Source organism: Phocoena phocoena, chromosome 15 (genome assembly GCF_963924675.1).
Source record: "Phocoena phocoena chromosome 15, mPhoPho1.1, whole genome shotgun sequence".
Taxonomy (NCBI): domain Eukaryota; kingdom Metazoa; phylum Chordata; class Mammalia; order Artiodactyla; family Phocoenidae; genus Phocoena; species Phocoena phocoena.
The window spans coordinates 20,455,358-20,599,536 of record NC_089233.1 but is presented as its reverse complement, the minus strand read 5'-3'; the positions used below and the strand labels follow the sequence as shown (position 1 = coordinate 20,599,536).

The 144,179-nt window shown below is 45.6% G+C and overlaps 3 protein-coding genes across 4 annotated transcripts; 2 read left to right on the top strand and 1 right to left on the bottom strand.

Annotated features, from left to right (window-relative positions):
* The first annotated feature begins 23,638 nt into the window (after positions 1–23,638).
* Positions 23,639–55,266, top strand: SCNN1B (sodium channel epithelial 1 subunit beta). 2 transcript variants are annotated; one of them, XM_065891844.1, is made up of 12 exons: positions 23,639–23,949; positions 26,323–26,599; positions 35,892–36,082; positions 46,357–46,460; positions 48,270–48,433; positions 48,746–48,853; positions 51,275–51,392; positions 52,484–52,559; positions 52,655–52,712; positions 53,404–53,465; positions 54,573–54,648; positions 54,886–55,266. In XM_065891844.1, exons 1-12 carry the CDS (start codon positions 23,639–23,641, stop codon positions 55,264–55,266), a joined length of 1,926 nt encoding a protein of 641 aa, XP_065747916.1. The 2 variants fall into 2 exon arrangements, with proteins under 2 accessions (XP_065747916.1, XP_065747917.1); XM_065891845.1 differs by lacking the exon at positions 48,746–48,853.
* Positions 55,267–58,691: 3,425 nt separating this feature from the next.
* COG7 (component of oligomeric golgi complex 7) lies at positions 58,692–141,640 on the bottom strand. Its single transcript, XM_065892415.1, has 17 exons — positions 141,292–141,640; positions 134,900–135,048; positions 134,476–134,592; positions 133,144–133,312; positions 121,511–121,593; positions 120,612–120,734; positions 108,253–108,451; positions 102,063–102,190; positions 100,974–101,128; positions 95,570–95,686; positions 93,393–93,458; positions 87,444–87,630; positions 85,668–85,808; positions 79,742–79,825; positions 75,974–76,088; positions 62,086–62,229; positions 58,692–59,108 (listed from the first exon to the last, which is right to left on the bottom strand). Exons 1-17 carry the CDS (start codon positions 141,458–141,460, stop codon positions 58,942–58,944), a joined length of 2,313 nt encoding a protein of 770 aa, XP_065748487.1. The 5' UTR covers positions 141,461–141,640; the 3' UTR covers positions 58,692–58,941.
* Positions 71,039–71,446, top strand: LOC136135486 (large ribosomal subunit protein eL32-like). Its single transcript, XM_065893359.1, has one exon. The coding sequence runs from the start codon at positions 71,039–71,041 to the stop codon at positions 71,444–71,446; it is 408 nt and encodes a 135-aa protein (XP_065749431.1).
* Positions 141,641–144,179: the final 2,539 nt, after the last annotated feature.

The following is a 144,179-nucleotide window of genomic DNA, read 5'->3' as shown; positions in this document are numbered from 1 at the left end:
CTAAAGTAGGTGTTTAAGTGATAACAAGAGTGAGTCAATATAAAGAAAGATATTAAGTTGATGAAAGTATAATTGGTACCCAGATGCAGCCCAAATCATGAAGGCAGCGCTTAAGCTTGGCCCTTGTACATCAGACAGTTAGTCCCAGAGAACAGAAAGACAGCCAGCACCTTCAGCTCCAGTCTTTGACACCAGCCCCCCCTTTGCCACAAGAGGCCTCTGTCCTCAGAGGCAGCTTCTTGGAGCTTCTTCACCATTCCAGTATGAGTTGGATTAAGAACCCAGAAGGTGCTGGAAACAAGCAGTCAGTGCAGACGCATCATCTGAGTTCCTAAAACCTGGAAGCTGGTCTGGTCCGGTCAGTTTTGAACATAGAAGTCCTGTCCTGCAAGATTGTGGTAAATGCCTCTGACTTGTGGGCTCTGGTTTCATCATTCATGCCATGACTTGAGCATTTATTTTTGAAGTGAGATTTTTAAATAGATTTGTGTATTGAGATTTTCTTTTTTTTTTTTTTTTTTTAAAGAGATACCTTTATTTTATTATTATTATTTCTTTTTGCGGTACACGGGCCTCTCACTGCTATGGCCTCTCCCGTTGCGGAGCACAGGCTCCGGACGCGCAGGCTCAGCGGACATGGCTCACAGGCCCAGCCGCTCCATGGCATGTGGGATCTTCCTGGACCGGGACACGAACCCACGTCCCCAGCATCGGCAGGCGGACTCTCAACCACTGCGCCACCAGGGAAGCCTGAGATTTTCTTTATACGTTGGATTATCATGTTGGCATATGAAGGGATCCAAGGCATCTCCCAACTATTGTTGTTTTTTTTTTTTTTTTTTTTGCGGTACACGAGCCTTCACTGCTGTGGCCTCTCCCGTTGCGGAGCACAGGCTCCGGACATGCAGGCTCAGCGGCCATGGCTCACGGGCCCAGCCGCTCCGCGGCATGTGGGATCTTCCCGGACCGGGGCACGAACCCGTGTCCCCTGCATCGGCAGGCGGACTCTCAACCACTGCGCCACCAGGGAAGCCCCCCACTATTGTTGATGATCCTATTTATGTATGTGTGAGTCTTTAAAAAAAAAAATAGAGTGGTTTTAGGATTTTGACTCTAAGCTCTTGGCTGGGGCTGGTAAATGTGACACTTAGGAAGTGGGTGGTGGATCATCACCAGGAAAGGGGTCCCCGGGTCTGTGCCCTCAGGATGTACCAAAGCTCAAGGAAAAGTGTAGACCGAGGTTCCTCATCTTTGTGGTCATTTTCTTTTGTGATCTTTATTTCTTTCACTATCAAAAAAATGAGCTCCCATTTTCATTGGCATATTACTACCTAAGAGTTGAATGGCGTTTGTCTGGTTGGCATCCATGTTGCAAACATTTATTTAACTGTTCCATTCATTTTAAATGCTGCAGTTTTCTTTTTGTATTTGGAAAACAATAATTTTTTTTCACTTGCATAGGCCCTTGAATAAAAGCTATTAGGTGCTGATGCGCGTATATTGCTGCAAACCAGGCATTGTTCTAATCACCCTCAGAGATAGGTGTAATATTGTCCCCAGTATTCAGATGAGGAAGTGAAGGTACAGAGACACCTTGTAGCTTGCCCAGCGTTGCACATCACAGCTGGATTCAAACTCAAAGCTCGGCTTTAGCACTTATGTCCTGAGCTGTTTCCCTATACAGGGAGTTGTGGGTACACCTTTACTGAAAACTATCTTTATTGGATTTTTTTCCTGGGGAAATTCATCCCCACCTTCCAGCCAATGCATAAGAGAGTCTTCTTTTGAAAATATGGCCCAGTTGAGCCAAATGTTGCTGACTGTGGCTCCGGGAAGAAGCTGATGTTTGATAGGACCTCCCCTTCTGGCCCATATGACGCCTTGGAGCAAATTAGAGAAAGGTGCCTCTCTGCCCGGAGCAGCCCTTGGGGGCTCACAACTGGGCACACGGAGCATGGGCTGGACTTCAGTAACTCTCCCCCATCCTCCAACCTGAACAGACCCAACCCGTATAATTCCTCCCGGTCCCCCAATGGTTAGGGAGAAAAGCAGGTATAAGCAGCCATTCCGGGGGCCTAGATGCCTCGTTTCCATCAGGGGCGTCAGTCCACCATGAAGCACTGAAAAAGCGTTTCCTTCCAAATGCCTCTCTTTTGGATTCTGCAACCTGCTTTTTGTGTATCCCTGAGGGGCGAGGGTGTGTGGTGTGTTGAGCTCTGAGCAGTGGGATCTCTTGTGCTCCATGGAGCTGGCTGGGGCCGGGGTCGGGGTGGAGGGTTGCAGGGAGGTCTTCAATCATGGCTTCACATCTGGAGACCAGACCAGGTTTTCTAAGAACGCTGGTGCCTGCTTCCTGCAAGGTGTGGCCAGTGTTCTTCGCCAGCTCTGAGCACTTATCTGACATGATGACTCATCTTCCATCCCAGGACCAGCCAGACTGGCACAGCAGGGCCGCTTTGAACAGGCAGGTGGGCAGGATGGAGCCCGACGTGGGGTTGGGGTGAAGATAACAACGGCCTCTGCCCATACGCTTTGCCCCATGCTGGCTCTGTCAGGGTCACCACTCTGTCCCTATTCCTCCTGGGCCGTGTCCAGTGGCTGACGGGCTCCCTTCCTTTCCCAACACCCCAGATCACTAAGTGCATGTCCTAAGTGGCCTCTCCCGGAAAGACAGCTTCATTTTGGTTGGGGACGGAGAGTGCTAGCACCTGATTCACTGCAGGATGTTTCAGGTTTTTAAAGAAGGTGCAGGGAGGGAGGTACATGGGGTGGGGTCCCCTGCCCCCCAGCTTGACACAGCAGGGCTTCAGCAGGGACCCGTGCCACTTCTTTCCCAGGATAGCTTAGTATTGGCACAGGAGGAAGGGATCCTGTATTCCAGTTCCGGGTTTTGCCTTGCCACCTGTATCTTTGTGGGTTGGCCATGGCGGTGCAGAGGGATGGGATGAATCTACACCACCACAGGTGTGGGTTAAGGGCTTTATAGGGTAACCCACAAGGCCAAAGTCAGACACACAGAGATGTTTTTGATCCCCCAGGTTTCCCATCATCCCGCAGACAGACATGCCAGGGCTAAGGTATGAAGAGGTGAGGGCTGTATTTCGGGGAGGGACCCTCAGCTCCATGGGTCTTCTTTCATATGGAACAAGCGTAGAAAGTGCTCTTGTCAGTGGCCAGTACACATGGTCTGTGTACTGGGGCTGCATACACAGCTGCTGATACCAGGCAGCCTAGGGTTAGGTACAGCTGTTTATAGGAATTGTCTGGGAAAGCCAGTTGCCAGCCATGGGGACTTTGGGGACCACTAGAGAGCTCAGGGATCATGGGATTTCCCTGTCAGGGAAGGACTCAGTCCCACAGGAAGCAGAGCCTGGATGCCACTTCTCCAGCTGGCCATTGTGCCACAAGTGACAGTCCCCAAAACTCAGGGGGAATACTCTGGTTAATTGTGAATAATTCTTCTCCTTGCATAAAATAATAATAATAATAGCATCTATCACTTATCAAGACTACTACGTGCAGGCACTGTGCAAAGTGCTTCCCACTCATTATCTCATTGAATCCTGACAACAACCTAGAAGGCACAGCTACTATTATCCCCACTTTACAGATGAGAAAATTAAGACTCCTAAAGGCCAACCCCTTGTTGTCATGAATTGAGCCCCTCCCCACTGGAAGAAACAACAGAGTCAGACCCTAACTGGGGACTGACTCCCAAGCCCTCCCCCGTCTGACCCTGATGAGAATGTAAGTCCCTTCTGGGTCCTTAACATCGTGTGTTTGGTGGCCTGTCAAAGCCCCAGGATGTGCTCGTCTGTGCTGTGTGTGGGAATCCCTCGTTGCCCTGGGAGGGTGCTCCCTGCCCTGTAGGATCAGAGGGTGACTCCGCCATCACCCCTCCATGAAGCGAAATAGTGGGACACCTGCGGCATCCCCCATACCACCCCTAAACCCCACCCCCAAGGCGTGGGGCAGTGACCCCAAAGGACATCTACACAGGGTGCGGAGTGTGGTCACTGCCTCGACACCGTAGAGGAGGAAGAGGGCGAGGACTCGGACGTGACCTCTGCAGTATAGAGCCACGCATTCTTAGCATTTCGGGGCTAGAACGAACATGAAAGCGCTTCTAAACCAGTGCTTTCCAACCTCTCACGTCATGGAAGATAGAGAATGGGCATGTTTGTATCAAGCATTAAGGTGAAGGGGCAAGACGGCTTGTGCCTGCCAGCAATGGCGGGGGCGGATGCTCCTGCGGCCCCAGCCCGCGCCTGCCACCCAAAGGCCAAGGGCACCAACACCTCAGCTCACCGGAAGCACTGACTCAGGCACACCTGTCGGGACTGCACTTCCTTGCTTTGCTCCCATAGCTCTCGTGGAGAGCAGTTGACACCCTTTCCACTCTCCAGCAGCCTTTTCATTCTGGGCACTGAGGTTGTTTCTAGTTGAGGGGATTACAGTGTTGCAGTCAACCATCCTTCCTGTGCGTACCTGCACGCGTGCGCACACACGTACACACGCTCACGCACACACTCGCGCAAGCACCCATGCACACAGGCACCTAGGGACACATGCCCAAGGAGTGGAACTGTTGGGTCCTGGCTGTCACATTTTAAATGCAATAGGGGGGGCTTCCCTGGTGGCGCAGTGGTTGAGAATCCGCCTGCCGATGCAGGGGACGCGGGTTCGTGCCCCGGTCCGGGAAGATCCCACATGCCGCGGAGCCGCTAGGCCCGTGAGCCATGGCCACTGAGCCTGCGCGTCCAGAGCCTGTGCTCCACAACGGGAGAAGCCACAACAGTGAGAGGTCCGCGTACCGCAAAAAAAAAAAAACAATAAATAAATGCAATAGGGGGAGTTCCCTGGTCCAGTGGTTAGGACTCAGCACTTTCACTGCCAGGAGCCTGGGTTCGATCCCTGGTTAGGGAACTAGGATCCCTCAAGCTGCGCAGTGTGGCCCCCAAAATTTTTTTAATAAAAAATAAAAAGGGACTTCCCTGGTGGCACAGTGGTTAAGACTCCGTGCTCCCAATGCAGGGGGCCCGGGTTCCATCCCTGGTCAGGGAACTAGATCCCATATGCATGCCACAACTAAGGAGCCAGCGACCTGCTGCTAAGGAGCCCGTGAGCCACAACTAAGAAACCCGCCTGCCGCAACTAAGACCCGGCGCAACCAAATAAATAAAATATATTTTAAAAATAAATCAATAAATATTAAATGCAATAGAGACTGCCAAACTACTCTCCAGTGACTGCACCAACTTAAACCCCATTGGCATGTAAAGGTGTGCTTTGTAATACCTTGTATTACAAAATGTTTTCATCTTTGCGAATCGAATGGTTGCCATGCAGAAATTTTTTTCACTTAACTCCAATCAGCATAAATTTTAAAATTGCTTTTTTTAATGTTTTTTTTCTGTCTCCTGGGAGCGTGTAGGCTACACAAAGGCAGGGACTTCTTACTGAGGGATGCTGGGTACCTAGAACAGTGCTGAGCACACAGTAGGTGCTTAGTAAATATTTCCTGACTGAATAAATGAATAGATTAAACGTTGAAATGGTCCAAAATACAAAAGGTGCCAAAGGAGTAACTCATTTTTAAAAGTCTCTTTCCCTGCCTGTGCCCCCAGCACCCAGTTCCCCTTCTTGAAGGCAGCTTATGTCAGCACTTTGGTGTCTGGCCCCTTGGAGATGGGCTCTGCACACACAGCTAAATATCTCTATGCTGTTTTCCTTTTTTAAATTATTTGTTTATTTAATTATGCTGCATTGGGTCTTCATTGCTGCACGTGGGCTTTCTCTAGTTGCGGGGAGCTGGGGCTACTCTTCATTGCGGTGCGCGGGCTTCTCATTGCAGTGGCTTCTCTTGTTGCGGAGCATGGGCTCTAGGGCACGCGGGCTTCAGTAGCTGTGGCACTCAAGCTCAGTAGTTGTGGCTCGCAGGCTCTAGAGCGGAGGCTCAGTAGTTGTGGCACACGGGCTTAGTTGCTCCGCGACATGTGGGATCTTCCCGGACCAGGGCTCGAACCCGTGTCCCCTGCATCGGGAGGCAGATTCTTAACCACTGCGCCACCAGGGAAGGCCCCCCCCTTTTTTTGAACACAGATGCATACCAGCTTTATATATGGTTCTGCCCTTTCTTCTCTCTCACTTAATGATATACCTTGGCAGCACTCTTCATCTCTGAGCAGCTCAAATAAGACCACTGTGTCTCCTCTCCTGGAGGACTGGAGGGAGCCACTTTTTTTTTTATTGAAGTATAGTTGACTTTATTATTAAATTAGGTTCAGGTGTACAGCATAGTGATTCAATATGTTTATAGACTATATACTCCATGTAAAGCTATTATCATTCCCTGTGCTGCATGTCCTTGTAGCTTATCTATTTTATACCGACTAGTTTGTACCTTTTAATCCTCTTACCCTATTCTGCCCCTTCCCCCAAACCCCTGGGAGCCACTTTTTTAAGGTCTTATCAGTCACACTGCATTTGGCTTTATGGGAGGACCCCTGGAGGCCCGGGAACCACAGCCTTGGTCAGAGGAGGTGCATATGTGCACACAGAGGAGGTGGAGCCTATTGCTACCCTGCAGACTTCCCCAGCACCCACCAGATCGGGAGCAAGAGGCCACATGTCCCATCAGGCTTGTCGGTAAGAGGTGGCTGGAAGCCAAGGGACCTGGTTTCTGTTTCCAGATCTGCCTGACTCACTGTGACCGTGAGGAAGTGCCTTTGTGCTCTGGTTACCTTCTCTGTGGGATGGGCATAATTCTGGCTACCCGAACTTTCTTGAAAGGCTGTCATGAAAACGCAGGAGGAAATGCTTGATAGAGGTCGTGTGCTTCAAGTGGGCAGAAAACAATTAACAGAGAATTTCCTCAAGGATCATAAGGAAGATGGTTTTAAATCTTTTGAGAGGAACCCTATATTCAATCGTGGAATTATTTTAATATGTCTTAAGAAAAAAATGGCTTAGCGCATCAAACTTATTCACAGGTATAGTGTTGCTTAGGATGAGGGTGAATTTTTTTAAGAAAAACAGACGAGTTCAGATGATGTTATATATTAAGTGAATAATGATACAAGGGCTATCGGGATTTAGCAAAAATCGTGAAGGTGGTATGCGAATGATTGATGTTTGGGAAACATTGAATTAGCAGGTATTTTGCGGGGGCAGATAACGAAATCAAACTTACAAATACTTATTTGAAAACATATTTTAAGGATTTTTTTCTTATTTAATGCAAATATATAGGGCACAGTAAATCAGGTTTTGACAAACTTTCTGCAAAGGGCCAGGTATAGTTAATAGTTAAGGCTTTGTGGGCCATAGACACTGCATATTCATTTTTTTTTTCTTTACAACTCTTTGAAAACATAAAAACCATTATTAACCAGAGGGCCATACAAAAACAGGCTGGCTTTTCAACTTTACAGACGCAGTAAATTAAGGAATTTATTGAACATAATAGCTGCTAGTGCTCCAAAACAGGTACAACAACCTGTATGAGGCCCATCTCTTAATAACACATTTATTAATACCATTAATGTTCTACTTACTCCCATTTTCAGTATTATTATGAACTCATGGATTTTAATGTATTTAATATGTTTCAATTAATGGCATGCTTTTTTAAAATTTTTATTTTATTTATTTTTTTATACAGCAGGTTCTTATTAGTCATCCATTTTATGCATATTAGTGTATACATGTCAATCCCAGTCTCCCAATTCATCCCACCACCGCCCCCCAACCCGCTTTCCCCCCTTGGTGTCCATACGTTTGTTCTCTACATCCGTGTCTCTATTTCTACCTTGCAAACCGGTTCATCTGTACCATATTTCTAGATTCCACATATATGCGTTAATATACGATATTTGTTTTTCTCTTTCTGACTTACTTCACTCTGTAGGACAGTCTCTAGGTCCATCCACGTCTCTGCAAATGACCCAATTTCGTTCCTTTTTATGGCTGAGCAATACTCCATTGTATATAGGTATCACATCTTCTTTATCCATTCATCTGTCGATGGGCGTTTAGGTTGCTTCCATGACCTGGCTGTTGTAAATAGTGCTGCAATGAACATTTGGGTGCATGTGTCTTTTTGAATTATGGTTTTCTCTGCATATATATGCCCAGGAGTGGGATTGCTGGGTCATATGGTAATTCTATTTTTAGCTTTTTAAGGAACCTCCATACTGTTCTCTAGTGGCTGTATCAATTTGCATTCCCACCAACAGTGCAAGAGGGTTCCCTTTTCTCCACACCCTCTCCAGCACTTATTGTTTGTAGATTTTCTGATGATGCCCATTCTAACCAGTATGAGGTGATACCTCACTGTAGGTTTGATTTGCATTTCCCTAATAATTATTGATGTTGAGCAGCTTTTCATGTGCCTCTTTGCCATCTGTATGTCTTCTTTGGAGAGATGTCTGTTTAGGTCTTCTGCCCATTTTCTGATTGGGTTGTTTGTTTTTTTAATACTGAGCTGTATAAGCTGTTTATATATTTTGGAGATTAATCCTTTGTCCACTGATTCATTTGCAAATATTTTCTCCCATTCTGAGGGTTGTCTTTTCATCTTGCTCATAGTTTCCTTTGCTGTGCAAAAGCTTTTAAGTTTCATAAAGTCCCATTTGTTTATTTTTGTTTTTATTTCCATTACTCTAAGAGGTGGGTCAAAAAAGATCTTGCTGTGATTTATGTCAAGGAGTGTTCTTCCTATGTTTTCCTCTAAGAATTTTATAGTGTCCAGTCTTACATTTAGGTCTTTAATCCATTTTGAGCTTATTTTTGTGTATGGTGTTAGGGAGTGTTCTAATTTCATTCTTTTACATGTAGCTGTCCAGTTTTCCCAGCACCACTTACTGAAGAGACTGTCTTTTCTCCATTGTATATCCTTGCCTCCTTTGTCATAGATTACTTGACCGTAGGTGCGTGGGTTTATCTCTGGACTTTCTATCCTGTTCCATTGATCTATATTTCTGTTTTTGTGCCAGTACCATATTGTCTTGATTACTGTAGCTTTGTAGTATAGTCTGAAGTCAGGGAGTCTGATTCCTCCAGCTCCGTTTTTTTCTCAAGATTGCTTTGGCTATTCGGGGTCTTTTGTGTCTCCATAAAAATCTTAAGATTTATTGTTCTAGTTCTGTAAAAAATGCCATTGGTAATTTTTTTTTAAATGATGCTCAAATTGTCCCATCTTTGCCAGTAAGAATCCCTTCAAGGAGTCCTTTTGACCGACCCAGTAGTCTTTGATAGCTTTCTTTGCTTTCTGGTATGGTAAGAGGTCTCAGGCTCATCTTGTACATTTCCTGCACCAAAACTCGTATCAGCCATTTTTCTAAGAAGCCCTGGTTCCCTTTAGCCGAGAATGGTATTTAGAGACCAAAATCTGGGTGTCTGGAATGCACACATTTGCATTTATAAGTAGAAATGATGTCCAGGATATGTCCTGGTCCCTGGGGAGATTCTGACTGTCGCCCTAAAACTCTCCTTCACCATCTCCAGCCTGGTACAGTGAGCCCATCAATGGCTCTGACCTGGCTAAGTTTTCAAGAACAAAGAGTCAGTCATGCTCTGGGGCTAACAAGGAAGAAACATGAAAGATTTTTCAATAACCGGAGTCCAACCCATTTTCAGGTTAACCTTCAATTAACTATAAAAATCCAGCTACCCAGAACTCTTATTCCCTGATTACCTTGGATAATTGAGGTTTTGCTGCAAAAATAAATACAGGGGATTTTAATGAAAGCATCTGACCTGTAATTTATAGGGGTCACAAAGTCAGATGTCCACATAAGCCAAGGCAGGAATTAAAAAACGAGTGAAGTGGGCTGAGCATAAGAAAATAGAGAATGGGGAGAATTGGGGTGAACTGGGGAGCACAGTCTCCATCTAAGGAGGGCAGCCACTAGTCATTTTGAGCAGAAACTGCCATGTGGGGACAATTATCAGATCTTTCTGATTTTTCAAAAGTTGAAGAAAATCTAGATTTTTTTAAAATGTGAACTTGCATAATTTTGAGATGGCAGTGGATTTAAGTGTTTTGTTAAAACTTTATTTAGATGTAATTTATCGACAATTAAATACATCCATTTCAAGTATAGCATTTAATGAGTTTTTATAAATGCATACGTCTGATTAACCACCATCTCACTCAAGACATAGAATATTTGCGTCACCTCCAAAAAGTTCCCTCGTGTACCATTCCTGTCGATCCACTATTCACATCAAGCACAGGAAATCGCTGATCTGCTTTCTGTCACTATAGATTAGTTATGTCTTTCCCAGGGCTTCATGTAAATGAAGTCATATCTTATGTACTTTTTTGTGTCTAGCTTCTTTTACTCAGAATAATGGCTTTTTTTTTTTTTTTTTTTTTTTTTTGCGGTATGCGGGCTGTTGTGGCCTCTCCCGTTGCGGAGCACAGGCTCCGGACGCGCAGGCTCAGCGGCCATGGCTCACGGGCCCAGCCGCTCCGCGGCATGTGGGATCTTCCCGGACCGGGGCACGAACCCGTGTCCCCTGCATCGGCAGGCGGACTCTCAACCACTGCGCCACCAGGGAAGCCCCAGAATGATGGCTTTTTAAAAAAATATCCATCCATGTTGTTGTATGTATCAATAGTTGGTTCCTTTTATTGCTGAATAGTATTCCATTGTATGGATATGCCAAAATTTGTTTATTTACTCACCTGTTGGTGGACACTTGCTTGTTTCCAGTTTGGGATTATTAATGAATAAGGTTGCTGTGAGTATATATGTACACACCTTTGTGTGAAAATATGTTTTCAGTTCTCTTGGATAAATGAGAGTGGACCTGAAAGGTCATATAATAAGTACCCATTTAACTTTATGAGAGCCTGCCAAACTGTTTTCCAAAGTGACTGCACCATTTTGCATTCCATCCAGTCATGTAGGAGAGTTCTGATTGCCGCACATCTTCGCTAACACTAGATACTGTCAGTCCTTCTAGTGGGTGGGAAATGGTATCTCCTTGTGGTTTATATTTGCATTTTCCCAGTGACTAATGATGTTAGGCGTTTTTTCTTGTGCTTCTGAGCCATTCATATATCCTCTTTTATGAAGTGTGTTTTTAAATCTTCTGCCCTTCATTGCGGTCGTTGAGTTGTTTGTCTTATTACTGAGTTGCAAGGATTGTTTATGTATTCTGCATACAAATTCTTTGTCAGTCATATTACTACAAGAATTTTCTCCCAGTGACTTGCTCTTTCATTTTCTTAACAGTGTTTTGAAGAGCAGAAGATTTAATTTTAATAAAGGACAGTTCTTTTTTTTTCCTTTTATTATTCATGATTTTGGTGTTCTATCTAAAAGGTCTTTTGCCCGCCTCAGGATCGCACAGACTTTTCTCTTATACTTTCTTCTGGAGGTTTTACAGTTTTAGCTCTTGTGTTTAGGTCCCTGATCCATTTCAAGTTAACTCTGGTATCTCGTGTGAGATAGGAGATGAGATTCCTTTTTCTTATATGGATATCCATTGTTCCAGCATGTTCTGTTGAAACGACTATCCTTTCTGCATGAATTACCTTGGCACCTTTGTAGGTCTATTTCTGGACTCTATCGTATCCCATTGATTAATATGTCCATCATCACACCAGTATTACACTGTTCTGATTATTATACTTGATAGTAAGTCTTGATATCAGATAGTATAAATCCTTCAACTTTGCTCTTCTTTTTCAAAAGTTTTTTTTTTCTATTTTAGTTTTTTTACTTTTCCATATAATATTTAGAATTAGCTTGTCAATTTCTACACGCTGTCTGCTGGGATTTTGGTTGAGATTGAATTAACTCTAGAGATTGATTTGAGGTTAATTGACATCTTAACCACATTGAGTCTTCTGATCCAGGAATATGTTATATCTCTTCATTTATTCAGGTTTTCTTTAAATTAAATATATATATTTAAAACCACCAAGGGCACCAAGACAATTAAATAGGGGAAAGAATAGTCTTGGTGTTGGGACAAGTGGTTATCCTCATGCAAAAGAATGAAACCGAACCCCTACCTCACACCATATACAAAAATTAATTCAAACTGGATCAAAGACCTAAATGTAAGAGCTAAAACCATAAAATTCTTAGAATAAATCATAGGAATAAATCTTTATGACCTTGAATTAGGCAATGAATTCTTAGATATGACACCAAATCATAAACAACAAAAGAAATATAGACAAGTTGAGCACCATCAAAATTAAACATTTTTGTGTTTCAAAGGGCACCATCAAGAAAATGAAAATATGATCCACAGAATGGGAGAATATTTTTGCAAACCCTATATCTGAAAAGGGACTTGTATATAGAATATATAAATAACTCTTACAACTTAATAATAAAAAGCCAAATAACCCAATTAAAAAATAAGCAAAGGATTTGAATAGATATTTCTTGAGAGAAGATATATTGGCCATATAATGGATATAATAGCCAATAAGCACATGAAAAGATGTTTAACATCATTAGGTATCAGGAAATGCTAATGAAAACCAGAGTAAGATGGCACTTCACATCTACTGTATTAATGGATAATAACATGTGTTATAGAGAATGTGGAGAAATTGGAACCCTCATACACTGCTGGTGGAATTGTGAAATAGTTCAGCCATTTTGGAAAACAGTCTGGCAGTTCTTACAAAGGTTAAACATAGAATTACCATATGGTCCAGTTGGTATATCCACTCCTAGGTATATACCCAAGAGAAAGGAAAACATATGTCCACACAAAATCTTGTACATGATTGTTCACCGCAGTATTATTCATAATAGCCAAAAAGTAAAAACAATTCAAATGTCCATCAATTGATGAATGAATAAATAAAGAGTGGTGTATCCATAATATGGAATATTATTTGGCAATAAAAAGGAATGAAGTAGTGATGCATGCTACCACATGGAGGAGCCTTGAAAACATTACGCAAAGTGAAAAACCAGTCACAAAAGACCACATAATATATTTATGTGAAATTTATATGAAATGTCCAGAATAGGCAATCTATAGAGACAGAAAATAGATTAGTGATTGCCTGGGGTGGGGGAGGGTAGAGGAAGGAGTGAGAAGTGACTGGTAATGGGTACAGAGTTTCTTTTGGAGGAGATGAAAATGTTTTAAAATGTACTGTAATGATGGATGAACAACCTGTGAATATACTAAAATCCACTGAATCTACACTTTAAGTGGATGAGTTATATGGTATGTGAATTCTATCTCAATAAAGCTGTTACTTACAAAAGGAAATTATATTTTTAAAAATACTATGCTACAGTGTTCATTGCAGCTCTGTTTACAATAGCCAGGACATGGAAGCAACGTGGGTGTCCATCGACAGATGAATGGATAGAGAGGATGTGGCATATGTACCTGATAACTATTACTTAGCCATAAAAAGAAAACAAAATTGAGTTATTTGTAGTGAGGTGGATGGACCTAGAGTCTGTCATACAGAGTGAAGTAAGTCAGAAAGAGAAGAACAAATACTGTATGCTAACACATATATATGGAATCTAAAAAAAAAAAAAAAAAGTCATGAAGAACCTAGGGGCAGGACGGGAATAAAGACGCAGACCTACTAGAGAATGGACTTGAGGACACGGGGAGGGGGAAGGGTAAGCTGGGACAGATTGAGAGAGTGGCATGGACATTTATACACTACCAAAAGTAAAACAGATAGCTAGTGGGAAGCAGCCGCATAGCACAGAGAGATCAGCTCGGTGCTTTGTGACCACCTAGAGGGGTGGGATAGGGAGGGTGGAAGGGAGGGAGACGCAAGAGGGAAGAGATATGGGGATATATGTATATGTATAACTGATTCACTTTGTTATAAAGCAGAAACTAACACACCATTGTAAAGCAATTATACTCCAATAAAGATGTTAAAAAAATCTTTTTCAAACCCACAAAAATTTAATGAAAAAAGTGGCATTGGTTTTTATTTTCACCAAATCTCTTTAACGTCTTGTTTAATATATTGCCATATCTGTTTTGGTATTTATTGTGTTGGAAAATACTATTTTGCTTGGAGTATATGAAATAAATTCAACTTCACACAGAAAAAAACAAACTGTGCTAACAACAACAAAAACGTTTGCAAATCCGATACAGCTCATGGGTCATCCATTTGCAGCCCCTCGAAGTCCATACGTGGACTCAGTCTCGACTTGGTTCCCATTATCCTTCCCCTCAGGACACTGAGTCAAATCTCAGGTACAATTTATCTCTGAAAGTGAGCAGATATTTTCTCTTATAAGAAAACAGAAACGGTTGTACACAACATTTATTGTTTTTGCATTTGCTGCCAGGAATGTTCTCCACAAGTTCAGGGTCAAGTTGTAGATAGTGATCTGTGACTCTCGAAGCATGACTGTCTTCATGAGTCCATACCTGGACTCAGTCTCCACTTGGCTTATTTGGGTTGGTTTAAGCTGTAAGCTGATTCAAACCTTTCTACACAAGCTGTGTATACATTCCAAACACAGACCATCTATCACCCTGGTGGTGAAACCTGACAAGAACAACATAGAGTGGTTTATAGGACTTACTGATTTTAACTTGGCTAATGTCCCAAACTAGTTAGGAGATAAGGCAGTACTCAGCAAACTTCTGTTATTTGCCTACCATTGTCACAGTTTTTGTTGCATGTATTACTATTGTTTGTAATTAATAATTTTCTTTAAACCTATTTCTTTTTCTTTGAATTTTATTTTATTTTTATACAGCAGGTTCTTATTAGGTATCTACTTTATACATATTAGTGCATATATGGCAATCCCAGTCTCCCAATTCATCCCACCACCACCACCACCACCTCCCCTGCCACTTTCCCCCCTTGGTGTCCATACGTTTGTTCTCTACATCTGTGTCTCTATTTCTTCTCTGCAAACCGGTTCATCTGTACCATTTTTCTAGGTTCCACATATATGCGTTAATATACAATATTTGTTTTTCTCTTTCTGACTTATTTCACTCTGTAGGACAGTCTCTAGGGCCATCCATGTCTCTGCAAATGACCCAGTTTCGTTCCTTTTTATGGCTGAGTAATACTCCATTGTATGTTACCACATCTTCTTTATCCATTTGTCTGTTGGTGGGCATTTAGGTTGCTTCCATGACCTGGCTATTGTAAATAGTGCTGCAATGAACATTGGGATGCATGTGTCTTTTTGAATTATGGTTTTCTCTGGGTATATGCCCAGGAGTGGGATTGCTGGGTCATATGGTAATTCAATTTTTAGTTTTTTAAGGAACCTTCATACTGTTCTCCATAGTGGCTGTATCAGTTGACATTCCCACCAACAGTGCAACAGATGCCCATTCTAACTGGTGTGAGGTGATACCTCATTGTAGTTTTGATTTGAATTTCTCTAATAATTAATGATGTTGAACTTTGTAAGTTGAGCACAGCTTTTCATGTGCTTCTTGGAGAAATGTATGTCTTCTTTGGAGAAATGTCTATTTAGGTCTTCTGCCCATTTTCTGATTGGGTTGTTTGTTTTTTTAATATGAGCTGTTTGCAAATATTTTCTCCCATTCTGAGGGTTGTCTTTTCATCTTGTTTGTAGTTTCCTTTGCTTTGCAAAAGTAAGTTTCATTAGGTCCCATTTGTTTATTTTTGTTTTTATTTCCATTACTCTAGGAGGTGAGTCAAAAAAGATCTTGCTGTGACTTATGTCAAAGGGTGTTGTTTCTATGTTTTCCTCTAAGAGTTTGATAGTGTCCAGTCTTACATTTAGGTCTCTAATCCATTTTGAGTTTATTTTTGTGTATGGTGTTAGGGAGTGTTCTAATTTCATTCTTTTACATGTAGCTGTCCAGTTTTCCCAGCACCACTTACTGAAGAGACTGTCTTTTCTCCATTGTATATCCTTGCCTCCTTTGTCATAGATTACTTGACCATAGGTGCATGGGTTTATCTCTGGACTTTCTATCCTGTTCCATTGATCTATATTTCTGTTTTTGTGCCAGTACCATATTGTCTTGATTACTGTAGTTTGTAGTATAGTCTGAAGTCAAGGAGTCTGAGTCCTCCAGCTCCGCTTTTTTTCCCTCAAGATTGCTTTGGCTATTCGGGGTCTTTTGTGTCTCCATACAAATTTAAGACTTTTTGTTCTAGTTCTGTAAAAAAAAAAAATGCCACTGGTCATTTGATAGGGATTGCATTGAATCTGTAGATTGCTTTGGGTAGTATAGTCACTTTCACAATATTGATTCTTCCAACCCAAGAACATGGTATATCTCTCCATCTGTTTGTGTCATCTTTGATTTCTTTCATCAGTGTCTTATAGTTTTCTGAGTACAGGTCTTTTACCTCCTTAGGTAGGTTTATTCTTAGGTATTTTATTCTTTTTGTTGCAATGGTGAATGGGATTGTTTCCTTAATTTCTCATTCTGATCTTTCATCATTAGTGTATAGGAATGCAAGAGATTTCTGTGCATTAATTTTGTATCCTGCAACTTTACCAAACTCATTGATTAGCTCTAGTAGTTTTCTGGTGGCATCTTTAGGATTCTCTATGTATAGTATCATGTCATCTGCAAACAGTGACAGTTTTACATCTTCTTTTCCAATTTGTATTCCTTTTATTTCTTTTTCTTCTCTGATTGCTGTGGCCAAAACTTCCAAAACTATGTTGAATAATAGTGGCGAGAGTGGACATCCTTGTCTTATTCCTGATCTTAGAGGAAATGCTTTCAGTTTCTCACCATTGAGAATGATGTTTGCTGTGCGTTTGTTGTATATGGCCTTTGTTACGTTGAGGTAGGCTTCCTCTATGCCCACTTCCTGGAGAGTTTTTTTATCATAAATGGGTGTTGAATTTTGTCAAAAGCTTTTTCTGCATCTGTTGAGATGATCATATGGTTTTTATTCCTCATTTTGTTAATATGGTGTATCACATTGATTGATTTGCATATAGTGAAGAATCCTTGCATCCTGGGATAAATCCCACTTGATCATGGTGTATGATCCTTCTAATATGTTGTTAGATTCTGTTTGCTAGTATTTTGTTGAGGACTTTTGCATCTATATTCATCAGTGATATTGGTCTGTAATTTTCTTTTTTTCTAGTATCTTTGTCTGATTTTGGTATCAGGGTGATGGTGGCCGCATAGGATGAGTTTGGGCGTATTCCTTCCTCTGCAGTTTTTGGAAGAGTTTGAGAAGGATGGGTGTTAGCTCTCTCTAAATGTTTGATAGAATTCACCTGTGAAGCCATCTGGTCCTGGGCTTTTGTTTGTTGGAAGATTTTTAATCACAGTTTCAGTTTCAGTGCTTGTGATTGGTCTGTTCATATTTCCTATTTCTTCCTGGTTCAGTCTTGGAAGGTTATACCTTTCTAAAAATTTGTCCATTTCTTCCAGGTTGTCCATTTTATTGGCATAGAATTGCTTATAGTAGCCTCTTATGATACTTTGTATTTCTGCTGTGTCCATTGTAACTTCTCCTTTTTCATTTCTACTTTTATTGATTTGACTCCTCTCCCTCTTTTTCTTGATGAGTCTGACTAAAGGTTTATCAATTTGTTTATCTTCTTAAAGAACCAGCTTTTAGTTTTATTGATCCTTGCTATTGCTTTCTTTGATTCTATTTCATTTATTTCTGCTCTGATCTTTATGATTTCTTTCCTTCTACTAATTTTGGGTTTTGTTTGTTCTTCTTTCTCTAGTTCCTCTAGGTATAAGGTTAGATTGTTTATTTGAGATTTTTCTTGTTTCTTGAGGTAGGCTTGTATTGCTATAAACTTCCCTCTTAGAACTGCTTTTGCTGCATCACATAGGTTTTGGATCGTTGTGTTTTCGTTGTAATTTGTCTCTAGGTATTTTTTGATTTCCTCTTTGAGTTCTTCAGTGATCTCTTGGTCAGTTAGTAATGTATTGTTTAGCCTCCATGTGTTTGTGTTTTTCATGTTTTTTTCCCTGTAATTGATTTCTAATCTCATAGCGTTGTGGTCAGAAAAGATGCTTGATATGATTTCAGTTTTCTTAAATTTACTGAGGCTTGATTTGTGACCCAGGATGTGATCTATCCTGGAGAATGTTCCATGTGCACTTGAGAAGAAAGTGTAATCTCCTGTTTTCGGATGGAATGTCCTATAAATATCAATTAAATCTATCTGGTCTGTTGTGTCATTTAAAGCTTGTGTTTCCTTATTAATTTTCTGTCTGGATGATCTGTCCATTGGTGTAAATGAGGTGTTAAAGTCCCCCACTATTACTGTGTTACTGTCGATTTCCTCCTTTATAGCTGTTATCAGTTGCCTTATATATTGAGGTGCTCCTATGTTGTGTGCGTATATATTTATAATTGTTATATCTTCTTCTTGGATTGATCCCTTGATCATTATGTAGTGTCCTTCTTTGTCTCTTGTAATAGTCTTTATTTTAAAGTCTATTTTGTCTGATATGAGAATTGCTACTCCAGCTTTCTATTGATTTCCATTTGCATGGAATATCTTTTTCCATCCCCTCACTTTCAGTCTGTGTGTGTCCCTAGGTCTGAAGTGGGTCTCTTGTAGACAGCATATATATGGGTCTTGTTTTTGTATCCATTTAGCGAGCCTGTGTCTTTGTTTGGAGCATTTAATCCATTCACGTTTAAGGTAATTATCAATATGTATGTTCCTATTACCATTTTCTTAATTGTTATGGGTTTGTTTTTGTAGGTCCTTTCCTTCTCTTGTGTTTCCCACTTAGAGAAGTTCCTTTAGCATTTGTTGTAGAGCTGGTTTGGTGGTACTGAATTCTCTTAGCTTTTGCTTGTCTGTAAAGCTTTTGATTTGTCCGTCAAATCTGAATGAGATCCTTGCCGGTAGAGTAATCTTGGTTGTAGGTTCTTCCCTTTCATCACTTTAAATATATCGTGCCACTCCCTTCTGGCTTGTAGAGTTTCTGCTGAGAAATCAGCTGTTAACCTTATGGGAGTTCCCTTGTATGTTGTCATTTTTCCCTTGTTGCTTTCAATAATTTTTCTTTGTCTTTAATTTTTGTCAATTTGATTACTATGTGTCTCGGCGTGTTTCTCCTTGTGTTTATCATGCCTGGGACGCTCTGCACTTCCTGGACTTGGGTAGCTATTTCCTTTCCCATGTTAGGGAAGTTTTCGACTATAATCTCTTCATATATTTTCTCGGGTCCTTTCTCTCTCTCTTCTCCTTCTGGGACCCCTATAATGCGAATGCTGTTGCATTTAATGTTGTCCCAGAGGTCTCTTAGGCTGTCTTCATTTCTTTTCATTCTTTTTTCTTTATTCTATTCCACATCAGTGAATTCCACCATTCTGTCTTCCAGGTCACTTATCCGTTCTTCTGCCTCAGTTATTCTGCTATTGATTCCTTCTAGTGTATTTTTCATTTCAGTTATTGTATTGTTCATCTCTGTTTGTTTGTTCTATAATTCTTCTAGGTGTTTTTTCTTTAATCCTTGTAGGTCTTTGTAAACATTTCTTGCATCTTCTCGATCTTTGCCTCCTTTCTTTTTCCGAGGTCCTGGATCATCTTCACTATCATTATTCTGAATTCTTTTTCTGGAGGGTTGCCTGTCTCCACTTCATTTAGTAGTTTTTCTGGGGTTTTATCTTGTTCCTTCATCTGGTACAGAGTCCTCTGCCTTTTCATTTTTTTTAAATTTATTTTATTATTATCATTATTTTTAATTTATTTTTGGCTGCATTGGGTGTTTGTTGCTGTGCGTGGGCTTTCTCTAGTTGCGGCGAGTGGGGGCTACTCTTTGTTGCGGTGCGCGGGCTTCTCACTGGGTGGCTTCTCTTGCTGCGTAGCACGGGCTCTAGGTGTGCGGACTCAGTAGTTGCAGCTTGCAGGCTCTAGAGTGCAGGCTAAGCAGTTTCGGCGCACGGGCTTAGCTGCTCCACGGCATGTGGGATCTTTCTGGACCAGGACTGAAACCCATGTCCCCTGCATTAGCAGGCGGATTCTTAACCACTGTGCCACCAGGGAAGTCCTGCCTTTTCATTTTGTCTGTCTTTCTGTGAATGTGGTTTTTGTTCCACAGGCTGCGGGATTGTAGTTCTTCTTGCTTCTGCTGTCTGCCCTCTGGTGGATGAGGCTATCTAAGAGGCTTGTGCAAGCTTCCTGATGGGAGGGACTGATGGTGGGTAGAGCTGGGTGTTGCTCTGGTGGGCAGAGCTCAGTAAAACTTTAATCCGCTTGTCTGCTGATGGGTGGGGCTGGGTTCCCTCCCTGTTGGTTGTTTGGCCTGAGGAGACCCAGCACTGGCGCCTACCCGGCTCTTTGGTGGGGCTAATGGCAGACTCTGGGAGGGCTCACGCCAAGGAGTACTTCTCAGAACTTCTGCTGCCAGTGTCCTTGTCCCCACCGTGAGCCACAGCCACCCCCCACCTCTGCAGGAGACCCTCCAACACTAGCATGTAGGTCTGGTTCAGTCTCCCCTGGGGTCACTGCTCCTTTTCCCGGGTCCTGATGCGCACACTGCTTTGTGTATGCCCTCCAAGAGGGGAGTCTCTGTTTACCCCAGTCCTGTCAAAGTCCTGCAATCAAATCCCGCTAGCCTTCAAAGTCTGATTTTCTAGGGATTCCTCCTACCGTTGCCAGACCCCCAGGTTCGGAAGCCTGACATGGGGCTCAGAACCTTCACTCCAGTGGGTGGACTTGCGTGGTATAAGTGTCCTCCAGTCTGAGTAACCCACCCGGCAGTTATGGGATTTGATTTTATTGTGATTGCGCCCCTCCTACCGTCTCACTGCGGCTTCTCCTTTGTCTTTGGATGCGGGGTGTCTTTTTTGGTGAGTTCCAGTGTCTTCCTGTCGATGTTTGTCCAGCAGTTGGCTGTGATTCCAGTGTTCTCGCAGAGGGAGTGAGAGCACGTCCTTCTACTCCGCCATCTTGAACCAATCTCAGGTCTTTTTTTTTTTTTTTAACTTAAGTGTATTTATGAACCTAAAGCAAAAGCCAGTGTCTCTTGCCATAAATAGAAGATCCCTCTTAAAAAGAAACCCAGTGAAAACAGAAGGTTGTTGTTACAGATACCGTTGCCTGACAGGGCTCTGAGCGAGCCTGAGGCCTCGTTGTTAAACTGGGAGATTAGAGGGGGTTAGGTGGATGTTAAGGACCTAAAACTTTCTTCTTGACTTAATCAGAATGGTTAAACTAGAATGGAAGAGGGTAGATGTCACAGAGGCCCTTGGTCTATTTCTTCCACAACTATTTATAGGAGCCTAATGTGCTCTTCACCTCTTGGGCCTTGAGACAGATGAAGCCCCAATTCTTTCCAAGTTTAAGGTTGTGGGTAAAAATGTATAGGAACGAAGTAACATACGAAGCACATTGCAGTTCCTGGATCATGGTAAACACTTAGTACTTTAATGTTGCCCTCATAGTTGTCATTATTGTAGTTATTATTACTTTATTATCCCAGAGCAGGGACTGGGTCCTCTGGGAAAGGTGGGGGTTGGGTTAGTCTATGAACATTCTGTCCTACAGCCATGATGGCCTGGACAGGCACATGGAGCTTGATTTCCATCAGAGAGCAGAGGTAGTGGTGTTGAGAGAGTAAAGCCCTTAATGCTTTGGCCAGGCAGGTGAGGAATGTTACTGTGTCAGACAGTTAGGTCAGGAGTGAACGCAAGTTTAAGATCTCTGTTTAGATGTGAAGGTCTGGCGTTACTCCTTCCGATATTCAGTGGTGTTCTGGGCGCTGTGCTGGGCTTGTCGGGAATACGGTGCTGCAACCTTCAGGAGGATCTCCTGGGAGTGAGAAGCCACAGGACAAGCAGCTATGTCACAGAGGAGAACAAGGAGAATTTCTTTCTCTGTTGGTTGCAAATGATACACATCCAGCTTGTATCAGCATAAGTAAGAAAGAAAATGTATTGGTTCCCATATCTGCTGAGTCCAGGAATAAAAGGCTTCAGGAATGGCTGGATCCAGGTGTTCAAACGATGTTGTCAGAACCTGTCTCCATCTTGTGGCTCTGCTTTTCTCTATGTTGGCTTTCTCCTCAGGCAGTCTCCCCATTTGTGATGCCAAATACTGCCAACTTAGTAGTCTTAGCTAAAAAGGAGGTCTCTTCCTCAGTTATTCCAACATAAAGTAACAGAATTGAGTCTAATGGTCCAAACTGCGGTCATGTGAGCCCCCCCCCCCCAGAGCTAGGGATGGTAGCCTGGCCACTCACACCAACTGAGACTGGGGGAGGGGTTCACCCGAGGAAACATCCAAGCAAGGGGAGAGGGTGCTGGGAAGCAGGCAACACCCTGCCCAGCACAGAGCCCCCAGAAAGGCAGAGGCTCTCAGAGGAGGGCAGGGCTTATTCCAGCCAGGGAGTCAGGACAGCTTCACGAAGGAGGTGGCCTTTGGCCAGTTGGGGCTCCAGGGATAGGGCTGGGGTGCTCCTTCAGCAGGTTCTGGCTCTGTATATGGGCAGAAGGAAGGAGGAAACGGGTATTTCCTGAGAAGCCATCATGTGCCAGGCTCTTTGACAGCTATCTCGGTTAACGTCCCAAGAACCCTGTTTGCTCACTTAGGTGGGAAACGGTCTCAGAGAGGTTAACCATTCCTGGCTGACCCACAGCTAGCACCCAGCACTCCTGGAGCCACCCTCACCCCGCTCCAGTCCATCTCCACCGAGCAGCTGGGGCGCTCTTTTCAGACCGCAGAGTTGACAGCATCTCGTCTCCACAGGTTCCAGCTGTCCTAGGATTGAAACCCCACTCCTTAACATGGCCCACAAGGCCCTGCGCGGCCAGCTCTGTTCATGTCCCCAGGCTCCCTCCCGATCGGCCTCTGCTCCTGCTGTCCCCTCACCCTCCCATCACCACTCCTGTCCTTTAACTCAACTCCTCCAAGGACTCCCAGACTTCGGGGGCCCCCCTTTGTAATAACAGTAGCTGACAGGTGCCAGGCATGAATCCACACTCTCCACATTCTCATTCATTTCAGTCTTCACATCAACCCTGTGAGGTGGGGACCGTTATTATCCCCATTTTACAAGATGAGGAAACTGAGGCACTGAGAAAGTGAATCGCTCAAAGTCACACAGCTAGAAAGTGGCAGAGCCGAGATTCAAAACCAGACATTTCGCTCCAGAGTCCTCATTCTTAACCACTGCCGTCTACTGCCTCTGGGTACTCAGGGTCCCAATCCTTCCTATCACATTCTGTAACCAGTTGGTTGATCTCTGTCTCAGCACTCACAGCTAGTAATAATGGTAGCTAACATATTGAGCACGTAGCCTGTGCCAGGCACTGTACTTGGCACTTTTTATGTTTCACCTAATTTCACCCTCTCAGCAATCCTATAAAAACTAGGTACAGTTGTCCCCGTTTTGCACACGGAGAACCTGAGGAGTTAAGAGTTTAAGTAACTTGTCCACTAAGCTGGAAATTCTCAGAGGGAAGAAACCTTGTCCATTTTGCTCATCATTGAGTCCAGAGGGGCTAATTCAGTAGGCACTCAATAAATGCTTTGGGGTTGGTTGGATGGATGGATGATAAATGGCAAGAGGGAAGGAAGGAAGGGAGGGAGGGATAGAAAGAGGGCCTTCCTGTCCTCAGTGCCCATGCTCTGGCCATGACTGGGAGATCCTGGGACGGGAGGCTGTTGTGGTATCTGAAGTCGCCGTCCCGGCTGTATCTGCAGGAGCCACGATGCACATAAAGAAGTACCTGCTCAAGTGCCTGCACCGGCTGCAGAAGGGCCCCGGCTACACATACAAGGAGTTGCTGGTGTGGTACTGTGACAACACCAACACCCATGGCCCCAAACGCATCATCTGCGAGGGGCCCAAGAAGAAGGCCATGTGGTTCGTGCTCACCCTGCTCTTCACCTCCCTCGTCTGCTGGCAATGGGGTGTCTTCATCAGGACCTACCTGAGCTGGGAGGTCAGCGTCTCCCTCTCCATCGGCTTCAAGGCTATGGACTTTCCCGCCGTCACCATCTGCAACACCAGCCCCTTCCAGTAGGTGGTCCTTGGAGTGTGGCTTTTCTCAGCGGGGCTGCATTTCTTCTTTTTTTCCCTTCGAGCTTTCCTTCCTTCTTTCCCTTTTTCCCCTTTCTCTCTTTCTCTTTCCTTCTTTGTTTTCATCCCTTTGTAGCAAGTAAGATTCAAAATTCATAAACCTCCTAGGCTTAAAAAGAACCTCAAAAAATGCCTGGTAGTCCCTGCCTTCAGGCATGCCAGTGCCTATTTATTGATTCAATGTGTATTTATTGAGCACCTACTATTGCCAGGAACTTTCCTAGGAACCACAAATACATCAGTAACTAAAACAACATGCCTGCCCTCGTCACAGTCTACCAGAGAAAACAGACATTAATCTTTTTTTTCCATAAATATTGAATTCATTGTAATTGTGAGGATTAAAAAATATATATAGCAACCATACATTGAGTGCTTATGAAACACCAGGCAGCGTGTTGAGTGTTCTTTGGGTAATTCATGTCATTCTAATCCACACAACCACCCTAGGGGTGGGCACTGCTATAGTAGCCCCAATTCATAGGTCAGGAAATGGAGGTTCAGAGAAGTGAGGGAACTTGCCCAGAGACACACAGTGAGCAACTGTAGAATTTGAATCCAGGCCTGATCTGACTCCAGAGCTACCACTGTTTAACCACTTGATGGCAAGGCCTAGGAAGGGGACACCCAAGGACACCCAACCTAGTCAGGGTTGGGTTGAGGAAAGGCAGACGGTCAGTCAGAGAAAAATGCCCCGAGGAATGAGTAGAAGTTAGCCAGGCAGAGTGAAGAGAATGCCCCAAGTGGAGGGCACAGCACATGCAAAGGTCCTGGGGTGAGACAGAGCTTGGTGCATTCAAGGACTTGACAAAAGGGCCAGCATGTGTGAGTCTCAGGGAACGTTCTTGTCCAAAAGAAGGTCCTGGAAGGGAATTCATATTTCCTGATTACATTTCCAGCTATCAGAAAGTCACTTCTTTCTAGTAATAGGGCTGCTCTTCCTTGCTTGGGTGGTCTTTGAAGCTACTTGAGAAAACTCTTAATAATTATAATAATAACACACCCTGCTTTATAAGCATCACCTAATTGAATCCTCCAAAAGCCCTCTAGGGTAAATATTTCAATTCCCCCCCCCCATTTTGTAGATGAGAGAACAGAGCCTCAGAGAGGTTAACCTACCCAAAGTCACACAGATATTAAGTGGCATGCCGGAATTCAAACCCAGAGCCCATGAATTCCGAAACAGGACTTACCAAGCTCGACAGCAGCTGTGGACATCTAGGCTGTAATAGCAGCCCCTACCCTGCAGCCCGCCACCTACCCAATCCTCCTCTCCCTGTGTGCACAGAGGCAGCTGATGGTCAGGGTACAGGTTGTGTCGTCATCTGAGGCTGGTGTCAGCTCTGGCTGATGTACACCTTCATACCAGGACTTGGGCCTGTGTCCAGGGTTTAGTGCTGTCTCCTGCAGGAAGTCCTCCAGCCAGAGCTGATACACACCACCCTGGAGACCACACTCTGGGGCAAGGTCTTGGATAAATTGGGTTTTGGAGTGACTAGGGTGCAGGGCCTGGGGCCCCCACCCAGGGCCTGGTGGGAACACCCGCTGGTGTGGACACATTTCTGCCAGACTGACTGGTCACCATTTCCAATATGGGAGCCTCAGGGGCTGAGAGAAGATCCTGGATCCCAGCCCCACAGTCCCATCTGCCTTCTCCCTCCTGAAACCGGCTCCTGTTCCCCAAATTGCTGCTGGAGAATTAGGGTCACAGACCTGCCCCTCCCCCAACATTCTCTATCCCTCCTGGCAGGGAGAAGTCAGAGCCCCATGCCTACACAGCACACCTACTGGAGCCCACCAAACCCAGGTTCCAATCTCAGCTCTGTGGCCTCATCAGTGGGATGAGCTCAGGAAGTCACAGCAACTCCCAGAGTTTCTTTATCCGTATGTGGGGATGATTATAGAATTGTGGCAAAGATTAAATAAAAAGATGTAGGAAGCACTTAGCACCTGGCACGTGGTAAGTGATCAATAACTGTGAGCTTTTAGGATTTTTTCCCACTAGCCTGTGAATTTCATATGGAAAAAGACCCATTCTGTCTTGTTTGCCATAATATCCTCTGTGCCTTGCACAGTACTTGGCACATAGTAGATGCTCACCAAATACTGGGTGAAGGAATGAGGGAGCAGGTGGGTGGAAGGATGCATGGATGAAGCATGGGTGGGTAGATAGAGAGGTGGGTGCTTGGGGTGGAGGAACATTCTTCTCACATGTGGTGGCAGCCACACTGCAGTAGGAGGGGATCCCAGACAACAGTGGTTCTGCTTTGAAGCTGCCTCTTGCCTCCCTGACTTGCCCTCTCTCCCACACAGGTACTCCAAAGTCAAGCATTTGCTGAAGGACCTGGATGAACTGATGGAGGCAGTCCTGGAGAGGATCCTGGGTCCTGAGCTCAGCCATGTGAACGCCACCAGGGCCCTGAACCTCACCATCTGGAACCACGTGCCCCTGGTCTTTATCGATGAGCAGAACCCCCATCACCCGGTGGTTCTTGACCTCTTTGAGGACAACTACAATGGCTCAGCAAGCAGCACCCCAGCACCAGGAAGGACCTGCAGTGCCCACGGATGCAAAGTAGCCATGAAACTAGTAAGTGGGCCCCAGGCACAGGTCAAACAATGGGCCCTAACTAGTGAGGCTGATGGGAGTTTCTTTCTTTAAATAATCTGAGTCTTGCTGGGGGAAAAACAGGCTGGAGCCAGTGCCTATTTTATATGTTTGCAGTGCTTTTTTAAAATTAGAAATAGTTGGTATGTTAGTCAAGACACTTTTGGATGCCAGTGACCCAGCTCAAACTAGCTTAAGCAAAGCAGGGAATTCCTTGGTTCACAAAATGAGAAGTCCAGGGGTGTATTAAGTTGAGATGTGGCTGGATCCAGGCATTCAGATGCTGTCCTCAGGAGTCCATCTCTCTCCACCTAGGTTCATCTCTTCTCTCAGTTGACTTTGCTCTCTGGCTGGCTCTCTCCACATGGAAGACCCTGGCAATGCCAGACGTATATCCCACAAGCTTAGCACTCTTCCCAGAAGCAAAGCTCTTCTTTCCTAATTGCCTCAGTGAAAGTCCTGAGACTGATCATCAGGTCACATGCTCACCCCTAAACCAATCACTGTGAGCTGGAGGACAGGCTTTCATGATTGGCCAGACCTGGGTCATGTACCCTGGAGCTGAGGATGATGTCAGCCTTTATCAGACCACATGGACTGAGCCGGGGGGAAGGGGTGGCTTCCTGAAGGAGGAATTAAGTCTTTTTTTTTTTTTTTTTAACATCTTCATTGGACTATAATTGCTTTACAATGGTGTGTTAGTTTCTGCTTTATAACAAAGTGAATCAGCTATACATATACATATGTCCCTATGTCTCCTCCCTCTTGTGTCTCCCTCCCACGCTCCCTACCCCACCCCTCTAGGTGGTCACAAAGCACCGAGCTGATCTCCCTGTGCTATGTGGCTGCTTCCCACTAGCTATCTATTTTACATTTGGTAGTGTATATATGTCCATGGCACTCTCTCACTTCACCCCAGCTTACCCTTCCCCCTCCCCGTGGCCTCAAGTCCATTCTCTATGTCTGCATCTTTATTCCTGTCCTGCCCCTAGTTTCTTCAGAGGCTTTTTTTTTTTTTTTGGTTCCGTATATATGTGTTCGCATACGGTATTTGCTTTTCTCTTTCTGTCTTACTTCACTCTGTATGAGAGTCTCTAGATTCATCCACCTCACTACAAATAGCTCAATTTCATTTCTTTTTACGGCTGAGTAATATTCCATTGTATATATGTGCCACATCTTCTTTATCCATTCACCTGTCGATGGACACTTAGGTTGCTTCCATGTCCTGGTTATTGTAAATAGAGCTGCAGTAAACATTGTGGTACATGACTCTTTTTGAATTATGGTTTTCTCAGGGTATATGCCCAGTAGTGGGATTGCTGGGTCATATGGTAGTTCTATTTTTAGTTTTTTAAGGAACCTCTATACTGTTCTCCGTAGTGGCTGTATCAATTAACATTCCCACCAACAGTGCAAGAGGGTTCCATTTTCTCCACACCCTCTCCAGCATTTATTGTTTCTAGATTTTTTGATGATGGCAATTCTGACCGGTGTGAGGTGTTACCTCATTGTAGTTTTGATTTGCATTTCTCTAATGATTAGTGATGTTGAGCATCCTTTCATGTGTTTGTTGGCAATCTGTGTATCTTCTTTGGAGAAATGTCTATTTAAGGTCTTCTGCCCATATTTGGATTGGGTTGTTTGGTTTTTTGATATTGAGCTGCATGAGCTGCCTGTATATTTTGGAGATTAATCCTTTGTCAGTTGCTCCATTTGCAAACATTTTCTCCCATTCTGAGGGTTGTCTTTTCGTCTTGTCTGTGGTTTCCTTTGCTGTGCAAAAGCTTTTAAGTTTCATTAGGTCCCATTTGTTTATTTTTATTTCCATTTCTCTAGGAGGTGGGTCAAAAAGGATCTTGCTGTGATGTATGTCATAGACTGTTCTGCCTATGTTTTCCTCTAAGAGTTTTATAGTGTCTGGCCTTACATTTAGGTCTTTAATCCATTTTGAGTTTATTTTTGTGTATGGTGTTAGGGAGTGTTCTAATTTCATTCTTTTACATGTAGCTGTCCAGTTTTCCCAGCACCACTTACTGAAGAGGCTGTCTTTTCTCCATGGTATATTCTTGCCTCCTTTATCAAAGATAAGGTGACCATATGTGTGTGGGTTTATCTCTGGGCTTTCTATCCTGTTCCATTGATCTATATTTCTGTTTTTGTGCCAGTACCATACTGTCCTCATTACTGTAGCTTTGTAGTATAGTCTGAAGCCAGGGAGCCTGATTCCTCCAGTGCCGTTTTTCTTTCTCAGGATTGCTTTGGCTATTCGGAGTCTTTTGTGTTTCCATACAAATTGTGAAATTTTTTGTTCTAGTTCTGTGAAAAATGCCATTGGTAGTTTGATAGGGATTGCACTGAATCTGTAGATTGCTTTGGGTAGTATAGTCATTTTTGCAATGTTGATTCTTCCAGTCCAAGAACATGGTATATCTCTCCATCTGTTTGTATCACATCTTTAATTTCTTTCATCAGTGTCTTATAGTTTTCTGCATACAGGTCTTCTGTCTCCTTAGGTAAAACATTCCTAGGTATTTTATTCTTTTCTGTTGCACTGGTAAATAGGAGTGTTTCCTTAATTTCACTTTCAAATTTTTCATCATTAGTGTATAGGAATGCAAGAGATTTCTGTGCATTAATTTTATATCCTGCCAGTTTACCGCATTCATTGATTAGCTCTAGTAGTTTTCTGGTAGCATCTTTGGGATTCTCTATGTGTAGTATCATGTTATCTGCAAACACTGACACTTTTACTTCTTCTTTTCTGATTTGTATTCCTTTTATTTCTTTTTCTTCTCTGATTGCTGTGGCTAACACTTCCAAAACTATGTTGAATACTAGTGGTGAGAGTGGGCAACCTTGTCTTCTTCTTGATCTTAGTGGAAATGGTTTCAGTTTTTTACCATTGAGAACAATGTTGGCTGTGGGTTTGTCATATATGACCTTTATTATGTTGAGGTAATTTCCCTCTATGCCTACTTTCTGGAGAGTTTTTATCATAAATGGTGTTGAATTTTGTCACAAAGCTTTTTCTGCATCTAGTGAGATGATCATATGGTTTTTCTCCTTCAACTTGTTAATATGATTTATCACATTGATTGATTTGCATATATTGAAGAATTCTTGCATTCCTGGGATAAAGCCCACTTGATCATGGTGTATGATCCTTTTAATGTGCTGTTGGATTCTGTTTGCTAGTATTTTGTTGAGGATTTTTTTTTTTTGAGGATTTTTGCATCTATGTTCATCAGTGATATTGGTCTGTAGTTTTCTTTTTTTGTGACATCTTTGGTTTTGGTATCAGGGTGATGGTGGCCTTGTAGAATGAGTTTGAGAGTGTTCCTCCCTCTGCTATATTTTGGAAGAGTTTGAGAAGGATAGGTGTTAGCTCTTCTCTAAATGTTTGATAGAATTCACCTGTGAAGCCATCTGGTCCTGGGCTTTTGTTTGTTGGAAGATTTTTAATCACAGTTTCAGTTTCAGTGCTTGTGATTGGTCTGTTTATATTTTCTATTTCTTTCTGGTTCAGTCTCAGGAGGTTGTGCTTTTCTAAGAATTTGTCCATTTCTTCCAGGTTGTCCATTTTATTGGCATATAGTTGCTTGTAGTAATCTCTCATGATCCTTTGTATTTCTGCAGTGTCAGCTGTTACTTCTCCTTTTTCATTTCTAATTCTATTGATTTGAGTCTCCTCCCTTTTTTCCTTGATGAGTCTGACTAGTGGTTTATCAATTTTGTTCATCTTCTCAAAGAACCAGCTTTTAGTTTTATTGATCTTAGCTATTGTTTCCTTCATTTCTTTTTCATTTATTTCTGATCTGATTTTTATGATATCTTTCCTTCTGCTAACTTTGGGGGTTTTTTGTTCTTCTTTCTCTGATTGCTTTAGGTGAAGGTTTAGGTTGTTTATTTGAGATGTTTCTTGTTTCTTGAGGTAGGATTGTATTGCTATAAACTTCCCTCTTAGAACTGCTTTTGCTGCATCCCATGGGTTTTGGGTCATTGTGTTTTCATTGTCATTTGTTTCTAAGTATTTTTTTATTTCCCCTTTGATTTCTTCAGTGATCTTTTGGTTATTTAGTAGTGTATTGTTTAGCCTCCATGTGTTTGTATTTTTCACAGATTTTTTCCTGTAATTGATATCTAGTCTCATAGCATTGTGGTCGGAAAAGACACTTGATATGTTTTCAATTTTCTTAAATTTACCAAGGCTTGATTTGTGACCTAAGATGTGATCTATCCTGGAGAATGTTCCATGAGCACTTGAGAAGAAAATGTATTCTGTTGTTGGGTTGGAATGTCCTATAAATATCAATTAAGTCCATTTTGTTTAAGGTATCATTTAAAGCTTGTGTTTCCTTATTTATTTTCATTTTGGATGATTTGTCCATTGGTGAAAGTGGGGTGTTTAAGTCCCCTACTATGATTGTGTTACTGTTGATTTCCCCTTTTATGGCTGTTAGCATTTGCCTTATGTATTGAGGTGCTCCTCTGTTGGGTGCATAAATATTTACAATTGTTATGTCTTCGTCTTGGATTGATCCCTTGATCATTATGTAGTGTCCTTCTTTGTCTCTTGTAATAGTCTTTATTTTAAAGTCTGTTTTGTCTGATATGAGAATTGTTACTCCTGCTTTCTTTTGATTTCCATTTGAATGGAATATCTTTTTCCATCCCCTCATTTTTAGTCTGTATGTGTACCTAGGTCTGAAATGGGTCTCTTGTAGATAGCATATATACAGGTCTTGCTTTTGTATCCATTCAGCTAGTGTGTCTTTTGGTTGTAGCATTTAATCCATTTACACTTAGGGTAGTTATCGATATGTGTGTTCCTATTACCATTTTCTTAATTGTTTTGGGTTTGTTATTGTAGGTCTTTTCCTTCTCTTGTGTTTCCTGCCTAGAGAAGTTCCTTTAGCATTTGTTGTAAAGCTGGTTTGGTAGTGCTGAATTCTCTTAGCCTTTGCTTGTCTGTGAAAGTTTTAATTTCTCCGTTGAATCTGAATGAGATTCCTTCTGGGTAGAGTAATCTTGGTTGTAGGTTTTTCTCTTTTATCATTTAAATATGTCCTGCCACTCCCTTCTGGCTTGCAGAGTTTCTGCTGAAAGATCAGCTGTTAACCTTATGGGGATTTCCCTTGTATGTTATTTGTTGCTTTTCCCTTGCTGCTTTTAATATTTTTTCTTTGTATTTAATTTTTTTAATTAATTAATTTTATTTTATTTTATTTATTTTTGGCTGTGTTTGGTCTTCGTTGCTGCACGCAGGCTTTCTCTGGTTGTGGTGTTCAGGGGCTACTCTTTGTCACAGTGCACAGGCTTCTTATTACGGTGGCTTCTCTTGTTGCATAGCACAGGCTCTAGGCGCGTGGGCTTCAGTAGTTGCAGTAGCTGTGGCACATGGGCTTAGTTGCTCCGCGGCATGTGGGATCTTCCCAGACCAGGGCTCGAACCCTACAGTGACAGGTGGATTCTTAACCACTGCGCCACCAGGGAAGTCCCTGTATTTAATTTTTGATAGTTTGATTTATATGTGTCTTGGCATGTTCCTCCTTGGATTTATCCTATATGGGACTGTCTGTACTTCCTGGACTTGATTGACTATTTCCTTTCCCATATTAGGGAAGTTTTCAACTATAATCTCTTCAAATATTTTCTCCATCCCTTTTTTTTTTTCTCTTCTTCTTCTGGGACCCCTAAAATTCAAATGTTGATGTGTTTAATGTTGTCCCAGAGGTCTCTGAGACTGTCCTCAATTTTTTTCATCCTTTTTTCTTTTTTCTGCTCTGCGGTAGTTATTTCCACTATTTTGTCTTCCAGGTCACTTATCCATTCTTTTGCCTCAGTTATTCTGCTATTGATTCCTTCTAGAGAATTTTAAATTTCATTTATTGTGTTGTTCATCATTGTTTGTTTGCTCTTTAGTTCTTCTAGGTCCTTGTTAAATGTTTCTTGTATTTTCTCCATTCTATTTCCAAGATTTTGGATCATCTTTACTATTATTCCTCTGAATTCTTTTTCAGGTAGACTGCCTATTTCTTCTTCATTTGTTTGGTCTGGTGGGTTTTTACCTTGCTCCTTCATCTGCTGTGTATTTTTCTGTCTTCTCAATTTGCTTAACTTGCTGTGTTTGGGATCTCCTTTTTTCAGGCTTCAGGTTCGTAGTTCCCGTTGCTTTTGGTGTCTGCCCCCATTGGGTAAGGTTGGTTCAGTGCATTGTGTAGGCTTCTGGTGCAAGGGACTGGTGCCTGTGTTCTGGTGGATGAGGCTGGACCTTGTCTTTATGGTGGGCAGGACCACGTCCGGTGGTGTGTTTTGGGGTGTCTGTGGTCTTATTATGATTTTAGGCAGCCTCTCTGCTAATGGGTGGGGTTGTGTCCCTGTCTTGCTAGTTGTTTGGCATAGGGTGTCCAGCACTGTAGCTTGCTGATCATTGAGTGGAGCTGGGTCTTAGCTTGAGATGGAGATCTCTGAGAGAGCTTTCGTCGTTTGACATTACATGGAGCCAGGAGGTCTCTGGTGGACCAATGTCCCGAATCCGGCTCTGCCACTTCAGAGGATCAGCCCTGACACTCGGCTGGAGCACCAAGACCCTGTCAGCCACACGGCTCAGAAGAAAAGGGAGAAAAAAAAGAAAGAAAAAGAAAAGAAAAGAAAGTTATTAAAATAAAAAATATATTATTAAAAATAAAAAGTAATAAAAAAAAGAAAGAAAGAAGAGAGCAACCAAACCAAAAAACAAATCCACCAATGATAACAAGCACTAAAAACTATACTAAAAACAAAAACAACAACAAGGCGGACAGGTAGAACCCTAGGACGAATGGTAAAAGCAAAGCTTTTGGGAAATCTGAGGTCTTCTGCCAGCGTTCAGTAGGTGTTCTATAGGAGCTGTTTCACATGTAGATGTATTTTTGATGTAGTTGTGGGGAGGAAGGTGATCTCCACATCTTACTCCTCTGCCATCTTGAAGCCACGGCTGTTATTTTTGACAGAAGAGCATTCAAAGGCTTTGCTGATAAATAGTGCTTGTAGTAGTACAACTGAAACAGCAGAAATGCAGAACTTGTCAACGTTAAAAGTGCCAAAGTCACGTTCTTATTGATCCTACTCATTAGTCTGTAGTGCTCACTTGGTTGTCTTTTGAAAGTAACCTAGCTGGTTTCATCTTTTTTGGTAAGAACATAATCTTGTTTTCTGTGAACAAAAAGATGTTTCTCAGCCAACAGCAGCAGCAACGAGGAATTAAGTCTTATTATCAAAAGACAGAGGCATAAATATCGGACAGGTGAAAAACCACAGCTATGCAGTACAGTCATTGCCAAAGCATAACTGGGATGCTGGGATGCCCGCAAGCCAGCAGTAGGAAGAAGGTTCCCTGTCTGTGCCCCGGGATCCCCTGGGAGCTCTGTAACTGCTCAGATCCCTGGGCCCCATTCCTGGAGAATCTGAATGGGCAGTTCTGGGCCCAGACCCAGGAATCTGTCTTGTTAATAGGCTCCATGGTGATTCTGATGATCAGCCTTGTTTGGGGACCCAGGTTGGGGCTAGACACTCCCCAGAAGGATGCCACTGCCTCCCGTGCCCCCCATGTGGTCAGGACTTCCACAACCCAGCCCCCCACCTCTCCATACAAACCAGCAAACAGCACGAGGCTCCAGAGGCCCAGTGCCCTCTCTGACCCAATGCCCTACTACTTTTTGGTGCAGTTAGCAGGCTTCCTGTGTCCATTTCCTCATCTGTAAAGTAGGCGTGGTCCTGGTGGCTGCACCAGCTCTCAGGGTCAGGCCCCACGTGTGTGTGTGAGTGCATGTTGTGTGGGTGTGCAAGTGGGCTGGGGACCTCAGTGTCTTCATGATGATGGGGCAGGGCTGCTGTGAGAATTGATGAGATAATAGAACTAAAGCCCTGAGTTGGGAATTCCCTGGCAGTCCAGTGGTTAGGACTCTGAGCTTCCCTTGCAGGGGACCCAGGTTCCATCCGTGGTCAGGGAACTAAGATCCTGCAAGGTATGGGGCGTGGCCAAAAAAAAAAAACAGTCCTGAGAACAGAGCCCAGGACAGAGTGAGCCTTTTATATATACATATATACATACATACTTATTTATTTATTTATTTATTTATTTTTGGCTGCGTTGGGTCTTTGTTGCTGCATGCGGACTTTCTTCTAGCTGCGGCGAGCGGGGGCTACTCTTCGTTGTGGTGTGCAGGCTTCTCATTGCCGTGGCTTCTCTTGTTGCGGAGCACGGGCTCTAGGTGTGCTGGCTTCAGTAGTTATGGCACGTGGGCTCAGTAATTGTGGCTCGCAGGCTCTGGAGCTCAGGCTCAGTAGTTGTGGCACACAGGCTTAGTTGCTCCACGGCATGTGGGATCTTCCCGGACTGGGGCTCAAACCCGTGTCCCCTGCATCAGCAGGCGGATTCTTAACCACTGCGCCACCAGGGAAGTCCCGAGAGTGACTCTTAAGTAGTATCATCTCCCTGAGGTGACATGAGGACCTCCAGGAACTGGCATGAGGACAGCGCCCCATGCCGGCCTGGAGAGGGCTGTCTCAGAACTAAGGAGAAGCTTCTCCCTCAGGCCTCCTGGGTTCCCACCAGGAGGACCAGTAGAGGCAGAGTGGCCAAGGCTGGAGTGTCAGGGCCTAGTCCGTCCTGTGTCTACAGGGGACCTGGGCTTCATGGTGGAGGGGCCTGCGCCCCTCTGTCGGCTCAAGCTGACGAGGCCCGGGTCCTTCTCCCAGCCGAGGGGTGGGCAGACCTGGAGTCTTGGGTCCTTCCTGGTCCACACAGCCTCCAGGGAGCTGCCTCTGGATGTCTGGGGAGGGGGCTGGGAAAGGAGTCAGGGGAGTGGAGGGTCCGAGTGTGTGCTGTAGATGTGCCCACGTGAGCATGAATGTGGTGCCACTTGCGTAAATCAAGGTACATGGGTGTGTGTGTGGAGTTGTGACCCCAGGACATCATGTGACTGCAGGTGTCGGAAAGCAGGGTCTGTCTGTGTATGCGTGTGTGTGTTCCCTTGTGCCTGAGGCTATATTATATGGGGGTGGCTGGTGCTGCCTGTGAGTCCTTGTGACTGCAGAGCTGTGTGTGAGGGGACAGCCTGAGCCTTGTGACCGTGAGTGCAAACACACTCCCCCCGGCCCAGCCATGGGCAGCCCCCGCACCCAGGCGCCCCCTGAGGAAGGGCAGCTGGCAGCGCACCCGCCGCCCTGGCCCTCGGGGCAGAGGCCTGGCAGCAGCCCCCGCCCACAGGAACCTCTCTTGCCCCCGCAGTGCAGCCACAATGGGACCACGTGCAATTTCCGGAACTTCAGCAGCGCCACCCAGGCAGTGACGGAGTGGTACGCCCTGCAGGCCACCAACATCTTCGCACAGGTTCCAAACCAGGAGCTGGTGGCCATGGGCTACTCGGCCGAGCAGCTGATCCTGGCCTGCCTCTTCGGGGCCGAGGCCTGCACCTACAGGTAAGCGCCGCTGGGCCCCTGCAGCCAGGGTCCACATCCCCGTCCACACCCCTGCTTGGCCATTCGGGGCCGAGGCCTGCACCTACAGGTAAGAGCCGCTGGGCCCCTGCAGCCAGGGTCCACGTCCCCGTCCACACCCCTGCTTGGCCATTCGGGGCCGAGGCCTGCACCTACAGGTAAGAGCCGCTGGGCCCCTGCAGCCAGGGTCCACGTCCCCGTCCACACCCCTGCTTGGCCATTCGGGGCCGAGGCCTGCACCTACAGGTAAGAGCCGCTGGGCCCCTGCAGCCAGGGTCCACGTCCCCGTCCACACCCCTGCTTGGCCATTCGGGGCCGAGGCCTGCACCTACAGGTAAGAGCCGCTGGGCCCCTGCAGCCAGGGTCCACGTCCCCGTCCACACCCCTGCTTGGCCATTCGGGGCCGAGGCCTGCACCTACAGGTAAGCGCCGCTGGGCCCCTGCAGCCAGGGTCCACATCCCCGTCCACACCCCTCCTTGGCCACTCAGCCTGCACCACAGTTTTCTGTGCCCAGGTGTCTTTGGTTTTCTGGGGGCAGAGCCTGAGACAGGGATGCGCTGAAGGCCCCATCACGTACTGAGGGAATCGCTTTAGGAAGAGTCTGCAGGAAAGAGGACTGAGCTAAGGGAGGCTGTGGCCACAGGTGATGTCTAGGCCTGACCTGATCCACGGGGAGCGTAAACCGCACCACAGAGTTGACCTCCCTTAAGCGGAGGGCGGGGGCGGGGGCGTGGGAGCAGCCCCTTGTACGTGCCCCCATCAGTTACTCACTGGCTCTGTGCCACCCCCAGGAGGATGGGCAGGGGTCTCCTAATTTCCCAGGCAAGGTGGCGGGAGAAGGGGCGGCTGTGAGCTGTTAGCCTCCAATACCCCGCAGCTGGGGATCTGTGCAGGTACCCCAGCATCTACTGCCCTCGGTTTTCTCATCCTAAGACAGGGACAATAACCATAGCCACTTTCTATCTAGAATTCCTGTGAAGAGTAAACGAAGGGGGGGACTTCCCTGGCAGTCCAGTGGTTGAGACTCCGCGCTTCCATGGCAGGGGGTGCAGCGTTCGATCCCTGGTCAGGGAACTAAGATCCCACATGCTGTGTGGCCAAAAAACAAAAAACTTTTTTACCCTTCCCCCTCCCCATATCCTCAAGTCCATTCTCTAGTAGGTCTGTGTCTTTAAGCTGTTACAAAGTGAGAGAGAGGCATGAACATATATACACTACCAAACGTAAAATAGATAGCTAGTGGGAAGCAGCCGCATGGCACAGGGAGATCAGCTCGGTGCTAGATCAGATCTAGGTGCTATCCCACCTAGAGGGGTGGGATAGCGAGGGTGGGAGGGAGGGAGACGCAAGAGGGAAGAGATATGGGAACATATGTATACGTATAGCTGATTCACTTTAAAGCAGAAACTAACACACCATTGTAAAGCAATTATACTCCAATAAAATGTTAAAAAAATATGAAAGGAATTCATAGTGACAAAAGTACATTATGCAGATAACTTCCAAACAAAATTTTTTTTAGAAAAAAAAAAAAAGGAAATGAAGCGGCTCATGTCAGCACTTAGGGCCCTGGAAGTCTTCGCTGTAAACACCTTTTTCCCAAACAACCCCTAGTGTTGAAAAGATGGCAGAAGGAGGGCAGGGTCAATCCTAAAAGCCTGTGTCCTCTTACAAATAGCCCACAGATCTCCCCCTCCTTCCCCTCCCCAGCTTCTGACCATCCAGACCCTGGGCCTGAGAGCCAAGCTCTGTCCCCGAATTGGGGCAGCCGTCAGAGGGGCTTTAGGTCGGCTGGCGGGTCATGGGGGAAGGAAGGGGCTGGGTACAGGCAGAGCTGCTGAAGCCCCAGCGCCCCCTCCAGGCTTCCTGGCCAGGCCTCTGGGTGAGGGGGACCACACCATCTGGGTCCCGCCCCGGGCTTCAGCCAGTCCTGTTTCCCAGAGGTGCTGGCGTCTTCCTGGCCTGGGGCTTCAAATTCCCACACTTAAGGCCTCTGGAGAATGGAGCGTTGTGCTGAGTCTTGCCGCTTTGGATGAGTGACAGGCTACCGGTTTCACCCTCCTAGGGGTTGTGGCCTCAGCCCAACTCAGTCAAATCGTACACCTTCAGGGACCTCTGTTGAGAATCTGCTGACAGCTGTGGAGCCTCTGTCCCCCAAAACGCACAGGCACTCGAAAGGCAGGCATTTCGTAGGCTGTGTCACGGAATCCAGGCCCACTGAGGAGGCAGCGCTGCACATTTGGTCCATTGTGAGAATCAGAAAAGGCCAGTCCTACAGGTAGAAGAGTTACGTGATGGCTCCCTGCTGATGGCACACATCCTGGCTGGTTGGTTACAGGCTGGATTCCAACCCTCTCTCTGGGCCAGGGCACTTGGTTCAGAGCACACCTGCCCAACCATTCCTGGCAGCCCTGCCTGAAGGTCGTTGGTACGCAATGGACTAGTGCTGTGCCCACAAGTTCATCTTTTACCCTCTCAGCTAAAAGAGAGAGATGTAATACCGTAATTGCAAATATACGGCCCATCTGCGCAGTCAGAATATGTCCTGAAGTGCACGTGAGTTGGGACAGTGGGTTCAACTAGGGTCCACTGGGATCGGCTGCCAGGTCCCTGGTGCCTGAAGCGTGAGCATCTCCCATCGAGCAGGATCGCAGTGCTCGAAGGCGTGCGTTCTGCGCACAGCACGGCCCCTAAACTGAGCCAGCTGTTTCCAGGCCTGATCCAGGACCAGAGCCAACCTGGGGATGACCTGCTTGTTGCCAAGATGGCACCCTCCAAAACGAGTCACATTTGGGTCACATGGACTGAGGGTGGTCCCCCAAAGAGAAGATGGCTGATGGGCAGGCAACACCCGGTATTGGCCACACAACTTTTGTGGTGTAGCTAGGGCTGGGGAGTAAGTCTAGTGAAGGGGTGGCTCAAGGCTGGACTCTGCAGTTAGACTATTGGGTTCAGATCCTTGCTCTGTCTTACAAGCTGTGTGGCCTTGAACAAATTTCTTAACCTTTTAAAAAAATTTATTTATTTTTGGCTGCGTTGGGTCTTTGTTGATGCACACGGGCTTTCTCTAGTTGCGGCGAGTGGGGGCTACTCTTCGTTGCGGTGCGCGGGCTTCTCATTGTGGTGGCTTCTCGTTGCGGAGCACAGGCTCCAGGCGCGCGGGCTTCAGTAGTTGTGGCACACAGGCTCAGTAGTTGTGGCTCGCGGGCTCTAGAGCGCAGGCTCAGTAACTGTGGCACATAGGCTTAGTGGCTCCATGGCGTGTGGGATCTTCCCGGACCAGGGATTGAACCTGTGTCCCCTGCGTTGGCAGGTGGATTCTTAACCACTGCGCCACCAGGGAAGAAGTCCCAAATTTCTTAACCTTTATATGCCTCCAATTTCCTCCTCTGTAAAATAGATAGTAACAGTGCCTACTCTACAGGGTTATTTTGAATATTCAATGAGTTAATATGCATGACAGGCTGACAGTAGTGAAGACTCAGTATTATTCTCATTAAACCCACATTTGACAAGGAACTCATTCTTCAATAATGATGCTAACGTTTATTGTGCCCTTCTGATGTGCCAAGCACTATTCTTAGCACTTTACATGTATAAAATCAGTTTGACCCTGGCAACAAGCCCTCGTTTTATATGATGCAACCACTGCCCAGAGAGGTTAAGCAACATCTCTGAGGTCACACAGCTGGTGAGTATCAGAGGTGGCAGTCTGGGCCAGGCCCACCCTGTGTCACTTCACCACCTCATCAGAAATCAAGATCATCTTTCCTCCCCACCCACCCCTCCCAAGCCTGTTTCTTCAGCACTGGCAGTCTGAGTGGAGGGTGTGACCCAGACACTTGGCGCAGAAACCCCAGTCCACCCATCTCTGCGCTTCTGCTCACTCCCACAGCCAGCTGGTTACCCACCTTCCTGAATCAGCCTCAGACTCAGTGCTGAGGACACGTGCCTCTCTCTGCCCTCACAGTGCCACGCTCCAGACACAACGGCTTCGTCACTCTGTTCTGGACTCCTTCCTCTCCTGCTCGTATGTGGCAAATGCTCAAGACGCAGCAGCTGCAGTTTTAGGAACATGTGAGCCACGTTTGGACCCTGACACCAAAGCACCCAGATTTGAATGCCAGCTCTGTGTGTTGCTGGGCACGCTACTTAGCCTCTCTGTGCCTCAATTTTCTCATCTGGAAAATGGGAATAGTGAAATGACCTCATAGCGCTATCATGGGGATTAAATGAGTTAACATAGATAAAGTGCTTATGTGAAGCAATTATATTCCAATAAAGATGTTAAAAAAAAAGTAGAGGAGACAAGAAAAACAAAAAAGTGCCTAGAACAGTGCCGAGCATGTGTTAAGAATTATATGAGCACTTTAAAGATAAACTTTTTATTGTGGAATAGCTTTAGATTTATAGAAAAGTTTCAGAGAGAGAGTACAGAGTTCCTCTGTACTCCTCACCCAGTTTCCCCTCTCGGTAACATCTTACATCACCATAGTAATTTAGCAAAACTAAGAAACCGACATGGGCACATCATTATTAAATAAACCTAACACTTTATTTGGATTTTGTCAGTTTTCCCTGGTGACCTTTTCCTGTTCAAGATTCCATCCGAGAGACCCCTGTCGGTTGCTGTCGGTTGTCACGCCTCCTTTGTCCATTCTGGCTGTGACACTTTCTCAGACTTCCTTGTTCTGGATGATTGTGACAGTTTCAGAGTACTGGTTGGGTGTCTTATAGAAAGGCTTTGATTTGGGGTTACACAGATAAGATGGATTTGGGGGAAGAAGACCACAGAGGTGGGGGCTTCTCATCACATGGTGTGTGGGGTACATGTTAGGCACTCGACACTACCCGCGATGTTGGCCTTCCTCCCTTGGTTCAGGTGCTGCGTGCTGGGCTTCTCCACTCTAACGTAACCACTTTTCCCCACCTGTGCTCTGTATCGTGGAAGCACATCTCTAAGTTCAGCCTGTACTCTGGGGGGTGGAGGTGACGGCAGCGGGAGAGGGACTAAACCCCACTTCTCCTGGAGAGGGGAACATACACTATTTGGAATTCTTCTGTAAGGAAGATTTATGTCTTGTCCATTTGTTTATTTATTCAGTCTCTTAATTTATACCAATATGGACTCATGTATATTTGGGTTGTAATCCAATACCACACTATTTATTTTCTTACTCAAAGTTTTCCATCTTTGGCCACTGAGAGCTCCTTCAGTTGGCTCCTGTGTCTCTTGGACGTGTTCCCATCCCTTTATTTATTTTTTAAGTACTTCCTTACTTTCTGGTACAGCAAGATGCCCCAGTCCTAGAACCAGCCATTTCTCTGAGGAGCTCCAGTCCTCTTATTGGAGAATGGTATTTAGAAACCAAGATCTAGGCATCTATAAGTGTTGTCGTTGTTGTTATTATTGCTTCAGGGATTGGCCAGCTAGTTCCTGCCCTTCCCCAAACCCTACTACACAGTACCACTGTTGTTATACTGCTTCCTGCTAGGATGCTCTGTTTCCCAGTCTTTTCTGGAGGCTTGCTGGTCTCTGTCTATACGCCTAGCCTCTGTTCCAGGGAAGGTTTTTGGAGCGGAACGCCTAGCTCTGGAGCCGGAGGTAGCCAGTGCTGGGAGCAGCCTCTCCAGGTAAAGAACATTATCAACAAGCAAATAGTTGGCAAGGCTGAGAGTGCAACCCGGGACAGGAGGGGATCTGGCCGTGCCCGGAGCCACCTCCCGCTCCTGAGCTGTAGATGTCCAGGACAGCTCCTTGGGCACACCGTATCCCCACACCCCTGGGGTGGGGCCTCTCCTTCCAGAACAGGGCCTGGCTGCAGCTGGCTTGCCCTGCTCCGTTCCTTCCCTGTGGCCACAGCCCTGATCCCACACGGGACAGAGACTCTGTAGTGCCTGCCCAAAGCTGTTTCTTCCCTCTGGGACTTTGCGTGTGTCGTGCCCCCTGCCTGGGCTGCCCTTTCTCCTCCCCACCCGCCAGGCTCGGCTACCTCTTACTCACCCTTAAAGTCTCAGCTCAGGCCTCACCTCCTCCACGAAACCTTCCCTGACCTACTCCCTACCCCGACGCCCACTCTTCCAGGCTTATCTCTGTTGATACTCTTACCACATACTATAATTTATCCAACAAATATTTACTGAGTGTCTACCGAGTGCCAGGCTCTGAGGATGAGGGGTGAATTTGTTCAGTATTTCAGTGTGCTTGGCTTCCAACCCTCACGTCAGTCCCTTTGGGTGGGCGCTGTTGTTACCCCAGTGTTACAGGTGGGGAAACGAGACACGGAGAGGTGAAGTGACTCCCCCCAGGCTCACCAGCTAGTAAGTGGCAGAGCCAGAATTCAAATTCGGGCAGGCTTGGCTCCCGGGCCTGAGCTCCTAGCCTTTAACTTCTTTCTCCCTGCAAACAGACAGCTGCCCTCCCTGGGATTATGGTCTAAAGCAAGAGGCAGCTGATAAACAAGCAGTTAAAGGAGATGAGTTCAGCTTCTGATGCATGCCCGCAGGGGAATAAGCAGGTGGAAATGGTCAAGTAACTGGGAAGTGACTCTGCGTAGGGAGGTCAGGGGACGGCTCCGAGCGATGAAATTGCTGCTCAGAGAATATCCCAGGCCCAAGGAGCAGCGGGCCTTGAATTTGGAAACATCTTGGAGTGTCTCTGGAGTATAATGAACAACGCGGGGAGAAAGCCCAGTAGGGCGTTTGCATTTTATTCTGTGAGCAGCAAGGAGCTTCTGGAAGGTTCTAGCAGGGGCGTGCCGTGGGCTGATTCACAACTTGAACACTCACCCTGACCACTGTGCAGGAGGAAGACTGAGGGAGCAGGACGGGGGAGGCAGAGGCTCCAGCAGGAACTGGGGCAGGAGACGCCGGCGGCCTGGACCAGGCTGGGAGCCTTGGAGGTGGAGGGAGGCAGCTAGGCCAGAGACGCACTTTGGAAAGAGAGGATTGCCATGGCGCTGCTCCGTAGTGTCCCCCACGCTGTGAGCTTCGAGGGTAGGGCTGTCTTGCCAGCCTCAGTGTCCCCAGCGTAGTGCGCTCCTCAGTAAATGTTGGGTGAAGAAATGCACTTTCTTCCTGATTTCCCTTTCACCATGGAGGACACCAAAGCTCAGAGGTTGAGGAGGCAGCTCACATGTGTCAGGCAGGGTCAGCTCCCAGATTGGATTTCACTGCCTGCCCTGGACCCGCCTCATTCTGCTGGCACAGACGGTGAGACAAAAGATAGAGGAAGTGGTTTCCTAATCTGAACACAGGGACAAAGAGCAGCTGACCTCATGGGGTTATTTTGAGAATTAGAAATCTTCAGCACGGGCCTGGCCCCTGAAATTCGCTCAGTAAAAGTTGCGGGACAGAAAGCTTAGAAAGTACTGCATTTCAGGTGATATTTCTGCAGTATTTGATGCACTGAGCCCCATTCCTTTCTGTTTTTTAATAAAATAACAAAAACAGTATAAAAACATCCAAGGATATTTTATTTTATTATTATTATTTTTTTTTGCGGTACGCGGGCCTCCCACTGTTGCGGCGTCTCCCGTTGCAGAGCACAGGCTCCAGACGCGCAGGCTCAGCGGCCATGGCTCGCAGGCCCAGCCGCTCCGCGGCACGTGGGATCTTCCCAGACCGGGGCACGAACCCGCGTCCCCTGCATCGGCAGGCAGACTCTCAACCACTGCGCCACCAGGGAAGCCCAACACAAGGACATTTTAAATGCTATTTCCTATGAAGACTTGAGAACATACACATAGATAGAACAGGGTGTGATGAACTCACATGGACCTACCCACCCGGAACCAACAAGCGTGATTCACATCCTGTCCTGTGCTGTTTTTAAAGCAAATCCCAGACATAATATTCTTTCATCTATATAGTGTTCAGAATGTATCTTAAAAGAGAAAGACTTTTTTTAACAGAAGCACGATACCATTATCCTACCTGAAAAAGAGATGTACAGTGATACCTCAATACCATCAACTATCCAGTCGTGTTCACACTCGTCAATGTCATACTTTTTTGTTTACTTGTTTGAATCAGGATCCAATTAAAGTCCACAGGTTGTGATTGTAACCAAGTCTTTGTAGTTTATTTTAATCTATAGGTTACCTCCCTTACCCTCTCTCACAATTTCTTTGTTGAAGAAACTGGAGTCTGGATTTTGCATACTGACTTTTTGTAGTGTCTTTGAACTTGTTCCTCTGTCTCCAGGATTTGCTATAAACGGTAGAGACAGATGCTCGATCCTGTTCAAGGCTGGGTTTTGCTGTTGTTTTGTTTATTGGCAAGGCCACTTCCTGGACAGCCTGTGCTCTTGTATCAGGACACACAGCATTGGTCACTACTGGTGCACATTGCCCCAAATCCCCAAAATCGGGGGTGCAAAATGATGATCCTCTAATTGTATCACTCCCTCTTCAGTTATTAGCTGGATGAAACCAGAACTCTTAACAGCTATTTTACAAGGACAAAAAAAAAAGTCAGATGAAGGGAGCCATAGATTAAGGGATTTCAAAGGCATATCAACCAATCACATGTCAACGTCATTTGGATCCCAGTTTAAACAAATAAATTGTAAAACCAGAATTGACCTCTGTGAGACAATATAAATTGAATGTTTAATAATATTAAGGAATTTTTGTTAGTTATGTTTAGCATGGGTTTTTAAGAGTTCTTGTAGAGATACACATAGAAATGTTAACAAATAAAACTATGATGTCTGAGATTTTCTTCAAAAATATGGGAGGGAGAGTGGGGGCAGGTAGAGATGAAACATGACTGGCCGTAGGGGATTTTTTTTTTTTTTTTTTTTTTGCCTGTGTTGGGTCTTCGTTGCTGCGTGTGGGCTTTCTCTAGTTGCGGCGAGCTGGCTTCTCATTGCGGCGGCTTCTCTTGTTGCGGAGCACGGGCTCTAGGTGCACGGGCTTCAGTAGTTGTGGCACGTGGGCTCAGTAGTTGTGGCTTGTGGTCTCATAGAGCGCAGGCTCAGTAGTTGTGGCGCACAGGCTTAGTTGCTCTGCGGCATGTGGGCTCTTCCCAGACCAGGGCTCGAACCCGTGTCCCCTGCATTGACAGGTGGATTCTTAACCACTGTGCCACCAGGGAAGTCCCGTAGGGGATTGTTGAAGCTGGTGGTGGGCTTCATTCTCTCAACTTTTTATGTTTGAAAAGTTCCATATCAAAAAACAGTAACCAAATTATCTGAAACTACATTATACTGTTGCTTCTTCCGTGAGCATCTTTATGCAAACATTTTGTGTTGTTGCTGAATTATTTCCTTAGGAGACATTCTCATGACATAAGATAGGATCCTAGATGGGGCTCTTCACACCTCGTTGTGAAGTTCTCTCTTTCCTGGCCTCTGCTTGCACCCTCTCCTGATTCACAGCCCTCCATCTCCGTCTACTTTCCTCTTTACCTGAGCTCCTGAGGTTCCCCGACAAGCCCACCTGTCTGCATTCTGCCAGCTCCTTGCAGCAAACACTGCCTGGAGCCGCCCTCTCACTCTTATGATCTGTATTAGTTTCCTGTGGCCGCTGTAACAAATGACCACAAACTGGGTGGTTTAAAACAACGGAAATTTATTCTTTCACAGAGGAGGCTAGAAGCGGGCAGTCCCGGTGTCAGCAGGACCAGGCTCTCTCCAGAGGCTGCAGGGGAGAATCCTTTCTTGCCCCTTCTAGCGTCTGGTGGGCCCAGGTGTTCCTTGCCTTCTGTCTGTGTAACTCCAATCTCTGCCTCCGTCTTCACATGGCCTTCTCCTCTGTATCTGTGTCTCCTCTTCTGTCTCTTTAAGGACACTCATGGTTGGATTTAGGGCCCGCATGGATAAAAGAGGCTGATCTCATCTCAAGATCCTGAATTATGTCCGCAAAAACCCCTTCTCCAAATAAGATCACACTCCCAGGTCCCTGGTGTTAGGACGTGGACATCTCTTTTTGGGGGCCACCGTTTAAATGACCATATGACTTACAAGACCGTGTAGATGAGACAGATGAAAACATCAAATAATCTTCTTTTTCATCACTCATGGCTAAGCCAGAGAGCCTAGTCCCACCCTTCCTCACCCTTCTTTCCCAAGGGAGTCCAGGAATCTCCTCTCTGGTGGGTGCATGGGTGCAGGTAAAGGGACAGAATGACCTGTTGCTCACCTCTCCCTTCCTAAGCCTCTCTGAGCAGTAATCTACCCGAGCCCTGGAAAGGGGAGGCATCAGCTGGGGTGGGGTGGGCCCTGCTCTCTAGCTGATGGTGTTTCTTTCAGGAACTTCACACGCATCTTCCACCCTGATTATGGCAACTGTTACATCTTCAACTGGGGCATGAAGGAGAAGGCCCTCCCTTCAGCCAACCCGGGAGCTGAGTTTGGTAAGTGTTGGTTTGTCCTGGAGCCAGGGCCATGAGGATTTAAATCCTATCATGTGGGCTGAAAGACCAAATTACCATCGGCCATTGAGGGGCAGGACCGAGGTTAGAGGGAGGCCGGCACGTGAAGGGGCAGCCTCTACTGTGTGCACGGGGGCTAGGCCAGGTGCCTTCTCAGCCGTCCCCCCACCCAACGCTCGTAAATCCCTGGGGTAGCGACTGGTGTGCCCATTTTGCTGATGAGGAAAGCGAGGTAGCAGGAAGCTTAGTGGTCGAGAGCACAGGCTTCTGTGACTGGGTGGAATCCCAGCTCCACCATTTATCCCCGGGTGATGCTGAGCTGAGACTTAACTTCTCGAAGCCCTTGTTTCCCCATATCGAACAGAGCAGAGCATATATATGGTATAGAACTCATCGAATCATCCTGGCCTAAGGCAGGTAGACCTCTGAGCACAGAGCAAGCAGCCTTGTCTCTAAGCCTGGCAAGTAGCAAATGCTCGATAAATGCAGATATTCTGAGAAGTTGTAAATAATTTGCCCACGCTCACATAGTTACCCTGGGGCAGAGCCCTTACTCTCAGCCTTGTTTCTGTGCAGTTCTTGAGAGACAGAGAGCAGGTGAAGTAGTGAACAGAAGGGAGGAAGAAGAAGTGGTTGATAGCAGAGGCTGCTCATTTTGGGAGAAAGGCTGGTGGACTCAGCATGTGCACCAGGCCTTGGGGAGCAAATCCTTCCTCCCCGCTCAGGTTCTGCCCTCCCCAGCCATCAAAGAGCAGGTGTCATTCAGCAACTGTCAGGGCTGCTGGTCAATAGGGGTGTGGGTGGGCTGCCCACCCTTCACCACCCCTGTGCCCCTGAAGACATTGGGTATCACAGAGGTGCTGGTCAACTCAAGTCTATACGAGAAGATGATTAAGATCAAGGAGCCTGGCTGCCTGTTTAGAAGCCCAGCAACCCTCCACTTCCTCACTGAGTGACCTATGACAACATCCCTTCTCCTCTATGAGCCTCAGTTTCCTCATCTGTAAAATGGGGACGATAATTGTACCTAACTCATACGCCCCTTGAAAGCACCAGTGGGATCATGTAAATAAAGCCCTTAGCCCAGCACTCAGCATGTAGCAAGTGCTCAATAAATGCTAGCCTTCTTGTCCTAACCACCTAGCCCGGTCCCATGGTGCATAAAATGATGGGTCTGGTCTCTCCCTTCAAGAAGGGAACAGTGGAGTGGGGCAGGAAGACAGATAATAAAAGAAGAATCTCAAGAGTGAGAGAGGTGCTTGGAAGGAAAGTTCCAGGGCTAGGAGAGCATATCGCAGAGATCCTGAGACCCAGTCTAGGTAGTCAGGGAAGGCTTCTGAAGGAAGTGACACTTGGGCTGAGATCTGAAGGAAGAGCAAGAGTTTCTAGGTGAAAGGTGAGGCTGGAGACAGCATTCCAGAGAGAAGGGAGAGCGTTACGAAGTCCCAGCAGCAGGAAGCATCACGGCAGCCAAGGGAAGTGAGTGGAGAGCGTGAGGACCTGTGTGATTGGAGGTAGGACTGCCTGTGCTGTGGCCCTAGGTCTACCTGCCCTGTGGAAGAGAGATCATGGCGGGTGGTATAGGGGGCAAAAGGAGCCCAGAGAGGAGACCATGGTGGCTTGGACTCGAATGGGGGCCTTAGAGAAGGCAAGAAGTCTGGATTTTCGTAAAGTGGAGCCAGCTTCCTGCACAGACCCTTGGCTGGAGGGGACTTGGACCAGTGGGTGGTGGGTGTCCCTTCGGCCTTGGGGAGCGAGCTCAGGCAGCCCTCGGCCCCATCTTCCCCTCAGGCCTGAAGTTGATCCTGGACGTGGGCCAGGAAGACTACGTGCCCTTCCTCACGTCCACGGCCGGTGCCCGGCTGATGCTTCACGAGCAGATGTCGTACCCCTTCATCAAAGAAGAGGGCATCTTCGCCATGTCGGGGATGGAGACTTCCATCGGGGTGCTGGTGGTATGGCTGCAGCCCAAGGGCACCCCACCTGCCCAGCGCCCACCTCCCAGGGCCTGAGAGCCAGAGATCCAGGCCTCCCCAAGCCCTGGATCTCCTCACCATCCACTCCTGCCTCGCCTTCTGGCTAGAACCACACCGGGCGGCCACACTCTGGGGGAAGATGAGTGCCCCCCAAGCACTGGCACCTGCTGGGACATCAGCCCTCTATCCCCTCTCAGCATCCCCTAGACCTGCATGCTAGATGGGAGGGAGGAACAGAGGGGGCTTCCTAGGGGTGACCAGGGGCCCCTCCACAAAAATCTTCTCACACAGGACAAGCTGGAGCGCAAGGGCGAGCCTTACAGCCAGTGCACCGTGAACGGCTCCGACGTCCCCATCCGAAACCTCTACAGCGACTACAACACGACCTACTCCATCCAGGTGGGAAGATGGTGCAGCCTCGTGACGCTGGGGCCCCATCCACATCTACCTAGCCTGAGGCCTGAGGTCTCTGGGAAAGCTAATCCCAGCAAGGCTGACTCTGCTGGATCTTTGGGACCAGAGGGTGCCCTGTCCTGGTTCCCACCGGGGCCCAGGGCTGGCCGCTTCTCCACCCTGCTTTGTAGGTGTGCCCTTGGGGTCTCGCTCTGGGGTCTCCCAAGAAGAAGCCTTGTGTATGTTAAGGGTTTACGTGAATTACAACATCATTTAATCCTTTCAATACCCCTACGGGCAATTATATACTAACAATAATTACTAATTATTGTTAACGTATTATGCTATTAATAGCATTTATTATATATGCCATTTATTATAAGTATTAATATACTAATAACAGCAGGCTTCTGTGCTAGGCAGGCACTGTTCCACGTGCTTCACATATAGACATTAAATCATTTAACCCTCACAACAACCCTAAGATGTAGATACTATTATTAGGAATGAAGAAATTGGGGTTTACAGAACCCCAGTCCAAATGCCTTATTGATGTACCTGAGAAGTCCCTCTTTGTATCTGGCCTCAATCCCCCTTGCTGCAGCTGGGGGCTTCCCCCTTATGCTGATCTCCAAGGTCAGCCCAGGAGGCCTGGCCTCAGACCTGGCCCCAGTGGAGAGGACACACTGAGTCTTTGCAAAAGTGACCACTTGCTGACACTTTTTCTCCCAGCCCAGTATTCCTTGGTGGATAAGGAAACTGAGGCATAACAAGGGCCATGGCAGAGCAGTGCCTGGCTCCGTGTCTGAGAGCCCCAAGCAAGGTGTGGTCTTCCCATTTGCCTTAGTCAGGGGACTCCACTCTCCCCCATGCCCGCCTGCCCGCCCACTCCATCCAGCTGACCCCAGGCAGCCCACACTCTGACGCTTCTGTCTAGAGGGGCTTCTGCCTGCGAAGGAGAGCTCAGGGAACCTTCCAAGCCTCTGGAGGGAGGACAGATGGACAGACAAGACAGCACAGGGAGGTGGGGAGCACGGAGGGGGAGGCCAGAGGCATCAGGCCCCAGCCCTGGAGGCCTCATTCTAGAAAAACCTCAGTTCTTGCTTCGTCCAGTCCAGTGCAGTCACCACTCTGGCCGGAGACCTTGGCAAAGCCCCAGGCCCTGGTCAGGTGCTCGGCCCGCCCAGGCCCCCGCCCTAGCCCAGCCTCAGCTGGGCCCTGGAGAGGACTCCCTCCTTCCAGGTGAGACAGTGAGGTCTGGGCGAGTGGGAGACACTTGGCCAAGTCAGGGCTCCCTTCTGACCCCACTGCCCCTGACCTTGCCCCAGACCCGCTCCTCCCGGCTGTGCCATTTCATCTGCCACCTCCCCCCTCCCCCCGGCCACTTCCTCCTGCAGGGAGCCCACAGGTTTGCCAGGGAGGACAGAGGAGAGGATGGGTTGGCCTGGGGAGCAGCAGGCAGGAGAGCTGAAGAGAAGCTGTGGGCTCCTTGGCCGGGGTGGGAACAGGGGGTCCTCCAGAGGCAGCGCTTGGGAACCTGGGCAGCAAGAGACGTGAGGAATGGCTGCTTCCGTTCGCTGAGCGCCCCATGGCAAGCCGACCTCCCCGCCTGAGCAGACGGGAGCGACAGGAGTAAACTGAGGCTCGGAGGCTAAGGGCTGGCCCCGGGACACATAGCTCGTCTCTGAGTGGAATGACCTGAAAACCCAGTATGAGTAGATTCATCTCAACCAGCCCGGGGCCGGGGCGGGGGGAGGCGAGGGCTGAGTCCGCTCTCCCCCTCCCCCATCCCCAAACAGGGGACATTCTGTACAAGGTCACTTCCTCTTCCCTCCACTCTGAGCAATCACAGCACACTTCTCGCCTTCCCTGAGTGTTTCTCTCCAGGAAGAAGGAGCACAGGGCAAGCCTGCCTGTCTTCCCTTCTGGGTCCTTCCACGTAAAGGACTCGGAAAGCTGCTGGCAGCCTTGTGACAAGCGCTATCTAAGAGTTAGCTTTTTTTTTTTTTTTGGCCACGTGCAGATCTTAGTTTGCTGACCAGGGATCAAACCCGTGCCCCCTGCAGTGGAAGCGCAGAGTCCTAACCGCTGGACCGCCAGGGAAGTCCTCAGAGTCAGCTTTAGTGCTGGAACAAGCCACCCCTCCCCATGTCATCCGTGGGGCCCCAACTCTGAAAGGTGGCAGGGGCCATCCTCAGAGAGCTGGCGTCTGGCCCGAGCCCCTCTACGGGGGCCAGGGACAGAGGAGGACCACCACGCCCCAACTTGGAGGAGGCTCGGCCACTGCTTCTGCGCAGGAGGGGCCCCGCCCCCCGACCCCAGCCCCCGTGGCCTGGGCAGCAAGCTCTCCGGGCCCCCTTCCCCCGGGGCTGGGACGGGGACATCACCGTCAAGTCTGCATTCTCTCTGTACCTCCTTCACCCCCAGGCCTGTATTCGCTCTTGCTTCCAAGACCACATGATCCGTAACTGCAGCTGTGGCCACTACCTGTACCCGCTGCCCCGCGGAGAGAAATACTGCAACAACCAGGAATTCCCAGACTGGGGTGAGTGGGCAGCCCCGGGGGACCGGCCACCCGCCAGCTGGGCCACTGCCCCCGAAGGCCCTGACCACAAGGGAGGTCGGAGCTCCAAGCCCTCCGTCCCCGTCCTCTCAGACCACAGCCCCTCTCGCCGCTCCCCCTACTCTTCGACTCCACTAACTGTACACTTGAAACACGTATGTTCGGGAGAGAATTTGTCCTTGAGACCTGAAGCCACAGGCGGAGGAGCCCCTGCTGGGCTCACACTGAGCTGGGATCCAGGCTTGGAGTCCGAACACCGATGGATGTTGTCAGCAGCAAAGAGCATCCCACCACCTCTTTTTCTTTTAACCTTTTATTTATTTATTTTACTTTTTGGCTGCATCGGGTCTTAGTTGCGGCACACGGGATCTTCATTGAGGCGTGTGGGATTTTTCGTTGCAGTGCACGGGCTCTTTGTTGCGTCGCGCAGGCTTCTCTCTAGCTGTGGCATGCGGGTTTTCTCTTCTCTAGTTGTGGCACGTGGGCTCCAGAACGCATGGGCTCTGTAGTTTGCGGCACACGGGCTCTCTAGTTGAGGCGCACGGGCTCAGTAGCTGTGGCCCGCGGGCTTAGTTGCCCTGTGGCAGGTAGGATCTTAGTTCCCTGACCAGTAATCGAACCCGCATCCCCTGCATTGGAAGGCGGATTCTTTACCACTGGACCACCAGGGAAGCCCCCTACCACCTCTTAAAACTAACAAAATGTGTGGACAAGAGGGGAAAACTTTACCGCTTCCAGCCACCCATCGCTCCCACATGACCCCATCACCCCGGCCCACCGGCCAGGATCGGGTGACAGGTGGAGGGAAAGCTGCTCTGATGCTGAGCTGGGGCTGGGATGTCTGGGGAGAGGATCCCCCAGGCCAGGCTGGGGTGAAATGGCTGGCGACGGGGCGGGTTGGGGGTGGATGTAGGTGATTCTCCATGACCAGGGGGGTTCGGATTGAGGTAACTCCCCCCACTCAACCTAAGCACAGGCCTTAGGTGGCCCAGGGCCAGGAGGGCAGAGGGCAGCCTGAGGCTCAAAGCACAAAACCCCGCTCAGAGTCGCTCTCCCCACCCCCTACCACTCAGCCTATTGCTACTCGGCCCTGCGCATGAGCCTGGCGCAGAGGGAGACCTGCATCGATGTCTGTAAGGAGTCCTGCAAGTGAGTCCTGCCCGGAGGCTCGTGTGGGCGGCGGGGCGGGCTGTGGATGGTGGGGCAGCGGCGGGGACAGTGACAGGCTGCCTCCTCTCTTCCAGTGACACGCAGTACAAGATGACCATCTCCATGGCCGTCTGGCCTTCTGAGTCCTCTGAGGTGAGTCAGGGGCGCGGCCAAGCTCCTGGCTGCCCATCTTTGGGCGGGAAGCAGGTCGGGGCAGAGGTCTGCAGGCTGTTTGGAACTTTACAGAGGGGGGTTCCTCCCTCCTTCCCCTCCCACCCTGCTTACTTCCACCCATGTCCCCCAAGCACCGTGCTGGGGACACAGCAGTAAGCAGGACACACAGTCCTTTGCCCTTATGGAGCGTACTTTCTACCTGGAGAGACAGACAATATACAGAAATAAGATCATTTCAAATGGCTGTGTAGGGTAGACCAGATGATGAAAGGGTAACTGGGGGAAAAGAGGCCTTAGGGTAGTCAGGGAAGACCTCCCTAAAAAGGTGACATTTGAGTTAAAACTGGAGGATGGGGCTGAGCCAGGCTGGGCAGGTCTGGGGAGGATCTGGGCAGAGGGAACGGCAGGTACAAGGGTCAGAGGTGGGAAAGAGCTGGCACAGGGAGGCCGGGCCTATGGGGGAGAGCCTAGAGAGCCGAGTGCATTCTCCTCAGAACGGCAGCCACGGCGTGTGCTGTCACCCTCCCCTTTCTCCCTGGGCCAACACATGGTCCCCCAGGGGCTTCAAGAAGATACAGGGCTGTGGTCTGCCTCCACAGGTAGCACGGCCCATGATTGGGAGGGGATGCTGCAGGGCACCATTGTTTTCAGCTGCCTTTTTGGGTTCCAGGACTGGATTTTCCATGTGTTGTCAGAGGAGCGGGACCAGAGCCCCAATATCACCTTGAACAGGTGAGCTCAGAGTCTGGATGGGCCAGGGAAGGCAGAAGAGAGGAGGAACCAGAGCCTCAGGGGAGGGGCTTGGGCATAGAGCCGCTACTCAGTCACCTTCTCACACTGATCAGATTCAGAAGCAAGCCTAGAGGAGCACTGAGAGAGGCCAGCCAGGGGGGCTCAGAGCCTACCGCTTCCTAAAGGAGAGCCTGTTCTTCCATCTGTCACCTGGCCATCCAGCCATCCACCCCTCCAGTCCTTTCATCCTTGTACCCATCCACCCATCTATCCATCATCCATCCTTCCAGTCTTCTACCCACCCATCTCTCCACTCACACATCCATCCATCCATCCACCCCTCCATTGTCCATCCTTCCATTCTTCCACTCATCCATCCACCCACCCTCCCTCCATCCATTCAACCATTTTTCCATCCATTCAACTCAAACATGCATTGAGCACAAGAAAGACAGAAGATTCAGTCTATCAGGAAGTTCGAGTCTAGAGGACAGAGATATGCGAACAGGGCTTATGATGATGGGAGTCTGCCCAGGACCCTTCCTGCGGGATCCCAGCAGGGAAGGAGGTTCCTTCTTCCTGAGAGATAAGGGAGGTCTATATAGGGAGATGACACTTGAGCCGATCCTCCAAGGAGGAGTAGTAAATACTCAGACAAATAAGAAGAGGCAGCAATGTCCCGGCAGAAGCCTGGAGGTGTGAGAGAGCATCGCCTTTCTGAGGACCATCTCGGGTCCCCTGACAGAGAGCCAAGGCTCAGGACTCTATGTCAAGCCTACTGTCCATGGGCTGTGAGTGGGAGAGGGGAGCCCGGAGCTGATCCTCAGGACTGTCTCAGGCCCCAGGGTCCTCTGGAGAGCTGGTTCAGAAAGGGGCACACAGGATGGGTGCTGGGCAGTGCTGCCTTTTGTGGCCCCAAGGCCTGGAGGGGCCCTTCCTGGCTCTTGTTTGGACCTCACCACTCCTGGGAGTGGCAGGTGAGAAGCTCGAGCCAGAGGAGGGCCTTGCTGCCTTTCGTGCGTGCATGTGTATGTGTGTGTGTGTGTGTGTGTGTCTGTCTGTCTGTCTTGGGGAGAGGGCACCAGCTCCCTTTGCTGCCTCCTGCAGGAAGGGAGTTATCAAGCTCAACATCTACTTCCAAGAATACAACTATCGCACCATTGAGGAGTCAGCAGCAAATAACGTGAGTCTGGGGGCTCCTGGCACCTCGGCCCCGCCTGCAGTCCCTCCACCTGGTACCCAGAGGACGGTCCCTTAAGCAGTGTCAGATTACTTCCCTGCGCTGAGACGGTCACCCTTTCCCCCTTTCTGGCCAACAACCCACCTCACAGGAACCCGTGAGGCTGGGCTTGAGGCAGGAATCTGTGGCCCGACCAGCCCCCCTTCCCCGGCCGGGCCCTCAGTCCCCTGCTCCCCACAGATCGTCTGGCTGCTCTCAAATCTGGGAGGACAGTTTGGCTTCTGGATGGGGGGCTCGGTGCTGTGCCTCATCGAGTTCGCGGAGATCATCATCGACTTCCTGTGGATCACCATCATCAAGCTGGTGGCCCTCGCCAAGAGCCTGCGGCGGAGGCGGGCCCAAGCCTGCTACGATGGCCCGCCGCCCACCGTGGCTGAGCTGGTGGAGGCCCACACCAACTTTGGCTTCCAGCCTGACACGGCCCCACACGGCCCCGATGCTGGGCCCCACCCCCATGAGCAGACCCCGCCCATCCCAGGCACCCCACCCCCCAACTACGACTCCTTGCGTCTGCAGCCACTGGACGTCACCGAGTCTGACAACGAGGGCGATGCCATCTAGACCCTGCCCATCCCGGGCAGCCCAGGAATTCGGACCTGAGCAGTGGAGACCGTCGCCCAAGGCCGCATTTTATGATGCCCTCTCCACAGGCCCGGGATGGGAGGGGGCCAAGGCCAGAGTCCAGGTCCTGCTACAGAGAGCCAGCAGCTCCTGGCCAGTCCCAGGCCGAGGGCTCCGTGGAGTAACGGTGCTGGTACGGATGTGGGAATTGTGTTCCTGCCCGCACCCTCCAACCTGACCCAATCCTTGGCCTGGGATGCCCCCGGGCAGGCTCCTCCCCTGGAGGCAGGCCACCTCCCTCCCAGGGCCGGTCACCGTCTGCCCCAGAGGTGAACAGGCAGCACGCTTGTGACCTTGTGAGTGGGTTTAGTGAGGGCAGCGTTGGTGGATAGCAGGCATCAGAGGCCCTGCCAGGTGGCACGTGTTTTGTTCTGGAAAATAAAAGTAGAAAACACAGAGTCTCGCTTTGTTCTTTGTCTGACTGGGCAGCCAGAGTGCCCTGGTGCATCTCTGGGGGTGAAAAGGCGTCCATAACAACTTGAGAGCAGAGGCCTGGCCAAAGAAAGGTCCAAGCTGGTGATTTTTAAAGTTTCTTTCAAGTTGTCCCTGAAACAGTGGCTTTGTGCCGTTTTCAGTGTCGTCCAACTTATTTCTTTGGGTTGCAAGAATCAAGAGAGAGAAAGAGAGGTAAGATGGGAGAAATACTCAAAACTGGCTTAAGCAAAAGCATCTCCAGCAGCTCAAGTGATGTCTGTTCTCTCTGCCTTCCCAGGCAGGCTGTCCTTACTTTACAGCAGCAAAGGGCCATCTGCAACTCCAAACTCAGCTAGGAGAGAGCACCTCTTTCCCAGTTGTCACAGCAAGTTCCCAGGCAGACTCTCATTGGTCACTGAGTGGGTCACGTGCCTGTCTCTGAGCCAATCATCAGTGTGCCCAACTGGCAGGCTGCTGGGATTGGTCAGACCCTGCCCATACCTGAGGCCAGTTGGCCCCCAGCAGAATCACACGGTCTGAGGGTGGTGGGGACATGGCTCCTAGGGGTGCTGGATAAAATATAGGCCACCAAGTTAAACTGGAACTTTAGATAAACAGCAAATTAATTTTTTAGTAGATGTACATCCATGTAATATCGGGGGCATATTAATAAATCATTCACTGTTTTTCTGAAATTCAAATTTAACTGAGCTTCCTGTATTTTTAATTGCTAAATATGGCAACCCTAATGGCTTCCCAAAAAGAGATCAGGGAGCTGTTATCAAAGAAGATTGTGGTCTGGCAGCTGCAGACAGCTGACCACTGCAGGGCCCTGCTGTCACCTGCTGGCCCTGGTGGTGAAGGAGCTCTCGCTTCAGACCCTGGGACCAGGGCATCCCAGCCCTGCTGGTCTAGAACACCTGGGTCCTTGGCCTGAAAGGCAAACAAGCTGTCCTCCCATTAAGTGCCCATGATGGCACCTGTGGAGGAAGGCGGTGTCACAGGCTGATGCCACTCCAGCCAAAGGCAGCACTGCTAGGGACTGAGTGGGGCAGGCCTTGGGGAAGCCGGGTTTCTGAGCTCAGGGCCAGGTGAGTCTGTACGCTGGAGTCTCAATTCTTGGTAATTACCACACTTACTACTATGACTAGGACTTTTATCAATAGCAATGGTAGTTGTTGTCACCACACTCACTATTATCTGTTGTTTTTAAACAATGGCTGTATTGTATCAAACACTTATGACATGCCAGGCACCAGGCCAAGTAGTTTATAAGTAAGTCTTATTTCATTGAATTCTCATAACCACTGAGAAATATGATCATGCCATTTTACAAGTAAATAAACTGACGCTTGGAGAGGTAAAGTAAGGTGCTAGACTAGATTGCTATTCTTGTAAGTGACATAGGCGAGACTCCTGGTCATAAGAATACCAGTTCCTCAGAGAAGCCCAGGGCTTTCATATTTATTATCTCATCTGAGGCTCTGGGGCAGGCAGAGCAATGATTATTATCTAACTCCATTTGCCAGCCCTTTGGTCACAAGTTAATCTGAACTTGAGCTAAAAGGGGAATTCATTGGTTCTTATAATTAAAGTCCAGGGATTTCAAGCTCGGCTGTATCCAGGGCTTCAGCTACAGGCTGTATTTTCTTCTGTGTCGATATCCCTCTCACACAGTTTCTCTCCATAGGCTACTCTTCCCTCCGTAGTCCCAGACTCCATTCCCTCAGCTCAGCAACCACAGCAGGAAGAAAGCTTTTCCTTCACAGTCCCAGCAGAAGCCTCGACAGTGAGGCTCATCTGGATCAGCCTGGGCCACATGCTCACCGTGAACCTACCACTGCGACTGAGGATGGGAGATGCTGCCTGGCCATCCTGGGGTGTATCTACAGCGGGCAGCCCCTTACAGACTCCTGTGAGAAGTTTTGCTCAGAGACGTGTTGAAGCGGAGCGGGAAGGAGCTTCTGGCCCCCAAAGCTGCTTGTAGATGGGAGACGGGGACCAGGCTGACGTGGGTATCAGTTGCCATCCCTCTCTTGGGGAGTACTGAGGGCTGGGGTGAAGATGGATAATGGCCCCATCTCCAAAAGCAGGCTCCGGGTCAGACAGACAGGCATTCCTCTCCCCTCCGGATCTAGAGGAGATACGGGCTGTCCTATTCCTACTCTGGGTTCCCATTAGAGCCATTTAAGGGTGACAAATTAGTCTAGCAGGGCCAAAATTGCCCAGAAAAATGGCATTCTGTAATTCCCTCCTCTACCCGCAAAGGGAAGGTAGGTTACGGACGCTAGAGGACTATGAAGTTAGCAGCTATTGTGTACTTACTACATGCTGTTGCCCCCACTGTGTCTCAGTGGCTCTTCAAATAACCCTATGAGTTAAGTACCATTATGACCCCTGTTTTTCGGATTAGGAAATGAGGCTCAGAGAAGCTAATGACTTTCCCAAGGTCATACAGCCGGAAGGTGGCAAAGCTGGGAATCAAGACCAAGCCTGTCCTAGTGGCACTCACCCACACTGGCACAGAGGTCACTGCAAAGAGGTTTCCACTTCAAAGCAGCTCTTTTCACCTTCCAGGTGACCAGCTCCCACTCCAAGGCAGGAGCCAGGCTCGAGCCCTGCCAGACACTCTGTGATCCACCACATGAGAAACCAAAATATTTTTCTTGGTGCGGATTCGCAGCTGATGCTCTTTCGGGGCCAGCCAAACTGGTTCCCAAGATGTGGGGACAGAATGTGTGGGAAGCCCTGGATGACAAGCCCAGAGAGACACGGCCCTGGCAGCCCAGTGGGGCTGGTTCAGAGGCCACATTCGTGGCGGTGCCCCTCCGGAGGGCTGGCACAAGCAGGCTAAACCAGCTGGGATTATCCTTTCCTGCCGAATCCTCAGTGCAGACAGCACAGCACATGAGAAGCACCCAAATATTCACTGAGGAAAGAAAACGGCCTTCTTTCATTTCACAGTACTTATTAATTGCACTTTCAAGACAGGATCATTTAAAAAATCATCTGAAAATTCCTCCCTGATAAATAATACACCTGTAATTTACAACCTTTTTTTTTGATTATACAAATGAACCACATCTATTTGAAATGAACTCTGTACAATCCCAGGCGGATTTTTAGAGCAAATCCATTCTGGGGGCTTCTGTGGCCCCGGAACTCCAGCCCCGACCCTCTTATCAGCCGGGTGCGTGGGGATCAGTAGTCCACACCCCGCATGGCGGCCACCGTGGTGGCGAGGCGACGGGGCAGGCCTCTGCTGACCTGTCTGTAATCCTCGGGTTTGGCCTTCAAGAGCATCACGGTGTTCTGGAGGGTGCGGGACGGCTGCAGGCCCAGGGCGTCCATCACGTTGATCAGGTAGTCTGTGGGGTGGGAGCAGACAGACACAGCTCAACAGACTCAGCACCGAGAGGACGAGCCCCAAAGGCCTCGCCGCGGTAAGGGACAAGACACACCCCAACCCCCAAGTGCTGGCTGCCAGGTCTGCCCTCAGCCCACAAGCCTTCACTCTGAGGGCTTTTCCAAGGGGTCAGACCTGCCTGTGAGCCTGGCCCGGGTCCAGGAATTCCAGTCTCATAAAGGAGTTGCCAACATCGCCCCATCCCCGCCACTCCCACTGCACACTCAGCTCTACAGCCCAGCCGACCTCAGCCGAAGCTCTACCCTAGGGACTCCTGCGTTCCCAGCCCTGCTCCCCAGTGGACCCCACTGACGACATGGAAAACCCAAGGGGTCAGGAGACACAGGGCTTATCTAAGCAGCTCCCGAAGATTTCCCAGCAGAGCCCCTACAGGGGGGACTTTGGACAGTGCAGGGGGCCAGGCCTGGTGTAACGCAGTTCCCACACCTCCCAGATAACCCCTTAGGGTACGAGTTAGGACAGATTACTGAGCCCACCCCCAGGCCAAGTCGATGAGCGTTTCCAAGAGAGGGTCTGAGGCTCCTGTCCTTCTGAAAAGCAGCAGTGCCCTCCAACCGGCGGGCAAGCTCGGGCAGCGCCGGCAGAGTGGAGGAGAAAAACGGGTTTCCGAGGTCAGGGTGACCTCAGTGACTCCATCCACCTCCCGAGTCTCTACTTCCACCTGTGGATGCAGTTCGTACCCATCAGGCAGCATGTTCGGGGGATGAAGTGGGACAAGGACCGCGGACGCGCCTGGAGTGACGCGGGTGGTCAGTAACCGGCTGCTCCTTCCCTTCCTCTTCCTGGGCAGCACGGCTGGCCGAGCCCGAGGCAGGGCGCTCTCCAGCCCCTCCCTCTTCCTGCTCTGTGGGACTGGGAGACGCATCACCCGGCAGGTCCCTCCTTATGTTCTGATGACCACCCACATTAATCTTTTCTGCCCAACTAGGCTGGAGCTCCAGGCACGGCTCTGTCTTCCCTGTGTCTTCTTTCTGAGGCCCGGCTCAGGGCAGAGCCCATAGGAGGTGCCCGCTCTGCCCTGGCTGCCTGAGTCATGTCCCAGCGAGCCGCTTCCCAGGAAGGGCACCACCAACCAGTCAGGTACCTGCCTCTGGCACATATTCACCCATAAAACTGTGAATTCCCCTCGACTGTCGGCCAGGACCTGCGAAACGGCAGCCCATGATCTACCACGACATCTTCTGTTCAGACGGCAAGAGTGTTTTTGGTTTTGTTACTTTTTTTTTCTGGCTGTGTTGGGTCTTCGTTTCTGTGCAAGGGCTTTCTCCAGTTGCGGCAAGTGGGGGCTACTCTTCATCGCGGTGTGCGGGCCTCTCACTATTGCAGCCTCTCTTGTTGTGGAGCATAGGCTCCAGATGCGCAGGCTCAGTAGTTGTGGCTCACGGGCCTAGTTGCTCCGCGGCATGTGGGATCTTCCCGGACCAGGGCACGAACCCGTGTCCCCTGCATCGGCAGGCGGACTCAACCACTGCACCACCAGGGAAGCCCCTTGGTTTTGTTACATTTTAATGCTTAATTTGAGCGTCTTTAAGGTGGCCACACACTGCCACAGACCTCTCCGCTCTCTATCGTGTTACCACCTGGCAACTTCCTGGCCCCTAAGCACACTCCCTCACAGCATAAGCTCAGTGAGCACAGGAACTGTCCAAACCTCTCTTGCATCCCATCTCCTAGCACGACGGCTGGCACATAACAGACACTCAGTCAACGCTGAGCGAGTGAGCAGATGGATGTGGACGGCAGCTTAACGGAAGGAGATGCGATGTGGACAAGTGAACTCTAGGGACCACCCCCAAATCTCACTCACTAGTTCCGCTGGTTCTCTCCTCAACGCTCCCGCCTATACCAACGGGGACCACCGACGAACATCTGAACCTCTTCATCTCTTCTCTGAACCTGTGCCCAGTGAGATAACAAAAGCTGGCTGCTGCCCTGTAACGGCTGAGAGCTGACCACGAATTAGCACAGAGCTGGGAGCTGGGGCAGCTGGGTTCCAGGTCTGGCCCCATCACGCGCTGCTCTGGGACCCGGAGCAAAGGGCCTCACGTCCATTTCTCCCTCAGCAAACAAGAGGCTGGCTCGGGCCTGGGGTCACCCAGGGCAAAGCTCTGGCTGGGTCCCCAAGGAGGTAATCTTTAAGGCTCCCACCACCCTCTCCCTCACCCGCTCCAAGAGCTGCCTCCAGCTAAAGAACAGGCAGGCAATGGACTGATACCAAGAGGCTGGGGAGATGCCCCGACCACCTGCCTGCAGTACCCCCAGCCTCAGAGCACCCTGCAGGCGGCATCATCTCCAGGGACGTGCGCCAGCAGGAGCAGGTGGGCACACACCCCTATGACCCGGGAGGCAGGCAGGTACTCGGATGGAGACCACGGGGCAACCCCGGCTGGGTGGCCTGGTGATGCACGTGCTCTGTGCCCCGCTTCCTCATCAGTGATGAAGGCAGGGGCGCTGAGCTCACAGGGGGTTTGAAGATTGCGTAAGCCTGTGGGTGCGTGAGCGCCTGGTTCAGCACCTGGCATGCCTGCGCACAGTGAGAGCTTATTCAACGTCAGTTTGCATGATGATTCTGTCGATGGGCAGAAGGCAAGGTGGGGCAAGGCGGCATCACACAAGTCTGCCTCACTCATCCCAACCCATCTCGGCAAAGCACCCCTTAATGGCTCTTAGCCTCGGCAGCTATCCGAGTCCACGGGGACACCTGTCAAAACACTGGTGTCTAGGCTTCTATCCTAGGCTTATTATGTCAGAATCTCTGGGGGTGGGGCCTGGGGAGTCCACATGTTTAACAAAGCTTCACAGACAAACCCAGAGCTGAAGTTGAGAGGAGACCTGGGACGACACACCTGGAGGGCAGGGGGCCTGACGGATGCAACAGGCCAGAGCTGACCCTCCCCCCACCCGTCCCAGAGACCCACCGATGTCGGTGGCCAGCTGCTTGGTGGAGTGCGGGGTAAGCTCAGGGATCTGGAGGACTGCGTCACAGTAGGTCTGCATCGTGGCTCTGGCGATAGAGCCCAGCCAGCTGTCGGCCATGTTGTCCAGCTCGGGCAGTTCGTCCCCTGGAAAGGGAAAGAGGGTCACCAAAGAAACACAGCCTGACCAGGAAGAACCGGCCACCAACAGCTCTTATGGGGCTCTTCGGGGTGACCAGGCCCCATGATAGGTGCCACATGCAATACGCAAAGCTACAGTCTCAATGGGCAATGCAGGAAACAGAGGACAATTACATCTTAGGTCAACTGGTATTGACTCAGTACAATGAGGATTCAGAAAAGAAAGCAATCAGGTGAGGCGGGACAACCTCAGAGGTCTCAAAGGCTGGGGGCAGATGCAGCCAGGCAGGCCAGGAGGAGTTCTGCAGACAGAGCAAGAGGGAGGGGGGCCCACACCACAGGTGAGAGGGTGGAGAACTGGCACAGCCCAGCAGGAGACAGACGGCAGTGCTGAAGACACAGGCGGCACATCAGAACCGAGACCTGGGTTCAAGACCAAGCCTGCCACTAATGAGCCGGGTGCCGCCCGACTGTTTGCTTCATCGGTAAAATAGAGATAACATCAGTCCTGGCTTTTCAGGGCTGCCGTGGGAATTATACGGGGCCCTCGGCGTGGGCCCTTCCGCACGCTTAGTGCCATGCGCACAGTAGCCATTAGTGCTAGAATGATCATTGGGGGTCGGGGGAGTATGTACAGGGAGCAGAGGGAAGTGTGTTAGGGGATTGGGCTGGGTCACAGAGGGCGCCCCGAGAACCACGTGCACCCCATGTAGTAGGGAGGAGGCAGTGACTGCAGGTTCCCTGCAAGGTTGTGAGAAGACGAGCCCATGTTGGGAGGGCCTGCCAGGCCAGGGCGGGGTGAAGGAGGGAGATGCAGCGGCCATCCAGGCACGAGAGGCACGGGCCTGACGCCTGAGGGCAAGGGGGATACCCCGCAGCAGAAGTGGAAAGAAGGGGAGAAATGAGAGCAACATTTTTTTATAAGTAAGTATGGAGCCAAGCAGTGGAAAATTAGAAGAAGATAAGCAAAATGCTACTACTACCACCACGAATAATAATAGTAACAGAGAATATAAAGTTACTTATAAACACCATCTGCTTAGAGAAGAGCCCAAAGGGCACGTGGGAACACGGCAACACCGGTGAGTGCAATGGTGGGATGATGTGATCTATTTTCTTTGAAAACTGTGACCTGTTTAACACAGAGCATCTGTACAACAAATACAAGCCAGAAGGCTAAAAATCAAAACAGGATAAACACAAATGAGGACAAGGACAATAATGTGTGAGCTAGCGTTTCCGCCTTGGAACTGGACTGGCTATAGTGTGGCCAGAAACACAGCTGGGAGGGAGGCTGGTTTGGGGGACAAAGCTTCTTCTCACTGACTCTGACCCAGAAAGGGCTGAACCTAACAGGCCAGAGCACCAAACACCTAGATTCTAGGGTTGTCGGACAGAACTGAAAGCTGATAGAAATGGATGAGAGGGAGACATGAAAATGAGTAAGAGACTTAGGCTGGTGCCTTGGGAGACCCTCCAGGTCAGGGGAAGAGGAGCCCAGAGACACAGATACATGGACACAGCGGGTGGCGGGCAGTCGTGTGTTAATTGCATTAAATCCCATTTGTGGAGACCCTGCCGGGTCTGGCACTGTCCTGGGTGGCCCTGCCCTTCAGGCACCCTCTGGCCAGGCAACAAAGACAGACCTCAACGAGGTCAGGGCTGCAACGGCTGCACATTCTGAGTCCAGCAGGAGCCCCCAACCAGGAGTGAGTGCCTGTGCTGACTTGGACAGATGGGCAGTTTGCCAAATGCACACAAGGAAAAAGAGCATTCTGAGCAGAGAGAACAAAACTCTTTTTTTTTTTTTTTTTTTTTTTGCGGTACGCGGGCCTCTCACTGTTGTGGCCTCTCCCGTTGCGGAGCACAGGCTCCAGACGCGCAGGCTCAGCAGCCGTGGCTCACAGGCCCAGCTGCTCCGCGGCATGTGGGATCTTCCAGACTGGGGCACGAACCTGTGTCCCCTGCATCGTCAGGCGGACTCTCAACCACTGTGCCACCAGGGAAGCCCAAAACTCATTTTTAAAAAGTGCCCATGATAAACAGAGCACATGTGAGATGGTCCTGTTTGTGAAGAAGTGCGGGTACGTGCAGATCCATAGAGAAAAGCACATGGGGAGAATAGTCCCTCAGATACTACCAGTGACTGTCTCAGGGCAGTAGATTTTTTTTTTTTTTTTTTTGCGGTACGCGGGCCTCTCACTGTCGTGGCCTCTCCCGTTGTGGAGCACAGGCTCCGGACGCGCAGGCTCAGCGGCCATGGCTCACGGGCCCAGCCGCTCCGCGGCATGAGGGATCTTCCCAGACCGGGGCAGGAACCCGTGTCCCCTGCATCGGCAGGCGGACTCTCAACCACTGCGCCACCAGGGAAACCCAGGGCAGTAGATTTTTAATCAAAACTTTTTTTTAATTTTGAAAATAAAGAAAAAATCCTTCTGAGTGGCTGGAATGTGAGTACGTGGGGCACAGGAGAGACAGAAATGGAGGCTATGAGGCCGCAAGCACTCCCCTGGGCAGGACTGGGAAGGGTCCCCAATGCCAGGCCACGAGGAGTTTGGATTTTGTCCTGTAGGTCCTAAGGGGCCATCAGAAGTTTTTAAGTGGGCAGAGAATCATTAGTCAGAGGGTGAGGGCAAGAACCAGGAAAGAGAAGCAAGACAGACAAAATGCAGGAAAGAAAAGAAATCTCAAGAAAAACGGGTTTTAAAAAGGCCAGGCTGGGCTCAGCAACGCTTGAGCTTTTGCAATGACTTCAGCAATGGCCTGGCCACGACAGATGGCGGCCCCTTCCTGAGCCATAGTCCCCGCAGGGCCGGCTCTTCCCGACCGAGGGCCCACCACGCAGCAGCAGCTCCGCAGAAAGGCTGCACCTGCCCATCAGATGACCTGCCGGAACCAGGAGCTGGGCCTTCTGCCTGTCAGCCAGGCCAGAGAGAGTGCAGGAGCCTCCCGGGCGCAGTGCCACACCTGGGAAGCACTTTTCCCCAGTGCCCAGAATCATGACTCCACGACAGCTCCGGCTGCCTCCACAGATCTCCCAAGTCCACTGCAGCCAAACCTGGTAACTACACAAAGGAAGAGGACCATGACATGTGGAGATTGGAGTTTTCCTGCAAATGCCTCTGCTCTAACCCACTGTGTTTGTGACCCTTGGACACATCCCTTTACAATTCCCAGAGTTCAATTTCCTCACAGGAAAAAGACTCACAATGATTTTTAAATCTCCCTCCTACTTATCATTTATCTAAGCCAAAAAGCTCCTATTGGCTGTTTAACCATCTGCTTCATAAAACTTTCAATGTTAAAACGGGAGAAAACTAGAACTAGTGCCAACTATTATATATAGGATGGCTAAACAATAAGGTCCTGCTACTGTATAGCACAGGGAACTATATTCAATATCCTGTGATACACCATAATGGTAAAGAATATGAAAAAAAATATACGTATATGTATAATTGAATCAGTTTACTGTATACCAGAAACTAACACAACACTGCAAGTCAACTATACTTCAATAAAATTTTTTAAACTTAAAAAGTGTATTAGCCAATAGATGAAAATAAGAATCACTTGGAGCCCTTGAGTCCAAGATGGCAGCACAGGAAGACCCTGAATTCACCTCTTCCCCCAGCACACCACACCCACAACTATTCATGAAATAACACCCACTGCATAAGAACTGAAAACCAGCTGAACAGCTTCCTCCGAAGCAAGGGAGAAGAGGGCCACATGAAGATGGGGAGGAGAGGCAAGATACAGCCTCACCAAACGCCCCACACAGTAGGGCAGGATCTCATGGGCAGAGCCCCTTCCTGAGCAGCAAGAGGTCTGTCTGTGCCCCGCGTCGGGCACCCCAACCCTGGGACCTGCAGCCAGACGAAGCCCCCCAAACATCTGGCTTTGAAAGCAATGGAGTTTATGTGCAGGGGACCCAGGGGTCTGTGGGAATCTGAGGTACTCCTGTTGAGGAGCTCGTGCACAGACCCACCCCAGGAACCAGCGCAAAGGCAGCAGTTTGAGAGGTGACTGGATTCTATGCGAAGGAGATTCCGCTGCTAATCTTAAAGCATCTGCCAATGGGGCAGGGAGTATCTAGGGTTGACCTCGGGGACAAAGGGGCTGGAAAACGCCATTTTGCACTCTCCCTCTCCCTCGGGGCGCTATGGACAGGCGCAGACATGGCCTCGGGAAAGCTGAGGGTGTGCCCCGCTCCACACTCTCCTCCCACATCGCTAAAAGCACAGGTGTGCCCTGCCCCCAGCGCTCCTTCCCAACCTTGCTAAAGCCAGTGGGCAAGTGCAGTCCACACAGGGAACAACACCTCCACGGGCCTGGCTCTGATAACCAGAGGGGCTTGTGCTCCTGGGCACAGGACTGTAACAATCAGAAAGTCAGTTCTGGGCAGGATATCACACCCAGGACACTATGCAGCAGACTGAGTCACATCCCCAGAGTCTGCAGGTGAAAAAGGGCCATTTAACTGTCCTGGAGCTTCAACCTGAGGGATAGGCTTCAGGGCTACAGAGGTGCCCTCAGGGAAGCAGGCAGGGAGGCACCATTCTTGCACCCTCCCTTGGCCTCACCAGTGCTCACTGGTACCTCCTAGCAAGGAGCTTATACACTCGTCTGAAGTCCCGATGCTTGCAACTGTTGCCCAGGAGACACCTCCAGATCTCCCAGTCTGGAGGTCAGCAGGGTCTATGATTGCAGTCCCATAGGACTGTATACATCTGCATACTTTAAAAGCTGCTGCCTGAGTATCTGGCTTCCAATCAGCCTGAATCTGGGTGCTGAGTGAGATCATTCCCTTTGGAACACTGACAGGTCCTGGTGCATCCTCAACAACTGGAGCCTATCAAGAATAAGCCAGGCTACTCAGACAATCACAGAGGTTTGAGAGACAACCAAGAGCTAGGGAAAAGTTGAATGATAAGGCTCATCTCCTATACAAGGTCACTCCTTCAAGACTGGGAGAGGTGGCTCCTTTGCCTATTACATAGAAGCCAACATAGAGAGCCAAGCAAAATGAGGAAACAGAGGAATAATTTCCAAATGAAAGAATAAGACAAAACCTGAGAAAAAGGCCTGAATGAAACAGAGTTAAGTAATCTACCTGATAAAGAGGCCGTAAAGATGCTCACCCAACTTGGGCAAAGAATGGATAAACATAATGAGCACATCTACAAAAAGGGAGAAAATGTAAGAAAGTACCAAACAGAAGCTGCAGAGCTGAAGAATACAATAAGAGAACTAAAAAATACATTAGAGGGGTTCAATAGCAGACTACATAAAGTAGAAGAAGAAATCACTGACCTGGAAGACAGAGCAGTGGAACTCATTCAAACAGATCAGCAAAAAGAAAAAAGAATTTTAAAAAGTGAGGATAATTTAAGAGACCTATGGGACAACATCAAGTAGATATAACATTTGCATTATAGGGGTCCCAGAAGGAGAAGAGAGACAGAAACGGGAAGAAAACTTATTTGAAGAAATAATGGCTAAAAACTTCCCTAACCTGGGGAAGGAAACAGACATTGAGGTCCAGGACACACAGAGTTCCAAACAAGATGAACCCAAAGAGATTCCCACCAAGATACATTAAAATTAAAATGTCAGAAGTTAAAGAAAGAATATTAAAAACAGCAAGGAAAAAACCCAACTTGTATGTGCAAGGAAACCACCATAAGATTATCAGCTGATTTTTTCAACAGAAACTCTGAAAGCCAGAGGGATTGGCATGTTATATTCAAAGTACTGAAAGGAAAAAACTTCCAACCCAGAATACTCTACAAGGCAAGGCTATCATTCAGAATTGAAAGAGAGTTTTCAAGACAAGCAAAAGTTAAAGGAGTTCATCACCACTAAACCAGCCTTATAAGAAATATTAAAGGGTCTTCTTTAAGCTGAAAAGAAAAGGTACTAATAACAAGAAAACATATGAAAATAAAAATCTCTCTGGTGAAAGATGAATATATAGTAAAGGTAGTAGATTAACTACTTATAAAGCTAGTAGGAAAGTTAAAAGAAAAAAGTAGTAAAATTAACTACAATAATTAGTTAAGGGATACTCAAAATAAAAAGATGTAAAATATGACATCAAAAACATTTAACGTGACAGGGGGGAGTAAAAATGTAGAGTTTTTAAAATGCATTCAAGGGCTTCCCTGGTGGTGCAGTGGTTGAGAGTCCGCCTGCCGATGCAGGGGACATGGGTTCGTGCCCCGGTCCAGGAAGATCCCACATACCACGGAGTGGCTGGGCCTGTGAGCCATGGCCACTAAGCCTGCGCGTCCAAAGCCTGTGCTCCGCAACGGGAGAGGCCACAACAGTGAGAGGCCCACGAACCGAAATAAATAAATAAAATGCATTCAAATTTAAGTTGCTACTGGGCTTCCCTGGTGGCGTAGTGGTTAGGAATCCACCTGTCAATGCAGGGGACACAGGTCCAGGAAGATCCTGGTCCAGGAAGATCCCACAAGCCTCAGAGCAACTAAGCCCATGCGCCACAGCTACTGAGCCTGCACGCCTAAAGCCTGTGCTCCGCAACGAGAGAAGCCAATGCACTGCAACAAAGAGTAGCCCCTGCTCGCCGCAACTAGAGAAAGCCCGCATGCAACAACGAAGACCCAACGCAGCCAAAAAATAAATAAGTAAATTAAAAAAAAAAATTTAAGTTGCTACCAACTTAAATTATACTGCCATATATATATATTTGGCAGTATGCTATATATACATATTTATATATATATTTAATATATATTAGTATATTTATATATGCTAATATAGTACATATTTTTATATATACTAATATAGTATATTTTATATATGTTATATATATGTGTGTGTGTGTATATATATATATAGAGAGAGAGAGAGAGAGAAAGAGAGAGAGAGAGAGAGAGAGAGAGAGAGAGCCACTGTTATATGTGAACCTCATAGTAAGCACAAAGCAAAAACCTACAGTAGATACACAAAATATAATGAGAAAGGAATATAAACATAATACTAAAGAAATTCATCAAACCACAAGGGAAGAGAAGAAGGAACAGAGAGGAACTACAAAACAGCCAGAAAATAATGAACAAAATGGCAGTAAGTTCATACTTATTACTTTAAATGTAAATGGACTAAATTCTCCAATTAAAAGACACAGAGTGGCTGAATGGATAAAAAACAAGACTCATCTATGCTTCCTACAAGAGACTCACTTCAGATCTAAGGACACACACAGACTGAAAGTGAAGAGATAGAAAAAGATTTTCCATGCAAATGGAAATGAAAAGAAAGCCAGTGTAGCTATACTTATATCAGACAAAACAGACTTTAAAACGAAGAATGTAATAAAAGACAAAGAATGTCATTACATAATGATTAAGGGGTCAGTCCATCAAGAGGGTGTAACATTTGTAAACATTTATGCACCCAACATAGAAGTACCTAAATATATAAAGCGAATATTAACACATCTAAAGGGAGAAACTGACAGCAATACAATAATAGTAGGGGGCTTTAATATCCCACTTACATCATTGGATAGATCATCCAGACAGAAAATCAAGAAAATATCAGCCTCAAATAACCTGTTAGACTAGATGGCCACATGTGTGTGTGTGTGTGTGTGTGTGTGTGTGTGTATGAAACATTCCAGCCAAAAAGCAGCAGCAGAATACACACTCTTCTCAAGTGTACATGGAACATTCTCCAGGACATATCACATGTTAGGCCACAAAACAAGTCAATAAATTTAAGAAGATTGAAACCATATCAAGCATCTTTTCCAATTACAATTGTATGACACTAGAAATCAAGAAGAAAACTGGAAAAATCACAAATATGTGGAGATTAAACAACATGCTACTGAACAACTGATGGGTCAATGAAGAAATCATAAGGGAAATCAAAAATACCTTGAAACAAATGAAAATGGAAGTACAACCACCCCAATCTACAGAATGCAGCAAAAGCAGTTCTAAGCAGGAAATTCAAAACAATACAGATCTACCTCAAGAAACAAGAAATTTTTCAAATAAATAATCTAACTTAACACCTAAAAGAGCTAGAAAAAAGAATAAATGAAGCCCAAAGTTAGTAGAAGGAAGTAAATAATAAAGATGAAAATGGAAATAAATGAAATAGAGACTAAAAAACAATAGAAAAGATCAATAAAACTAAGAGCTGGTTCTTTGAAAGGATAAACAAAATTGACAAACCTTTAGCTAGACTCACCAAGAAAAAAAGAGAGAAGTCTCAAATAAATAAAAGCAGAAATGAAAAGAGGAGAATGATACCACAGAAATACAAAGGATCATAAAAGACTACTATGAACAATTATACACCAAAAAACTGTGGATAACATAGAAGAAATGGATAACTTCCTAGAAACATACAATCTTCTAAGACTGACTCATGAAGAAATAGAAAATTTGAATAGACCAATTACTAGAAAGGAGATTGAATCAGTAATCAAAAACCTCCCAACAAACATAAGTCCAGGACAACACAGCTTCACTGGTGAATTCTACCAAACATTCAAAGAAGATTTAATACATATCCATCTCAAACTCTTCCCAAAAATTGAAGAGGGGGGAACATTTCCAAACTTAATTTATAAGAGCAGCATTACTCTGATACCAAAACCAGAAAAGACACCACAAAAAAACTACAGGCCAATATCCCTGGTGAACATAGATGCAAAAATTCTCAACCAAATATCAGCAAACGAGGAAGTCCCATCAGCCTCGTGCACTACCTTCCCTCCCCTCTCTTCCTCGGCGCTGCCTATGGAGGTGGCCACCATCTCCTACTCAGCATCATGGCTGCCCTCAGACCCCTTGTGAAGCCCAAGATGGTCAAAAAGAGGACCAAGAAGTTCATCCGGCACCAGTCAGACCAATATGCCAAAATTAAGTGGAACTGGCGGAAACCCAGAGGCATTGACAACAGGGTGCGCAGGAGATTCAAGGGCCAGATCTTGCTGCCCAACATCGGTTACGGGAGCAACAAGAAAACAAAGCACATGCTGCCCAGCGGCTTCCGGAAGTTCCTGGTCCACAACGTCAAGGAGCTTGAAGTGCTGCTGATGTGCAACAAGTCTTACTGTGCTGAGATTGTGCACAACGTCTCCTCCAAGAACCACAAAGCCATTGTGGAGAGAGCAGCCCAGCTGGCCATCAGAGTCACCAATCCCAACACCAGGCTGCACAGTGAAGAAAATGAATAGACAGCTCGTGTGCACGTTTTGTTTAATAAAACTGCAAAACAGCCATCTGGCATTTCCCCCTTGGTTTTACTCTTCAGTTTGTTTGACAGCTTGTCACAGAGATTGCTCTTGCCTGTTCGTGCTCTGTGGAACCTTCTGTTTGGAAGGCGTTTGTAAAGGATACGTGATCCCTCCTTCATGGGGCCCAGGCCTCAGGCGCCCAGAGCAGCCTTGGTCAGCTCCAGGTGGGCTCGGGAAGATGCGGCCCTCAGACCATGGTAGGTTCTGAGACCCCTGGTTGAAGGACCTTCCATCTTGGAGCAAGTAGTCATTTTTAGCCTCACTTTATAAAGTTAGGAATTACCCTGTGTGGTTCTTGTGAAGATTGAGGACAATCAAGTTTCCTTTTCAACTACAGTCCTAGACCTTAGTCAACAGTACCTAGAATTCAGCTGTTATATGAGGCTAAGAGGCCATTTTTCCAAGACATGGTATTAAGTGGCAGCACAGGTCACATGGAATAGGGCATGTGGCACTCTATAGCACAAGGTCGGATTTAAGGCCCTTAGTTCAGTAGATAAATGTCTTACAGATTGGCTCCTGTTCAAAACTCAGTCTGAAACATTTGAGTAAATTGTTGGTCATTGTGTGACTTCTTTGAATTGACATGGGAAGCATTCTGATAGTCTTTTGACTACTGAGTAGAGGAACTGTGCGGAGAAAACAGTAACAGTTTAGGATCTGTCCTTTATTAACCTGGGATAGCAGAAAATTCTTTGGCCTGTCGCTTAATGTTTCTGTGTCCTTGATACTAAAAACTAGAAAGGACGTGTTCACAAACCACCTGGTTACATCTCGATGGGGGGACATGAAAGGTGGTTTGTACTTTTTCATTTGTGCTTTCCTGTCTCTCAGTTTGCTACGTTAAGAGTTTTGGGATTAGAAAAAAACATTACATCTAATTCCCTACCCCACTCACCTGCCTCTGCAAAAATAATACACATTTCTGATTTATCACTGCCAATGAGAAATAAAGCATTTTGGATTCTAAAGTGTGAAAAAAATATATATATATATTAGCAAACGAAATTCAACGATACATTAAAAAGATCATACACCATGATCAAGTGGGATTTATCCCAGGGATACAATATTCACAAATCAATGTGATATACCACATTGACAAAATGAAGGATAGAAATCATAGGATCATCTCAATTGACATTTGACAAAATTTGACATTTGACAAAATTCAACATCCATTTATGATAAAAACTCTCAACAAAGTAAGTATAGAGTGAGTATCTCAACATAATAAGGGCCGTATATGACAAACCTACAACTAATATCATACTCACTGATGAAAAGCTGAAAGTTTCTCCTCTAAGATCAGGAACAAGACAAGGATGCCCACTCTTGCCACTTTTATTCAACTTAGTGTTGGCAGTCCTAATCATGGTAATTAGGCAAGAAAAAGAAATAAAAGGCATCCAAATAGGAAAGTAAGAAGTAAAACCATCACTATTTGCAGATGACACAATTCTACATATCGAAAACGTTAAAAGACTCCAGCAAAAAACTCTTAGAACTAATAAATGAATTCAGTAAAGTTGCAGGATATAAAATCAATATACAGAATACTGATTGGGTTTCTGTACACTAATAACAAACTATCAGAAAGGGAAATCAGCACTGCAACGAAGAGTAGTCCCCAGCTGCCACAACTACAGAAAGACCACGCACAGCAACGAAGACCCAACACAGCCAAAAATAAATAAATAAATATTTTAAATAAATAAATAAAAAGCTCCTGTACAGCAAAGGAAACCATCAACAGAACAAAAAGGCAACCTACTGAATAGAAGAAGATACAGTAGTCCCCCCTTATCTGTGGTTTTGCTTTTTGAGATTTCAGTTACCTAAAGTCAACTACAGTCCAAAAACAATAAATGGAAAATTCCAGAAAAAAAAACCAATCCATATAGCAAGCTTTAAAATGCGTTAAGTAGCATGATGAAATCTCATCCTGTCCCACCCTGCCCCACCCTGTCCTGCCTGGGACATGAGTCATCCCTTTGTCCAGTGTATTGTTACTGTATATACCACCCACACATTAGTATAGGAGAAAACACAGTATATACAGGGTTCAGTACTATCCATAGTTTCAGGCATCCATTGGCGGTCTTGGAACACATCCCCTGTGGATAAGGGGGCACTACTGTATTTGCAAATCATATAATCAATAAGGGGCTAATATCCAAATATATAAAGAACTCATAAAACTCAATAACAAAAAACAACTATCTGATTAAAAAAATGGACAGAGGGCTTCCCTGGTGGCGCAGTGGTTGAGAGTCTGCCTGCCGATGCAGGGGACACGGGTTCGTGCCCCGGTCCAGGAGGATCCCACATGCTGCAGAGCAACTAAGCCCGTGCGCCACAACTACTGAGCCTGTGCTCTAGGGCCTGTGCACCACAACTACTGAGCCTGTGTGCCACAGCTACTGAAGCCCGTGTGCCTAGAGCCCATGCTCCACAACAAGAGAAGCCACCGCAATGAGAAGCCCGCCCACCGCAACGAAGAGTAGCTCTCGCTCACCACAACTAGAGAAAGCCCACGTGCAGCAACAAAGACCCAACGCAGCCAAAATTAATTAATTAATTAAATTTATTTTTAAAATAAATAAATAAAAATAAAATAAAATATATGCCTGTATATATAGTCAATTTGATAGGCTGCAAAATGATCTATCCTACTTTCATTTGCAGCTCTGAGGATTATTCAAGTTAAAACATTTCTTTATATGTTTTAGCTTATTTGAATGCCTTCATGTTGTTTACTTATTTTTCCGTGGGTGTTCATCTTTTTCTTACTGACTTGCAAGAAATTTTATAAAATGAGGATATTAACCATCATCTATCATATATGTTGCTATTATTTTCCAGCTTATCATTTATCTTTCAATTTCCTTTACAGTTTCCTTTTTTTTTAATATTTATTTGTTTATTTATTTGGCTGCACCAGGTCTTAGTTCCGGCACATGGGATCTTAGCTGCACCATGTGGGATCTTTAGTTGTGGCAGATGGGATCTAGTTCCATGACCGGGGATCAAACCTGGGCCCCCTGCACTGGGAGCATGGAGTCTTAGCCACTAGACCACCAGGGAAGTCCCCTCCTTTACAGTTTCTTTCATTTCAAAAGTCTTCCCTTCCCTATCATGAAGATTAATTAATATTCACTCATAGTTTAGCTTAGCAGGTTTCACATTTTAAATCTGAATTTTAAATAGAATTTTTTTTCAAAAATTATATAAGTACCATTAATATTTATAATCCTATGAAACTTATGGAGATTTTATTTGTATTACTTTTGCAAACAGTTTATGGAAATTTGACAACTATGCGTATTCTCTGTGGGATAAAAATCTTGACATATTGATTCAATCAAATGTGCTTATTATACGGAACAATTCCTCTTTTCTTCTCGTTAATTTTCCTTTTTGATCTGTCAAAGCCTAAATGAGAGGTACAAGATTTTCTCAGTACTAATGTGGTTTTGTCATACGTCTGCCAGCTTCTTCTTTATATACTTCAGTGCTGTGCTACTGGCCACATAAGGGTACCTGACTACTACAGGTTCACTGTGGAATCCACCTGTTATTGACATAAAGAATCATTTAGTCTCATTTATTATCTTTTGATTTGATTCAACTTCTTTAATAATGATGCAGTCATCTTGTTTTCTTTTTATTTGAATTTACATGAGATGTCTTTTAGCAACCCTTTATTTTTAACCTTTCGATGTGATTTTCTTTTCAGTGCAGTACCTTCTCTTGAGCTGCTGAATCCTTTATATACCAAGTGATTTTTTTTCTGTCTCTTCAGTATTACAGAGGGAGGCCTATAATGCCCAATGTTAGGGATAAGATGATTTTGGATCAGCGAGTATGTGGTCCCTGTTCAATCTGTCAGGCCCAGACAATGAGAAAAAGGAAAAGTGTTAACGTATTATGTTTTTTTTTACCTTGCCAGTTTAGAGACCCACGAGCCTTGGGGAGTTGGAAGCTCACTACAGCCAGAGGCATTTGGACAGAAGTGTTGTTAACCTCTACACTGAAGAGTTTATTTTTGTCTTGACAAGAAAAACTCTTCTTTTGAGGTGCCACTTTACTTGACAGGTGGTCCACACAGAGGGGGAGCAAAGAGAGAGAAAACACCTGGCGGGTCCCTTGCCCTGTGACCTCCCTTCTATCACCAATGAATGCCTACGACCCCAGGCCCACCTGCCACCACCTCCCAACTGACGGCAATGGGGGAGTTCCCCAGGGATGCCCCGCATACAGCAAGCCTTCCCTAATCCACTCTGTCCCGCAGAAGTCCCTCAGAGGGTGCAAAAAGAGAACCCCAATCTTTCTCAGTCACGACTGTACACTTTGACAACTATTTCAGTGCGAGTGTGGAGGATGGGTATGATGAGGGTAAGGTGCTACAAGGGGCATGCAATCACATCCAAGCCCGCCGCTCTCTTTCCTGCAGGTCTCTCTTACCTTGCTCAGGAGGAAACGGCAGCTTTCCAGCGTGCAAAGCCAGCTCTAGGGCTGAGTCCTCCTGAGTCACGAATGGCTCAAGGTTCAGGGGGAGGGACATGATATACTGCCCAATCTGAAACAAAAGAAAGCACTGTCAGCCCAACGTTGACACATGCGGCGGTAATTATTTCATGCAGTACATTTATGTGAAGGCAAATGGACAGACAAAACTGCAAGACCTTACAGCAGCTCCAGGTCTGATCTTTCCAGTGTGTGGTAATACTGGTGAGGCAACATCTGAAAAAAAAGTCACCGGTAGTTTGCACATAGATCATAGATTCATCCTTCTCACTGATGGCCTCAGTTTTTTGGAATGCATTCAGTGCGAGCTCTACCTCAAATGAGTAATGGATACTGGAATGCTTTGTAAAATTTAAAGCACTTGTATAAATATAAGTCATTATTACTGTTCATAGATGAAAAACCAGTAAGATGCTAATGTCAACAAGTGCATGGTCAAGCAAGAATTTCAATCCTGTCTTCTGGATTTGGATCTGGGTCTCTTACTTCTAAGTGATTTAACCAGGCGAAGGAAGGAATTTTGTTGGGGAAAAAAGCAGTTTATAATTATAAATTAATCTGGAGGAAAAACTGTATGTTTTCATAATACAAACTCTAGAAAATAAACCTTCTTGGTTGGTGAGGAATCACAAAGGCAGGGTTATAAGACATTTGGGATAAGCCCATGAGTAATTCAGGATTTGTCATGTGTTTGTCAGATACACATGACTGTCATCATGGATACATTTTAGACACCTATTTCTATTACAACTCACAACTGTTTAGCATTTTAAGGTAAGTATATGTGTCATTTCAAAATGAGGTTGATTTTCAGGTTACGACAACGTAATATATATTTTCTTAAAAAGGTATTGGAGCCTGTTGTTGATTTTTTTGGCTCCATATTGATTTCATACATTCATTCCAACTTAGAGTTGATACTGATTCTGCAAGCTAAAAGTCCAAGGACTATTAGAGAAAGATCTTCTCGATCTGGCCTTACATACACCTATACGGTAGCAGGTGTCCAGAAGTTAAGACAGACTCCCAAAATCTACCAGCCCAGAGGACTACAGGATGATTACACCTTCATCTCCAAACACTTAATGTGGCCCATCGTGCCAACAAAAAATTGTGTTTGGTCTCCCTTTAAAGCGCTATGTACATAGATGGTAAAATGAAAAAAATCAGCACCTTTTCCTTTCATTTACTTAGTAAGTAAAACACTCTAGTTTGAGTATCTTTCACTCAAACTAGACAAGTGGTCACTTACGTCACTAATAACCACAACCACTGTACATTATTTCAGCTTGAAATGGCAACAAATTCATCATTTTTCCCCAAGGCTGGAGGAAGGGAAGGATGCTGACTTCTGGGGTTAGAATTTCTCTGTTGTAATTCCACTCAGCAAGCACTTCCTGAATGCCTACTATGTGCAGAGACCACAGGCATATTCCTGTATTTGGTACCCCTTTCATCTGTAGCCATCACCTCTTGGCTAAATCCACAAACCCAGCTTTACTTGAAATAAAGAATCATCATCGATATGCCTTGCATCTATGTTGTTCTATTTCTTCAAAGGATTTTCTCCTATTTCATCCCTTTATAATGCTCACAAAGTCCTGTGTGGGTGAGGGCATTCACCAGCAAGGCAAAGCATCGTTTAGGTGCAAATTTTCAATAATGTGACATCTCAAACTTGAATTAATTGTCCTTAGACTGTGGGGATTGCTGTGGTTCCTAGAGAGATTCCACAATGCCAAGTTTTTCTTGGGATTTCTATGTTTATTTCTTGGAAATCAACGTGGGAAGGGATGCTCACCATCACACCTGTAGATGTTTGTCTGCTATTCTCCCATATTCAATAAATACTCCTTGATATCCTGGCTGGGTAAGCACAGTGACTCAGGAAAAATGAATAGCTCTGTGGTCAGAAGGACCTGGGTTTGAGTTCTGCCTCTACCACTGTGTGACGTTGGGCAACTTACTTAAATCTGTCGGGGCCTTGGTTTCGCCATCTCTGAAATGAGGGTGATCTCATACTTACTTCAGAGGGCTGTGGCAAAGATGAAACTAATATGCGTGAGACACACATAAAGCACCAGGCTTCCTAACAGAGTGACTGCTGAATGAGTGGCTTCCCTGCCCCACTCCCATCCCCCAGAGCCTTGGTGCTTCTGACCGCAAAACACGGCTGCCACCAACCGGCTCACAAAGTTGTTGTTAAGATAAAATTTGGTCTACACTGCACACTATCTCACGGCACCAGTAAGAGCCTAGCACTGCCCCTGCACACAGTACGTGCTCGGTAGGTATTCATTTCCTGAGCCGAGGTCATCAGGAGATGACCTCATAAGGACGATGCCTACCTGGGGGCTGACGAGTGGCAGCCGGTGGGAAAAGAGCCCTGGCCTGAAAACGCCCCCTCGCCTTCCTTACTCCTCTGTGTTTAAAATCAACTCGATAGCCTTTCGAGTTCCTTCTAAGCAACATCGTTTCTGGAATCAATTTCGATTGCAATACACATGTCTCAATTCTAAAAATAAGATTATTCTCATTGGTTGTAAAGACCAACCAACAATTTTTAGTTCCATCCGTCCAGGGTATTGAATAATGCCCTGAAAAACAGAGGAAAACAATTGCTGTTTTGGACTTGCTCAGTGAACAGAGAGAGGAAAGCCATCCTCCTTGCTACTCACCAGTGGGATCACACACACTTCCTCTAACTGTACAATATTTACTTCTAAAATCCCTTTGCAGGGGCCTCCCTGGTGGTCCAGTGGGTAAGACTCCACGCTCCCAATGCAGGGGGCCCGGGTTCGATCCCTGGTCGGGGAACTAGATTCCGCATGCATGCTGCAACTAAGAGTTCGCATGCCGCAACTAAGGAGCCCGCATGCCGCAACTAAGAGCCCACATGTCACAACTAAAGATCCCGCATGCTGCAACAAAGATCCCACATGCCGCAACTAAGACCCAGCGCAGCCAAAATAAATAAATAAATATTTTTTTAAATAAAATAGGGCTTCCCTGGTGGCGCAGTGGTTGAGAGTCCGCCTGCTGATGGAGGGGACACAGGTTCGTGCCCCGGTCTGGGAAGATCACACATACCGCGGAGCGGCTAGGCCTGTGAGTCATGGCCGCTGAGCCTGCGCGTCCGGAGCCTGTGCTCCGCAATGGGAAAGGCCACAACAGTGAGAGGCCCGCGTACCGCAAAAAATAAAATAAAAAATAAAAATAAAATAAAATTCCTTCGTATCTATTACAACGGTCATAACTTACACAGGGGTGGGTTCTAAAGTGAGAGCTCAAGGCAGAAATCACCTATCTCAAAATCACCCCTGAAAATTGCAGAACTCCCCCATAGTGTGAGGAAGACACAGTTGGGGTCTATCATTCCTGTACAGCATTTCTTATGCTCACTGACATTTAAGAGCAATGGAGCTGGACTCATACTCTGATGCCCTCAGGCACTGGCCACACCTCATATTGAGAGGGATGGGGGAGGGGCGGGAATGTGTTAGGCTTTGAAATCAGCATGTGTTTCATCAGCTGATTTAAGGAAATCAGCATTTCCTTAAAGTCATGGATATGGATGGGGACTATCCAAAAGCAAAGGTCCAGACAGAACCGATGCAGCAAGGACCGCTTTACCCAGAAGGGCCAGACAAGACAAGGTCTCAGATGCTGTGACCAGCGCAGAGAAAAGCGCACAGAGTCTCTTACATTGCTGATGTACTCGAGAGGAGTGAGACTGAAGGTGGGCAGGTCATCGGTCAGGGTTTCTCCAATGCCGGCGGTGTTCCAGCTCTAGGGGAGGAAGGAGAGGAAACAGTCAATGTCACAGCACCCAGGCAGCACGCGAAAGCACCACGTGCTGGAAACTACATGAAGAACGCAGCATCACCACAGGCACTATCTTTTCTCAGCTGGCCTTTGGAATCATCACCACGCGGCAGACCAGGGATTTCTCTTCTTTAAGGCATCACCTTGAAGCCTGCCATAGAGAAAGTAATCCTCTCTCTCTCTGCATCCTTTCAGATCCATAAAGCAGGAAATCCCACCTTCTCCACTCAACTGTTCCCTTCTGTGTTCACCCGCTCAGAACGTGAAGGGAAGAGTTGGATATTCTTGTTCTGAGTTTCTCTACAGGGTGAGGGCAACCGGTTAACAGCTGCTGGCACAGGTAGCCTCACTAACTCCCGGGTCATCAGCCAGCACTCTGAAGAGACCAGGACCCCCTAAAATCCTCCACAGAGACCATATGTGAATTGGAAGCCCTGTCTGGTTGCAGGAATATCCAAACCACATTCACCAACACTGCTTTACTAAGTTAGAGGTGCTGCTTTTATTCCACCTGCTTTCTGTATCTATGTCTCAACTGACTCAGAACTCAAAGAGAAAGGGATGAGAAGGAGCCTCCAAACTCCACCAACAGCTCCTTTGTCCTCTTCAGGACCCCCTGTCTGGAGACCTGCAGCACCTACACGTCTTCTTTCATCATTCAATGGGACTATGACGTCACTGTGGGAGCCTTCCCAGCCTCCCCTACAGAGTTAGGCCAATTACCAGCACACAGGTGGTTAATTATCAGTATGGCACAGCTTTCCACAGAAATCTAGTTGCTTAATTCTTACCTGAGTCACTCTAAGGCCAGCCTGGAAAACAAGGCCCTTTCTGGCTGGACTCCTGGAGTGACTCCCAAGGTCACGTGGTAGCTGCTCTCTGCAGCCACCTGATGCCTGATCTGGTTGCTTGATCCTTTAAGGAGCTTTCCGGGAATGTCATGACCGTGTCCACCCCTGGGATCCCGGCCCAGGCCAAGCCTCAGCCGTCCTCCCCACACTCTCTAGCACCAACTCGACTCTAATTTTCCTGCTCTAGACAAAGCCTTTTTTTCCCCACCCCTGCCCCTATAGTTTTCTAAACTCCTTGTTGTTTTTTTATAAATGTATTTATTTGTTTTTATTTTTGGCTGTGTTGGGTCTTTGTTGCTGTGCAAGGGCTTTCTCTAGCTGTGGTGAGTGGGGGCTACTCTTCGTTGCTGTGCGCGGGCTTCTCACTGCAGTGGCTTCTCTTGTTGCAGAGCACGGGCTCTAGGCACATGGACTTCAGTAGTTGTGGCACGCAGGCTCAGTAGTTGTGGCTCGTGGGCTCTAGAGCACAGCCTCAGTAGTTGTGGTGCATAGGCTCAGTTGTTCCGTGGCATGTGGGATCTTCCCGGACCAGGGATCGAACCTGAGTCCCCTCCATTAGCAGGTGGATTCTTAACCACTGTGCCACTAGGGAAGCCCTCCTTGCTGTTTTTTGAGAATCCTCTTTCGTTTCAAAATATCCTACTTTTTTCAGTTAACTCCCACCCCACAGGGAAGGAACACACCGATCATGCACGTGCACTGAGTGCCCATGTGGTATAGCACCCTGTGCCAGGTTTTGTAGGGAGGAGACAAAGAATTGGCAATCTTAGTTCTTGCTCTCCTTGGGGAACCAAGACCCCTGACACACTCCCACCCTATACCCCCTATACCTACACACACACACACACGCACACACACACACGCACGCACAGGCTTCCACTTCAAGAGTTCTCAGTGGCAGAAGTTCTCAGTCAGGTTATATACAATAAGAGTTCAGAGGAGCAAGAACCTAGGGTGGCTAGAGAAGGGGCCGGCCACAGGATGCATGAGGTGCAGAGAGGGAAGGCTAGAAAGAGAATGCACAGCTGTGAACAGCAGGCTAAGAAAAGGGAAAATGACGGGGCTTCCCTGGTGGCGCAGTGGTTAAGAATCCGCCTACCAGTGCAGGGGACACAGGTTCGAGCCCTGGTCCGGGAAGATCCCACACGCCGCTGAGCAACTAAGCCCTCGTGCCACAACTCCTGAAGCCTGGGTGCCCAGAGCCTGTGCTCTGCATCAAGAGAAGCCGCTGCAATGAGAAGCCCGCGCACTGCAACGAAGAGTAGCTCTCGCTCACCACAACTAGAGAAAGCCCGCGCGCAGCAACAAAGACCCAACACAGCCAAAAATATATAAATAAATAAAATAAATTTTAAAAAGGGAAAATGAAAGAGAAGAGGGAGGGAAGGAGGGAGGGAGGGAGGCAGATAAAGAGACAGAGATGGAAAGGTAACCTGTAGAGTTCAAAAGAGACGTAAAAGACACATCACACATCCCCCAATCCCAATGTACAGAACTAATCTGGATCCTGATTCAAACAGTTAAATCATGACATTTATAAAACAACTGGAAATTTGAACACTGATGATATTAAGGAATTATTTTTAATTGTATTTTTAAGGGTGATTATGATACTGTGATTATTTTTAGAGTTCTTATTTTAGATAAGGGGTACATATGAAACAGAACGGCCAGGAGTTGATCACTGACGAAACAGGGTGATGAGGACACAGAGTTTATTACACTCTTCCCTCCACTCGTGCATATGTATGAAAATTTCCATAGCAAAAAGTTGTTTAAAATAGACGATCGCACTGACTGGGGGGAGCCAAGCAAGGGATCTGAATGTGGAGAGACAAAATCAGAGCGATGCTTTAGGAAGATTCACGCAGCAACTCTGAGAAGGGCTGTGGGCGGAGAGGAAGATGAAAGTCTCGAGAAACAATTCAGAGATGACGAGAACCCAAACCAGGGCAGTGGCCATGGAAACAGACAGAGACAGATTTAAAAAGAAGGAACAATACAACCTGGTGGTGAAGTCCTGGCACAGAGGGGCACAGGAGGGAGCAGAGGTGGTGAGGGTCAGTGAGGCAGAGAAGGGGAGGCCAGGAGCAAGGGCTGAGTTGTGGGGAAAGAGCACATCACCAGAGTACATCTAAAGGACCAGCACCGTGGGCTGCAGGCCCTGGGAAGGCTTCACAGAGGAGGCGGGAGGAGCGAAGTCGGAAGGTGATCGGGTGGAGGGCAGAGGGAAAGAAGGGCCAGAGTGGAAAAGTACTTTGGAATAAGGGCGAGACAGAGTGGGCTGATGAGGGAGGGCCTGAAAAAGCAGACAGAGAGGGTGGACCTGAAGAGGGTCAATAGGGAAATGATGCAGATTATTTTTGAATTTAAAATTTCCTTCAAAGGGCCACCTGTCACCAGGTAACGCAGGTAAACCTCAACAATCTATTTTGAAAGGGAATATAGTGTTGGTTTATATTCTTGTAATGTACAAGAGCAATACAATTTACCAGCAAACATTAAAAACAAACATTGAATGACCAGGGTTTAATTTTCAAATCCTTAAGGCCAGAGTGTTTGCCTTTGTATTGTGTGCTTTCACGCTGGCACTCTGGGAGAATTCCTCCTAATCGCCAAAGCTGCCTGCGCCCATTCCCAGCGCCCAAGCCATTGTGGTGAGGCCTGAATGAGAAGGCGAGACCAGGCAACCAAGGACCGGGGCAGAACAATGAGTGTGGAATGCAGAAGTAGAGGGGAAAGGACAGGTGGGAAGCACCGAGCTGGGCTCATGGAGAAGACTAAATAACTGGCAAAATTAAGGTTTCAGAACAGAAGGTCAAGACTTTAACCTTTGACAAAATAAAAATAATAAAAACAACCAAACTGGGAGGTTGGGGAAGGAAGATGAGAGATGTAAGGAATGCTAATCCCATTAGCTTTCAGGGCAGGCGAATCAATGTCAATTTCTATCTAAAACAGAAACATGATTAACAAAAACCAATGACTCCCATCTATCAGTAGTTTTCATAATCTTTCTTTCTTAATCTTGAAGAGATCTTCTGGGAACTGATACCTCTCATGGTGAAGAAACTATTATCTCAAGTTCAACCATTCCTTTGGTTTCATTTATCTTCTTTTTCTAGTTAAATTCAAATAACATTTATATTGTATACATTTTATGTTTTTTGAAAAACAGCATGTGTAGCACAATGCCATTTCTTCCTATGGATCATTTCCCTACCAATGCCTGTCTAGCCTTCAACATGTGAGTGGGTAGGAAGAGATGTCTGGCTTGATGATTTCTGGTCATTGGGACTTTGAAGGGGTTTACTGTTTTTCTTTGTACTTTCCTTTATTGCTTGAATTTCTGAAAATGAATATATGTAATTTCTATTTTTAAAAACTGTCATTAGTCTTGAGAATCACAGAAAAAAAGAAAACCACCACGTATTAAGCATCTACTCTGTGACAGGGGCTGTGCTAAATTCTATCATATACACACTCTCACTTAATCCTCACATACCCATATGGTGAGAATTACTGTATCCCCACTTTAAAGATAAGGAGATGAGGCTCACAGAGGAGGTAACAGCCTCAGCCATGTGACCCAACAAGACCGCGCATGGGCGGTGCCCGGTACAGCTCCATCGACAGCACTTCCACTAGGATGTGACAGCAGGGGCCCCACACCACCAACCCCACACACAGCCCTGCCCCAGCCAGGCCAGAAGTGCAAAATCTGGTTGGAGTAGATCTCACGGCATTTCGCACAGACCTAACCAGATCATACGGTGAATAAAGCGAGTGGCCCTTGGCTCCCGGCCTAGTATGCTTTCCAGAGGGCAGCAAAAAGCAAAGGACTTCCTTAAAGGATCCCTTGGTTAGTAAAAGCCCATAACTGGATCTTTCCCAAAAGACCATCTTTACTGTTTTGTTTTGGCCGCGTTGGGTCTTCGTCGCTGCGTGTGGCCTTTCTCTAGTTGCGGCAAGCGGGGGCTACTCTTCATTGCGGTGCGCGGGCTTATTGCGGTGGCTTCTCTTGTTGCAGAGCATGGGTTCTAGGCACGCGGGCTTCAGTAGTTGCAACATGCGGACTCAGCAGTTGCGGCACGTGGGCCCTAGAGTGCGTGGGCTTCAGTAGTTGCGGCACGCGGGCTTAGCTGCTCCACAGCATGTAGGATCTTCCCAGACCAGGGATCGAACCCATGTCCCCTGCACTGGCAGAAGGATTCTTAACCACTGCACCACCAGGAAAGTCCCAAGACTATCTTTAAAATAAGCCAAATCCAGATAGACTTGAGGAGTCAGTGAGAAAAATTAATCAGGGGACTGTCTCAGAAATCTGAAAGGAAAGTCATGCGATCTGGACCCAGGCAAAGTCAGAGCCAGTAGAGAAAACAGGACTGATAGGCAATTCCTTGAAAAGGAATAAGGGCAACCAGAAAAGAGAAGAGTGTGCAAGGCAAGGAGAGTGAGATGTTCTAAGAATAGCCAAATAGAAAGAGTATCAAGGATAGAAAAGAGCAGAACCCTTCAAAGTCTCCTCAAAAACACCAGATCAAATCTAGTAAGGCACTCTCCTGAATAAAGTTCCAGAACCAAGTCTCCACAAATGTTTGGCACGAAAACAATTCAACCTCATCAGACAATTAGCTCCTCTGACCAGCCCCAACTTTTCCAGTGGCACATAATCTCCCTTACTTCTCCCTGAGAGGGCACAGCTAAGCTGCTGTGAAAGTTAATCAAGCAATAGTAATAATCCCAAGAAACAGTCTGAAAACACAGCATCACAGTAACTACAATTAAGATAGGACAGTCTCACTAAGCAATGAGTTGCAAGGGAACAGTGACTCTATAGCTGGACTTCTAGCCTAGGAGAGTCAGAGGGGGCACCACCCAAAGCTCGGGGAAGGGGACATTAGGCCTAGGCTGGGGGGTGAAGGGGCACATTTTCCAGTTGGTGGGAAACTTACATCCATCTTGGAAATAAGGAGCAGCTGCTGTTTGATGCGCAGGAAGACGGAATCGAAAGCCAGCTGGTGGGCCTGCTGGTTAAGCCGAGTCAGAGCCGCTCGAGACGCCGACAGCAGGTTGTGGTTACCTGACCCTTTTTCCTAAGACAAGAAAATGCAGAAGGCATGTTGTTATGCCCTGAATCCAACCAAGGTATTAGCTAAAGGTTTTGAAAGGCCACTGAAAGGAAAATAGTAAGAGGGTTCTCTACTACAGTAGCTTCCAAACCTGGCTGTGCCCCAGGAACCCCTGGAGAGCACGCTGAGTTACAGATACCCAGGGTCTATCACAGAACTACTGCATCTGGATCCAGTGGGGTTCTGGAGCCCAGGAAACTATTGATATATTTTTCATTCACTTTCCCAGGTGACTCTGATGCATTTAAGCTAATATAAGCTCATGGATTGGTAGTTTAGGAAAAATTAACCTGTGACTGTCCCTCAGGGATAGAGGAAGAAGGAAAAAATGATCAGAAGTGTCATGTAGAAACAAGAGTGACAGACAGAGCCCTGATTCCCAGTGAGGTCAGGTCAATTATACTCGGCTGTACACCAGAGTATGCACCACCTGTGTGAGTCCTGAGCTATTTCAAACAGCCTGAGAAAATACAGAGGTGGAAAATGTAACCTTAGTTTTGCTATTATAAATGAACTGATTACAACAAACAGACATAAATCAGATCAGCAATAAAGATAAACAGAGTTGCTTTAACGTAATCACAGAAGCACGGATGAATGAATTTGCAGAATGGCTTCAAGAAGTGTTTGTCAAGCTCAAATGCAGCCAGCTGGTGGGTCAAGGTACAGAGGGATGGGGGAGACCCTGTGAGGGCAACGCTGAGGCCTCAGACACATCCTGAGGCACACCGTGCAGTCACCTCCAGAGCTCGTGGCCCATCAGGGTAATTTCAGATTGAATTTGGTGCTATGGGAACAGCCGTACCTCCTTGGCTTATCACCAAGAGAGTGAGGTCCAACTCAGACTGGGGGTGGGGGGTGGCTCTGGAAAGGAGGCCGTGGCCCTCTAAGAACCCTGAGGCCATTCCCAGGGAGCATGTGGCTCATTCCATTTGTCGGGAGGTCCCCCGTCCCTGGACCCCAAGAGGCCCAAAGCTCAAAGTCAAGGGCCATTTTATGGTAGACAAACGAAGAGTTTAAACCAAAGGAACAGCCAGGAGGGAACACTGATTCCCACGTCGTCGTGTTGCCACACGGAAGAACCTGCACTCGAGGGGCGCTCCTGGCTCCTCCCCACCTTGCTCCTCCTCTGGCTCCTGGGTTGGGGTCCACCTTCCCAGGTTCTGCCCACGCCCAGGCAGTACAGGAGTTCCGGTCCCCTCTCTGCCACTCAGTACGGCGGGGGGCGGTGGGGGGGCGCTGTGCCCGCGTGGGGGCCCGGGGCCGTCCAGCTCCACTCACCCTGCTGACAGGCCTAACTCCGGAGAGGAAAACAGCGAGCTCCCACGGCTGCAGATCGAGAGCCACACTCTCCAGCCTACCTTTCGTCAGTAATAAAGCTCCATTTATCCAACTCCTCCTACAGCTGTGTTTCAATTGCTTCGACCCCAGTTTAGTTGATTAGCTTCTTAAAACACCAACATAAACAAGACAGAGACGTGGGAGGGCATGCCACAGCCCAGGGCCCACACACAGGGGCAGAAAGCCTGGGTTAGGGAAAGGGTGAGTGGCAAGGGAAAAGTTTTCATTTGCAAGAATGCCATCAGTCAGGTCTCATACCTTGAGGGTATAGAGTATTTCCATTAAACTGCCATATTCGGCAGGGCTGTCTTTCTGAAGGTAATTATATTCTTGCCATGGGTTCCTGGCAGAGCTCTTCTTGTCTGTCAAGATGCTATCTTGAAAACCGGTCAGGCTCCGAGGGCTGTAGGACTCAGAGAGATACTTCCCAGCTGTGGACAAAATCCTGTAATGAAAGTGATGACCATTATGCCCTGAGCTATTTGTATGGAATTTTCTTCTTGGAGCATTCAGACTGCTCCTTACTAAATCCCAGGATATCCTCATGAGGCAGATTGATTTAGGGTCCATTTTATAAGGAAATGGAGACGCCCTTGACCCTTTAGGAGGGAGCTGGACCTCAGGTACACAATAAACACCAGGTGTTTTTATTTCCTATTTAACACTCTAACAGAATATGCCATCTTCCTAATATAATGCACAGCCTACAGGGCAGCCGTCAATTCACTACAATCTGGGAATACTGTGCACTTTCTATATATGAGCTATATTAGCATCACTCTTTGGAACAGTCAAAGCCAGGGGAGCCACTGGCACCGCAGTCAGAGGCACAAGACACAACAGTGCCCCTGGAGAAGAGTGACAGCAGCTCGCTGCACACCTCTACCCACAGGACTCACACTCTCGCACACGCTGGGCTCGTGTGGTGTTTGTGTTCATCGGCACCGTAAAGTTTACTTCTGAGGTTTAGAGAGATCTACTGAGAGAACCTGGTGCTTTCCTGAGAAAGAACAATGCCTGGAGGAGGTTCTATGGGATGATCAACCTCTGGCGTTGCCTGGGAGCAGGATCTCTGTCTCCAACAAGGATGACCTCCCTTAACGGATGCCAAAAATCCTGTTTCCTCCTTAGCCCAACCTCACCATTCGGCCTATACGTTTAAATGTGTACAGAATTATACAAACCTATGTAGCCAGAAGACTAGACACTGTAGTACATCCCAACTGTGCCTAATTCCCCAATGCCTCCTTTACCATAATTTCTTATAAAAAAGATCACTTTGGACATGGCAGCCTGTAGGCACTCACTTCTTCAAAAACAAATCCCATGAGCTTGTCAAGAAATGCCTGTACTTGCAAACAAACCTGGGGACAGGACTTTCCTCAGGAACCACTGCTGACACAAGTAGACACCTGCCTCTGCCACTAAGGTCAAGTTACAGTTTTCCCTGTTGGTTACACCTACCGGTAATTTCGGTTGCATCTCTTCTCTGTGAAACTGTGGCCTGTCCCTGCCGCTGCCTTACTTCCAAGTCTTCACTATTTCTTGTCTGGATCATAGCTGCCTTCCCTTCCACACTCCATTTAATCTGTCCTCCTAAGGGTAACTGGAATGATCTTTCCAAAAGGCAAATCTGATTTTGTCTTTTTCCCAAAGATCCTTCAGTGCTCCCCAAGATAAAACTAAAAATGCCTAGGCATGGCCCCCAGCACCCTCCATCGCTGGAGCCCCTGTATCCTTACAAACATTCCCGCTACCATGCCAACCGCCCCCAGCCCACACACCATGCTTCACACCCTTGCGTGTCTTGCTCGCATGCTCCCGTGATCTGAAATGCTCTCCCCTCCTTGGTGCACCTGGAAAAATCCTACTCCTTCTTCAAGGACCGGTCCCAGGGGCATCCCCCCAGGCACTCAGTCTTCTAACTTCACCAGCCTTCACCTCTCTTACACACTAGATGGTGAGGCTAAACCACAGAGTGGTCTTCATCTCTGAATTCCCAGCACTTAGCACAGTGCCGGGAACATAGCAGGAGCTCCGTAATTATTCTTTGACTGACAGGTGACCCTGGGTTTGGTGAGCAGGAAGTTGACAGCTGAGCTTTCGTCTCTGCCCTCCGGGAAGTCAGCTCTCCTTCCTGAGGTTACTGCAATATGTGTCTCAGTCTCAGGCTGCCAGGGGCAAGTGGCATCAGTCTGCCATCCAAGCTGAAGAAAAACAGTTATGCTGGGAATGTTTTTAGTATTAAAGATTATAGTTTAAGGGACTTCCCTGGTGGCGCAGTGGGTAGGAGTCCTCCTGCCAATGCAGGGGACACGAGTTCGAGTCCTGGTCCGGGAAGATCCCACATGCCACAGAGCAGCTAGGCCCGTGAGCTACAACTACTGAGCCTGCGCTCTAGAGCCCGCGAGCCACAACTGCTGAGCCCGTGTGCCACAACTACTGAAGCCCGCGCGCCTAGAGCCCGTGCTCTGCACCAAGAGAAGCCACCACAATGAGAAGCCCGCGCACCGCAATGAAGAGTAGCCCCTGCTCACCACAACTAGAGAAAGCTCGCGTGCAGCAACAAAGACCCAGTGTGGCCAAAAATTGATTAATTTTTTTAAAAATTATACTTTAAAATGTCACAATAGTGTGCTCTAGAATAAAAACCAAATCTAATATGGGCTTCCCTGGTGGTGCAGTGGTTGGGGGTCCGCCTGCCGATGCAGGGGACACGGGTTTGTGCCCCGGTCCGGGAAGATCCCACATGCTGTGGAGCGGCTGGGCCCGTGAGCCACGGCCGCTGAGCCTGAGCGTCTGGAGCCTGTGCTCCGCAGCGGGAGAGGCCGCAGCAGTGAGAGGCCTGCATACCGCAAAAAAAATAAAAAGAAACATTTTCTCAGGACTTCCCTGGTGGCGCAGTGGTTAAGAATCCGTCTGCCAATGCAGGGGACACGGTTCGATCCCTGGTCCAGGAAGATCCCACGTGCCACAGAGCAACTAAGCCCGTGCACCACAACTACTGAGCCTGCGCTCTAGAGCCCGTGAGCCACAACTACTGAGCCCACATGCTGCAACTACTGAAGCTCGTGTACCTGGAGCTCGTGCTCCACAAGAGAAGCCACTGCAACGAGAAGCCCGCGCACCACAACAAACAGTAGCCCCCCCTCGCCGCAACTAGAGAAAGCCCGTGCACAGCAACGAAGACCCAACGCAGCCAAAAGTAAAGAAAAAAAAAAAAAGAAACGTTTTCTCATCACTTTAATGGGCTCTAAGCCAGGTCTTGGCGATTATCAGATGATTATACATAGAGCTTGCCCTCAGAAACTCAGAGATTAACAGGAGAGTCCATTATGTGCCAGTGCTATGCTACCTGCTGAGCCAGGAGAAGGCAGTGAGTATGAGCAGAGGAGGGAGGGACTAACATCCCAATTCCATCTCCTTCCTCAACTCATCTCCTTTTCTGGAAAAGTTGCTGCCCACTCCTCAGCCATAGGAACCTGGACATTTATTTTGGATTCCCCAAACCTCACTGTCCCACTGAACTGTGCCACTAAAGCCTTGTCCTAGTGAAAATACCTCTGTTCCAAAAATAAGCGGTGGGCACCATAGAAGTATAGAGGAACCACAGCAATCTCCCTGTATGTCACCCAAGTACAAGAGAAATCCCTCGGGTGACACCCAACTCAACCTTGCTTTACTCGCCCCACTAATCACAAAACGATCTCTGTCTGCAAACAGGTGATCTTAAAAGCCCAATAGCCAATGTCACTCTTGTTACTGAAGTAATCTGCAGTGTTTCGAGCTACTGCCTCTGCCACCTGAGGGGAGTGGTCCTAAGTTGCAGTCTGGGTCTGCCAGTGAAACCGACAGGGAGATAAGCTTTATAGGTGGCAGTCACATGCATAGGCTCCCTGATGGGAACACAGATGATGACTGTTACTCTTTTCCCTTTCCAGGCTCAGTGCTTCCAGAATGACGTCACCTCTTAAAAAGGCTCCCTTGGATACATCCAATCTGTTCTCATCTCACACCAAAACTCGGGCCAGGCTCTCAGCCTCTCTGGGCTGCAAAATGCAGTTAGAGGGGCTCAACCTTTATCTGTCATGCCCCCATTCACCTTCTTAACCAGATCCTTCCTTACCCTTTAGAAGGTAATACTTATCTTCATTAAAAGATTAAGGCAAGTCTATACATTCTGATATGGAAAGACGTCTGATATATATGCAGAGAAACCCAAGTCTGAGGACGGACACTCATCTGTGAGGAAGGACAGTGTGGAGGTGATACTCACACACTCGGGATGACTCAGCTGATGTCCAGGTTCAGATCACTGCCTCTTAGGTGCATCACCTCAGACACAGCTCTTTCCACAGATAATTCCTTTTACTTAAAAAGTTACTACCGGTGCCAAATTCTATGCCTCAATGTCTCTTCATGTGTAAAAATGGGGGTAAGAATAGTATCTATCTCTTTGGACGCCCCGGGAGGATTAAGGAGTTAATTCATGTAAAGCCTTTCATGGCAGAGCTCAACAAATGCGATGTGGGGGCTTCCCTGGTGGCACAGTGGTTGAGAGTCCGCCTGCCGATGCAGGGGACACGGGTTCGTGCCACCATCCAGGAAGATCCCACATGCCGCGGAGCGGCTGGTCCCGTGAGCCATGGCCGCTGAGCCTGCGCGTCCGGAGCCTGTGCTCCGCAACGGGAGAGGCCACAGCAGTGAGAGGCCCGCGTACTGCAAAAAACAAAACAAAACAAAAAAAAACAAATGCGATGGGGGCAGGGGGGCTGTTAACGTTTCTTCTCAAGAATTTTTGGGGTGAGTAGATTTTCAGTTTTTAATACTTTGTACACTCGTGAACTTTTAATTTTTGAGCTGGGCCCAGGCTGTAATTACCATCGTAATTAAGAAACTAATAAGCTACATGGCTTTCTTTTAAATATATAAATGTCAAATTTTCACCTTTTCTTAGGGGCCCTTCGTGAACCCAGACCTACTCACCCTTCCACCATAGGCTCCCTCACAGTGTGCGTGTCTACGTGCACACACACGCGTGCATATAAACATGAGCATACTCGTGTGTGGGATTGGGGAGGGAGGAAGGGGGCGTTCACCTCGTCATTTATATTATTTATACACACTCTGTTGTATGCTTGTGGTGCTCTGGTTTTATTCATTCCAAGAAGTCACATGAGCTCTATGCTGGGCTGTTTGGGAGCTATGAACTGCAACAGCTGCCCATTCCAACCCACCCCCGCACCCCTGGCCCCCGCAAGGCTTTCTCCATAATGAGAACCATGGTGAAAAATCTTGGGACTTGAAGGCAACCCGTGGGTTCAGAAATGAAAGGAGACAGAGAGTGGCGAGGAGAAGAAATGACCAACTCAGAGCCCTGACCCTGCGGCCGGTCTGACGACCTTCCCCAGCAGCTCAGCCCTACTGCCCACCCAGTCTCGAGGCCTCAGCTTGCTTTTCACTTTGTACCACTGCCAGAGATTCCATCCTGCAGAGATAACTTTCTGAGTTATCCCAGAAAGAGGTGAAGGGACTGCCATTAGGCCCTAACACCGCTGTAGGAAACAGATTTCTTCCCCTGAACTCCTGCAGAACAGAGAAAGCAGCTGCACCAAGGCAATCAGAAATTCCGCTGAAGAAGTGAGGACATCTGGGCAGCCTGAAGCCCTTGGAGGGAAAAGCAGGTCCGAATGGGGTCACTTCGGGGCAGTGTAAAAGCCCTGGCAGGTATCAGAATGGAGGGGGCAGGAGGGCCGTTCCTAGGCCTGACCCCAGAAATCCTCCTTTGACACACACACCGGCTTCCGCAGCACAGAATCCTACTGCAGAACCCAGCAGGCAGGCTGGCCGGATTCATCCCGATTCTGTGGGCTGGCCCAGGGGACCTCGCACTGCCTATAACTTTCCATCCCCAATAACTGACTTGCAAACATGCAGCGGGAGCCCTGCCCACTCATAATTTGGAGACAACATGTACTGCTTCCTCATTTAGGCTGAAACTTCCATATCTAACTAAAGTTATGTGCCAAGGAGGTCAGAGCCTTGCTCCTTTTAGGTGCTCAATAAATGCTGAATGGTGACAACACTGACACCTCGTATCCTAGGTACAGAGAGTCCTCAAGCTCTGTGGCTTCAGACGGTGCTGCGCACTCTATCAAGGTCTTCCCCAGCTGAGAGCCCAGGGGCCGGCCCACAGCCCTCTCCTACCTGTTGGCTAGCTGCTGCTCCAAGTCCCCGCACTGCCGCAGGAGCTCTCCACAGGTGGCTATTATCCTAAACGAAACAAAAAGCACTTCAAGTATCTGGAATGCCGACATTTACAGGACAAACATTGTCCCATTCATAAAAATTCTAACTATTCACCACTTTTGGTGGTGTGCTGGTTTGTGGGAAAGCAGTTAACCATTTGAGGGCCTACCTGAAACGTTCCATTCATTAGTAATTCATGTAAAAGGGAAATGCTGGTCCCTTCTAATATCCTCCTGTCATGGGTCTCTCTGCTATGAATCACAATTCTATCCAACATGATCTCAAATAATTTTACATTTCCAAAAATACTGAGGTTGCTTTTGGGCTTTGTCCTTAAGAAAATGGGTTGGAGGGAATTCCCTGGAGGTCCCGTGGTTAAGACTCCACGCTTCCACTGCAGGGAGCACGGGTTCGATCCCTGGTCAGGGAACTAGGATCCCACAAGCTGCACAGCGTGGACAAAAAAGCAAAACAAACAAAACAAAACAAACAAACAAATAAAATGGGTTGGAAATTCTTTGTATCTAAAATTTAAAAACCAAAATTCATTAATATTTGTGAGCTGCCTGCTATTTGCCAGGCATAGAAGAGAAAACTGTTTTGATCTTAGAATTGTTTCTCTCTGATCACATGAAAGGCAGATGAAGATTAATCCATTTGTTTCTCAGAGATAAGCCTGAATGATCATTTCTGTATTTAATAATCCTTTAATTTTCAAGTCATTTTATGCTAGCCCTCAAACTCCAGCTACTGAGTCCTTCAACACCAAACTATAATGTCAGGACAAATCCAAGGATTAAAAACATCTTAGGTCTAGTTAACTTTTAACTTTCTCTAAAAGTGTCTATCATCACCAGGATATCTAGGCATTCCATCATAAGAAAGGTTTATGAGAAAGTGAAATATTCCACTCACGCCAGTTACAAGAGAACAACCTTGCACATAATATTTTCTGGTGTACCAAGCTGCCACAGCTGATAAGGGATATTAGTATCTAGAACATTAAATTTCATCCAAAAAAAAAGTTCAGATCAGAGCCCATGAGGAGACACTCCAAATGGTCCTGGGAGGCCCCGGGTTTACCCTGATTAAAGACAGGTTTTGGAGGGTCTGGATCTGCACTGAGACCCACATGTGCCATGGGCACTCTGCACATACCACCTAGGCCAGGGGTCAGGCAAGAAATGTAAGTGGGGGGAGAGCAGCTTGCCTTTTCAGAATATATGTCTGCAAAGAATGGTTGTAAGGAAAAGAAATTTCTAGATCGATTTTTATCTCAGGCTGATAGTAGTTGTTAGACCTCATAGGAGTGGGAGAACCACAGCGCAACAGAGAACATACACCTAGTCAACCGAGGCTTCGGGTCACAGCCTTGGGATGATGCAGGCCCAGTGCTTCCAGAGCTTCCGTCTTTTGTTTTTTTTTTTTTTGGGCCGCCCCGTGCAGCTTTCAGAATCTTAGTTCCCCACCCAGGGATCAAACCTGTGCCCCCTGCAGTGGAAGCACGGAGTCCTAACCACTGGACTGCCAGGGCATTCCCTCAGGCTGGACACATCAAGGGCCAAACTCCTCAGGCCTCTGCCAATCACACTCCCACCAGACCTCAGGGCTTAGGGCAACATGGTGTCTACCTAGTGGCCCACAGGTCACACAGGCTACGCCAGAATCTGTCTGTCAACAACGACTTGGGAGGGTCACCTCAAGGCCTTTCACGGAACTCTTACACGGCTCTTTGCAGGCCAAATAGCATTGACTTACCATTTAGTTCTGTGGCACAGATCCAGAAACAGGATCTAATCAGCTGTGCATTTTCTAAAATAAAAGCTCTAACTTATTTTACGTTTGTAGAAACTATAGGCTAAGGGGAAAAAAAAAATCTCAAACCAAACATAAAAAAACTTAAGTCACCAAAGGAGATGACTTCATAAAGAACTTTTAAAAATATTTTAAGGCCAAGAGGGGTCTTTTTGGTGTTTGTTTGGTTTGCCTTGTTTTTTTTGTTTATTGGCTTGTTTTCAGAGTCTAGAGTATTTGCTTTAAAAAACGGGGGGCAGTGAAAGAGAGAAAAAAGAACGCCTTACACACACATTTATAATTTTTATATACTATATTATGCATGTTTACCCCCACTTTACCTAATGGAATTCTGAAAAGCCGCCCAATCTTCCTGAAAAAGGGAGTTGAGAGGAATATCATCCAGCCTATACTTCTTCCGTATTGAGTAGAGAGTACTTGTGAAATCAGACACATACCTATGGGGACAGAAAAAAATGACAGTGGTATCATCATAAACTCCTCAGACCTAGAGACACCTGGAATTATACAGCTTGGGACAAACTGCTAATGACCTTGAGAGCACCTTCAGAGGCTATCCTACCAAGCGCTGTCACTACTTATAAAGCTCTGACCACAAAAAGGTCTCCTCTATGTGGCAAGACTGTCTTTCTCACCTGGCAGAGCGGCTTTAAGAGATGCTCAAGATGAGGGGGGAAGGGGATGGCCACTAAGACCAAGACTCTGACCAACCAGGTGAGAGATGATGCTGGTTAATTACTCCCTCATCCTAACAGGGGCATTTCTTTGGAAGCTGATTCAAAGAACTGTTTTAAAACGTCATGGTCCCACTATAATACCCAACTGTCACCTAGGATACCATAAGGCAGTTCACTGATATCCAGGGTACTTCTATACCACTCAAATCCTTGAATTTAGATTAAACAGCCAAGCTCCATGGCAGGCAAGAGCCCGACTTTAATGGTACAGGAGCATGAAACTGGATTCAAAACTGAAAGCCCTCCCTCACAGACTGCTGTCTGCTCCCACCTATACCACATACTTTCCTGCATAGCACTTAACACAAGTATAATTAAATAGCTTATTTAATGTATGTGTTTAATGTTTATTGCTGTCATCAGACTAGAAGCTCTGGGAGAATAGGGACTATCCATTTGTAGGTCATAATCGTATGCCCAGGAATTAACACAGACCTGGGCATAAAGGAAACATCCAGAAATAGGTCCTGAGTCAATGACAGACCTGCACTGCAAGTACCTAGCTGTCTTTGGGCCTCAGTTTCCTCATCTTTAAAATTGACTTAATGATGACTTCTGTACTGCCCCACAGAGTTGTCATGATGATAAAATAAAATGAAATGAATGAAATAGTAGGCACAAAAGCTCCCTGAAAAGTATAAAATGAAAGTTGATGTGCAGTGGTATCATTTTTATGTATAGTACTCCTTGAGCAGCCATGAGAGACTGATTTCAGGATTGCCCCCCTCCTCCCCCAAAGATACCAAAATCCATGGATGCTCAAGTTTTTTATATAAAATGGCATAGTATTTGCATAGAACCTAGGCACATTTTCCCATATACTTTAATAGATCATCTCTAGATTACTTATAATACCTAACACAACATAAATGTTATGTAAATAATTGTAGATACAATGTAAATGCTACATAAAGAGTTGCCAGCATGCAGCAAATTCACGTTTTGCTTTTTGGTACTTTCTGGAAATTTTTTTTCTGAATATTTTTGATCCACAGTTGGTTGAACCCGCAGATAAGGAACACTGGATACACAGGGCCAGCTGTACAGTTCTTGGAACATGAACACGTAAGTCCTTGGGAGGGTGTGGTAAGGAGGACAGGGGTGGATGGTCATGTGCTCTGGAAGCCAATAGGCTCCCTAAAACCCACGACACCTGCATACATCACAAGAAGTCTCGCCTCTCTCCCTTCCCAAACCACGAGCTCTAGTGAGGACAGTGGGCTGTGATGACCCAGGGCACGGCTCTGAAGAGTAAGTCTGTGTGGTGGACAGAAAGGCCGCTCAGAGAAGCAAGTGGAAGGAACTGCTGCAGACCACTCCACTGAGGGACAAATGCCGCTGCTGCTCCCTTCACACAGGGCCGAAAAGCTACAAAACCAAAATGCCACGGACAGCACCTTCCCTTTGCACCCAGAGAGGTGACAGCTTTCCCTGGGGGAGGGGGAGGGCCCTCAGGACACACTGACAGGGAGCTGTTGAAGAACCTTTTAATTGTGCTTTAGCTGAAGGACGTTAAACAAGAAGAACACTCCGTCCAACAAGACGTGAGCTCCACAGAACCTCCCGACAGAGTTCCCGGAACAGTGAGCAGCCGCCGAGCATTGAGGCGGGGCCAGGGGGAGACGGGGGGTGACTGTTTAGCCATAGCGGGGCTCGCACGTGATATGTGTATCACATCACATTTTTATGGCATTTGTACCAAAACCTTCTGATTCTCTCACAATACATGTTTCCAAGTGTCTCTACCATGTAAGAGCTGCTGCATTAGGTGCTTTAATTATATGTTTTCACTCAATATTCACAACCACCATGGAAAGGAGATATTATCACCATCAGTTTACCCAAATAAAAGATACCAAGACTCAGAAAGGCACACTAACCCACCCAAGGTCCCCGCTAGTAAGTGCCTGAGACAGGATCTGAGCCCAGGTGGCTACAACTCCAGGGCCCAGGCTCCCATCACAGCTGTAACACCCCTCACCCTGCAACACCCCATCAGCAGCTATATTCTACAGCATCAGCAGAGTGCAAGTTAGGCCAATCTCCTCCTGCTCTGCCTGCGTCCTCCATCCTCCCTATCCCTGCCTTCCTGAACACCATCCCCACACCCTCCCCACTCCTGAACAAGGTCCCACTTGAACCCTGGGCAAGTTAGCATCATCCTCATTTCCCTAATTTTATAAACATCAGCTGTCTTGGTAGCTTCAAAACCTTCCTTTCTAGAGCAGGTGACCTGTTTTCATCATATGTCCTTTTGTACATTTTGAATTTTTAATATGGATTTGTATTACTTTTTTTTTTTTTTTTTTGCAGTATGCGGGCCTCTCACTGTTGTGGCCTCTCCCGTTGCGGAGCACAGGCCCCGAACGCGCAGGCCCAGCCGCCATGGCTCACGGGCCCAGCCGCTCCGCGGCATGAGGGATCTTCCCAGACCGGGGCACGAACCCATGTCCCCTGCATCGGCAGGTGGACTCCCAACCATTGCGCCACCAGGGAAGCCCCTGTATTACTTTTTTAAATGAAGTAATTGAAGTAACCAACAGAAGAACTAAAAGTGAAAATATCACCAACAAGAGCTGGGAGGAGAGGGGATAAGAGACAGCACCAGCCTCAAGGAGGCTCAGTTCCTCACCTTTCAGAGTTGCATCAAGACATAATATTTAAAGGTGATAAACAAAAAAATCTTTAAAGTCTGGAGAGAAGAATGAGAAGACTCAAAGCAAAATGTTTAAAACTTGTGACTCCTGAGGACTGCCAAAGGATGCGCAGGAAAGAAGGAACACTTTCACCTTTTTACACCTTTTCATATTTAAATATATATGTATTTCTAGAAGCATTACTTTTTAAATTTTATAATAAAATTTTTAGATCTCAAAAAAAATTATTTTATCCACAAGATCCCAGATGGTGGCAGAGAGAGAAAGAGATAAATTTTTATTTCATTAAACTTGTTGCTGATGGGCTTCCCTGGTGGCACAGTGGTTGAGAGTCCGCCTGCCGATGCAGGGGACACGGGTTCGTGCCCCAGTCCGGGGGGATCCCACATGCCGCGGAGTGACTAGGCCTGTGAGCCATGGCCGCTGAGCCTGCACGTCCCGAGCCTGTGCTCTGCCACGGGAGAGGCCACAACAGTGAGAGGCCCGAGTACCGGAAAAAAAAAAACAAACTTTTTGCTGATGTTTCTCTTTCTGAGGGACATGTCTGGGCTCACCTGGCTCCCCCTGTCTTACGCAGGGGACATGATCTCGCAGCCCTCAGTGCCTTCCTGTGAGCCACCCTGGAAGGTGCAGACTGCCCATGGCAGTGACCAACAGTACTGGGTCCAAGGACCCTCAGAGCTCACAGAGGCATGCTCAGCATTTCTGGAATGACAAGAGCTCCCTAAACTTACAGCAGCAAAAGAGCATTCAGTTCAGTATGAGGAATTTCTTGAGACTCGTGGCAACTTCATTCTAGAACAAGATTTCTTGGAGAGCCTAAGAATGTATTTGTCTAGAAGCTAGAGACTAAAGCATCTAACCTCCTGAGGGCCCTTACATCTCAATTACACAGGTCAGAGAATCCAGCCTTATATTGATTTCTTTTTCTTTTTTCTAAGTAAACTTAATTTTGGCTTCCCCTTCTTTCTTTCTTTTAACAGCTCTATTGCGATTTAATTCACATACCACACAATTCAAAGGTTTTTAGGGTAGTCACAAAAACCAGTTGTGCAACCATCACCACAATCGACTTAGGAACAATTTTCATCATCCCGAAAAGAAACCCCATAACTTTTAGCAGTCATCCCTCATCTCCTCCAAATACTCCCCTCTCCCCAGCCCTAGGCAGCCACTCATCTATTTTCTGTCTCTACAGATTTGCCTGTTCTGGACATTTCATATAGATGGAATCATATAACGTGTGGTCTTTTGTAACTGGCTTCTTTCACTTAGCATGATTTTATATATTTTTTATTTTATATTTTTAATTACATTTTAAATATAAATTAATTTATATTTTTAATTTTTAAAAAAATCAGAAAATAACAAATGAAACTAAATCCCCTATGACCACCACCTTAGTCCCTCCCCATCTCCCCAAAGACAACCAGTGTTTTGAGTTTGTTGCCTAACCTTCCACATCAGGGCTCAGCAAACTTTTTCTGTTAAGGTCCAGGTATTTTAGGCTTTGAGAGTCACAAGGTCTCTGTCCTAACTACTCAACTCTAACTTTATAGTGAGGATTTACAGGCCATAGTTAAGTGAATGGGCATGGTGGCGTTCCAATATAGCTTTTACAAAAACTTGTACAAAAACAGACTTGGCTCATGAGCTAGAGTTTGCTGACCTCTATGCTATAGGAATATATAATGCATTTTAAAGTGACAAAAAAAGATCTAGAACAGGAATTGGCACTCCTGGTTTTCTGTAAATAAAGTTTTAATGGAACAGAGCCACATCCACTCATGTATGTGTTGTCTCTGGCTGCTTTTCTACTACTAGGGCAGTGCACTACAAAAGTCTCTGTTGACTGTAAGGCCCTCAAAGCCTAAAATACATACCATCCGGCCCTTGGCAGAAAAAATTTGCCGAACCCTGCTACAGAAAATATACTCTATTTTTTGTATATTCTTTTCACACACTGTATGAGACTCTATACAGTATTCTGCAACCTTTTATTCACTCAGCAGTATGTTTTGAGATCTATCCATGTTGTTATGTATAGATCTAATTAACACCTTAACTGCCACATTGGGAACTCCCCTCATATGAATATACCGTATCTTATTTGGCCATTTCCAAATGGATGGACATTCACGTTGCTTCAGATGCTCCACCCTTACAAACGTGCCACAGTGTTCTTAACATCCTTAAGAACACCCCCTTGGGCTCAGGTGCAAGTGCCTCTCCCGGGTTCACGGCAGGAATACAGGACACACACATTTTTAATTGGGAGAGACATCATTCTCCAATCAGGCTGGCCCTGACCCCACTGCCCCCAGCCTTACTTGGCAAAGAGGGATTTCAGGGCTGTCAGCAGGCCACAGGTCCCCAGGCCGTTCGTAAATGTGATGCATCTGTCAATGGCTGCAGAAGCAAGGCCAAAGAGCTTGTTCACAGAGTGGCTCAGCTCCTGCACACAGTCAATGACTTCCCCACGCTCCTGGTCAGCAAACAGAGATTAAAAAAAGCTGCCTCAGACTGAAGAACAAACGAATAGACAACATGAAGATGGGGAGAGCTCCAAACCTCCTCATTCATGGTAAATCACTTAATAGGTGCAACAGAAATGCAGTCCCAAACTGTGACAGCTCTTTAAGAGCCCGACCTAGGGAAGAACAGTCTAAGTGGTCAGTGAGATCACAGAAATAAACTCCTGGCTAAAAAGCATGATCAAATCCTTATATTCATCTTTACATTTTTCATCTCTTTCCTCTTTTTCTGTCATTTAAGATGGCATCTCTCCCTCTGGCTCTCAAGCTAGGATTTGAATTCTCCATACCACACGCTCCAAAAGAATGCAGTGAAAGGAAAATGCTTCCTTCAGGGGCAAGAACATAACTGAGCGGAACAGACTTTCTAGGTACGTCCTTAGAAAACGGAAAAGCAGCGGGAGGTGGCAGGTTTTAACTACTGTAAGATCTATTCTTAAATGTCAACTCACATCATGCTAGGCAACCTTACCATTTACAATGGAAATTCCCCTCTGGTGCCCACCTGGTGAACCTGGCCCTAGAGTACTGTCCATGAATACGCAGCTCCTGTGTCCATTTGTATATGCTGCCTTAAACAAAAGACTGTGTGATAATGACTGAATCAGGGGGATAATCAACTTACTCTCAAGAAGATTTAAGCCTCTAAGTTTTGCTAGAGGATTTTAAATAAAAAACTGGTAGCATATCTGTGGTTTCATTTTACATTTGGATTACAAGAGCCCAGGAAGCACTGAGAGCCCAGTGTTTGCACACCAGTTCCCACTCTTTGCATTCCTAACGCCACCTCACACCTCCTCTGATGCATCCCACCCACCCCCAACCCTAGGAGTCTGGCAAATAGAACTGATTCCCGAACGGCCACTGCCAGTATTATGCCATTACCAGAGGCACCGCGCTGATCTGGAGGAGGAGGTTCTTCTCTTCCATGTCACCGTACTTCAGCTGGTAGGGTCTGTACGGACCATACACAGCATCCACCAGCTCCACGACTTTCACCAGGGTTTGCTCATCTTCAGGGAATCAGAAATTAAATGCAATAATGAACAAAGAATTGGAAATCAATTGCTGAAAAACAACAGGTGCAAGGACCTCCACTGGAACTTTTCCTATTTCATCTTAGGGATGACTACTTTCTGTTCATCTGCTTTTACCATTCATGGAAGCTGAAGCAATCATGTCAGTAAATCTTTTGATACATTTGAGCTTTGTGCATTATGTGCCTAAGGCACTATTAGAGATACCAATCCCCTTAATCCTACAACCCGCCATAGTCAAGAACCTCTTCAAATGATAACCCTCCTCACGGTCAAGTTCAAGAACTGCTACAGAGAAAAGGCTCTGCAGAAAGAACATTTTCCATCTGGAGCCCATACACTAGGCATTCCCAAAATTCCTATATTCAACTACATAAAAATTTTAATGTGCATATTCTATGGCACAGCAATTCAACTTCTAAGAATTATCTCTTCAGTTGGAATCCAAAATCTTTTCCATAGCCTACAAAGTTCTGCATCGTTTGACCTCAGGGGGTGAAAGAGGGTGGTAGTTAAGGGTGAAGGCTCTTCTATTGAAGCTCTACTGCTTCCTAGTTAGGTGACTCTGTGCATATGACTTAACTTTTCAGTGTCTGTTTCCTCAACTATAAAATGAAATTAATAATGGCATCAATTTTATAAGGCTTAACTGGAGATTATATAAAATAGTATGTGTCGGGCTTCCCTGGTGGCGCAGTGGTTGAGAGTCCGCCTGCCGATGCAGGGGACACGGGTTCGTGCCCCGGTCCGGGAAGATCCCACATGCCATGGAGCGGCTGGGCCCGTGAGCCATGACCGCTGAGCCTGGGCGTCCGGAGCCTGTGCTCCACAATGGGAGAGGCCCACGTACCGCAAAAAAAAACAAACAAAAAAACCAAAATAGTATGTGTCTAGCATGTATAAGCACTCAATAAAGGCCAGCTACTTTTATGTTTACTTCTATAGACTCAGCCTCCTTCACAATTCCCCTAGCTTCTAGCCTTCCCTCAGCTCCTCAGAAGCTCCCCTCTGGCCACTTGCTACTACTTCTGTCTGAAACGACCTTGTTCTTCCCTATCCCTCTTCATCTGGTTAACGCCTATTCTTCCCTCAGTACTCACTAAACTCAAGTCTGCTAGTCTCAATCATCTTTATTTGCTTAAAACCATTTTGCTTTTCTCCTAGAACCATTTTGCTATTCTTCAAAGTACTCATCTCACTTTGTAATTATACACTCATTAGTGTGATTATTTGGTTATTTCCCACTGGAACATACATTGTATGAGAGCAGGGACTGTGTCTGGTTTTGCTTATCATAGCATCCTCAGCATCCAGCACTCTAGAACTAGTCCAATTGTAGTTGAATAAATAAACTAAATACATTTTGACCTATCCATAATAGGGTCATGAAAAATAACTGTATGTGTATATAACACACACACACATCACATGTACACGCACACACACTCACACACTGCTGATGAGAACCAGAATTTTCACTGTAGGAGAAAAGAGATGCAACTGAGAACAGCAAGAGATAAAAATCTATTGGTGTTGCATTTGATTTGGAAGTATCAGTATAAACTGGTAATTTTAAAAACTATGCATTTCCTAGTTCTGTCCACAAAGGGCATAGGAAGTAATAACAGTCCAGCAACAATAAGCATCCCTGGTGCCAGATCTTGGTTTCTAAATACCATTTCCCATTAGAAGAAACCAAGCTCCTCGAGAATATGGCTGATTCCTGGTCTGAGGCAGAGAAAGTACAAAGTGTTCCTGGAACAGTGTGTGCCAAAAAACAATAAAGCACTCAAAGGCTGATAGGGACGTGTCAAAATGATACAGGAGCCAGCCTGAAGGGGCAACCACTGACCAAATTTGAAATAATTCGAGCATCAAAATGAATAATGAAAATAATGGATAATACAATGAATAAAAAAAGAATCCAATGAGTTCATAGTGATATCAAAGAGAAAGAAAAATCTCCTCTTCACAAAAGTATGCCGGCAAGGGACTTCTCTGGTAGCGCAGTGGTTAAGAATCTGCCTGCCAATGTAGGGGACACAGGTTCGAGCCCTGGTCTGGGAAGATCCCACATGCAGTGGAGCAACTAAGCCCGTGTGCCACAACTACTGAGTCCGCGTGCCACAACTACTGAAGCCTGCGCTTCTAGAGCCCGTGCTCCGCAACAAGAGAAGCCACTGCAATGAGAAGCCCACACACCACAACGAAGAGTAGTCTCCGCTCACCGCAACTAGAAAAAGCCCGTGAGCAGCAACGAAGACCCAACGTAGCCAAAAATAAATAAGTGAATAAATTTTTTTAAAAAAAAGAATGCCAGCTAATACATGTAAAAGGAATGAGAGAATTAGAATATTACCATTTTATAATCAGCAATGCAAAAGTTTATTCAGACAAGGATTACCAATGGATGCTTAAGTCACTAAGTAAATATTTCTTAAGGAACAGTATATTCCTATGGGCTCAAAATATCACGCCACAGATACTTATTAATTACAAAGAGGAAAAGGTAACTTTACAATGGAGTCATCTGGCAGGTCCAACTACCAAGTGATTAATCCAACCCGTCACCAATAATTGGACATTATGTGTCTCCTGATGTGATGCCATAGGAAGTACACATCATCACCACTTACTAAAAATGTTTAATCTAAATGTAATCACACGGAAACAATTAGATAACTACAGAATATGGAACATTCTACAGGAAAACTACCCTGTATTCTTCAAAGATGTCAATGTCATGAAAGACAAAAGATGAGATGACTCTTTTAGATTAAAAGAGATTAAAGAGACAGGACAACCAAAGACAATGCATGTACACTGACTGGATTTTAATGCGAGGTAGGGAAACAGCTATAAAGACTTCTGTGGAACTGGGAAAACTTGTGTTTTGGATGACAATATTGAATCAATATAAAATGGGGGGTGATAATGATAATAAAATATTCTATTAAAAACATTTAAGTACCCACACACTCATATACAAAATTTGCATGTGTATATAATCCAAAATACTGTTTCTGGACAGTTGGTTGAACACGATCTTTTTCCTTCCTTGTATTTTCTGGTTTTTTCTATACTGAATACATATTGCTTATTAACTATAAAGTCAACAAATTATTTAACTTTTTGACTTTCTATTGCATAACCTTTTACATATTTTGAATTACACTATGTACATTATTAATTATTAAAATGGAAAAGTGTTAAAGGCAAACCAGAAAGTTAGAAAATATATCTGCAACATACTTGATAAGAAAAAAAAATCCTTACTATATAAGGATATTTAGGGAATATACACCAAATTTTTAACAGTGGTTATTTCTAGCAAGCGGGATTATAGGAGACTTTCATTTTGTGTTACAGATAGTTATATCATGAATTTTTATAACGATACTTTGTTGCTTTTTATAATATATTTAATAATATATTGCTTTAAATAAATTGCTCTTATAAATTAACCAGAAATAGATTAAACCCTCAAACAGAAAAAGAAGCAAAACAATAAGAAATTCAAGAAAAAAATATAACTTTTTATAATATAATTTTCAAACTGGCTAGTAATCAAAGACATGAAAATTAAAATAATATATCATTAACTGTCTAAGAACCTGGCAAGGGAAAAAAAGATAGAGCCTAGTGCTGGTGAGGGCATGTGGGAATCAGCAGCCTCATTTACTACTGATGGACGTGAAAACAGGTAGAAACTTTCTAAAGAGAAAAATGTGACAAACATCTTAAAATTTTTCATTTATTAGCAATTGTAATTCTCAAACTTATCCCAAGGAATAATCAGAGCTGAACTCCAAAATTAATATGTAAGATTGTTAATAATAGTTTTATTTATAACAGCAGATTTAAAAATTAAAGTAAGCCATAGTTATCAAGTGGTCATTAAAAACCATGTTTTAGGAAAACATTGAATGACATAAAAAATGCTCATTATATTAATTTGAGCAAAAAAGAGAATATAAGATCATATAAACTAATATTTTGGGACTTCCCTGGTGGTGCAGTGGTTAAGAATCTGCCTGCCAATGCAGGGAACAAAGGTTCAATCCCTGGTCCAGGAAGATCCCGCATGCCGCAGAACAACTAAGTCCATGCTCCACAACTACCGAACCTGAGCTCTAGAGCCCACGAGCCACAACTACTGAAGCTCGCATGCCTAGAGCCCGTGCTATGCAACGAGAAGCCACTGCAATGAGAAGCTCATACACCGCAACAAAGGGTAGCCCCTGCTAGCCACAACTAGAGAAAGCCCGTGCGCAGCAATGAAGACCCAATGCAGCCAAAACTAAATAAATAAAAAATTTAAATATGTATGTGCATATATATTTATATATGCATATACTTATATATGCATATATTTTATATTTACTTATGAAAATGTATAATTATATTTGAATTACTGGGAGGAAATAAAATGTTCCCATGGCCTTCTCTGAGTCATGGATCATTTTTACTCTTTTATTTTTATTTTTGTGTGTTTCCAAAGTATTTTTAAATTAAAAAATGCGTATACTTTTTAGGGCTTCCCTGGTGGTGCAGTGGTTGAGAATTGTCTGGAAGATCCCACATGCTGCGGAGCAGCTGGGCCCGTGAGCCATGGCCGCTGAGCCTGCGCGTCCGGTGCCTGTGCTCCGCAATGGGAGAGGCCACAACAGTGAGAGGCCCGTGTACCGCAAAAAAAAAAAAAAAAAAAAAAGGTATACTTTTTTGAAAACCTCAGTAGGAATCATTAAAAATCTAAACTTCCATGGCTGACTAACAAAGCATTTTCATGATTCTTCAGAGGGTGGTTCTCTCTTCTTCAATAATGTCCATCACCAGTGGGAGAAAAGCAATCTGCTCCTTGCCCTGCCTTCATTCTACTCTGCTCCACAGGATGCTCAGCCTACATACTCTTCAGCCACTAGGACCACAGCATCCAGGTCCCTTGAAAGCCACATCCACCATGCCTCTCCCACAACCAGGGCCTGACCAGTGAGTGTGCCAAAAACACCAATGAGTCATCAGGAACTCGAACAATAAACACACTCCCAGGAAATGTACGAGGTAATTACACACAAGGGTAATTAAAGAGAATAACTATTAAATAAACCAAGTCAGTGACACACAGCAGCCAAATGGCAGAAGCAGGCCTTCCTGAAGCGATTTCCTGATTTGATGGTAGCATTCATGATGAAGTCTTTATGACTGAAAAGTTTATGATGCTTTCAACCTAGAAGGGAAACAGCTGGGGAAATGCAACACACCAGGCATTGTTTGCCTAAATGGGAAGAAGGAGTGCTTTGCTCTCAGATGGCAGCTGGGGAAAGCCCATTTTCCTTATAGCCACCCTTAGCCCTAATGCAGCACCCCTGCCCTTAAAAACTTGCTGTTGTCCTATCAAAAAGCTCCTCTAATCCATTTGTTCTCTTAAATTTACTTTTAAGGTTGACTTACCCAAGGTTCTGTGGTGCCTTGAAAGGAAGAGGACACTACCCTCCCAAGTGTAACTCACTGCCAACTCGTTGCCACTAATGTCTACCTGCCTCTTACATTCTAAGCCCCTGCAGAAGTGTCTATCACTTCCCCAGAGTGTGTAAAAGCACCTAGGCGGCACTGGAGCTAGGCAACAATTATTTCCATAATGGCAATGTTTTCATGGAAAAGGTTTTCATATCTGTTGAGAAGGAAAACACTGATCCCTTGCATTTCTGTAAAATCAGTCACCAGAAAAGGCAAACAAACCCAGGCCCCAGACGCTTCAAAAAGAGCGAGTAAAAACAAGCCTGCGAGGGCTTCCCTGGTGGCGCAGTGGTTTAGAGTCCGCCTGCCGATGCAGGGGACACGGGTTCGTGCCCCGGTCCGGGAAGATGCCACATGCCGCGGAGCGGCTGGGCCCGTGAGTCATGGCCACTGAGCCTGCGCATCCAGAACCTGTGCTCCGCAACGGGATAGGCCACAACAGTGAGAGGCCCGCGTACCGCAAAAAAAGAAAAAAAAAAAAAAAAAAAAAAAGCCCGCAAGCTGGGAGGAAGGATGTTTACCTGCATGGGGAAGCAGGGCCATCTCCAATCCCTTGGCGAAGTGGGCGGTGGCGTCGTAGAAGTCCAGCAGCTTGATGAGCTCCAGCTCGGGCCCTGCCCTCTCCACACTGGAGCTGAGGCAGACGGGCAGAGAGGGCACCAGGGCCCCCAGGGTCTGAATCAGCAGCACAGTCACCACCTCGTAGGGGTTCCTGAAAACCTGCAGGGGGAGAGAGGTATCTGTATTAGCACACTGGAGCAGATCTTCTAAAGAAGCAGACTCCTGGACTGCTCAAAGGAATCCTTCCAAGCCGGAAAGCGGTCTAGTCAAGAGCCCCAAGCTTTCCTCAGCACCCATGTGAACATGCTCAGAAAGCCAAGTAAACTAGCAAGACTTGCATCCTGTCCAGGACAATTGGCTACTTTCTGCCTATTGCAGGCCCCGCTCTCCGCTCACCTGCTGTGCGGCCCGGTTTCTAACAGGCCATGGGCCCTGGGGTTGGGGACCCCTGTTTTAAGTACAGATTCACTTAGTCAAATATGAAACAAGATATAAGACTGTTCTTATGCAACACTAAGGCAAAAATAAGTGTAAGTTTAAAAATTATAAAATCAATCAATTCACATTTTTATTAGAAAATATCTTGAAATGAAGGAAAATGGAAACCAAAACTTATGGATACAGCAAAAGCAGTGCAAAGGGGAAAATTTATAGCTGTAAATGCACACATTAAAAAAGCAGAAATATCTCAAATCAATAACCTAACTCTACACATTTAGGAACTAGAAAAAGAAGAAACTAAACCCAAAGCTAGTAGAAGAAAGGATATAATAAAGATTAGAGCAGAGGTAAATGAAATAGAGAACAGAAAATCAATAAAGAAAATCAACAAAATCAGAAGTTAGTTCTTTTAAAAGATTAACAAAATGGCAAACCTTTTACCTAGACTGACCAAAAAAAAAAAGAGATTAGATTCAAATTACTAAGATCAGGTATGAAGGTGGGGACATTTACTACCAATTTTATAGAAATAAAAGGGATTATAAGAGAATACTATGAACAGTTGTATGCTAACAAACTGGATAATCTAGATGAAATGGACAAAAAATTCCTACAAATATTATTTACCAAAAGTGACTTCAGAAAATCTGAATAGACCTATAACTAGTAAGGAGACTGAATCAGTAATCAAAAACCTCCCAATAAAGAAAAAATGAGAACCAGATGGCTTCACTGGTAAATTCTACCAAACATTAAAAGAATTAATACCAGTCCTTCTCAAACTCTTCCCAAAAAATTGGAGAGGAGGGAGCATGTTATATTCTGAATTGTGTCTCCCCAAAATTCATATATTGAAGTCCAAATCCCCCAGTACCTCAGAATATGACTATATTTAGACAGAAGGCCTTTAAAGAGGCAATTAAGATAAAATGAGGTCATCTGGGTGGGCCCTAATCCAATCTGACCAGTGTCCTTATACAAGAGGAGATTAGGACACAGGCACACATAAAGGAAAGACACAGGGAAAAGACTGCCATCTGCAAGCCAAGGAAAGAAGCCTCAGAAGAAATCAACCCGGCCAACACCTTGACCTTGGGCTTCTAGCCTCCAGAACGAATTTCTATTCTTTAAACCACCTATTCCAGGGTACTTTGTTATCGCAGCCCTAGCAAACTAATATAGAACACTTCCTAATTCATTCTATGAGGGCCTCACTAACCTGATACCAAAGCCAGGCAAATACTAAAAGAAAAGAAAAGAAAATTACAGACCAATATCTCTTATAAATACACATACAAAAATACTCAACAAAATACTAGTAAACTGAATTTAGCAGCATATTAAAAGGATTATACACCATGACTGACACTGATCTCCAGAATGAATGGTTCAACATATCAAATTAGTCAATGTAATATATTAACAGAATGAAGGGGGAAAAAGCTCATTAATCTCAATTAATGCAGAAAAAGCATCTGACAAAATTCAACACCCTTTCATAACTGGGAAAAAAAAAACACTCAATAAACTAGGAATAGAAAGGAACCTCCTCAACATGATAAAGGCCATATCAGAAAAACCCATGGCTAACATCATATTCAATGGTGAAACACTGAAAGCTTTTCCCCTAAGACCAGGAACAAGACAAGGGTGCCTGCTTTTGCCACTTTATTCAACATAATACTGGAAGTTCTAGCCAGAAGAATTGGACAAGAAAAAGTAATAAAAGGCATCTATGTTGGAAAGGAAAAAGTAACGTTATCTCTTTTCACAAATGATGTAATCTTATATGTAGAAAAGCCTAACAAATTGAAAAAAAAAAGTTAGCAGTAATAAACAAATTCAACAAAGTTGCAAGATGGAAAATCAACAAACGAAAATCACTCACGTTCAAGGACTTCCCTGGTGACGCAGTGGTTAAGACTCTGTGCTCCCAATGCAGAGGGCCTGGCTTTGACCCCTGGTCAGGGAACTAGATCCCACATGCATGCTGCAACTAAGAGTTTGCATGCCACAACTAAGGAGCCCACAAGCCACAACTAAGGAGCCTACCTGCCACAACTAAAAGACCCAGTGCAACCAAATAAATAATTTTTTTTAAATCACTTGCATTTCTATACTAGCAATTCTATTCTAACAATCTGAAAAGGAAATTAAGAAAATTATTCCATTTACAATAGCATCAAAAAGAATAAACTATTTAGAAATAAATGTAACAAAGGAACTAAAAGACTTGTACACTGAAAACGACAAAACACTGCTGAGAGAAATTAAAGAATACACACAAAAAATGGAAAGACTTCCCATGTTCATGTACTGGAAGACTTAATATTGTTAACATGGTAATACTACCCAAAGCCATCTACAGATTCAATGCAATCTCCATCAAAATCCCAAAGGTGTTTTCTGGAGAAACAGGAAAACCCATCCTAAAATTCAGATGGAATTTGAGGGAACCCCAAATAGCAAAAACAATATTGAAAAAGAGGATCATTGGCTATCTCACACTTCCTAATTTCAAAACTTACTACAGGGCTTCCCTGGTGGTACAGTGGTTGAGAATCCGCCTACCAATGCAGGGGACACAGGTTCGTGCCCCAGTCCAGGAAGACCCCACATGCCGTGGAGCGGCTAGGCCCGTGAGCCATGGCCACTGAGCCTGCACGTCCGGAGCCTGTGCTCCGCAATGGGAGAGGCCAAAAGAGTGAGAGGCCCGCACATCGCAAAAAAGAAAAAAGAAACTTACTACAAAGCTATAATAGTCAAAACAGTGTGGTACTTGCATAAGAATAGACATATAGCCCAATGGAATAGAGAGCCCAGAAACACACATACATGGTCAAATGATTTTCAACATGAGTGCCAAAATCATTCAATGGGAAAAGGACACTCTTTTCAACAAATGGTGCTCAGAAAACTGGATACTACGTACAAAAAAAAAAAAAAAGTTGGATCCTTACCTGATACCATATACAAAAATTAACTCAAAATTAATCAGACCTAAATGTTAAGAGTGAACTATAGGGCTTCCCTGGTGGCACAGTGGTTAAGAATCCGCCTGCCATGAAGGGGACACTGGTTCGAGCCCCAGTATAGGAAGATCCCACATGCCACGGAGCAACTAAGCCCGAGCGCCACAACTACTGGGCCTGCACTCTAGAGCCCACGAGCCACAACTACTGAAGCCCACGTGCCACAACTACTGAAGCCCGCACGCCTAGAGCCCATGCTCCACAACAAGAGAAGCCACCGTGGTGAGAAGCCCACACACTGCAACGAAAAGTAGCCCCCGCTCACTGTGCGCAGCAATGAAGACCCAAGGCAGCCAAAAATAAATAAATTAATTTTTTTTTTTTTTTTTTTGCAGTACGCGGGCCTCTCACCGTTGTGGCCTCTCCCGTTGTGGAGCACAGGCTCCGGACACGCAGGCTCAGTGGCCATGGCTCACGGGCCTAGCTGCTCCGTGGCATGTGTGATCTTCCCGGACCGGGGCACGAACTCATGTCCCCTGCATCAGCAGGTGGACTCTCAACCACTGCGCCACCAGGGAAGCCCTAAATTAATTTTTTTTTTTAAAAAGAGTAACCTAAAAAAAAAAAAAAAAAAAAAAAAGAGTAACCTATAAAATTCTTAGGAGAAAACATAGGGCAAAATCCTCATGACCTTGGATTTAGCAACAGTTGGCACTCCATATCTACACGTTCTGCATCCACAGATTCAACCAACCTCAGATCAAAAATATTCAGGAAAAAAAAAAAGTCCAGTAAGTTCCAAAAAGCAAAACTTGAATTTGCTGCATACCAGCAACTATTTACATAGCCTTTACATTGTATTAGGTATTATAAGTAATCTAGAGATGATTTAAAGTATACAGGAGTACATGCATAGGTTGTATGCAAATACTACACCATTTTATATAAGGGACTTGAGCATCCATGGATCTTGGTATGGGGAGGGGGGTGGGTTCCTGGAACAATTCCCTGAGGATACCAAGAGTTGACTATAGTTTCTTAAGTATGACACCAAAAGCATAAGCAATAAAAGAAAAAACAGATAAACTGGACTATATCAAAATTAAGAATCTGTTAAAACACGTTACAAATAGAGTGAAAAGACAACCAATGGAATGGGAGAAAATATTTGCAAATCATGTAACTGATAAGGGATTAATATCCAGAATATATAAAGAACTCCTACAACTCAACAACATAAAACCAAACACTACAATTCAAAAATGGGCAGTGCTCGCTTCGGCAGTACATATACCAAAAATGGGCAAAAAACTGTAATAGACATTTCTCCAAAGACGATAATACAAATGGCTGATGAGCATGTGAAAAGATGTTCAACATCATCAGTCATTAGGGAAATACAAATCAAAACCTCCATGAGATACCATTTCACACACACTAGAATGGCTATTTATCAAAAAAATGGAAATTAACAAGTGTTGACAAGGATGTAGAGAAATTGGAATTCTTATGCATTGCTGATGGGAATGTAAAATGGTGCAGCTGCTATAGAAAACAGTCTGGCAGTTTCTCAAAATGTTAAACATACGATTATGATATGATCCAGCAATTCCACTTGTAGGTATACACCCAAAAGAACTGAAAACAGGGACCCAAAGAGATATTTGTACACTTTCAGAGCAGCATTACTCACAATAGCCAAAAGGTGGAAGCAATTCAAGTGTTTATCAACAAATGAATGGATAGACAAAATGTAGTAAATACATACAACAGATTATTCAGCCATAAAAAAGTAATAAAAATTCTGATACATGCTACAACATGGATGATCCCTGAAACCATTATGCTAAGTGAAATCAGCCAAACACATAAGGACAAATATCATATGGCCCTACCTATAAGAGGTATCTAGAATAGGAAAATTTATAGACACAGTAAAGGTTAAGGTTACTAGGGGATGGAAGAGGGCGAAGTGGGGAGTTATTACTTAATGAGTACACAGTTTCTGTTTAGGGTGATGAAAAAGTTCTGGAAATAGCATGATAGTTAATCAACACTTTGAATGTACTTAATGCCACTTGATTGTACACTTAAAATGGCTAAAATGGTAAATTTTATGTATATTTTACCACACATAAAAAATTAACTATCAAACCAATAAAATTCAAAATAATAGGACAGATGAAGATGTTTGCTGCAGCTAAACTGCCTTTTTCATCAATAATTTGATCTGACTGCTACAGCACAGGTTTTTTTTGAGTTCAGCCTGCCTATGCTTCTCTGTGGTATGTGAGGAGAATTTTTACACTGCTTCTATCTCTACTCAAACTACAAACTACTAAGAAAACATCAGGTTGGCAACGGCATTAAACAGCACTCACTTGGCACCAGCACTTACATTATCTAAGCATTAAGTTTGTCTCTTTCTTTTTTCACTGGCCCCCAATAGAAGAGGGGTACCAATGTGACTATCAACAGAAAAGCACCCACTGAAATTACATGGCAGCAGTGGGTTATAAGGTGGTCACATACATGACCCAAAATATGCTTATATTTTTTCTTAGATTATTACCAAAATAGAAAAACAAAATTTTTAAATTCTCATAGAGAATTCACAAAACTTCAACAAACACCTGTTTAGTTTAATAAACATCACTGCTGGGGTCTGAGAGAAAGAAATAGAGGAAATGCAAATCTAACCCAACAAATACCGAAATGACCAATTTATATCCTGAGCAACAGCTTCCAGCCATCTACTGGATGTCACCATTAAGCTGAGCCACTCTCACTTGGAATTTAAAAGTGTCCTGAGGGCTTCCCTTGTGGCGCAGTGGTTGAGAGTCCACCTGCCGACGCAGGGGACACAGGTTCGTGCCCCGGTTCGAGAAGATCCCACATGCCGCGGAGCGGCTAGGCCTGTGAGCCGTGGCCGCTGGGCCTGTGAGTCTGGAGCCTGTGCTCCGCAACGGGAGAGGCCACAACAGTGAGAGGCCCATGTACCAGAAAGAAAAAAAAAAAAAAAAGTGTCCTGAATTGGAATTCATTATTTTCCCACTGACCTCCCCAGGTCTGTTTCTATCAACTTCCTTATTTCTGTCAGTAGCATCACCATTCAACCAGAATAAAAATCTCCCTTTTCACTTTCCTTTCTTTCAGTCCCTTTATCAGTTACCAGGTCCTAGCAACTGTTCATTTTTTAACTGGATATCTTTTGCTACATTACCATCACCATCCTAGACCAAACATAGCTTCCTACCTGTCTTCAGTCTTTCTTCATCAATTCACCCTATTTACCACCACCAAATTCATTATTTTGAAATGTTATTTAGAATTTTTCTTACAGTTTAAATACTGCAAGATTCAACAATCAACATTTTGCCACAATTGCTTTATTTCTATTTCTCTCTAAGCCATTGGAAAGGTAATCACAGATATCATGACACATCATCCCTAAATACCTCAGCGTCTATCTCTTAAGAATAAGGCCATCCTCCTATATTACAACACTGCAGATAATCAAATGTAACCTTGATGTAATACTTTTACCTGCCACAGTCCATGTTCAAATTTCCCCAATTGTTCTTTCAATGTCCTTGATAGTTTTTTGTGTCATCATGCAGAATCCAATCCAGGATCATGAAATTACATTTAGTTGTCTTTTTTTTTGTCTCCTTTAATCTAAACAATTTCCTGACTTTTTTTCTTTCATGACACTGACATTTTTGAAGAGTCTAGGACAGTTGTTTTTTTTTTGTTTTTTTGTTTTTTTTTGTGCGGTACGCAGGCCTCTCACTGTTGTGGCCTCTCCCGTTGCGGAGCACAGGCTCCGGATGCGCAGGTTCAGTGGCCAGGGCTCACGGGCCCAGCCGTTCCGTGGCATGTGGGATCTTACCAGACCGGGGCATGAACCCGTGTCCCCTGCATCGGCAGGCGGACTCTCAACCACTGCACCACCAGGGAAGCCCTAGGACATGTTTTGAAAAATGGTCTTTGATTTGGATTTGTCTGCATGTTTCCTCATGGTAAGACTTTTTGGCAGAGAAACTACATAGGTGATATTCTTACACCAAAAGCATTCTTAAAACAGTAACATCATCATTCACTCTATTGCTCCAGAGGCTCACTATCTTCTAGAGAAAGCCAAACTTCTGTCTTGCGTTCAATGTTCCCACTCCCTCCACACAAAGCTGCACCAATACAAACCCTCCTCTGTCTCCATCCAGTGTATTCCCCCCATGATCCCCCAAACATAAGAGAACCATAGAGACCTTTACATATCACCCAGTCCAATGTCCTGATTTGACAAAAGAAACATTTTACTACAAGAAAGGATGGACCAAAGGAGAAAACGAAAACTATTCTTATCTAGAAAGAGAAATCCTGACTCCTCTCCTTGTACTGTGAGAAAGGACTAGGCAATGAGTACCTACTTCACTCTTAGCTCCTATTTAAGTGACCTGAGGCTGGGGTGCTGGGTGGTGGGGGGAGAATTAGACTAAACGACCCTGTACCCAAGCGTTCTAATTGGTTGTCAGCTGAAACTATGTTTATAGCTGATAGTTCCAGCTGACCAACCAACAGGTCCCCTATGCTCAAAGGTGTCCCCTTTCCTTTAAAGCGATCTGGCAAAAGGGATGCTCTGGCCATTTGCCAAACAAGAACCAAAAGTTCAAAGACTGTAAGACCAAACTTAACAACTAGGGCCATAGAATTAACCCAAACAGCACACGCAAAAACAATCTGACCTTACCCTACACTACACACAAAAAATAATTCAAGATGGGCCATAGAACTAAATGTAAAAGCTCAACAAGCTTCTATAAGAAAACACAGAGGAAGAGCTTTGCAACTTGGGGAATGGTGATGGTTTCTGAGGACAAAGAAAGCAATAACCATAAAAGAAATGATAAAATCAAGTTCATCAAAATCAACACTTCTGCTCAAGCCACAGACTGGAAGGAAATATCTACAAAATATATCTGATAAAGAACTTATACCTAGAATATGTAAAGAACTTCTATAACTCAATAATAGAAAGGCAAATTACCCAATTTTTTTAAATGGGTAGAAGACCAGAACAGATACTTCACGAAGGAAGATATACAAATGGCCAATAAGCATGAGAAAAGGTGTTCAACATCCTTAGTCATCAGGGAATTGCAAATTAAAACCACAGAGAGATACTACAACACACCCACCAGAATGGCTAAGATTAAAAAGATAACACCTAGGGACTTCCCTGGTGGTGCAGTGGTTAAGAATCTGCTTGCCAATGCAGGGGCACAGGTTCAAGCCCTGGTCCGGGAAGATCCCACATGCCACGGAGCAACTAAGTCCATGCACCACAACTACTGAGCCTGCGCTCTAGAGCCTGTGAGCCACAACTACTGAGCCTGAGTGCCACAACTACTTAAACCCATGCACCTAGAGCCCGTGCTGTGCAACAAGAGAAGCCACTGCAACGAGAAGCCCGCATACCGCAACAAAGAGTAGCCTCCGCTCACTGCAACTAGAGAAAGCCCGCACACAGCAACAAAGACCCAACGTGGCCAAAAATAATAAATAAATAAAATAAATTTAAAAAAAAAAGAATCTGCCTGCCAATGCAGGGGACATGGGTTCGAGCCCTGGTCCAGGAAGATCCCACAGGCCGTGGAGCAACTAAGCCCATGTGCCACGACTACTGAGCCCACGTGCTGCAACTACTGAAGGCTGCACGCCTACAGCCCGTGCTCTGCAACAAGAGAAGCCACCACAGTGAGAAGCCCGTACACCGCAATGAAGAGCAGCCCCCATTCACTGCAATTAGAGAAAGCCCAAGTGCAACAACGAAGACCCAATGCAGCCAAAAATAAATAAATAAAATAAATTTACAAAAAAAAAAAAGACAACACCTGACGTGTAGCAATCAGAACTCTCACACACTTGTGTTGTAGGAATGTAAAAAGCACACTCATTTTGAAAAAGTGCCGATTTCTTTATTTTTGGCTGCGTTGGGTCTTCGTTGCTGTGTGCGTGCTTTCTCTAGTTGCTTCGAGCAGGGGCTACTCTTTGTTGCAGTGTGCGGGCTTCTCATTGTGGTGTCTTCTCTTGTTGCGGAGCACAGGCTCTAGGCGCACGGGCTTCAGTAGTTGCAGCACGTGGGCTCAGTAGCTGTGGCTTGCGGGCTCTAGAGCGCAGGCTCAGTAGTTGTGGCACAGAGGCTTAGTTGCTCCGTGGCATGTGGGATCTTCCCAGACCAGGGCTCAAACCTGTGTCCCTGCATTGGCAGGCGGATTCCCAACCACTGTGCCACCAGGGAAGCCCCAAAAGTGCTGATTTCTTATAAATCTAAATATAGACCTACTCTATAACCCAGCAATTCCACTTCCACGTCTTTACCCATGAGATATGCACATGTGGTGTCCACAAAAAATTTACAGAACAATGTTTAGAGCAGCTTTATTTATAATTGTACTAAACTGGAAATAGCACAAGTGTCCATCAATAAAAGACTCAATAGGGCTTCCGTGGTGGCGCAGTGGTTAAGAATCCACCAGCCAATGCAGGGGACACGGGTTCGAGCCCTGGTCTGGGAAGATCCCACAAGCTATGGAGCAACTAAGCCCGAGCGCCACAACTACTGAGCCTGCACTCTAGATCCCACGAGCCACAACTACTGAAGCCCGTGCTCCGCAATAAGAGAAACCACCTCAGTGAGAAGCCTGCGCACCGCAACAAAGAGTAGCCCCCGCTCGCTGCAAGTAGAGAAAGCCCCGCGCACAGCAACAAAGACCCAATGCAGCCAAAAATAAATTAATTAAATAAATAAAATTTTTTAAAAACCTCAATAAACAGAACTGTCATATATTCATACCATGTAAGAGTGTTCAGTAATAAAAAGGAACAAGCTACTGATACGTACAACAACATGAATAAATCTCCAAAAACATGCTGAATGAAAGAAGCCTCGCCAAAAGGACATACACCACATGATTCCATTTACATGAAATCCTAAAACGGGCTAAACTAAATTATGGTGGGAAAAATCAGAACAGTGGTTGCCTTCAGGGATGTTGGTACTAAGACTGACTGAGAAGGAACACAAGGGAACTTTCTAGTGTGACAGTCATGTTCCATATCTTGGTAGGGGAATAGGTTAAACAGCATTTGTCAAAACTAATTAAATGGCATATTTAAGATCATTGCATTTTATAATTTTACCTAAAAAAAATCCCAGTAAACAAAAACTGAACTCTAGTTAATAATACGTATGTTCTGAAGTGAATGATGTTTGCAACTTACTTTGAAATGAATCAAAAAATAAGATGGGTCAATGAACAGATACACATGGATAGATGGACAGATCTGTGATAAAGCAAATATAGCAAAATGTTCATTGTAGAACACAGGAGGTGGGTACATGGTGTTCACTGTACAATTCTTTCAAATTTTTTATATGTTGGAAACTTTCCATATTAAAATACTGGGGAAAGGGAATTCCCTGGCGGTCCAGTGGTTAAGACTCCGTACTTCCACTGCAGGGGGCCGGGGTTCAATCCCTGGTTGGGGAACTAAGATCCCACATGCTACGTGGCATGGCCAAAATATAAAAAATAAAATAAAATACCAGGGAAAAAAAGTCTTTAGAGATACATTCACCCTGGCTCCTTTGATTTTCTTCTGTACTCTACTGAGCTTCAGGAGATGACAGTCTCCTATCATGCTCACATTCTGAAAAGAAAATGGGCCATGGGACAAAAGTAGAAATTAGCATAAACTTACGTCTTACAAAACTTGGGGTGAGGCCCAAAAAAAAGTGTGAGAAGTCAAAATCCTTTTTCCAGGATGCTGAAGGGCAATTGTACTTACAGGCATGAACTGTTTTTATCCTCAAGATATAAGCAGTAGACGAGACAAGGACACAGAAATGCATGCGGATGGACAGGATCACTGAAAACTGACGATTGCATAAAAAATGGGAAACTTCTACAGGAGGTTGTTTTTTGTTTTGTTCGCTGGTTTGGGGGTGTTTTTGTTTCTTTGGGGTTTTTTGTCTGAATGAGGTTGGTTCAAGGAGAAAGAAAAGAGGATGGAGAAGAGCACTTCAACCACCTTGAATGACATGACCCTATATGAGGAATTCTCTCTAACTACAGTGGAGTCCATTCCAGCAAATTACTAACCAATACGCGAAGGGTGATTCACAATTAATTCTGAAAAAAATATAAGCCACACCATAAACAGGCCCAGTCAGTCATTACTCAGACATAAGACAGCCTTTTTCCCCTTCTAAAGAGAAGATCTAGTGCACCTCCTGGCATCAAGACAAGGGACCAATGTTTCATATCCTTCAAGACTGAAAATGCCTAGAGAGTTTAGGAAAGTAAATGATGGAAAGTTCGTGAAAGTAAATGAAATGAAGTTCTCTGTCTCATCTCTCCCCTAAGTCAGAGGGTGCCTTTAAAATTATACTGTTCCTCTAACTCTTGGCCTATTGTGAGAACAAGGGAAACTAACTTTAGGCCGGGTAAATTTTACCCAAAGTTAAGATTAAAACAGCCTTGTTCACTCAAGCACCACCTGACTGAGGCCCTCCTGCTTTTAGATCAGAAGATAATGGCCTCCAGGAATTCCACAGGGCTCCCCTGCTGAACAACAAGCAACATTGTCACATTAGATTCTATTTAAGATATAGATAAGAGCGATAAGAAGAGTTAGAACAGAGACCTAAAGATTTTCCTGCCCCTTTGGTGACGACAGCAAATGGGGAGGTTCTTCAAGCGGTGCTCTCTCTGGGTGGCCTGGGTGCTCTGCGGTGGAGCAGCCCGCTCCCAAGGCCATCACCCTCTCCCGCTCCCAAGGCCATCACCCTCTCCCTCGGCACCACGGGCTTTGTTCTCGCTAGAACCCAAAAGAGCTGTTACCTGCATAGCCCACTGGATTTGCGTGTGCAAAGCACCGAGCAAGGCGTCATAGAGTCCAGTGAGCTGCCGGTCCAGGGGTAGGTCGGTCTGGCACAGCTCCTGCCAGGCTGCTAAAAGCTGGACCTGCAGAGGCAGAACAAAGGAGGCCTTACTGGGTCCGCCAAGACATACTGCCTGCTGCAACTGCCCTGCCCTCCTACCAGGGCAAGCGACTGGCCACTGCCTACTCTCCCAGGCAATCGGGTACCCACGGACGATGATTCACTTCAAAAGAGGCAGGAAAAAAAAATTTACAGTCACCTGCTCTGATCATCATCCAGAACTTGAATCTGTTGCCCTCCAAGTGATCCTTTCTCCTTTTTTCTTGCCCCCAAAGCATGCCAATGTACTCAGCATGCTACCATTCTTCTGAATAGACCTCAGAGGTGGGCGTGAATATGTGTTTTAGCTTCTTGTCCTAACACCACTGCTTAAAAGACAGATGGGCACTGGACTTGAAGGAATTAACAAGTTAGCCCAGGAAGCTGTCAAGATTTTCAGTAACCTAATTTCAACAAACCTAGAAAACAGATAAAATTCTTAAAGCTTGCTGAAGGCATAATAAACCTAATCGCCCTTAAAAGACAAAAATAGGAAAAATTAAAACTCTTCAATCTGTAAAGGAAATCTAGTTATAAATACAAGTGAGGCTGAAAACTAATGACTTTTTTCCAACTTGCAATTAAATGAATCCACAGGCTGGACCAAGAGCACCCCCTACTGGCTAATTGAAAGAAAAAGACCAGAGGGCAGGGAGGCAAATATTTTTACCTTTGAGTAGGAAACTGGGATTCAAAACTGTGATTCTGTAGCCCAGTTCTACAAGCATTCCACAATGGTAATCACTCACAGCTTCTCACCTTGTGACACTTGTAGTAGTATGCAAGAAGTTGGGGCATCCGGTCAATTTCATTAAAAACCTTCACAAACACTTTGGACTGATCTAAAGAAAAACAATGGAAAACATGTACATACTGTTACCAGGTTTTCTATTGCAGCCAAGAGAAAGAATTCAGCAGGATAAATGTGGATTATACATGAGCTAGTATTCAGAAGTTCCCACCAAGACAATGAATTAACTCATGTGTGGAGATCATAAATATGAAAAACAAGTGAAGTTAAGGGTAGAACATGTGACTCAATCAGATACCACATGCCAATGTTCATTCCACAAAATGGGTTTAATTATTATTCACAAAACAGTCCCTGAGTTTTCTCATTTCTATACCATTCAAATATATATTATTCCTTCTGCCCTAAATACTTCTCCTCACCTATCAAAATCTTAGATCCATAAGAAAATGCTCATGCTACATTGCTGACTGCGAGCAAAAAAGATATAAAATTGCATATACTCAATGTACATACTTTCCTTAAAAGAGATATGTACACAAAGGGAAAAGAACTGGAAGAAAATACTAACAGTCATCTCTGGGTGGTGAGTATATCATTTTACTGGTATATCATTTTCTTTTCTATATTTTTCTCCATTTTTCAAATTTTTAATAACCTATATATGTATTATTTTATAATCAGAAACAATTAAAAAATTTTTAATTCATCTCTTTCAAGGTTCTGCACATATACTAGTTCTTTCATAAAAGCTTCCTCGATTTTGTTTCATCCTTTCCTTCATCCTGGGGAGGCCTAAGGCAGTTTTCACATTCCATCTTGTAATAAAATTATTTGCGTACTTGTCTTCTCCCAGCCTCACCCTCCATCAGTGTGTAAAGTCTTTGAAGGATATCAATCTTGGGACTTCCCTGCTGGCTCAGTGGTTAAGAATCTGCCTGCGAATGCAGGGGAAAACGGGTTTGAGCCCTGGTCTGGGAAGATCCCACATGCCATGGAACAACTAAGCCTGTGCGCCACAACTACGGAGCCTGCGCCCTAGAGTCCACGAGCCACAACTACTGAGCCCGTGAGCCACAATTACTAAAGCCCGTGCGCCTAGAGCCCATGCTCTGCAACAAGAGAAGCTACCGCAATGAGAAGCCTGTGCACCGCAACGAAGAGTAGCCCCCGCTCGCCGCAACTAGAGAAAGCCCGCACACAGCAATGAAGACCCAGTGCAGCCAAAAATAAATTAATTTTTAATGATTATTTGCTTTTAAAATGCTTATCATTTTCATAAGATCATTTAAATAAATGAATATCCCTGCCACATGTAAAATCAGGCTCCAAAAAGTTGCTTCACTTTATCAACTGAATTCATTGGTTGTGTAAAACGAACCAGGCATGTATATGTGAAGATTGTGGGTAATGTGTTGGGGATGTACTGATTTATCAGATTTTCCTTTAAAAACTGTTAGTAAAGAAGCACCTTGGCTTTCTAGGAAAGATGACTGATTAAAGAGCATATTACTTTTGCGGCAGAAAAAAGCCCTTCCTGGGCTTCCCTGGTGGCGCAGTGGTTGAGAGTCCGCCTGCCGATGCAGGGGACACGGGTTCGTGCCCCGGTCCGGGAAGATCCCACGTGCCGCGGAGCGGCTGGGCCCGTGAGCCATGGCCGCTGAGCCTGCGCGTCCGGAGCCTGTGCTCCGCAACGGGAGAGGCCACGACAGTGAGAGGCCCACATACCGCAAAAAAAAAAAAAAAAAAAAAAAAAAAAAAAAAAAGCCCTTCCTGATACTCACCAAAATTAACCACCCAGGGACTTCCCTGGTGGCGCAGTGGTTAAGAATCCACCTGCCAATGTAGAGGACACGGGTTCAAGCTCTGATCCAGGATGATCCCACATGCCGCGGAACATTTAAGCCTGTGCGCCACAACTACTGAGCCTGAGCTCTAGAGCCCACAAGCCACAACTACTGAAGCCCACACGCCTAGAGCCCATGCTCCACAACAAGAGAAGCCACTGAAATGAGAAGCCCATGCACTGCAATGAAGAGTAGCCCCCGCTCGCCGCAACTAGAGAAAGCCCGTGTGCAGCAACGAAGACCCAATGCAGCCAAAAATAAATTAATTTTTAAAAAAATATTCAAAATTAACCACCCAAAGAAAAACACAATATCATTCATCTGTGTTGAAGCCAGGAAAATGTCTGTACTACAAACTTCGGAGGGGATCTCCCTGGTAGTCCAGTAGTTAAGACTCACGCTTCCAATGCAGGGGACGTGGGTTCGATCCCTGGCTGGGGAACTAAGATCCCACAGGCTGCAGGGCATGTCCAAAAAAAACCACCAAACTTCACAGAATACTAATCAGATATTCAATCATTTTGGCAGATGAGTGGGGATGCTGGGAGAACTCTGGATGTATCACGCATGCAGCAGCGTGATGGAAAGGAAAAGACTGGGAGCCAAGGGAGGACTGGGCAGGCAGGGGAAGGCCTGCTTCCATACCAGCTCAGCAGTGGGACAGGGACAGCCACAGGGCTGAAAAGCGCCATTTCCCTGTTCTGAATCGGCATCCTGCCTACAGAGAGTAGAATCTGGAATCAAGCCTGATTCAGATCTGTGAATGAAAGCTGTCAAAAACAGCTAACCCCCAAACCAAAGCCCATGATCCTGACCCACAGAGCATTCTTCAAACCTGATTCCAGCACCAAGTAGCCAACTCACACAGAAGGAAAGGAAAAAACTTAAATTCATGGAGCTGCCCGCCGCCACTCCTACTCCCCTAACCTCACATAACTAGACATACACCCAAACCGTGCAGGTGAGTTCCATGGTCTGTAGCTGCCACAAATTCATGAGAAAACATGAGGAATAAAGCTGCCAGATGGTGATTTTCCAAAGGCCCGGCTCCAGTCCTAGAATCCTGCTAATGAGAAGAAGACTCAAAATAAAGAATTGACAAATGGGGAAGATATGGAACGAAAAGCCTGGAGATGAGTTCTGAACCCATTCTCTTTGGGCAACTGAAAAGCACAACACAGAACGTAGCCTTTAAATCAAGGGCAAGAGGAAATCTCTCAACCAAGTCCAGGTCAACAAAGGAGGGGTTTCCAAGGAGGTCCTATGCTAATTATTTTTCAGTAAACAGTAGACCCAGAAAAAAGCACCCACATACAAATATGAATAAATAGAAACAAATACAAACCAAAAAATTCCAGCATGTGACCTATGCAAAAGTACCACAGGGGGTAAAAAAGAAAAGGAACAGAGCATACAGAAGGTGCATGCAGAGAGCACGTCAAGAACAACCAGAGAGAAGATAATAAGGAAGCAGAGACTTCAACAAACACTACAGGGCAATTAGACCTAACAGACAGTACAGAACATTCCACCCAACAATGGCAGAATACACATACTCAAGTACCCATAAAACATTCTCCAGGATAGACCGTATCTCAGGCCACAAAACAAGTCTTAATAAATTTTTAAAGATTAAAATCATATAAATCATACAGTATCTTTTCTGATCACACTGGTAGAAAACTAAAAATCAACAGAAGAAAGAAAACTGGAAAATTCACAAATATGTGGAAATTGAACAACATACTCCTAAACAACCAATGGGTCAAAGAAGATACCACAAGAGAAATTAGAAAATGACAGATGAAGACAAAAACCTAACATACCAAAACTTATGGGATGCCGCAAAAGTAGCCCAAAGAGCTAATTTATAGCTGTACATACTTACACTAAAAAAGAAGAAAGAGCTCAAATCAACAACCTAAACTCTACATCTTATAGAACTAAGAAAATAAAAAACAAACTAACTAAACCCAAATTTAGCAAAAGGGAAGAAACAATAAAGAGCAGAGCAGAAATAAGTAAACAGAGAATACAGAAACAAAACAAAAATCAACAAAATCAAGGGTTGAAAAGATGAAAAAAATTGATAAAACTTTACTTAGATTCACTAAGGTAAAGGAAGAGGACTCAAATAAATAAAATCAGAAATGAAAGAGGGGATATCACTACTAATTTTACTGAAATAAAAAGAATTATAAGAACGTACTATGGACAATTATATGCCAACAAATTGGATAAATTAGATGAAATGAACAAATTCCTAAAAATACTCAATGTACCAAGACTGAATGATGAAGAAATAGGAACTCTGAACAGACCTAAAACTAATAATTGAATCAGTAATCACAAACCTCTCAACAAAGAAAAGCACACCAGATGGCTTCACTGATTAATTCTACCAAACACTTAAGGAATTAATACCAATACTGCTCAACCTCTCCCAAAAAAATTGAAGAGCAGTGAATACTCTCTAATTCATTCTATGAGGGCAGCATTACCTTAATACCAAAGCCAGACAAAGACATTACAAGAAAAGAAACCTACAGATTAATATTCCTGATGAATACTGATATAAAAATCCTCAACAAAATACTAGCAAATTGAATTCTACAGCATATTAAAAGGATTATACACCATGACCAAGTGGGATTTGCTCTGGGATGCAAGGAAGGTTCAACGTATGAAAATCAATGAATGAAATACACCACATTAACAGAACAAAGGAAAAATATCCACGTGCACGTGATCATCTCAACTGATGCAGAAAGGCATCTGTTAAAACTCAATACTTTTTCATGACAAAAACACTCAAAAAACTAGGAATAGAAGCAAAAAACCTCAACAAAATAAAGGCCATATATGAAAAGCCCCCAGCTAACATAATACTCAATGGTGAAAGACCATTTCAAACTTTTCCTCTGAGATCAGGAACGAGACAAGGATGCCCACTTTTGCAATTTCTATTCAACTTAATACTGGAAGTTCTAGCCAGAATAATTATGCAAGAAAAAGAAGTAAAAAGCATTCAAACAGGAAAGGAAGAAGGAAAAATATCTTTGTTTGCAGATGATATGATCTTATTTATAGAAAGCCCTAAAGATTCCACCAAAAAAAAACCTGTTAGAACTAATAAGTTAATGCAGCAGGATACAAAATCAACACACCAAAACTCACTTGCATTTCTATACAGTAACAATGAACAATCTAAAAAAAAATTAAGAAAACAATTCCATTTATAATAGCATCAAAGAATAAAATAGTTAGAAATAAATATAATCAAGGAGCTAAAAGACTTTTACACTGAAAGTGACAAAACGCTGCTGAAATTTTAAAAGACACAAATAAATAAAAAGACATGCTATGTCCATGAATTAGAAGATTTAATATTGTTAAGATGATAATACTATCAAAGCCATCTACAGATTCAATGTAATCCCTTCCAAAATGGTGTTCAATTGTGTTCTCTGGAGAAACAGAAAAACCCATTCTAAAATTCATATGGAATTTCAAGGGACCCCCAAATAGCCAAAACAATCTTGAAAAAGAAGGACAACATTGGTTGATTCACAATCCATGATTTCAAGTTACTACAAAGCAACAATAATCAAAACTATGTGGTACTGGCATAAGGACAGACATATATACAGCCTAATGGAACAGAATAAAGGGTCCAGAAATAACCTTCACATACATGGTCAAATAATTTTCAACAAGGAGGTCAAGAGCATTCAATGGGGAAAGAACAGTCCTTTTAACAAATGTGCTCAGGAAAAAAAATGTTGCTCAGAAAACTGGATGTCCACATGCCAAAGAAAGAAGTTGGACCCTTACCTTGTACCATATACAAAAATTAACTTATAATGGCTCAACAACCTAAATGTAAGAGCTAAAACTATAAAACTCTTAGGAAAAAAAAACAAGGGAAAAGCCTCATGACCTTGGATTTAAATCTGAAATTTAGGGACTTCCCTGGTGGTCCAGTGGTAAAGAATCTGCCTTCCACTGCAGGGGACGCAGGTTCGAGTCCTGGTTGGGGAACTAAGATCCCAAGTGCTGCTGGGCAACTAAGCCCGTGCGCCACAACTAGACAGAAGCCCTCACGTCACAACTAGAGAGATGCCCACATGCCACAATGAAGAGCCCGTGCCACAACGAAGACCCTGTGTGCTGCAACTAAGACCAGACACAGGGCTTCCCTTGTGGCGCAGTGGTTAAGAATCTGCCTGCCATTGCAGGGGACAGAGGTTCAAGCCCTGGTCCGGGAAGATCCCACAAGCCGCAGAGCAACTATGCCCGTGCGCCACAACTACTGAGCCTGCGTGCCTAGAGCCTGTGCTCCGCAACAAGAGAAGCCACTGCAATGAGAAGCCTGCACACCCCCAACGAACTCACCGCAATTAGAGAAAGCCCAAGCACAGCAACAAAGACTCAACGCAGCCAAAATAGATACATAAAATAAATAAATAAATAAATTTTTTAAAAAAAGACGAGACACAGCCCAAAAAATAAATTTAATTAACTAATTAAAAATAAATAATAAATAACAAAACTGAAATTTTAAAAAAACTTTTCTTAAAAGAGAGAGCACTTCAAAAGATTTACCTTAGGGAAGAGGAGAAAATTTTGCACTACAACTGCTTCACATTCTCAAGGAAATTACACAAGGTATACGCTTTCTTCAATAGGATCTAAGGTATCACAATGAGATATAAAGGGAGGCTGGCAGAGCTAAGAAAAAAAATGAGGAAATAAATAATGATATGATGAATTAAAAATTAATTAGAAGAACAAAGAGCAGAACACATACTTTAGAAAATGCTATTGATCAAATGCAAGACAGACTTGAAAAATAAGACTATGGAGGAGAGGAGATTGTTGGCAAAGAGCCAAAATAGACCAGCGTGAACATATTATACGTTGAGGGGGGAAAGGAAGAGCTAATGAACAGACAGTTGATGTTCTCAAAAATGAAAAAGAAAATAAATGAAATAGAAGAAAAAGTCTTTTAAGAAAGAAATTTTCTAGAAATGAAGAAAAATATGATCAGCAAATAAGATACTATGTTCCAGAAAACATTAAAAATTTTCGAAACTGAAAAATAACCTAGTAAAGTAACTAAACTACAGGGTAAAAGAATCTCAGAAGTCAGCAAACTATGAGCCAAGTTACCAACTGTTTTTGTAAATAAAATGTTATTGGAACACAGTGAAGCTCATTCATTTACATATGAGTTTTCGTGCCACGACTGCAGAATTAAGTATTTGTGCTACAGACCATATGCCCCACAAAGCCCCAAAATTTATTATCTGGCCCTTTACAGACAATGTTTGCCCACCCTATTTTAACTATTCAAGGAAAATACTACGTACAAAGAAAAAACTAGGCAGGCCACTCTCATACTGAACATCAGAATATAGTTGGCAGAAGACAAGAAGCAACGTCTCTAGATTTCAGAAGGAAAAATAGTATGAACCAAGAATTCCAAAAGCAGTCATTCTTTTCTACATGGAAAAGCAATAAAAACACATTCTTTACTTAAATACCAAGGATATACATATGATCCCCATGCCCTTCCTGAGGGAAAAAAAAGTCTACTTAAAAACAGAATCCTGCTAATGAAGAGAAGCCTCAAAATAAAGAATTAACAGGGAATTCCCTGGTGGTCCAGTGGTTAGGACTCCACGCTCTCACTGCCGAGGGCCTGTGTTCCACTCCTGGTCAGGGAACTAGGATTCCACAGGCCACGCGGTGTGGCCAAAAAAAAAAAAAAAAAAAAGAATTAACAAATGGGGAAAATGTGGGATGAAAAGTCTGGAAATGAGACTGAATCCACTTAAAAACATGATATTAAGCACAGAAAACCATGGCAATTTTTGGTTATAAAAGTTATATAAATACAAAATATTATAAAACACAAAAATTTTATAATGTTTACATTTCAGAGAGAAAGCTACATGATAAAAAGATTATTAATTTGATGGTATGCCATGAAGAGAAATTCTAGACTATGCAATATTCTAGAATAGGGCAGGGGGAGGGTGAAGGGTGGGAGAAAGGGAGGGGAGTGTAAATGCACTAACTGAGGGAATCATATATTGTTTCATTTACAATGTTGATAAACTGAGAAGAAAATTTAGTTTATTATTTGAAGTCATAAATCACTAGTAAAACTAAAAACAAGTTATGTATCTTTCAAGTTATCCATGAGAAAAAAACACAAAGAAAACAGCAAAATATTGAGATCAAAAGAAACATAAAGAAGAAAATATAAAAATAGAAACATGTAAGACTGGAAATTTCTGTCAAAAAGTAAAACCTAAATGGGATAAAGTCACTGATTAAAAAAGAAATATCAGGATTAAATCAAAAAATACAATTCAACTATGTGCCATCTCCAACAGACAAGTCTAAAATAAAACATCTCAGGAAGTTTGAGGGTTAAGACAAAATAGGCAAAGACACAGTAAAGCAAATACAAACAAAAAAGAAGGCAGAGGTCCTCATACTTATACCCAAGGTGAACTGCAGACAGAAAGCCTTCAATGGGGCCATGGCAATATTTGATAAAAATGCTATTTAAATCCTAATAGTAAGAAAGAATGAAACGGTTCCAGTTGTTTTTGTGAAGCCAACACAATCATGATACTAAAACCTAACAGAGATATTCACTTACAGGACCTCAATTTAAAAATTTTAAGTAAAATTTCAGGGGAATTCCCTGGTGGTCCAGTGGTTATGGACTGTGCTTTCACTTCTTTGGGCCCAGGTTCGATCCCTGGTCAGGGAACTAAGATCCCACAAAGCCTCGCAGCATGGCCAAAAATTAAATAAAATACCAGCAAATATCTAGTAGTATATTCACACACACACACACACACACACACATACACACACACACACACGGTGAACAAGTAGGGCTTGTTCTTAAATTGTAAGAATGATGTAAAATTAGGAATGCTATTAATATGATTTGCCATATTGGTAGGTCAGAGGAAATAAAAACAACACATTCGATCTTGAAAGATGCTAAAAGGCCATTTAATAAAATTTGACAATATTTACCTTTTTAGAATTACCTAACGGGATAGTATCAAGTACTGACTGAGACTTGTTTCTGTCTTTGGAGTTACTGAACAGCACAGGGATTACAAAAGAGATGACTCGCTCCTGGGAACAGACATACACAACTCTCCAGGGCTGAGTTCCAAGAGCGCCCCACTTTGGTGTGACTTCACCACCAGGGCAAGGGAGGCCAAACCTTTGCAGGCCTTGACTATCGAGAGAACTGGAGTGGAAAGAAACCATCTTTGGAGGGAAGATAGTGTTACTGCTCAGAATGAGGAGGTTCAGCTGCTCTCACCCACACTGAAAACTCAACTATCCAGAGGGTCATTCTCCAAGGGTTCTATACTGTATGGGTACAGGGGTGACTCTATGTCCCAGGTGGCCCAGGACAGTCTTGGTTTACACCTGTTGCCCCAGCTGCACTATTGAAAGCACTCCCTTTTCCTCTCAAAAGTGTCCTAGTTTAATAATAAATTACATGGTCAAACTCAGCATACTGAAATTTTATAACGTTTTTACGTATGATAAGAATTTACATGTGCACATGTCTGCATATTCATATATAATTATCTAGCTATAGACTTTTCTTAATTATTAAAACCTAGGCTCACCCATCCTAAAACAAAATAAAACACCAATCAGAACTCTTAAGATATCAGCACTTCTCACTGCTGCATTATTTACAATAGCCAAGATATGTAACCAACTTAAGTGCCCATCAACAGGTGACTGGATAAAGGAGATGCGATATATATAGTGGAAAACTACTCAGCCATAAAATAAAAAGATAAAATCTTACCATTTGCGACAACCATAGACCTTGAGAGTATTATGCTTAGTGAAATAAGTCAGATGGACAAAGACAAATAACGTATGATTTCACTCAAATGTGGAATATAAAAAACAAACAAAATAAATGAAAAAACCAAACCAAATAAAAACAAACACTTAGATACAGAGAAGAGAGCAGTGGTTACCAGAGGGGATGGGGCACCAGGAGGGCGAAATTGGTAAAGGGGATCAGCTGTATGGTGATGGATGGAAACTAAATTTTTGGTGGTGAGCATGCTGTAGCGTATACAGAAGTAGAAATATAATGCTGTACACATGAAACTTACATAATGTTATAAATCAATGTTACCTCAATAAAAAAATAAATTTTAAACAAACTAGAAAAACAAAGATATCAGAACTTCTTATGATTTAATTTCACCACTGGAAATGTACCATTATATAAACAAAACTGATGCTCCATCTCAGAAGCCAAGGAAAGAAAGCATTCTCAGAACAGGAGGGAGTAAAAAACATTGTTAACTGTTGTTGACAATGAGAAACAGAAAAGTAGGGCTTTCCTGGTGGTGCAGTGGAGAAGAATCCACCTGCCAATGCAGGGGACACAGGTTAGATCCCTGGTCTGGGAAGATCCCACATGCTGCGGAGCAACTAAGCCCGTGTGCCACAACTACTGAGCCTGTGCTCTATGAGACCACGAGCCACAACTACTGAAGCCCGCATGCCACAACTACTGAAGCTCGTGCACCTAGAGCCCATGCTCCGCAACAAGAGAAGCCACTGCAATGAGAAGCCCGTGCACCACAACGAAGAGCGGGCCCCGCTCACCACCACTAGAGAAAGCCCATGTGCAGCAACGAAGACCCAACACAGCCCAAAATAAATAAATAAAATAAAAATTAAAAAAAAAAAGAAACAGAAAAGTAATAAAGTGATATTAGGCCTCGGGGTTTGGTGATGATACAGCTGTTGGAGACCTTCAACAGAACAGGTTCAGGAGAACATTAACCCCAGAGGAGAGGGGCTTGTGTGGTATATGAACAAGAGTGCAGGAAGCAGGGCAGTGGATACAGACTACATTCTGCCAATGTAAATAGCTGTGAAGGTAAGAAAGCAGCTTTACTGCTGCTGCTTCTTGTTTAACCAATAGTTTTGTGGATGAAATGGAAAGGGAGTTAGATAAACTTATTGGTTGAAAAAAATCACTGGAAAATAACACAGCATCATAATGGACTTGATCAGCATCTAAACTCATCGAACGGTACACTTAAGATTTGTACATTTTTCTAAATGTAAACGTTACCTCAAAAAAAGAAAATCATAAACCAACACTGAACTCTAGTTATTGATATGAATGCTAAAGTGTTTAGGAGTGAAGTATACTGATGTCTGCAACTTACTTTGAAATGCATTAAAAAAAATAAGGTGGATGGATAAAGAGGTGAATAGGTGGGTAGATATGTGATAAAGCAAATGTGGCAAATGCTAACACTAGGATCTAGATGGTGTGTTCACTGATGGTTATTTCAACTTTTCTGTATTTTGAAAAAGTTCATATAAAATGTTGAAGGAAAGGCAACCACCATAAAGCTACAGACTGACTTCCAATCTACATTATTTATTTATTTATTTTTGCGGTACGCGGGCCTCTCACTGTCGTGGCCTATCCCGTTGCGGAGCACAGGCTCCGGACGCGCAGGCTCAGCGGCCATGGCTCACGGGCCCAGCCGCTCCGCGGCATGTGGGATCTTCCCGGACCAGGGCACGAACCCGTGTCCCCTGCATCGGCAGGCGGACTCTCAACCACTGCGCCACCAGGGAAGCCCCAATCTACATAATTTAGTCACCATTAAGACATTCTAAAGATTGAAGATTCGGAAAGCCTTACCTTCGTGAAGAGGTGTACAGAGAGACGATAAATGGCCAGCACTCACCTACAGACTGAGATGTGAATGCTGCTACGATCTGGGGGCTGGCCAAGGCCTCCAGCCTGTTCTTCAACGCCTCCAAGTGCACACATTTTTCTGAGTAGTCTGGTGTATCAACAAGCATCATTAGGCTATTCTGCATACCTGTGAGCTTGGCAGAAATTACAGCTATGTCCTATAAAAAGGCCAGAATAGAGGATATTTATGTTAAAACACCCCTGCTACTTCAATCAAGAACGGACAGGGCTTCCCTGTCTGCATGCCAATGCAGGGGACACGGGTTCAAGCCCTGGTCCAGGAAGATCCCACAAGCCGCAGAGCAACTAAGCCCGTGCGCCACAACTACTGAGCCTGCGCTCTAGAGTCCGCGAGCCACAACTACTGAGCCCGAGCACCACAACTACTGAAGCCCACGTGCCTAGAGCCTGTGTTCCCCAACAAGAGAAGCCACCACAATGAGAAGCCCACACACCACAACGAAGAGTAGCCCCCGCTCGCCACAACTAGAGAAAGCCTGAGCACAGCAATGAAGACCCAATGCAGCCAAAAATAATAAATAAAATTTTTTTTAAAAAGGTAACAATAACTGACAGAATAATAGATTGTTAACTGAAAAAAAAACGTGTGAAGCAGTATTCACAATGCACTACCATTTGTGGGGGAAAAACAGGGCAAGGAACATATATGTGTGTGCGTTTATCTGGAAGAACAGGCACAGAGCTGACAACAGGGTTTGTATTTAGAAGGGAAATTAGGGAATTGGGAGGGTCAGAACTATGAGAAAGACTTATTTTTCACTGTTTATTCCTGTTTACTCAATTCTTCCCATGTGCATTTAGAACTTTTAAAAAACTTTTTCAAGTTTTTTTTTTAAATAGCAAAAGAGATGATAAATAATTCATTTTGCTTTCCAATTGAAAAAAAGTTTTTTATAAGATATCATCTTACTTCATCCTTATAACCAGGTATCCAAAATATCACTATTTTCCACACTTTGCTATCCAAGGAGGGTAAAGTAACTTACTGAGGTCCCGTGGTGTGTAGGGCACCCCTGCCCAAGTTCCACACTCCCATTTACTCCATTTTCTCTGTCTTTTTAAGCTTTTCCTGAACTCACTTTTGTGACTAAAACGCTTGTCAAGCAGATGATACAAACTAAAGAAGGTGGAAAATCTCAGAGCAGTCTCAGATCGCCCCCAACCTATGCCTGAATATTCCCACACCTGGCTATTTACTAGCCCTTCTGATTGTGAGTGGCAAAGCTAGCTCATTTGTTTCTCCAAACCTCAAGTTCCTGCTTAAAGAGATGTCACAACATCCCCTAAACAAGAAACCTACTTGAGTCTTAAATGTCTCCTCGATATCAGCACTCAGTGTGCTCCATTTGTCGGCTTCTTGAAGAGATTCTGCGGCAAGCTGCATTCGGGACTTCACCTGGTCGATTTCTACCAATACCTAGAAGAGAAATGAGGGGTTGAACACTAAAGAAGTGGCAGTTCCATTTCCTCTACCTTCCATCAGCGACTCGAAACCTAAGTATCGTGGCATGCTCCTGCCTTTAGGGAGCCTCTGTACCCCGTACAACACCGCTTACATGGCTAAATTGTTCAGCGGTGCTAAAGAGAGATGAATAAGCTGAAAGAACCAAACAAAAGAGTAGTCTGAGTGCTTGGCAGAATTTTGAGTAAAGGTTGACCTCCCACTAGGAAAGTGAACATCTTCCAAAAACAAGAGTCAACACTTAGGATAGGAGCCAAAATACCTGCATCGACTGAGATGTGTCCTGTTCAAATTTTTTAATGTCCTCCTTGACAAGAATCATTTGTTCTTTCAGAAAAGATGCCTCCTGTTTAAGGGCTTCTACATCACGGAGCACTTTGGGCATGTTCTGAAGGGCCTGGTGACTTGTTTCTGCAGCAAGAACCCAAGAACCAAAGGTGGAAGTCAGATCACTCACCAGTGAACAATATGAACAAATCAGACGGCAGGAAGCAAATCTTCCCTAAGGCACTACCAACCACGCAGTTTTCTGAGCCTGTGGAAAGTTGTGGTAGGGGAGAGGCGCAGAGCTGGCCTATGCCGGGTCCCTATCTTCCCCAGAATGATGGTGAGGACCCTGTGAATAAATTGTCAACCTGACCCAACATCAGCTGTCTTCTTACTACAACTCCTTGGTTTTTTGGGTTTTTTTTTTGGCCACACCACGTGGCTTGTGGGATCTTAGGTCCCCAACCAGGGATTGAGCCTGGACCCTGGCAGTGAAAGCACCGAGTCCTAACCTCTGGACCGCCAGGGAACTCCCAAGCAACTCCCTTTTCAAGGAAGGAGAATGGAGGAATGTGACAGTGGTAAATGCCAGCTCTGCACCAGGTGCTTTATATACATTATATCACCTAATGTCCATGGCAATCATTAGCAGCCACCTCTTACAGATGAGAAAACTAAGTCTCAGAAGAGGTTAAGTAACTTGCCCAAGATTTCAGAACTGAAACCAACGTGTGTCTGGACCCAATGTCTGCTTTCCACAGTCTTTTCAAAATGTAGTCCACAGACCAACAGCATCAGCTGGAATGCAGTTAAAATGCAAGTCCCCAGGCCACCTGCCAGAGATTCTTATTTAGGAATCCTGGTAGAAGATCAAGATCAAGGAACCTGCATTTTTTTAACAGGCATCCCAAGTGTAGAATAAAATCTGAAAATTCTTGCAGACCATGATGTGTTATCTGGAAACAGGAGGGTTAACAGCATAACCCTTTAACCCTTTAAATAGCAATTCGCTGGGGAATCAACCAAAGAAGTCCAGAGCCTTCTGCTCCACCAGTGCATTGAACGGAACCTTAACATCTTGAAGACGTGCTTCAGGAACCTGTTCATTCAGCTCTGCCATAAAATAACAATCTGTCTCCAGCACTGACCTTAAGTAAAGTTTTAAGAAAACAAAGGCAGAACAAAGAGTTCTTCGAGGCACAGAGACTTCACTGATTTTTTTTTTTAATTTTATTTTATTTTTGGCTGAGTTGGGTCTTTGTTGCTGCACGCGGGCTTTCTCTAGTTGCGGTGAGCTGGGGCTACTCTTCGTTGCAGTGCGCGGGTTTCTCATCGCAGTGGCTTCTCTTGTTGTGGAGCACAGGCTCTAGGTGCACGGGTTTCAGTAGTTGTGGCGCACGGGCTTAGTTGCTCCGTGGCATGTGGGATCTTCCCGGACCAGGGCTTGAACCCCTGTCCCCTGCATTGGCAGGCGAATTCTTAACCACTGTGCCACCAGGGAACAGTGATTTCTACAGCACTGATTTTTACAGCACTGTCATGGTCCCAGCCTGGCCCCCCTGCCTGCGGAACCTCAGAGTCACTCTTCATGTCTGGCTGAACCTCTTCTTCCCTCTCCACAGCACGCCCACACACAAATTTAATTCTTTCTAGTATCCATTTTAAAACTATCACCTCCTGGGAATTCCCTGGCGGTCCAGTGGTTAGAACTCCGCACTTCCACTGCAGAGGGCTTGGGTTCGATCCCCAGTTGGGGAACTAAGACACCACAAGCCTTGCAGTGTGGGGAAAAAAAATCAAAACAAACAAACAGAGTCTCACCTCCAGTGGTTGCCTCTGGGAGGGTAAGGGCCAAATCTCCCTGTGAAAGGGGCCTGGGGCTCCCCCCGAAGTGATGGTAACATTCTACATCTTGATGGGGGGTTGAGCTACACTAGCGTATACATCTGTCAAAACCCAAACTTATCAGATAAGGTCCCTCCATTTCACCTTATGTAAATTTTATCTAGTAAAAAAAAGAGCCGTAAACAAGTATTGAACTCTATAATTTTTAGGGTTCCAACTGAAATGTCTAGGAGTGAAGTGTACTGATGTCTGTAACTTACTATGAAATAATGATTTATTTCAAAATCAAAAATAAGATGGACGAATGGATGGAGAGAGGGATGGACAGAATTGTGATAAAGCGAGAATAGCACACTGATCATTGTAGAATCTAGGTAGTGGGTTATGAATGTTTGCTACAAATTCTCTCAACATTGCTGAACACTTGGCACCTCCAACCAGTTGCTCAGTTCAAGAATCTACCATCATTCTTGATTTTCTTCCCCTTTCATCCCTCATTCCAATCCATCAGCAAGTTCTCCCCTTTCTTCCTCCTAAAAAATACCTTAAAGCTACCCATTTCTCACCATCTCTAATGCTATAACCTCAGACGAAGCCACTGTCACCTCTCTTCCGGACTACAGCCATAGTCTCCTGAATGGGGACATAAATCAAACCATCTCATTCCCCTGCTTAAAAATCTTCCAGTACCTTCCCATTACACTAATTTTAAACCAAATCAAAACTCTTTAATGTGACATTAAAATCCCTGCATGGGGACTTCCCTGGTGGCGCAGTGGTTAAGAATCTGCCTATCGACGCAAGGAACACGGGTTCAAGCCCTGGTCCGGGAAGATCCCACATGCCGCGGAGCAACTAAGGCCGTGCACCACATCTACTGAGCCTGCAAGCCACAACTACTGAGCCCGTGTGCCACAACTACGGAAGCTCACACGCCTAGAGCCCGTGCTCCGCAACAAGAGAAGCCACCACAACGAGAAGCCTGCGCACCACAACGAAGAGTAGCCCCCACACGCCACAACTAGAGAAAGCCCACGCACAGCAACGAAGACCGAACATAGCCAAAATAAATAAAATTAATTAAAAATAAATAAAAGAACAAAAAAAAATTGAAAAAAATCCCCGCATTCCAAAAAAAAAAATTTTTTTTTAATTTAAAAAAAAAGAATCTGTGCTTCCACTGCAGGGGGCGTGGGTTTGATCCCTGGTTGGGGAACTAAGATCCTGCATGCTGTGCAGTGCGGCCAAAAAAAAAAAAAAACAAACAAATCAAAGAGGGACTTCCCTGGTGGCACAGTGGTTAAGAATCCGCCTGCCAATGCAGGGGACATGGGTTCGAGCCCTGGTCCGGGAAGATCCCACATGCCGCGGAGCAACTAAGCCCGTGCGCCACAGCTACTGAGCCTGCGCTCTACAGCCCGCAAGCCACAACTATTGAGCCCGTGTGCCACAACTACTGAAGCCTGTGCGCCTAGAGCCCATGCTCCGCGCTTACCGCCCGTGCTCCGCAACAAGAGAAGCCACCGCAATGAGAAGCCCACGCGCTGCAACGAAGAGTAGCCCCTGCTCGCCACAACTAGAGAAAGCCTGCACGCAGCAACAAGGACCCAATGCAGCCAAAAATAAATAAATAAATTTATAAAATTAAAAAAAAAAAAAAACAAAGAAAACAGGGGTGGTAAATGCCACCTCTGCACCCCCCCAATATTTGGAAGTTGGTAGGAATTTTCTAGTTGCTGCTATGGTAGGACATTTAGTGGAAATGACCCAACAATGCTTAATGTCCTGCAGTGCTTGGGAGAGTCCTGAGCAATGAAGAAGTGTCCTGGCCAAACTGTTAATAGTTTCCCCTCCCCTTGGCATGATTATCTAATTTTAAAATGACAGTAATCCTTAGAGTTAGGCATAGTTATTATTCCCACTTTATAGCTGTAGAAACTGCGGCTGAGGCCAGTAACTTGCCCAGCATCATGTTGCTAATGAATGGGGAGCCTGGATTTGAATCCAGGTAACTGGTTCCAGATCCCACCCAGGCTGTTATCCATTATACTTTACTACCTCTCTGGTATTAAAGGGAGAGGGAACATGCAGAGGCATGTGGGTATAAAAAGGCCTAACCAGCCCAGAGAAAGGCGGGAAGTTCAAACAGAGCTTCATCAATAACATCAATTTATATTAGTCATTAGTGTTATTATTATTGAAGGATTGCACTTTCATGGGGGGAACTTCTGCTGGAGGTAAGGTAGAAAAGTAGATTAGGATCAAACTGTGAAAGGTGCTTTGCCCATCCTGAAGGTTTGGATTTCATCCCGTGGGCAGCGAGAAGCCTTCGGAGGTTTAAAGCTTTATTTTTATGGACGATGAAACAAGGTCCCAAGTCTGCAGTGAAGAGAAGTTATTGCAGAGGCTCAAACAGGAGTTGTTGAGGAACTCTAATAGGAGGATTGATTTGTTCATTTATTCAGTCAGTGGATATTTATTGGGCACAAACTGTTTTCCAGGGTCTGGAGATACAATGTTGAACAAGATCTATTCTTAGGTTGGAGACGCTGGCAGGAGCCAGATCATGCAGGGATTATTTATTTATTTACTTATTTAAAAAATTTTTTGGCTGCATCAGGTCTTAGTTGCAGCACTGGGGTCTTCTTCGTTGAGGTGTGTGGGATATTTTGTTGCGGTGTGGGCTTCCCTCTAGTTGTGGCGTGTGGGTTTTCTCTCTCTAGTTGTGGCGCATGGGCTCCCGAGCGCGTGGGCTCTGTAGTTTGCAGCACACAGGCTCTCTCATTGAGGCGCGCGAGCTCAGTAGTTGCAGCGTGCGGGCTTAGTTGCCCCGCAGCATGTGGGATCTTAGTTCCCCGACCAGGGATCGAGCCTGCGCCCTGTGCACTGGAAGGTGGATTTTTTTGTTTTTGTTTTTTTTTGGCTGCTTTGGGTCTTTGTTGCTGCACGCGGGCTTTCTCTAGTTTTGGCGAGCGGGGGCTACTCTTCATTGCAGTGCATGGGTTTCTCAAGGCGGTGGCTTCTCTTGTTGCAGAGCACAGGCTCTAGGCACGCGGGCTCAGTAATTGTGGCTCACGGGCTCCAGAGCGCAGGCTCAGTAGCTGTGGTGCACGGGCTTAGTTGCTCCGCGGCATGTGGGATCTTCCCGGACCAGGGATTGAACCCGTGTCCCTTGCATTGCCAGGCGGACCAGGGAAGTTCCACCACCCCTGTTGAGAACCACTTAGTTAATGCATATAAAGTACTTAAAACAGTGCCTGATGTATACCAAGGACTCAGATATTTGTGATTATTTTATAATTAAGTGTCCACCCCATCTTGGCCCTGTGAGGTCTTCCTTCAAGGCCTAACACAGGGTAAAGCCCTTTATGATTCTCCCAGACAAGAGATAATTGCTTCCTTCATCCAGCTCTCAGCTTCCGGTTCTACTCTCAGTAAAGCCACCCTTCACTGTAATTAAACAGTTCACATATGTTCCCCAGAGGGCAGCAAGCTCTAGAAAGGTAAACTTTTCATCCCCAGCACTCATTTCTTGGCAGGTGCATAGCAAATGCTCAATAATTACTAAAAGATGCAAAGTACAATAAAGAATCTGCAGTGAAATAAAGCGTCCCCCCACCTCCACCTTTTCTTAAACAGTGGACACATCTACGAAACAAAGTTCTATTTACAGGACCATAAGCTCCCAGTGTGGGCAGTCTGAGCCTCTTTCCCACAGAGCCGAGCAGAGAGACTGGCTACAGTATGCACTGAATAAACATACAGTGAATGAAAACCAGGTCGAGGAGTTAATGAAATGGTTCTGGTGTGTTATTTTTTATAATTCACTATTCTGGTTAGTGAATTCGATACTTAAAAGTCTCCCGTCAGGACAGCCCATCTTCCCACTGACATAAAGATCCACTAAAACAGGGTCGGTGGGGAGGGTTGGATTGGGAGTTTGGGATTAGCAGATGCAAACTATTTTATACAGGATGGATAAACAACAAGGTCCTACTGTATAGCACAGGGAACCATATTCAAGATCCTGTGATGAACCATAATGGAAAAGAATATGAAAAAGAATGTGTATATATAGATATAGATATAAATACAGATATATATAAAACTGAATCACTCTGCTGTACAGTAGAAATTAACACAACATTGTAAATCAACTATACTTCAATAAAATAATTTTTTTAAAATCCATTAAAACAATGTTTCCCAGATTTGTCATTCCTATACACCTTCTATATGTTTTTTTGCCAAATGTAAGTAAGGATCAGCTATTATTTAATATTCTTAAAATTCACTCTTTTAAGTTTTAAAAGGAAACTTGACAGCACCGTCAGAGGTGGAAAACCAAGATCCCAAGTCCGCAAGTGTTGCAGAGAGAGAGGAGTAGCGGGCTGAGACCTCCTCCTGGATATCCCGGTAAGCACTGCGGGAGAACCGGAGCAGGGCTCGCTCGCTCTCCATGGGAGGCGCCGACGTTTACGGCCCACTACGTGCAACCCCGGGGGGCCCGGGCCCGTCTGGGAGCTCTGCCCGGCCGCTTACCCTCAACGGCGTGGTTCACCTCCTGGATGAACAGCTGCAGCTTCATCACCAGGGTGGCCGCGTGGCTGTCCGCCTTCCCGGCCGCCACCTCCTTGGGGCCAGCCCTGAAGGCCGCGTTGATCCACTCCTTCACGTCGAAGTCTTCGGCAAGGAACTTGGAGAAGTCCATGGCTGCACCGCCGCACCCCAGCGTCCAGGCCTGAAGGGCTGGCTCTGGGCCTCCGCGAGGCTGCAGAAGCGAGCGGCCCTGCGAGAGCACCCGCGCGGGTCTGTGAGGCGGCGGACCGGGATTGACGGCGCCGCCAACTAGCCTCTCCACAGCCCCTCAGTCAGCTCGCTGATGTGTACGGCTGGGATTGACCCTCGCCGCACGCCGTACTTCTTCCGGAAGTAGGGGGTCGTTACTATAGTGACTGCCTGCTTTCCGGGAAGCGTGGCGGGCTGGCGGCCAGAGGGTGTGGGCGTCTCTCTTGCTCTGCTAACTTAAGTGACTTTTGGGCACTTAAATATGTGCTTATGCTAGAGCCCTTACTTGTATGAGCGCACTTAATACTCACAGTCCTATGAGTGCTGTTATCCTCCCCCAACTTAAAGAGGAAGAACTGAGGCAGTTAAGCAAGTGGTTCAATGTCACGTAGCTAGAAGGTAGCGCTGTGGGAGCTGAACTCAGCCAAGCCTGCTACTGGAGCCTGAGCTCTTTTTTTTTTTTTTTTAAATAAATTCATTTATTTTATTTTATTTTTGGCTGCTTTGGGTCTTCATTGCTGCTACGCGGGCTTTCTCTAGTTGCCCGAGTGGGGGCTACTCTTCGTTGTGGTGCGTGGGCGTCTCATCACGGTGGCTTCACCTGTTGCAGAGCGTGGGCTCTAGGCGCGCGGGCTTCAGTAGTTGTGGCTCACGGGCTCTAGAGCACAGGCTCAGTAGTTGGGGGTGCACGGGCTTCCCGGACCGGGGCTCGAGCCCGTGTACCCTGCATTGGCAGGCGGCTTCTTAACCACTGCGCCACCAGGGAAGCCCATGCCTTCATTTTTGAAGAACAGTTCTGCTGGAAATAGAATTCTTTTCATATTCAGATCATTGAGTATGCCATCCCACTGCCTTCTGAACTCTATTATTTCCAATAAGAAGTAAGTCAGCTGTTAATCTATTATGAACCTATTGTATGTCATTTCTCTCTTACAGCTTTCAAGATTTTCGGCTTTGGTTTTTAAGTTGGCTCTAATGTGTCTATGTATGGGTTTCTTTGTGTTTATCCTACTTGAAGGTTGTTGAGTTTTATGGATGTGCAGATTGTTTTTCAGCAAGTTTGGGAAGGTTTTGGATATTATTTCGTCAAATAACTTTCCTGTCCCTTTCTCTCAGTTGTCCTTTTGGGAATCCCATTATGTGTATGACACCTGATGGTGTCTCACAGATCTCTGCAGCTCTATTTATTTTTCTTTTTTCTGTTTTTCAGATTGGATAATTTCTACTGACCTATCTGCAGGTTCACTGACTTTTTCTTCTGCCATCCCAAATCTTTTGTTGAAAGGCTCTAGTGAATTCCTCATCTCAATCCAGAATTTCCATTTCTTTTTTATACTGCTTTTCTATTGAGAATCACTATTTATTTGTCATAGATTCCTATAATTCCTTAAACATGGTTTACTTTGGTTCTTTGAACATATTTATATTAGCTACTTTGAATGCTGATTGTTAAATCCATTGTCTGAAGACTGAGTTTCTATTTACCCCTTTTTCCCTCAGTATGGATCTTTCCTTCCTGTTTCTTTGCACATCTCATAATTTTTTATTGACAACTAGGTATTTTAGATAATATATTGTAGCAACTCTAGATTCTGGACTCCCCAAAGATTGTTCCTGTTTTTGTTTGCTTGTTTAGTAGCTTGCCTGAGATAAATTCATGAAATTTCTCCCCTATGGTGTGTAGCATCTGATGTCTCTATTTTTTGTTGTTTTTATTTTAAAATCTGACTTCCTGTGTCTACATAGCAGTTAATGATCAGACTACAGTTGTACCAAATTTTTTGAGCTAGTAGGGCTTCTGTCCTGTCAGTGGATCTGTGTGTGGGTAAGGGAGCACATTCGAAATATCAGGTCACTTTCAAGTTGGTCCCAGCTTTTCCTTTCCACTGTGCCCCTTTGTTTCCTCAGCATGTGAATGCAGCCTCAGTGTCAGCTGGGATTGTGTGGTTAGCTTGGGCTCTCTCTGGTCCCTGATGTACATGTGCACATCTTCATCAAGATACATGCTTTTTCTAATGATGACCATAACATCAAACTAGTAGAAGTGCTGGCCCTCCCCACTTGCCCACCACAGCAACTGTCACTTCTAACATCATTTCAAAGAAGATATCAATCCTACAGAGTTGGTGCAAGGGAGAGGCTGGATGCAGCCCCAGGGAAGAATGACAGAAACTGCAAATGTTGTTTACCCAAACTTCAGTGGCTTTTCAAGCATAAACACTTCTCAGATTGCCATCTACCTTTATTTGATTTCTGTGGCACTGAAATGGTTATTTTTTGTCAAATTTGTCTAGCTTTATAGCTAGCCTTTTTGGAGAGAGGGCTTGCAAATTTCCCTACTGGGCCATAGCCCAAAGTTCTGCCTCTGAGCCCACACTTTTTGAGACTTGCCGAAACTGAGTCACCCTTCCCTAAATGGGCGTAATGCTTGTCCAGGTCACCCAGACTGGCTTCATGTGGAACAGTTTTGCTTCTTACCACACCTGCCCATGAGGAACTCTTATGGACAGGCTGGTAGGAATGGCTGTTGGAAGTGGAAAGAGAGGACACTGAAAGATCTGGGACTGTCATACCAGCCCTAGACTCACTGCCTCTAGGTTCTTAAATTTGGTTAATACATTTCCTTGCTACCCCATGTATAG

Coding starts and splice junctions, on each gene's coding strand:
- SCNN1B (XM_065891844.1), top strand. CDS start 23,639: ATGCACATAAAGAAGTACCTGCTCAAGTGCCTGCACCGGCTGCAGAAG. Junction 23,950..26,322: donor TGCAACACCAGCCCCTTCCA/GTAGGTGGTCCT, acceptor TCTCCCACACAG/GTACTCCAAAGTCAAGCATT. Junction 46,461..48,269: donor CAACCCGGGAGCTGAGTTTG/GTAAGTGTTGGT, acceptor TCTTCCCCTCAG/GCCTGAAGTTGATCCTGGAC.
- LOC136135486 (XM_065893359.1), top strand. CDS start 71,039: ATGGCTGCCCTCAGACCCCTTGTGAAGCCCAAGATGGTCAAAAAGAGG.
- COG7 (XM_065892415.1), bottom strand. CDS start 141,460: ATGGACTTCTCCAAGTTCCTTGCCGAAGACTTCGACGTGAAGGAGTGG. Junction 120,735..121,510: donor ACTACTACAAGTGTCACAAG/GTGAGAAGCTGT, acceptor CTGCCTCTGCAG/GTCCAGCTTTTAGCAGCCTG. Junction 85,809..87,443: donor AAATACTCTATACCCTCAAG/GTATGAGACCTG, acceptor TTCTTGTCTTAG/GAAAAAGGGTCAGGTAACCA.